General features: G+C 42.6%; 1 protein-coding gene across 7 annotated transcripts; it reads left to right on the top strand.

Moving 5' to 3' along the window:
• Positions 1–28,322: 28,322 nt before the first annotated feature.
• On the top strand, positions 28,323–133,870 carry LOC119661367 (diuretic hormone receptor). 7 transcript variants are annotated; one of them, XR_005250579.1, is made up of 13 exons: positions 28,323–28,581; positions 86,369–87,087; positions 102,558–102,681; positions 116,308–116,506; positions 116,549–116,660; positions 120,993–121,086; positions 121,142–121,222; positions 121,402–121,481; positions 121,587–121,697; positions 121,764–121,949; positions 126,062–126,186; positions 132,237–132,412; positions 133,591–133,870. XR_005250579.1 is itself a non-coding variant. In XM_038070680.1 (13 exons), the coding sequence occupies exons 2-13, from the start codon at positions 86,929–86,931 to the stop codon at positions 133,622–133,624; spliced, it is 1,356 nt and encodes a 451-aa protein (XP_037926608.1). In that variant the 5' UTR covers positions 28,323–28,581; positions 86,369–86,928; the 3' UTR covers positions 133,625–133,870. The 7 variants fall into 7 exon arrangements, 6 of the variants coding, with proteins under 6 accessions (XP_037926608.1, XP_037926606.1, XP_037926612.1 ...); XM_038070680.1 differs by lacking the exon at positions 132,237–132,412 and adding an exon at positions 132,830–132,880; XM_038070678.1 differs by lacking the exon at positions 132,237–132,412 and adding an exon at positions 132,830–132,880 and having other exon boundaries at positions 28,324–28,581; positions 133,155–133,870.
• The last annotated feature ends 7,088 nt before the right edge of the window (positions 133,871–140,958 follow it).

Below are 140,958 nucleotides of genomic sequence, written 5' to 3'. Positions count from 1 at the left end.
AAAAATCCCTCAGGGTAACTTCGCTTTAATGTAAGTACCTGCGAGTTTGAATACTAAAAATATTCATATGTAACCTTTGCAAACATATGAAATATCTGAACCAAAATCATTTCGAAACCATTCTACTATATGTTAACCCAAAGGCAAATCATTTGTAAACACAAAGAGTGTATCGGCTCAAACACCGAAACATATCATGACACGATCCTCGCAATGTATGCACTTTTTTGTTTTAAAATTCTCTCAACGTGCCTATTTCTTGTAACCGGTCCCCCAAGGATAACATCCTGTTTTCAATCTATATTTCCGCTTTCAAACAGGATTTACTTTTCCAATTGCGGTGCTTGAGTCCTCCCAACTAAGGTAATGGCATACCCGAAAATAAAATGATATTCAAAGCGAGGAGCAAACCACAAAATTCCCATGTGAAAGGTCAAATAAACCCATCGCTAGTCCCAAGGAAACGAGGAGTTATCGCCGGCAATCCTTGAGAAGATTCGTATTGGAAGACGATATGTACGCCAGCATTATGATTTCAGATCTTATCCATCTTCATGGTTCAAGTAAATCCTCATACACTTTTCAGGTCTTTTGCTTAAATCCTTGAAAGTGAAACACTCGACTGAATGGAAAAACTTTTATCGCTTCCAATAAAAAGGGAAAACGATTTGCGTTTGGTTCCGTTTCTTATTTCTATTCCAATTCACACAGAAAACCCCAAAAGTCAAGAGAGGCAAGATCTAGATATCGATTCACACTCGACACGATGCTCCTTATCAGGCATCTTAGCCTGACGGAAGGAAGTTATAAAATATCTTGGATGACGAAACGTACAAGTGTCTTGGCGACATATCGTGTATAAAATTTTATGAAATTTCACGGTTCCGCTGAGAGACATAAAGTACCGTGCGATTTTTCCTTCAGTAGGAGTGTATGTGCGTGGGCTAGGAATCAAGGACCCTAACATAAATTGTAGGCTTCAAAAGTCCTGCCGTAAAGTTCAAAGTCGACAGAAAGTTGGTAGGAAAGTACTTAATCGCAATCATTTCGAAGCAGAGTTATAACGACTTTCGCTAATTAAGCGAATCTGAGGTATCCCCGTTAAAGCCCACACTGGCGAACCGAAAATAATGAAATACTTTTGATGTGAATTAACTTACGTGAGCAATATAAAAGCAAACATTTCAGAAGGGAAACCTACTTTCCCTGAATTCGAGTTTTCATCCTTGAATTTTGTTGCTAAAAAAATAATCAAATTCCTGCGAATTACTTCATTAAAAATTATAATAATGTGATGAATTTAACATAATGCAGTTGAGAAAAGGAACGGACAAGGCACGATGTCCGCGTTGGGTATACTTGGGCCGAACTACGAGTTGGGACAACAAGGATTTATTTAAGAGATATTTTTGTGTGTTTCTGACGAATCATGCTACCAAAATTCATGGGATACTTTCCCGGCTTCAATAGAATAATCGCCCTACGAAGTCTATCTCATAAAGACAGCACCATTATATCAGATAAAAGTGTATACCCTGCCGAATTAATAAACCATGACAGCCGTGGATTTAAAGCCTAACTCCCCACGTTGGACGCCATTACGGAATGTTTATAAATAAATATACACTTTCTTCCTTATTTCAATGCATTTAAATCCCAATTTTCCAAAGACAAATCTCAGCACAGTCATCAAAAAATAATCAGTCCGTGACTGAATTGTGAAAGCAGATATAGAGGGAAAAATTGTCCTCGGAATTATGCAAATCGAGAAAGCTTCCTTCTCTCGTTACGGGGTCCATCTAAACGCGCGGATGACATAAATTGTGACTTAAGTTGTTAATGTTTCCTAGTCAAAGTGCCCCCGGGCCGGTTGTTGCTTGGCGAAATATCTAGAAAAAATCGGGTAGACATTTTCGCGACCCTTACGGCAATCATATTCAGAAAAGGAGTTTTTTTAAGGCATCAGGGCAGCTGAAGCTTTATTCTTATTTTAAATGTTTATTGGTAGAACAACACAACCAAATTTTGGTTACAACTGCCAAATGTAAGTACTCCTTGGAGCAGCCTTAGGAGGATTATCGCCTTCGGCCAATTAATCCCGCAATCCCCATCATTTGCGTATTAACGAAGTGAAAATGAACAAAGTTATTTCATAGTAAGGCATGGACAGTTCGATATTGCAAAAAAATATCATTGGAAAATAGGAGTTAAGGCAATGAGTGAAAAATGGTTCTACTGTGAGTTTGTCGATGGAATCAAAGCTTAAGCACATTCGAATGACAGCCGCTTAGACTAAGACTGGATAGGGGGTGTGACAGCAGAAAATGGATAGATAAATAGGATTGATTCAAATCCATTTCCATCAAGTGGGGAAAACTCAAGACTCGCTCTTGCCAAGGACATTTCAGACAACGCCACGAAGACCGGTTCTGTAAGGACGAACACAAAAGACATCTATTTCTACAGAAGAAGTCACTCTTTGCAAAATACTACAACGGAACTTAATCAAAAAATATAAGATACAAGATTACTTGATGAGTAATCTGATACTGTTCTCTCCGAACTAATACCCCTCGAACGCAATACCAGTGCTTGACCCAATCCTCCAACCATCTGTAAGGTTTTGTGTGAAACAAAACCTTATTAAAATCGATTCTATATCAGTCCGTCTGTCTGTCTTTCTTTTTTTGAGGGGGTGGAAATCTTCAAAAGACACTGGTCTAGACAAACCAGTATGTGGGATGTGGGACACTAAAACCACCCCCGACTTCCTCACCCTTGCCTCGCGGAACCACCAAAAGATATTACATTACAGAGGAACGTCAGCAAAGACGTCAAAAATCGGGCTGATGGAGCTGGAGGAACTATTGGAACGCATCTTCTTCTATAAGCGAGCGTGGAGAGCCGCGGAAGACGATTGGAGAGCAGAAACAGCAACACTCCCCGCTGAAAACGCTACTTGCGCCAAACGGACCAAAGATGGACCACTGCAAAGCGAATTAGGGAAAAACGGAAAAAGGACGACGTGCCTGAAGCAGACTTTATCAAAGTAATTTCCAAGGCCTTTTGGGCCGAAGAAGGAAAAAAGGAAAAAAACTGACTATGCTGCCAGAGACCCTCCCACAGACAAGAAGACAGCAAACCAACTGACAGGGACAGACAAGACCAGGAACGACGTCGGCTCTACTCATTAAGGGGGTCATCCCGTGTGTCCGATCCGAGGAATTGAATTTTTGTTGGCATCAATTCAAATTTATGTCGATCGCCGTAATAAAGCGCGAATTTATCGGTCCAATTGACGTTCGAATAACTTCGCTAAAAGGACAAGAATTGAAACCAAGGCTGTACATGTGTTTCTTCAAGAAAACTAAGGTTTGTGGGCTAGGTATAGCAGATTAATGATCAATTAAGATTTTATGGCTAAAAATCACATTCTACTTTTTAAAGGCGTTTTTCTCCAAACTGCATATTGAAAATCTGCCTTCACCATAGCTCAAAATCTATCCAACGAAATTCTTTGAAATTTTGACGACTTGCTCAAAACATATTTCTACGGTCCACAAACTAGGATTCATTCGGTAATTTTTTTTTATTCATTAAAAAAGTCCTAAAAATCCACAAAAAACAGTTTAACACGGCACCAAAAATTTAGCTGTTAATATTTTTGAATAATCCTAGTTTGCGAACTGTAGTTAAGTCTGCACGTTAAAATGCCGTTTATTTTTTTCGTTGAGATGATTGCAGCGCCCTCTAGCGTGGCAGCAGAAAAACACTTTTTTTGGAGATGGGTGTATAAATTGCTCTGTATTTCAATAATGAATTGCGCCTGAAAAAATTACTACGCATGCTTAAAATCTTAATAAACACATGGTGAAAAAATTCTATTTGTATTTTCATCCAGTTCTTCACAAAAAATTTTTAAAAAAGCGAAAAAAAAAGGTCTTCACACGGAATGACCCTCTTAAGCCGACGGAAGGCCAGACATTTGCGGAAGTCCTTAGTAAAATCCGGTACAGGATGAAACCCGAAGACAACAGTGCAGAAGTATTATTCCATGCGAGAACGAGGAGTGGCGGAGTCCTCGTCGAGCTGGACCCGAAGACGACTAGCATACGTTCTGCGGCCAAGGAGTTATTGGAGGAGAAGGCTCTTGTTTCTAACCTAGAGCCCATGTGCTCTCTAGAAATCTGATATCTTGACTGCCTCACAGAAAAGCTCGAAGTGGAGAAGGCGGTAAAGTGCGAATGTCCAATGTAACCAATACGCGGATAGGTATTACCTCCGTAAATGCTCGAGGCCAAAAACTGGCCGTGGTGGAAGTCCCCGAGCAATCTGCGAGGAAACACCTTAGAAGCGAGAGAATCAAAATTGAATAGGTAGTATGGAGGGTACGAATGCGAATAGTCCCTACAGTTGTGTGCCAAGTAGTTCATCAAGCGAAGACCTGCAATGAAAGCGAAAGTTGCGTTTTCTGCAGGGATCGTGGTGCGTCTGGTGAAAGCGTCGCACACACTGCGAGTTAGGGCCCGGATAGCATGATTTTACAAATTAACATGCATCGGAGTGCAACCGATCACCAGTTGCTAACACAGTTCGCTGCGGAAGTAAATGCTAATCTAGTGCTAATAAGCGAACAATTCCGAAACAGGGACACGGCTTAATGGCATCTGGGCTTACCCGACACCGCTGCTAGCTGGGTTCGAAACGATGTTCAATTTCGTGCTCTTGCCCAAGACTGAGGGAATGGGTTTGTCTGGATTCGGTGTTTAGGGATAATGTTTCTTAGCGTTTACCTCACGCAGACCGAGATGATGCCGGACTTTCGGGGCTGGCTTGATGATCTGGAAGATGCCGTTTCGAGCACGGAGGGACGAATCCTGGCAGGCGGTGATTTTAATGCTAGGGCCTTGCATGCCTTGCATACCTCAGTCACATTCCAGAGGGAAACGGATTCTGGAAGTGGCGGCAAGAACCGGGCTCGTAGTTTTAAACGTCGGATCCACGTCAACGTTTCCGCTATGAAGGAAGCATTCTGGCATCACTTTCGCGTCGAAATCTCTGGCATCATCAGCGAACTTGTGGCGCAGCAGGGTTCGAAATTTATTTGGTTTTTTTTTTTATTTTGTGGGTGGTAGCGTCACAGCTGACACCGTCGTAAAATCAATGATGAACCTGATAATGACGGCGTATGAGACCAGTACATCGCGTTCGAAGTGGTTCACGTTACTTGCCGGCAAGCGCCAACCCGACGCTCCCCCTGCCTGTGGAATATCACGAAGGTAAACATCGGGAAGTTTGTCGAAGCTCTTGAAGCAAGCAGAACCGCGCTGGAAGACGCTCCAGGAGGTGTTAGCGTCGCAGATGACACCGCCGTAAAAGCAATGATGAACCTGATAACGACGGCGTGTGAAGCCTCCATGCCGCGGTAAGCCTTCTATGTACTGGTGGACGCAGAAATTGCCGGCCCATGGAGGGAGTGTCATAAGTCCCGCCGTTTGGCAGAACGTTTGCACACCATCGGGGAGGCATACTCCATAAGGGCACATATCAGCAAAAAGAGGGCTTCACAGCGCTATAAATGAAAGCAAAGCTCGCGGCTGGTAGACCCTGGTCAACGAAGTGAATGAAGACCCTTTAGGACTTGGCTATAAGCTTGTCACTCGGAAAATCGGGGCTCTGCGGAAGCCCCGCATACTAAGTACCGACCAGATAGACAGCATTATACGGGCATTGTTCCCCAGACATCCTGTACTCAATAGCGCGGAAAGCGTAGAAGATTGCCCCTTTTCACAATGAGAGAGCTCGAAGAGGCGGTTCTTACTATGAACAACAAGAAGGCGCCTGGTCTTAATGGCATCCCGGCCGAAGTTTACAAACTGGCGTTCCGCCAATGGCCAGACTTGCTGCTTAAGGCGTTCAACCCTTGCTTGAAAGAGGGCATTTTTCCTTGTCGCTGAAAAGTGGCCAAACTCATGCTGATCAGTAAGGACACAGAGATCCTGTCTGCAGGTCAACCGCTGTGTTGACATGGCTGAAAAAGTGCTCAAGAAGCTCATCAGGAGTAGACTCGCTGCAGCAATCCACGATGCCGGGGACTTATCCCCAAGGAAGTTCGGGTCCAGAACAGAGAGATCCACAGTGGATGCTATTATAGAGCTCGTAGATACGGTTCAACAAGTCGAGGCAGACAGCCGCCGATCTCGACGGATAGTGCTCCTCATAAAACTTGATCCCCGAAATGCCTTTTATTCCGTAAGACGGACAGATATGCTAAGCACATTAGAAAACTCATTCCACGTACTCATACGTACGGACATTAAAGGATTATCTGAAAGATCGCTTCCTGCTCTATGAGACAGTAAAGGGCCAGAGAAGGATGAAAATCACATCGGGAATAGCACAGGGATCCATCCTAGGGCAGGACCTCTGAAACGCTTGTTACGATAGTTTGCTGAGACTCGATATGCCCGAAGAGTCACGCCTGGTCGGTTACGCCGACGACGTTGCGACATTTGTTGCCGGACGCACTGTCGAATAGGCGCAAAGCATACTTAGTATATTGATGCAACGGGTAAGCGGATGGATGACTGCTTACGGTTTCAGCTTTCATCTTGACCATAAGGAGAATTCCGACCCTGTATCCCAAACCGATCGGCGAGCTGATTATAGAGTCTGTTAAATACCTTGGTCTGATACTCTCGAAGATGAGCTTCTTAGAACAAATCAAAGCAGCAGCAGACAGGGCTGTAGTTGGAGTCGCAGCTTTAAGTCAGCTAACGGCGAATGTTGGTGGCCCTATATCTATTAGGAGATGTCTCCTTATAGGAGCAACGCAGTCGGTTTTTCTCGATAGCATGGAGGTATGATGTGATGCCCTCGACAAGGAGGTGTATCATAAGTGCCTTGCCCAAGTGCACTGACGGAGCGCTTTGCGAGTGGCGTCTGCTTATCGCACTGCCTCCGAACCGGTCGTAATGGTGATCGCGAGAGTGATCCCCGTTGCCCTCCTTACTAAGGAGTGTAAGGCTATCTACTGCTCTAAGGGCGAAAACTTAAGAGAGATGGTTGCCCGTGAAGAACGTCAACGCACCCTTACCGAGTGGCAACTTTTATGGCAAAATGAGCCACGCGGCAGATGGACTGCGCGGCTCATCGACAAGTTAGACCTCACCCGCCGAACGCACGGTGATATTGATTACTTCCTTACCCAACTTCTAAACGGGTATGGAGGTTTTCAGTTTTACCTGCACAGGGGACAGTCTATGCAGACACAGGGGACACTCCAGACATTGTCAGAGAGATGCTAAAGAGCGCTGGCAACCAGAATCGTGTTGTGCATTACATTCGGGCTCTTCTTGTTGCGAAGAAGATTGAACTAGACCGGCGAAGGGACCGGATAGCAAGGGGTTCTCTAAACTAGCATCTCCCTTCTTCCCCTCCCCATCCGTTTGTGAAAGAGATTCCCTGACTTGAAGGCTCCCGAAGCCGGGAGAGCTGGAGGGCTAGCGCGAAGTAATGTGTCAAACGGTTTCAGGCTAGTTCTCTGATGGCAGGGAGGTATTTAGGTGGTAGTCCGATAGCCTACTATTGCGGAAGGCTAACACTCTGTGCGTAAACGCATCCACCTACCTTACTCCCAAAAAAAGGTATCACATCCCGGGGTGGAGTCAGCTCACTCTAGCTTTGTCACTTTTCTTCTATACCCGACGGAGGGGTAGTGAAAACCAACTCAAAAGCGGAAGTTCATTTTTAAGCAATGCATAAAGGCAACATACTCATTCCTCAAAGCTACTAGTGCTACGATTTTGAGTCATTGAACCATAACTTCTAACCTTTGATTTACCTCAATATTTTGGTATGGTATTCTTGCTACAACCATTTTAGGTCCATGAACCAGGGATTTGCCACTCTTGCCCATGCACAATATACGAACAAAGCAGGAGCACATATTTGTACACATGGCCCTATCGACCACATACTATAGTCATGAACCCACTCCTAACGAGGGTTGAATAAAGTATGAAATGTCCGACATACACTATATATGGCACTAATTTAATTTATCTACTCAACCCGGAAGAAAGGGACGCAATATCTGAAATATGAAAGTACCAAGCTAGAGTGGACAATGTCATCTTATGCTTACTCGAAGTTTGTTCAAACGATGCTCGCTCTTTAATCCTGCTGACCTCTGTTCTGTGACAAATTACGCCTCAAAGCATCATTTCTATTATTTCTCTGCTTCCTCTTATTCCCTCTCAAGTAAATGAGAAGATTTTCCATCTCCATCGTATCTGCGCTTGAATTTGATTTCCTTCGGCCAATCCCAAAACGGTCCTCCTATCTTGGTTATCTTGTTTGCAGTGAACGTTTTCGCCAAGTTCCTATGCTTCCTTGAATTATCGGTAACTAATCTAGCGATTCAGCAGAAGCGTAAACCTTCAGCCCCTTTTCCATTCCTCCATGAATTCCCGAATCATCTTCAATGTCACTAAAAGTTAATTCAAAATGAATTTTAGGAGCTCCGCACCGCAAAGATCATCCTTTTTCTGATATCCAATCCCATTTTCTTTTCCTAATTATACTCAGCTGATTTTCAATACATTTACCCGAGAACATTTCCATCGACATTTTCTCCTTTTATTTTCAGTTTACTGGAATATGTATCCAGAAACCAAATGTAACCGTGAAACCCATTATTCTGTTCCAATGGGCTAAATTTACCGAACTAAAAAACCACACAACCGAATAAACCTCACGCCATATGGATACGTTATATCCTTCTAATGGCGGAACTTTGCAGGATGAAGGAAAATAAACGGGGAAAAAAGCAAACGACCAGAAAATAAATTCAACTCAAAAAGAAAAGAAAGAGGAAAAGGCAAACGCCTGAAGAAATAGCGAAAGTCGTTATGAAACTTATGCAAATATTATTCTTTTCCGAGAAGTTTCTTGGGCTAATTAAATTAAACCCAAACCTTTTGGCGTACGAAGCGTGGCAGAAACAATCCCTAAGATGCTCCTGTTCATCCTTGCTTTCCATATTTAGACGTTGTATTTTTATGTAGTGAATTCATTACGCGAATGCTGTGTATACGAATGTTTCCTTTGATGTATTGTACGGAAGGAGTGAAAGTTTATCAAGGAAGGTGAATGTGCTGATGAGTATTTGGCTCATATGAAGAAAGCTGGTATCATTAAATCAAAAGAAAGAGTGGGCATTCCAGTGAAAACGATATGGTATCAAGGCAACATGAAACAAAAATCGTTCGAGATGAAAGCAGATTTCCTTTTAGTCCTGGAGTTCAATGCATCATTTAGGCAGCTTCCATGGTGGTGGTTCCAACGGCCATCCTGAAGACGCCAATCTACCGTGACCTTTAAAAGTAAATCAGAGCCAATTTCATGAGTAAAACGTTCAATATCTAACATCAAAGCGGATATATCTAATGTTTCTCAGAAAGTTGATTAAATGCTAATTCCTCTTTCGAAATAAATCGAGTGTCACAGGTAGTTTGTTCTCACACCAGTGCTCATATTCGTTAAACCATTAACAAATATATGAACAGTGCAACCAAAGTATTGCTGACCTCTGGCATTCTGACACACCTACGACTGTTGAAGAAGTCTACATTCCCCCTTCACTGATTTGACCCATATAGCCTATATAGGAAACCGTACTCTCAAAGTGCGTTCCGTAGTATACCACAGCTAATGTTAGGCAAGTATTGCTTATGTATTATCTATCCATTAACATTTTTTTTACCCATTCAAAACCTCTGCAAGTAATATTATCCAGATGACAAAGCACTCCCTCGCTCAAAATTTTGACAGACCAGAATAACCCGATAGCATATTGAAGGAACGGACAGATGAAAACGTGAATTATTCGAACAACCAAAGCGGTCATACCAATGTTTTGCAGAGAAAACCAGCGTGATATAACCTGGATGGAATTCCACGTTATGCTATTTACATACTGTGAGCGTCAAAAATAAGTAAACACATAATTTTTTCGTATTTAAGCTTTAATTTCATAGTAGTTACTGATAAAAATTAACATGCTTCATCACCGGTTAAAAGTATTATATAATAGAAGTTTAAATCTGAAAAAAAGTTAAACAAAACAAAATACCGTTTCAAAAAATTATTAATGCTTCAAAATACTGCTGATTTTACGCGTCAAAAGAAAGTATACAGAATTTACTTCTCTAAGAAATAATATCCAATAATTAATTAGAAATAATTTTTAATATTTAGTTTGTTTTCCATGTGACTTTAGAACAGCATTCAGTCTTTTAGGCATTGATTTGACAAGATTTTTTGTAATATCTGGAGAAATGTTGTTCCATTCTTCGATTAAAGCCCTTTTTAGGTCGTCCTTGTTGGAAATGCTTCTTTGTCTGATTTTCCTGTCAAGGTGCTCCCACAAATGCTCGATAGGATTAAGGTCTGGGGACTGCGGTGGGTGATCAAGGGTTTTTGGCGTTCGGTAAACAACCATTCCTTAACAATGTGGGACGTATGTTTCGGATCGTTATCGTGCTGAAAGATCCAGTTTCCCGACAGCCCCAATTTGTCAGCACTAGGAGTGATATTGTCCCTCAGTATATTTAAATAGTCTATTTTAGTCATTTTAGACTCGATGAAAACTAGATTTCCAACTCCGGATGCCGCCATACATCCCCAGACCATAACTGAGCCTCCACCGTGCTTTATGGTGCTTGTAACGCACTTGTCGAGAAATGCTTCATTTTTCGCTCGCCATATTTTTGGTGGCTTTTTCGCCCCAAATATTTCAAATTTACTCTCATCGGAGTATAAAATGTTTTCCCAAAAGTTTGGAGCCTCATTTTGGTACTTTCTGGCGAATTTTATACGCTTCTTTTGATTCGCTTTAGAAATATAGGGTTTCTTACGTGGCACTCTGCCATGTAGACCATTTTTGTGGAGCGCTCTTCGAATTGTGCTTGCACTCACTGATTTGCCTGAAGTCTCAGCTATTTTCTTTGATATGTTTACTGCACTTGAAACTGGATTATTCCTTACTTCTCGTACAATTGTCCGCACTTCGGAGTCAGTAAGCTTCTTAGGTCGCCCAGACCGCGGTAAATTTTCAATAGTATGACGAGTCGTATATTTATCTATAATTTTTTTTATCGTACAATGATTCCTTCTAACGATTTTTCCAATTTCACGCAAAGATTTCTTTTCTTTATGTAAATCTAAAATTATTTTTCGTGTTTCGTTTGTGGTTTGCTTACCCATTATCTTAAATGTTATACTTTTGCACTTATTCAAACAAAAACAAAGAAAATCTACGAAAAATATTAGTGCACTATATTTGCTTACTTCACTTATAAACAGTTTCAAAGAAATTTGTGTGATTCCCGGAAATAATTAAAAACAAAACGAGAAGTGTTGCCACTGTATACTTTCTTTTGACGCGTAAATTCATGAGTATTTTAAGACAAGATGAATTATTTTTGAAAATGTTTTGTTTTGTTTAAGTGTTTGTGCTGACATAAACTTCTATTATATGAGCCTTTCAAGCTATGATAAAACATTTTAATTTCTATCAATAAACATTGTGCAATAAAAGTTTAAATACAAAAAAGATGGGTGTTTACTTATTTTTGACGCTCACAGTAGCATGCTGGCCCAAGCCCAGATAAAGAACGGGGGTTTGAGGCAACGTACCTTGTACTCTCCTCAGTAAAAAAAAAATAAAATGCTGAGATCAGGGAAAGATATTAAGTATAGTCGTATTATTCCACTATGCGAAATCCTATCTGATCTCTCTTCGTGACAGATCCTATTTTAGTAGCCCACGGACTCAATACGGTATTGGCATTGCCAAATCAGAGGGTTTCGGTGATGCTATCAAAGAAGTCGAACGGTTTAATAACCAACTGATGAAGTAAATTAGGCCGTGCAAATCGATACGTGTCTGCACGCTAAATATTGGCACCATCACTGGAAAGATTGTGGAACTCGCAGGAACCCTTCAGAAAAGGTGAATTGATATGTGCGCGCTACAGGAAACCCGATGATCTGGTGGCAAAAGCAGCGATTCTAGTTTTCGTGTCGATGAGGCTCCCCTTTCTATCAGCTGATCGTACTCTTCACTTCTTCACCACATACGCACCACAGACAAGTCGACCTGATGCCGAGAAGGATACCTTCTGGCTACTTATCGATGCAAAGATGTTGGTGAAAAGACAGACGGCAGCAGATGCAAGAGGGGAAAAGAGTTTATAACGCGCAATGGCGATGGCGACCGTATACTCAATTTTGTGGACACCCATGACCTTGTACTTGTGAATACACGATTCATCAAACGATTGGCTCATCTTCCTTAATTTTATAGTGAGAATTGTAAAATGCAATCCATTTCACTCTCACTGATTACAAAGCAGTTCCCTCTGATACCATCGCACCTCAACATCGGCCTTTAATTGCCGTCTTCCGAAACAGTGTGGAGAACGTACTGGCCGACCGCGCATTTCGTTAGGAGAAAGAAGAAATGATCTCATTGATCCAATTATCAACCATTGTGAATGTGGAAAAATCGTGCAACCAAGTTAAAGACAGGATCCACAAAGCGGCCTATCCAACCCAAGCCAGGTAAGCGGTTCATCAAAAGAAAACGCCTCTGCCACAAGTTTCTCAACGATAAAACGCTGGCCAATTGGCAAACTAATAAGAATGTCAAACGAAAAGCAAAGAAAGCGACCGTTGTCACCCGAGCGCTCGATTACAAAAATCTTTATAATAAAGTGGACCCACGGGATGACGAAAGAGATCTGCATAGAGATACAGATATATCTGTGTCAAAACCCCAACAGGATATCGAACACTTCTGTTGCTTTAATGACAAGAACGGTACTTTGCTTACCGACGGACGAGCCGCGACGGTAGATCGCGAAAAAATATCCAGCAGACTTCAACTGAAGAATTTGTTCATCCTCCGCTTTGACAAGCATTGCCGACATTTGGAGCAATAAAACAAATTAAATTGGGGAAAGCAACAGGACCTAACAACATCGTATCTGAGCTCAGGAAAGTGAAGAGCTGACACCCAATACTGAGGCTCAGTGAATTCTCCAATCGGGTTACTGAGGAAGGTAGAACTATCTGACTGGCAAGAAAGAACCACCGCTCCAATATGGAAAAAGAAAGGTAGTCCTGCAGAATGTTCAAATTACTGATCCGATTGCTGCCCCATAGCATGAAGATTTTTTAACGCATTCCTGACAATCTTATTCGCGTAAACATTCAAATAACCGTGAATCAAGGGGGTTTGTCAAAAACTGCGGAACTTCTGATGCACTTCACGCGCGGTGCGCTTACTCATGAAGAAACAGCAAGAGGCATTGCATTTCTAGATCTGGAGAAGGCGTTTGATCATCTCCCACACGAACTCATCTGATATGCTTTACGAAAACACCTAGTGCCAGAAGAACTCGTGCACTGGATTAAATCGCTCTACCACGATCCGAAAAGTAAAGTTCGAAGTGTGCCGGCTGTATCAAAACCGTTTCATATCTCTGTCGGTGTTCATCACGAATGCGCCCTCTCCATACTCCTCTTTGGTCTTGTTATGGACACTGTCACAGGGGGCATCCAACGTCCAGCGCCCTATAAATTGCTTTATCTCGAGCAACTTGTCCTAAAATGGAATGGTGGCCTATTACAATACGGTCTCGGATTAAATTAGAAATTGAATTACCGACAACCGATCCCCGTGGAGCAGGCACTATCACTGTCAGTGGCAGTGACCTACCCAGAACTGAGCAATTTAAATATCGGAGGTTAATGTTACCAGCCAATGGAGAAATGCGTTATGAAATTTCTTCACGTATTAGTGCAATATAGATAAAGTAACGTTCCCCAACTGGTGTTCTTTATGATTGACGTATCAACGAACGTTTCAAGTCTAACATTTGCCATAATGTCGTCCGCCCTATCGCCCTCTACAGTTCGGAGTTTTGGCCGACTATAGAAAACAATGGACGGCGGCACGTAGTAATTGAGATGAAAATATTGTGTTGGACTAAAGGTGTAACATGCTTTTATCACATCCGAAATGAGGATATGGGCTTGCACTGATCGTGGAAAAATTACGAGGGAGACATCTTCGACGGTATGATCACGTAATTCGCGCTAACGAAAATTCACTTGCCAAGATTAGTGTTAATATCGAAGTCGATGGTAAAAACCAAAATGTCGGCCGAAACGACGGTGGATGGGGATTTGAAAGCCTCGCGATTGCAGCCAGATTAGACCTTTGATTGAACAACCGCAGGCTGCATCCACTAGTGAGAGAGAAGAAGAGAGAAGAGAGGTAAAATACACTGATGAAAAGTAGCGGCGGTGTACACCACAAGATAGTTAGGAGGAGTAAGAAGAGGAGCCAAAGAACTTAATGAAAGGAAGAAATCGCTGGTTGGGACTGCAGGAGTTGCATATGGGGACCAGAATTGGTTGAGCTTTCCGCGTGTGAGTCTTCAACACTGGCTAAATATTCCTTCCCGGGCTTAGGTATTAAGATTTGACCGAGGAGTGCAAAGTTTTGAGAAAAAGAAAATCAGCGTAAGTTCGAGAAGACTGGAACTTCTTCATAACATTAAGTTTTTCGTGAACTTCGACAGTGAACCAGATTAATTAAGAGCGTAGGCACGTGGAAGAGGAAAGGAAATACAAGAAAGGATAGTCTCATAAAATGATTTATAAGGTGCTGATTAATTGACCACACGATAATGGGGAGAGAGCCCAGATGATTGTCGCCAGGCCAAGTACAAACAAGGTCTAGAGTGTGATTTAATATTCCTAGAAAGGTTAAATTAAAGAGCGGCGCAGTTGCTCGTGACGCGACTTAATCTCACGGTCTTCTTAAGACACGGATTGATTCTGTGACCACAACCAGAGCCCCGCTGAGGCAAGCAACAACGGTACCACTCTATACCAAGTGCATGGCTTAGCATTCATACTGGTGGATGCAAGACATACCTAAATCTCTACCGAACTAAGGAGTACGGCACCCGTGTTGAAACGCAACACCACGCGGAGGCTTGAAGGTCTCTTCTGGCTTGAACATAACCACAACCCCCATGACGCTCCCACTAGGGGGCCAATCATAACACAACCGAGCTGTACTCACATACAACGGGAGTTCACCCGAAGTATGAGAGTCCAGGAGCTATCCCGGTTTCCATGGTACCAGTATACCCCTGGTAAGGTTTCGTTACCAATTTGCCACTTCAGATGAGTCCCCGTGCAGACTCGGGTCTGATCGCTCTGATTAGGCCCTTGGAGCATTCGCCTACTGCATCACGGCCGGCAAGCCAAAGTGAGTACAGCGTCTCCCTCGTGAAAGTGGACAAGCGAAGGGAAAGGTTGGAGAAATTATTGGGGATGGAAAGAAGGCCAGGGACCGTAGGGCAAAAGAGAAAAGGAAGGTTAAAGTCGCCACAGAGGATGAAAGGAAGAGAAGGCAATAAAGCGGTGTAGACTTCTAATAATCTGGAACAGGATATGGTAAAAGGGTATACTTTTGGCGGAATGACTCGTACGGTTATTGAATCGTAAATGGGAGAGAAAGAGGCTCCGAAACAGAAAGGGGCTTACCAGCTATTGGGCCACCTCCGCCGGTTGACTTGCCAAGTTCATCGCAATCTATGTCACAACAAAAGTGGGAGTGATCCTCGAAGAGTTCGAAATTTGAAATTTTGTCATAAAACCAGGTAATGCAATGACGTGATGTTGGAATGGACCCCTTACATTTGCCTAAGAGGCGATGCAAGGAAACTTGGTCTGTTAAAGATTGATGAAGACTTCTTGCAACCAAAAGGAAGATTGGGCGATAGCTCCGAAGTAGTTGGGATATGTCATTTTAAAGGAATCTATCACTCATTCGGGAGAGCCATCCTTCATCAGCTTCGCCCAAGAGATAGACACTGGGGTTGAGATGGCCTTGCTTCTGATGTAAGCCAAAATATCGTCGGAAGTGGTGAAGTAATTTATCCTCGACACGAATAGTCGTGCCAGTGGAGAGAACATTCAGCAAGGGGCCGCTGCAATAGTATAAGATCGAGCCTGTGATTCAGCGACGACAGGCATCGATGCGACGAAAATTCAGCGACAGACGAATGATCGTTGGCGCTGTGTAGCGTTTCCTTCGAATAGAATTTTTCAGAAAACCATTAAGTAGTGCAACCATGAGAAATGTGCGATTCTACGTTAGTCTGCCGATGTTAGGTATCTACCTTATTCAAAATGCTTTGGCCCTTACTACCTCTCCCGTGGATAGTCAAGAGGTATAAAGGCAAATAAATCATCCATTTCTTGTCGAAAACCGCATCTAATTATATGATAATTTTTAAAATAACTTTGTCACTACTAATTTGGATATCAACGCTGATTTTTTCCTGGGGTCAAAAATAAGAACTACCTTTATATTTTCCACACTTAAATAAAAGATCCATTCCCAAGAATAACCCAGCTGAAAAATCTGACAAATTATAATGGCGGCTCTACATTATATCTAGACTACTCTCACGGTTCAAGTAAATGTATTGTAAGCCCTACATCCACCCTCTTAAAGTCATCCTAGAATTTTGTAGTAAGCCCCGTTCATTAAACAATAGCCAAAGCAGTGGATACTTCTTGTTATGCACAAAAACATTTGAGAGAACCAGCACTATTCACGCTATATTCTTTGCCTAAAAGGTAACACAAATTTTACTCCGAAACGACGAACCCTTTTGGGGCCTGAGGGACATCATCGCTATATTCTGACGATATGAAACGAAGAATAGGCAGATTCTCAAACAACTAAACAGCCTCCTTTGTTTGACAACCACTCCCTGTTATTTGCCTTCTTCCCATGAATAACAATAAACAGACAGCATGAATCGCCGTAGTCCTTCGTGCCCATCCTATTTTTCTCGAATACAATTCCATTCGTTTCCAAAAATCCTGTGCTCATTACCACCAATCCAAAATTCAGATTTCAATGTTACACATAATAAAACAGGATAGGAGAAAACAAGGTTACCCGTAGGAACTTGAAATTGATTTGGAACCGAAATGCCAATCACACTCTTTAAAATTCCATACACAAGATTGAAATGTTCGTATCTACCTTGGGTCCCACAAGAAAAAATCTATCCTCAACGTAACAACGGGACATCTTCTGTTTAGCATATTCACCCATTTATTTCTGCAGAAGAAGGAATCACGCTGATCGAATCTAGAACGTGATTAGGGCACATCATTTGGTATATCCTGGCCATCAATGTGTTGCCTTACTGTTAGTGAATAGTGTCAGCACCATGACACCGGCAACCAGTTAGCAATACGCATATCCTTTGTACGTGACCCTGCAGCCATGTTTATATTCTTCTACATTGAATCGGAGTGGAAGCAAGTCAATTAGTTGCGAGATCGAACTTCCTTCGAGTGACGAGTACGTGTCCCATTTCTTTAATCATTCACATCTTTTTCTCAAGCTTTTGGCTTCATTTTGGGAATAGTCATCAATCCCGATTAGGATTAGATGACATAAGAAAAAGGGAAGAAGCAAGACTAATATATCGATGTTCGGATGGTGTTGCTGTGGTTCCTATTATAAGAAGGTGTAATTCAATGGGAGCCAATTTAATTGAAAGGTTGATAGATGCGTGTCCAAGCCAAGTTTCGCAGGGACTAAAAGGGATTTTAAGTTCGAGTCTATAAGGAATGAATCGATTGTTTGGAGTAGGGGGAAGAAGGGGTCAAAATTGCGTGAATGGATATAAAACACCTGCACATCTGATGGGACGAGGAAGCCAACAACTCAAGTGCTGTCAGATTGTAGCGTGGTCAGCTTCAATCAATCAGCCAACCCTCTCAAGTAATACTTTCCTTATTCCCCCAATGAACTGTTACTTTTAATAACATCCCCAGCATCTCGTCCTTGTCGTAAAAGAAAACTCAAGTTTATAGGCTATCAACCCATGAACTTAGAAGCCCGCACGCTGATTCATTTAAAAATAGACTTTCCGCGGCGACCTTCTTGCTGATAAGTCGGATTGTTAGATCTCCTTGAATATGAAGATATTTAACACGCCAAGACGCCGAAATAATGGACTTTAATCTATTCAATGGCACTCTTACAGGATTTCAAAATTTGAGGAGCACGGAGAGCCCCAAGGCAAATTCTCATAAGTCCTCACTTTATTCAACGTTTTACACTCCAGTTCTGGTCTGAAATTTCTTTTGGGAAGCCCATGCTGGATACTAAATTACGTAACTTTGATTTATAGAGCGCGGCGCTACTGAATTTTACGATTTAAATTCAAAATAACTTTTTTAATTATTCAATAGTTAAAATAAAATAATTTTTCGAATATGCTCAACTAATGAATTATATTTTCGGTTTAGATATGGTAAATGGTGTCTGGTGAGTGGTGACCACTTTCTACAGTCCACTGGAACTTCGGTACTTCGGGTATGAAAGGTTTTGTTTGCTTCTTATATGAATATATTTGAGTGCAAAACTAGCCCAATTGTACGTAGCCAGTAATGTATATGTATATTTACCATGCCAAACTACTCACTTTAGTGTGATATTGATATTTGGTATTTTGGGTCCCAGTAAATTTAACTCCGCCATGCTATTGACATACATAGCATGCTGGTCCCAAGCCCCGAAAAAGGAGGGTGGTTTGAGGCAATGTTCTTTGTACTACTCTCAGTCAAACAAAAATAAAATGCTGGGAACAGGGAAAGAGATAAATAAAGCATATTTGGAGTTATTCCACTATGCTAAACCCTACCTGATCTCTCTTGGTGATAGTGCCCGCGACAGGCTGATCACGAAAATGCATCCAATGCCGTTCTAAACAACATGATCGGATCAAGTAACAAGCCTCGGCAAAATGCTAGGGCATCCATCCCAGTCGACGGGTCCTGTTGAGTAAAGAGCAAGGGTTTTTGACGCATGGGCAGCGTTGAGACCTAAATCAGTTAGTCCGAGCAAAACAAAGGCCGAAGAATTCGCAAAAGCCCTTCGGAAAAGGCGCATTGATATCTGCGCTCTGCAAGAAACCCCATGATCTGGTGCCAAAAGCTACGACACGATGACCGGCTGATGGAGATCACCATTATATCAGCTATTCACTTTTTCACCACCTATGCAGCACAGACAGGTCGACCTCATGCCGAGAAAGATGCATTCTGGCAACATCTCGATGCAAAGATCTGTAAAGTGTCTGCTGGTGACTATGTCATCATTACAGGCGATCTTAATGGTTATGTGGGCGAAAAGGCCGAGGGCAACAGGTGCCATAGGGAAAAGGGATTGGAACGCGTAATGAGGGTGATGAGCGTATAGTCGATTTTGCGAACACCCATGAATTTGTACTTAGGTTCATCAAACGATTATGTCATCTCTCTGCATTTTATAGTGGGAACAGTAAAATGCAAATCGACTATATTCTCAAAAGACGCCAATATTTTACCACCGTCACTGACTGCAAAACCGTTCCATATGAGACCTTCGCACCTTAACAACGGCCTTTGATTGCCGTCCTACGAATTAAGCCACCGATAAAGCCGTGTGAGGAACACACTAGCCCTCCGCACATTAAATGGTGACGACTTCGTGAGAAGAAAGAAGAAATCCTCATCATCTTACACCATTACCAACCATTACGAATGTGGAAGAGTCATGGAACCAAATTAAAGACACGATTCACAAAGCAGCCTCTGTAACCCTCGAGGTCACCAAGCTAGGTAAGCGATAAATCAACTGAGATACTTAGCTTTGGAATGACGATGTTGAAATGGAGGTCCGTGAAAAGAAACGCCTCTACGACAAGTTTCACGACGATAAAACGTTCAGCAAATAGCAAATTTAAAAGAATGTCAACCGGGAATCAAAGAAAGCGATCGTTGTCACCCGAGAGGACCATTACAAAAACCTTTACGATTAACTGGACACCCGGGATGGCGAGAGAGATCTGTATCGACTTGCTAAATACCGAAACGAACGCACATAGGATATCGAACGCTTCTGTTGCTTTAATGACGAGAACGGTACTTAGCTTACTGACCGTCGAGCCGCAACAGATAGATGGCGAAAATATCTCGCGCAGATTTCGACTGAAGAACTTTTTCTTCCTCCATTTCCAAAACCAGTGCCGACAATTGGAACAATGCCACCTGTCAGCACAACTGGTGCTCAGAGCTGGCGGTGAGGAAGGCGGGGCGGCAACCCTGTCGGCCAAACCAAAACCAAATGGCCGAGGAGAACCTCCATAGTGGTGGCACCGGGAGACGCTGTACTCACTTTGGCTTGCCGGCCGTGATGCAGTAGGCGAGTGCTCCAAAGGCCTAATCAGGGCGATCAGACCCGAGTCTGCACGGGGACTCATCTGAAGTAGCAAATTGGTCACGAAGCCTTACCAGGGGTATACTGGTACCATGGGAACCGGGGTAGCCCCTGGACTCTCATACTTCGGGTGAACTCCCGTTGTATGTTAGTACAGCTCGGTTATTTGCGGTTGGCCCCCTAATGGGAGTTTCTTAGGGGTTGTTGATTATGCTCAAGCGAGAAGAGACCTTCGGGCCTCGGCGTGTTGTCGCGTTTCAACACGGGTGCCGTACTCCTTAGTTCGGTAGAGATTTAGGTGTGTCTTGCATCCGCCAGTATGAATGCTAAGCTATGCACTTGGTATAGACTGGTACCGTTGTTGCTTGTCTCAGCGGGGCTCTGATTGTGGTCACAAAATCAATCCGTGTCTTAAGAAGACCATAGAATTAAGTCTCCACAACAGGTACCTACGTTAAACACTCAAGGGCTTAACTGTCAGTGCAACTGAAGATGAGGAAGCAATAAAACAAATAAAATCGGGGAAAGCAAAAAGACCTGAGCACATCGCATCTGAGCTCTGGAAGGTGCAGAGCTGGGGACCAACACTGTGGTTCAGTGAATTCTTTAATCGGGTTATTCAGGAAGGTAGAACACCATCTGAGTGGCAAGAAAGTACGACAGTTCCAATACGGAACAAGAAAGGCAATCCACCATAATGTTCAAATTACCAAACGATCCGGTTACTTTCGCATACCATGAAAAGTTTTGAACGTATTCTTGACAATCGTATCGTATCGAAATCATTCAAATAACCGTTAATCTAGCCGGATTTGTCAATAACTGCGGTAATACTGACGCAATACACGCTGCGCGGTTACTCATGGAGAAACACCGTGAGAAGCATCGCTCTCTCTACATTGCATTTCTGGATCTAGAGAAAGCGTTGGACCATGTGCCACACGAACTCATCACTTAAGTGAAAAGTACAGTTCGAATTAAAAATAAAACTAGGTAGCTTTCTCCTACTACAATATATTTTAATAGTTAGTAAATACGTATTTCGAGAGCTACTTACTCTCTTCCTCAGTACTTAAGAAACTGAATTTTTGACAACCGATCCGCAGGAAACAGGCACTATCACTGTCAGCGGCAGTGACGTACCCAGAACTGAGCAGTTTAAATATTTCAAGTCAATGCCTTCAGCCAATGGAGAACTGCATAATGAAATTGCTTCAGGTACTAATGCAACCAAGATAAAATCGCGTTTCACAATTGCGACGGTAAACGACCAAAAGGCCAGCCAAAACCACGGTGGCTTGATGCGCTGAATGGGGATTCAAAACCATCGCGACTGCATCCTGATCAGACATTTGATAGAACCAAATGGTGAAACCGATCACGACGGGACAAAGGCTGAAGAAAAGAAAGAAGGGTCTCAGTAAATTTGAATGGAAAAGACAATTTGAACTACTGTAACTTTATCAGTAACGGTACGATTTTGATCAAACTTGGGGATATCATGTTTGTTACTATAGTCTATATTACTGCAATTTCTTATAACCCCAGGATGAACTTGAGAAAAGGGGTTTCAAGTCAATGTTCTAAAAATATACTAATATACTATTCAGATTCAGATTTTTCAGTTAGGTAGTTTCTGAGTATGGGACTATAAAAAAAAAACATCATTTTCGGTCCCCGCACTCCTTGTCTTTGCAACAAATTTCTGAACCAAGACTGACTTCAAAAAGTACTAATCTATACCGTTCATTTGATGCCCAACGTGATTATATTCGGTGAAAAAAAATTACACCTCCTTTTGCATGTATGAGGACCCCCTCCCTTAAACTTAATGTAGAAAGATGTAACTTAATGCATGTATGGGCGTTCACAGTACCCATTTTAATAAGGTTTCGTTTTACAAACAAAACCTTAAAAATAGTAACGAGAAGGCCACATAAAGCATAAAACCAGTGAATGTGTAAATTAACACTACAAGCACTCAGAACCTCAGTCCCGTCGACCTTTGGGAGTAGCCAAGTGCACTCCCTGTTTTCGATATTCCTTAACAGCAGTGGTGGTCACTACGAAATGTAATTCGATAAGTAGCCAAGACGCTCAAATATGCCACTTCCTAGAACGCCCTCTAAACAAATTGAAAAGCAGAAGCTTGGCTCTTCACCAACAGTAACTTTGTTGGTAACAATGTGATTTCCACCAAACTTGATAGTATTAGTCTCTACACTATATCCTATAGTAATATTACTTGCTAAGGCAAGTCGCACTGCGTCCTAGAAGAGGAAGAAGTCCTGTTGTCCCCCTGGGACTACTTCCACGCATTTCAACCTGACATCTAGTATTATGTATACTCCAAACTGCTTTAACTCACTTTTCAAAAGAGTCGGACACAATACCAGAACATCAGAGGATGGGCGTCGCTCTCCACTAGCTTCCCAGGTGATAATTTAGCCGGCAACGACCACAGAGTTTCAACAATATGATCCAAAGCTCTACTTGGTGAACATTCCTTTGAGCGTTTGGCTCGTATTCCTTGATTAGTAACCTGGACTACCCCATTTCTGGTAGATTCGCCCAGTACAGTTCCAGCAGGACAGCAGACTCATTCTCTACGTGGTCCTGCTCGTTCAGCGTCTATTGCCTCCAAGATCCTGCGATTTCGGCATACTTTCCAGTCGATTTAACTTTCGAAGTATCTTTCCTCGGTTTCTCTGTGAACATGTTACCAAATCTGTAGTTGATGTGGCAGTTGTGTCGTTTAACTGCCTTCAGGGATCGGTCATCTACTCCGATAGTGAGGAACTTGCCTTTGCTCTCCAGCTCGCTTCTAAAGACTCTATGGAATATTACACTGTCACCATGTGAGCCCCTGATATATCATTCTCAGCATATGTCGGTAGCTCTACTCCCTCCGAGTCTAGCGATTTAGCTGCTATGGCCCTAAGCCATTCCACTGCGTCATTCGTCTCACAGTGCACCAGTATAAGACCTGGTCGAAACTGTATGCCATTTATCGCTTGAACATCTGCCTGACGACAAGGTCTTCGATAATTTCTTGTTCAGCATGAGAGAGTCGAATGCCATTGTCCAAACTAACATAGCTAATTGCGGGCCACCAGGTTCCTGTCTTCACCTGTATAAATAAATGATACAATATAATAATATATAATAATTCCCCTCTTGTGAGGAACATTAGAATAGTGCTGGCTCAAGAAACATAGGTGTAGGGGGGGCAGGTTCACGGTCTGCAAGGAAGAAGCATGCAGGTAATTTGCGACTTCTCTTGTGAAAAATCAAGAGGAGCACTCGAGAGAGTCGTGGCTTCAGGATACTTCCCAGGAGACGAAATTCGGGTTACATCGGAACAAAGACCAAAACTCGTGAAATATTGTGAAAAAAAGGCGTTACCACTTTTCCTCGGCTACGATGCCAACGCCCACCACGAAGTCTGGGGAAGTAGCGACAACAATCGAAGGGGTGAGTACCTTCTTGAATTTATTCTTAGCAATAAGTTAGAAATATATAACTTAGGGATCACTCCAACATTTGTTACCAGCACTAGATAGGAGGTACTAGCAATAACTCTAGGAAATACTCAAATGAATGGGCTGGTCAGGAATTCGAGGGTGTCGGATGAACCCTCTATGTCTGATCACAAAATAATCAGATTCGACATTGAGTAATATGGAAGGAAGGAGAACGCATTGGGAATGCTATGCAACGCACTTGAGCAACATGGCCCACCTTCAAAGGGACTGTGACATCAGGAGCGAACTGGAACTAGAAACAGTGGTGAAAAACCCCAACACAGTCGTCATTGACGCTTATGAGGGCAGCTGTCTTGCTTAGACACTTAAGTCATCAAGCGATGTACCATGGTGAAACAGGAACCTAACCAGAATGAGAACAGAAGTACGAAAACTCTTCAACCGGGCAAAACAAACCGGGGACTGGCAGAGGTACAAAAATGCACTGACTGCACATAGCAAACCGATCAAGGAGGCAAAACGAAACAGCTTCAGGGAATTCTGTGACGGAATCGAACAGATCAAAGAAGTAACCAGGCTTTACAAGGCTGTAGCCAAAAACGGGGCAATATCCTCTGTCCGTTTGAAAAACGAAGATGGGATATTTACTGAGAATAAGGAGAACAGGATACACCTGCTTCTCAGAACTCATTTCCCAAGTTCTTACCCCACTTTGGCAGGCGACAACATTCTGCCTGACACCCTAACAACGAATAAAAGCAGAAGAAAGGAGAACTGGAAATTAGCAACACAGGTATGCTCAGAAGCTTAAACCACTGAAATCAGTCGGAGTAGATGGCATTTTCCCAGCACTAATCAAAAGAGACCTAGGAATCATCTTAGAATCTCTTCTGAGGGTGTTCAGGGGGAGCATGGCACTGGGATACATACCAAGGGCATGGAGACGGGCAAAAGTGGTCATTTTTCCGAAAGCGGGTAAAAAGGATTCTTTTCACCCTAAATCTTTCATCGTTCGTACTCAAAACGGTGGGGAAGGTCATAGGCAACTATTATATATTCGAACTAACGTTCCAAAGCGTAAACCCCTGCATCACTGTTAACACGCTTACCGGACGGACGGTCAACTGAAACTGTTCTGTATCAGCTGGCAGATGTATATCGGGATGCCATAGAAACAAAAGAAATAGCACTCTGTGCGTTTGTGGATATCGAAAGAGCATCCAATAACACATCGCACACAGAGGCACAAGATGACCTGCAACCTGCAAGTGAGTGGAAAACACCCTGACATTCTGTGTGGGGAAAATGCTAGAAAGCAAGCAAATAGAAGTACCGACAGGTACAAATTCTATTGTCATGAACACTCCTCACAGGGCGGGATACTATTACCGCTTATGTGGAGTATAGTAGTGGACGAATTCCTAACAACAACAACCAATACTGGAATACAAGTCCAGGGTTACGCGGACAACATTGTTTTAATCTGTAGGGGCAAATATGAAGATACTGTATGTGATAGAATCCAAACTGGACTAAGGATTACTAGTGCCTGGTGCAGGAAGGTGAGGCTGCGGATCAATTCAGCCAAAACCATCATAGTACCATACCAGGGGGGTTGCAGTACCAAAATGGGGTTGCAGCCCGAAGATACTACTTTGGATATTTACTGCAGTAGTTAGACAAATGATTGTCTATAGAGCGGTAATCTGGACAGAAAGAACTAAATTCAGCACACAAGCCAGGGAATTACACAAACTCCAAAGACTGGCTTGCGTCTGTTCGAACCAAGGGATAACATGACAACGATGTTTCACTTCAATAAGAAGTTTGAAACACGTTGGGGTAACAAGGCAAACTGCTTTAAACCAGTAACTGATTACTTGATACACTGACGGATCCCTCGCAGCAGAGGGAGCATGGCTATGACACTAAAAAATGAAGAGGAACGGTTAAGGGAACTATACTGGGCGGGCCTACCAGGGATGGAGTAGTCCACGGTGCTTATTAAGGGATACGAACCCTTGCGCACAAAGAATTGCCTATCATAGTGGGAATTCTCACTAGTCACTGCCAGCTAACCTAGGGATACCTACGGACACTGCCTGCAAACACGTCCTGGGACAGTGTCCGGCACTTGTGCAAAGTAATTCGAGGCATCTGGGAGAACACTGAATACCAGATGCAAAATTAAAAGATCAGGAACTACTAAAGTTCCTGACGGTTATAGGCTTGCTTGAGATACTATGATTAATAGGTACACTATAACCGGTAAAAGGAGCACAATAGTTCTTTAAGGACTCGGTGCGACTTTCCCTTAACAGAATAATAATAATAGAAGATCCGCCGTACCATAACCTCCCGCAGCATGGTAAAGTCAACCTTATCCACTAAGGCGACCAGATATCAGTGCAGCACCGTTTGGATACGGTCAGTTAAACCCGACTAACCAATAGGCACAGTTCGCATAACACCTTGGATCGGGACAGGAGTTTTTCGACTCCTTAGTCTATATTCCTAGCGTTTTGTTAATAGAAGGGTCACCTTGTATAGGGCGTGGCTATCACCACCCACTAACAATTTTGACAGACGAAAGACTTGGTCTCTGAAGAGACATATATCAACCCCAGATAGAGCTAGGTTGGCTTCCAGGGAGCTATATTCCACGTCTGTCTATCTTACAATCCACTGCTTCACCCGTTTTAGTGAGTAACATAAATGAATGAGCCACTGGTAGGTGTTGAATTTGTTCAAACGGCTAAAAACAAGAGAAACATGCAGACATTACGCTGGTTTTGTTAAGGTTTTGTTTTTACATCTATACTCGAGAGAAAAAAATGGCACAGCATTAGATTTCCCAACGCTTGCAACTGAGCATCTACTGGAAGTTAAAACAATGGCAATATGCGATTTTTTAAAGTCGCCATATATAGCAAGTAATAAGTCTACATAAACGGAACAACACAAAGAAGAACACAAACATTCATGACGAACAAGATTCGATTTCGAGAATATGGAAAATTCAAACTCGATTTGAATGAATTCAATCTATTAGTAGCAGTTTTCTATCCAATATCTAAAACCAAATCAACCATGAAACTAACAGACAGTCCCACAATGATTTCAGATGCACAAACAAATAGTTTTCTGGTGGCTAAGTTATTAAGCGAGAATTTTGCAACTCAATGGCCAGTGGTCGTTGTAAATATTTATATCGATATTGTGAAAATATATGAATTAATCTTCTTGATATTTCAAAGGAAAATTTATATTGGCCAATATTCTCCTAGACGTAAATAGATTAGCAACTAACAACAACTAAATCTCCCCATACACTCTTACCCCGGCATTAATCTATCACAGAAGAAAGAAAGGAACTCTACCAAAAAATCATAGAACAGATTTAAGCCACTGAAGAGCCCTAGTATTGAAATATTAATGACACGAGTGATGTACTTATACGGTATCTCCGCAAAATCCACTTTATATCCCGCAACCCCAACATCTGCAGATGAGAGATCAAAGCAAACACCGAGTTTGTGATTGTTGTCCCAAAACCCTGTCACGTCCTTGTCCCTCACAGCTTCATCCACCCGCATCACTAGAACAACCGAAGCAACCAGAATCATACATATATGAAATAACTCAAACAAACCCCATTTTGGCAAAGAAAAGGGGAGGAGGTTTTTCTAGTATCATATTAACAGATTTTAAATTTTTATACCGTAACCTGGTTGGTCCTGTCCGAGCACACGCACAAAAAGAGCGAAGGTGTCGTATCATAAGGATTAGGATACGTGTCCGGGCTTTTTACAGGAGAAGTACAATGTCATCATATCAAGGGGAATAGAAGGATTTTTCGGTGATTTTATTCATCATATGACAAGGGTTAGTACTCCTTTTGAAATTGGAGAGACCAAAAGGTTGTGACATCTTCAATGCTACTAAACTCAACACGGCTTTTAAGACATGACATTGATAAGAGGATCAAGGGCAAACACAAGAAAAAATATGATGGCGCGGAACCTTGGGTAGATTTGTCACAACACTTTGATATGGAAATATGACTAGAAGGTCAAGCATTTGAAATTCTGTTAGAAGTCGCAAACATAATGAGAATACAGGACGAAGCATCAATGGGAGCAACTTGCAATTCCCTGTTATCGGTGTTACATTTTAGATTGTAATTTACATGATAACAAGCATTCAGATTTCTTTCAAAGGCTACTGTTCGTTAGCATTCCCTGATTACAAAATATCAATTCGCTTCCACTGTTCCAATCCCTTGCAAGCTCCTCTGCATAATATGGTGAATATCCTTCTTGTTGTGGTGGCTTCCCAGACATCACACCTCCACTCAAACGACATTGAGTGAAATTCGCTTCAGTGAACTTTGCATACTGTCACCATTAGCTCAAATCAGTGCAACTTGAGCTTTGGTCCAGAATACGGGAAGCCTTCATCTCGAGATTCCTCCGACCTTCCTCAACCCCCTCCCCGTATCGTAAGCATCCATAGTACGATAGTTCGTAGTGTAGTCGTTCGTCCAGTGTTTTGAAAAAAACGCGCAGGAATAGATTGTGCACGTGGTTGCCTGTATTATACGGACGGCCTTCAGTGTTAAGGACGAATGCTTTACGGTGTCCTGCCTTGTTGAATGGTTTGCATAAGTGTAACAACGCCTTGAACTTGAGTGCTCGGAACTATTGCATTTGCATACTCGTATGTTTGCAGCAGTGCTGGACTAGTTTAATGCAGATTGCCTTAAGCATTTTGAATTTATCGATTAGCAAAATGTGGGCTCTACAAGGATAAGTGATGGATTTTCTTTATTGGGCAATTAAATGTGTATGGTATGAGTGTGCGTATATATATATGTATAGTCAGGCAATGAAAATTTAACATTATAGGAGATTTCCCACGAAGCCGCCCACCATGTACAAAATTTGTATCTAAAGTATGTTCCAGACACAAAAATAATTTGATAAACTTGCACTTTTCTCTCAGTTCCAAGGGGATTTAAATATATACATTCAGTTTAAAAAAGTATCTCTTTACTCCAAAACTTCAGCAAACTGGAAGCACAATTATACCCTAAAACATTCTTTTGCGAGTGTACCTTTCATTCCAACCCCTCCCACCCAGAATGTATTGCAGTGAGCGGAGAAGATTTACAAAAAACAATAAAGGGATGTCAGTTCAGTACACATATCCGGAGGCATAATGTTTCAAACCAATCTGGCTGTATCACAATATGAAGAAGAAGCTATGCCATTCGATACTATAATCTGTTAATAGTCGACTATACCACAGACACGTGTATGTATAACATTAACAGTTAATGTGTATTATCCATTTCGTCCTGAGTTCCATGTCTTTTTCGTCTTCAGTTCCATGCCTATTAGTCTAACAATGCTTATGTCCTTTTGGATCGAATGGATTATCAAACAATGCTAACGAGGTATTGTCTTGTGCACTCTAACCTTCCTGATTGATTTCTAGTAGTTTTACTATTTACATTAGAGAAAATTCAAGGCAGAAAAATATTCGGCCATCAGATATTCAAGGGCGTATCTTAGGGAACGTGTCGTTAGGACATTTGAATGTTTTCTTAGTAAACCAACGTAAAACGGCTGGTGCCTTAAAAGTGTTCTGCCTGCAAGTCCAGAAAAATTGGTGGTAATTTTAGAAAGGGAGAAAACTTCATCATAGCGACAACCAAGAACCTACTAAGGCACAGTTTGTTAACAACTGGGAAACCAGGAGCTCGGTTTAAGTATTAAAGGTTTTGCGAATTTTTTTGTGTGACAATATTTGTATGTAGCAGCATATCTGCTAAATATGTATGTCTGATCACTTCAAGGCCATACTGTCATTTTTCATCTTTGGGGTCAGTAATTTTACCTAAAAAGGCAACTTTGATCTATTAAAAATTTGTTAATAATTGTATGATTTCCACTAAACTTTCCAGTATGGTCCTCCATTCTCAGAAACTACCCAACCGAAAAATCTGAAAAAAATCCAGGTAACTGCCACTATATAGTGCCTGGGCTCCGATATACCTTCCATACCGATATCTGTTGAAATAAAGTCAATAATAGTATATTACTATAATTTTTAGTTACTGGCTGCAAATCCCCCACGAAATTTTGTGCTCATGTAGGCTATAATATAGACCATAATCCAACCAAATTTGGTGGAAATCGCAGTATTACTAACAAAGTTATAATACATTTGTCGCTTCTTTGCAAATTCAAGACTATGAATGTCAACATTACCTGAAAATTGATACTCTCATATAATATATACATATATTACGTGCTACGTATTCATAGGACAAATGCACACTCAAATGTCTTTCCCTTTCGTACATAAAGCATCCAGCTTCCGGTTTCCCGACTTGTTTACATATTTACGACGCACTGAAGCGTGGCTACCATGGAAAAATACGAGAATTGCAATTTAGTATATGCCGTGACAAAATATATAGATAATAATAACAATTTCATTACCATCCACTGCATCGTATGTGTGTATGCATAGTGAGGGAGAAGCTACCGCTTCTGAGCACCCAGGCCGTGTTGGCCCATTGTACTCGCCACCTCCGTCTAACGAAATTTTCCGGATTCTTTAACTTATCGCAGGATTTCTGTTAGTGGATGTGATGCTACTCGTCGCAACTGGAGAATATCAGCACCAAAGATCTGATACCTGATGTACCCATAGACGGGGCATTCACATGCGTAGTTAGTGAATTATGTCCTGTCAGAATGCCCACAATACACCGGCAAGTCCTCCGGCTTTTCGACAGGATAAACTTTGAGGTACGCATGTTCAGTTCTGGCAAGAAAAGTTTGGTGTGAGGAGCTTGTTCCCAGTTTTTGCTAGTTCCGGCCCCAGCATATGGAAGATTGACCCCTTTTTCGCTAAAGCATCCGAAATTTAATTTCCCTCTACACCACAGTGACCAGGTACCCAGAGTTGTTCCACCGTATTGAATCTAGAGATAGAGTTCAAACGGTTTCTGCACTCCTGAACGATTGTCGAGGTGATCAAAGGACTACTCGACGCCTTCAATGCAGCTTGGTTATTACTGCAGATTGCGTTGCGCCTGCCCTTCAACCGCTCGTCAATCACCCATTTTGCCGGCCTTAGGATCGCATAAACTTCGGCTTGGAAAACCGTTGCATATTGTTCCAAAGGAAAAGCCCATTTCTCGTTTTTATTCGAGAGGTAGACTCCTATCCAGAACCCTCTTCTGTTTTTGAACCATCGATATAGAACACTTTCGTATATCCCGCCACGCATTACTCTGAGACTTCCCGGTTCTCCCGACGCTTCAGGTTAACTTCATATCTTCTACCAAACAGATGTATGGAGATACGAAAATCGGAAGGCATTGTAAGAACTGGAGTCAATCCTCCTAGTAGCTCTTCCAATGCTCTGTGTCCCCCACATCCGTTGTTTCCCCATGGACCTAATCGAATTAGTCTATAAGCTCCTCTCATTGCAGTGCTTTGAATAAATGTATCCAGGAGCTGTAAATTGAGTAGTGCATTCAATGTTGCGCTGGATGTAGTCCTCATGGCACCAGTGATACCCAGACGCACACTTCTTTGTAGTGCAGCTAGTTTACGGTGAAAACCTTTTCGTCTCACCTTAACCCACCACACTACGGATGCATATACAAACATCGGCCTAATGATGGCAACGTATATCCACATTACCACATGAGGCCTGAGTCCCCATGTCGAAGCAAACGTCCATCTGCACAGCCCATAAGCTGTCAGAGCTCATTTCATTTTTACCTCTACATGTTTGTTCCAAAGAAGTTTTTTATCTTGATTGACTCGCAGATATTTCACTTCTCGGAGAGTTGAAGGGTAGTACCCCTAATCTCAGGGAGGCAAAGTCCATCCAGTTTTCTCCTTTTTGTGAATAATACCATTGTGGTTTTATTCTGATTAACTGAAAGACCATGTCTGAGGCACCAACTGTCTATCAAGTCAACGACACGTTGTATATTCTTACACACCGTTCCAAAGATCCCGATCAACAGCAAGCACAGCCACGTCATCAGCATAAGCTTCAGCGTGTATTGGTAAATTTTGCAGTTCGCATAGTAATGACTCCGATTAGCATACTCCACAGAAATGGCGAAAACACACCCTCCTTGGGGGCAGCCCTTCGTTGCTTCTGCAATCATATAGCGAACAGCAAGACATCCTCGAAAATATTTCTTAGAGGTTGATCTAAGTGCTCCATACCCTCCTTTAGCATTACCGAATTGCCAGGTGCTTTGAAATGTTCAAAGGACAGGATGGCAGCTATCACCTTTTCATGGGTAGCAACCCCCTTGCAGTACTTGCGTGTTGAAGGGGTTGCAAAAACCGTCAACTCTCCCTCTGCCACTTCTCTCACCTGTTCTCTCCGATGGTATACTTCTAGGAGGGTCGGTACTGAATCCAGCCTGGAGCTCGTGAAAGTACCATCGTGTTTTCTAAAAGAGTCCAACTTGACCGACTCATCCCTTTTAAAGACTCTACAGAGCCTTCAAGTCGCTCTTCCGCCTTCCACACAGTGCGCTCTAAAGAAGTCTCGTTTCGAACACCTAACGAAACTCTTATATTCACGCTGTGAGTTCCTGAAATTTAACCAGTGTTCGTTTTTATTACTTTTGCAAGAATGGTTCAGTAATCGCCTGGGTAATTTCTTGAGTTTTTGCAGTTCCCGATTCCACCAAGGAACCGTTTTACCGCTTTAGCCTCGGGAAATAGGACAAGCCTCTTCATAACACTCTAAAAGTGTGCAGTTTAGAGTTTTTAATTTATCTTCCAGCACCAAAGCAGTCCTTAGTCGCCTAGGGAGCTGTACTTTATTGCCAAGAAGTTCATTGAACTCTGTCCAATCCGTTTTAATAGAGTTCCGTCTTTGTACTGTAAACTGTTCGCCCGCAATAGTTAGATTGAATTCTAGGTATCGATGATCTGACAGTGAGACCTCGTCTAGCACTCGCCAGTGTGTGATCAAGTCTAAAACTTTTGAAGTACAGATTGTTAGGTCAATTACTTCGCTTCGCTAGGCGCGCACCCTACGTTTGCAGTCATAAGACCAGCTGAAGTGATGAAATCAAATAGCTTTTCTGCTCTTGGATTGCATTTGCTACTGCCCCAACAAATATGTTGAGCATTCGCACCGCAACCTATTAAAAGTTCGAGACCACTTGATTCTGCATACGCCGCCAGATCCCTAAGCTCTTGCGTCGGTGGAGGATACAAAGAATCATAGGGTAAAGAAGCCGGGGCAGCTATGATGTTTTTCCTCGCGCCATTTATCTGATATTGTATAATGACCGTAGCTAAGTCCTGGGAACAGAACTGTCTCAGCATGGTTGCCTCTAACCGTCTTGACATCAGGACGCAAGCTCTCGGTCTTACGGGTCTTTCATCGTAGAAGATCCTAGTCCCTTTATTGATAGATTCTGTTAAATCGAACCCCCCCCCCCCCCCCCCCGAAAGATGTAGATGAAATCCTGTAGCTTTGTCAGTCTCGCTGCCAACAGATAGGAGAAGCTTTGGCGTACTGCAGGTTGATTTGACCAATATTTATGTTTTTCGACATAAACTTAGTCTATTGTGTTATGGAAAACAGTTAGAAGCGTATGCCGCAGTCCACGCTTGACGGAGTTTCCCCACACCGTATCGCCAGAGAATCGATCCCCTCGTGTTTGATTTCTCTGAGAAAAACCGCACTTGGAGGTATCACAGTTCCCATGTCCTCATCCACGAAAACTCTCATCTCATTCCGCAGATCATTCGTCGGTTTTCCAATTAGCACCTTGATTGGTTTGCGGTATCCGGTTTGCATAGATTCTATCACTCGAACTGGCATCAAGTCAGTTCCGTTCACGTCTCTGGCTTCCCTTTCTTCCGCCTATTCCTTGGAAGGTGTAGGAGAAGTTACTAGCAGGTACGATTCACTCTGTAGCCCCTTCACCAGTGCGAACCCCCATACGGGGGTTCCGCCCCTGTATGCACTATCCTCTGCACGCAGCCCCATTGTGGGAGAGCGCACCGAAGATGTTGCAATTTGCTCTATATTGTGTGAGCCGAAGACTCTCATTGTTTTTCGCTCTCAAAATGAAAATGATGCACTACAGTTTCCTGATATGACTGAATTTCAGTTTATCTAGGAAAAAGTGGAGCACCATATGGTGACTTCCCCTGAGCACATTCAGAGTCTTTTCTTCCAGTTCGAATACCAAGTTGAAACCCTCCACGTTTGTAGATTTGTCCTCGCTGGCATTCATGAACTTTACACTCCAGTGTCTAAAGTCCATGCCCGGATTCTATTCACCCAGCATGCGGATGATGTACTCTGCCTTTCTTCGAGGTCCCGGTAACCAACATATTAATGTTCACGCCCTTACAGAGGAGACTGCAGAATCGGAGACGGATACATTTTACAAGACAGTCCCAAGTGTGATATAAAAATTCTACTTGAAGATTTTAACAGTCAAGTAGGGACAGGGCCCGTATTCTAGCGATACGTCGGCTCCCATAGCTTACATAAAAACACCAATGATAAAATACTGCAGAATAACGATCAAAATGGCGTTGGAAGTACCTATTTTGCGTGGAAACCGATCCACAAACATAAGTGGACCTTTCCAGACAGGACCACTTTCAAACAAATTGGACACGTGTTGATTGAACGTCGCAACCTCTCAACATTGATGAATTTCAGCACATATCCCGGGGTCAATATAGCTGCGGACTCCAATTACAACACTAAGTAGAATCCCCTCTGATAACCAGATGAGAGCGAATACTGAAGACATCCATATCAAAGTCCTCCGTAACACTTTTAGGGGGAAATGGATGCGATAATAAACACAGTTAACAGAGGCTCTGGAGATGAAGCATCAAAAATGATTTTTATAACCGTTATCATTGTTGCGGTCACAGACATACTTGAATCTAGTCGCGAAGAGTTTGGAACGACTGGTTCAGCGATGAATGTGAGCTAGCAACAGAACGGAAGGATGCCACTTACAGGGCAAAGTTGCACTCTCCAAAAATGCGGGCATGTCTAGCGGCCTATCACGAACTTCGAGGTATCGAGAAGTAATTTCACAAACAGACAAAAGAAGCCTAGGAGAACCAACAAGTCGGTAATCTCAAGAAGTACAGTGAGCAACCGCACCAGGCGCGAAATTTTACCAACAAGTCAGCAGGATGAAGTCATATACACCTAAATACTCATCCTATCGAGACAAAGAGGCAAATCTAATTTTCGGTCCTGTGAGCATATTGGAGCCATAGGTTGAGTACTTTGATGAAGATATTACGTTGCTGGATCTGTTAGATAATCTCCACTAAAAAATATTAGGCATGACGGCTTTACGGTTTCTTACCAGCGCAGAGATAAATCGTCAGATGCTGCCTCACCTCTGCCCTGGGAGCAGGGTGACCGGAGCGGCTCGCAGCGAGGTTTGCATCTTGTCACCGATTCTTTTTCTTTATGTTATCTGAGAGGTTTTTATTGCTGCCGTAGTTGATCTTTTCTCAATCACTTCAACTACACTCATGACTGATAATGCTCTCCCATCCTTCCTATGTGCACCAACAGGCAAAACACACAAGGCATTGCCTTTGGATAGGCGACATATTGTTCCAAGCTCTTCATTTCAAAGTGTTCCTTGACAAATCGAAAATATTCGTTGTCTGTTCACTCTACTCAGTGGATCTCTCAGGGAGTTTCAGATGATATACACTATCATACAGAACGTTCCACAATAAAGATTCTGGCACTATCCCCTCCTTCACTTCGATGATTCGTCTCTCTGGACCGAGACTGATATTTTAATAAGGCACCTAAGCTTTTCCCAATTGAGAACATTATGGGTAACCTGTTGTGATTTCTCTACTGTGTTCAGTAAGCATATTAGACTATGTTACGATAGTTCACTTGAATGTTTGACTCTTTTGGATATTTATGATTCTCACCACTATTTCCCCAAAATTTCCTCTTTCAGGCAGGTAATAAAGACACTATAAATACATGTACTTCCTCATGGATCACAACTTTCACTACTTTACGAGAAATTTTATGCTTTCATCCTCCTCGGACCTTTCAGTTCTCAGCGAACTAATACTCTCTGTCCGTCTGGTTGCATATATGAAATTTATTCGTAAAACAATTCACCTACTGTCAAAAAATTTAGGAATCATGTTAGAACTATCAACTATGAAGGCTCCTACATCCATACAAAAACTGTTTTAACATTTTCCCCATTTATAAACATGCCTGGTGTAGAATAAAAAACGTCGATTAGAATCTTTACGGAGCCACTTCCTTTGAAGAAGCTTCTTACCATCAAAATTCTCCATTAGAAATCATATGCTGCCCAAACTTGTTCTTCGAAATATGAAGTTTGAAGAACATCAACTCCAATTTAATGTCCTTCCCATTTCCTTTTTTCAAAGGTACTACATTAACACCGGAAATATGTTATTCATGCAAATCTTAGGAGTATGCTTTTAACGGAAAATTTAGTCCTTTCATCCAATCAGTGCTAGCAGCAACCATAAGCTCATTCGAAAAAGGAGGAGAAAGCGTCACTAAATTCTAAATGGCTGAGAGTCATATATGCTCTTCGGAAGCGTTATTTATTTAACATTACTTAGTAAATACTTCTCCGAAATCTTAACCGTAATGAGATATATGTCTCTTCTTATTTATTGTCATTTTTTCCTATTACACTTTCAACAGGAGTAATGCTGTGGAAATGATAAATGGTTAGCAAAGGAAAAAGGACAAACACAAGCAGCTATGGCGAAGTGGGATTTTGATCCAAAACAGAGGATCGAAAGGCTGACTTTCAAACGCATCGACCTCTGTCATTGTATCCCAGGAGAAGGCAATTAGGAATTCCCTCATACTTCCTAGTTTATGCAGGAAGCGATAGCAAGAGAAAGAGATTTAAGGTGTTTTTTGAATATCTTCTTACTTTTTGATAAGAGATTAAAATGGTTTTTTTGTTCGACATATATCGATATATCGAGAACAACTTGTTCCCTTCTTCAGTGTCGAGTGTATACTGTCTGATGTGAACAAAATTGAAACTTACACACTGTTGAGTATTATAATTATTAATTAATTAATTATAATATCTTATAGAAAGGTCGAGGTCCAGTTGGAGTTCTCTATATCGGAATTTAATCTTGTATATACTGCTTGTCTACTAATCCATAGGTTTTCGTACACATCCTCCGCATACTCTTTTGTACATGCTTAAGCATCTTCGAATTGTTAATATCTATATGGTGCCCTCCATCTAACATATGTTTGCCTACCATGGATTTGATAGCCTTTCTATTCCTTTTTCTGGCTGTTTCTGCTTCCCTTAGATGTTCTGTGAAACTTTTAGTTTGACCGACGTAGAGTTTTGGACATTATCTTATTATCTCTTTTCTTACACTAGTTTTAAGTGAAGACAACGTGTAACTGCAAACTATCTTTTTATCTATTCTCCGAGATCCTGAGACCGATATTCTCCAACTATTCAAATTTCAGTCACTCTACTTTCTATCATTTTCAACTAGATATGTTTCACAGATAAAGATCAGTTCAGCAAAAAAGGACCTGCATCAGGCCGTATTCGCAAAGGAAGGACGGATCCAATTGAGGAGAGATTGTCACTTTTTGTCGTGCAGTCTCCGTTTTTGCCCAAAAGCAGAGAGAAGATTGACATTTGAAATAATAAAAACTTGTTGTTTCTTTTTCGTTGGTGTGAATATTTATTCTTGCAAATACCGATATTTCGGGAACCACAACAACAAGTTTTTATTATTTCAAATAATTAATCGTTGGAAACACCGCATTATTTCACTCAGAAGATTGACAGTTTCGTCAAGGGCAGAAGGAACTCATCAGATACTGTCTCAACTCATTGGGTTCACGTGGTAATCGGGACTTGCAAGTCTTCAGTCCATACCCACTTAACGATGGACCGGGGTACAAACTTTCACCTATTTTTTATGATCCATAGACCCCTCTACCCTGGATAAAGCTGTCATTTGTTCTTTGTAAAGGATCTGCAATTTTCAATTTCTCGAAATCAAGGCTTACTCTGTCACACACACAAAAATCAAAAATTTTAGGTTTTTGTAAGCAACTCATTTTACCGCTGACAAACATACTTTAAAGGACGCATCAGTTTTAGCAGTCTTAAAAGACTGTTTTGGTCTTTAACCCGCTTTTCGGCTACTCCATTGTATATTTCTGACTTCTCCAAACTGTTCACCATCTATTGTAAGTCAATTCAACATATCATACGATCAGCATTTTTACAAAACAGAGAATGAAGTTCCTTTTCCATACGTGCTAAAAAGCATATTTAATTTCAAGAAAACCATCCTTTTACTGAGCGAAATAATTTGACAATACAAGAGGCATTGCGCAAGTTTCGAACAGACTTTAATCATGTAGTTTCCAAAGTGGTGACAGACCTTACCTCGCTCCAGTCACCCCGACTTTTATAATCCCACCAAACGGTGGGGTGGTCAGATGACTACCTCCCGATTACTGTTGTTAGCCGCGGAACAGAGATATTTCGCATAGGAGAATTTGGCGAATAATATCTGCAAAGGACCAAGCGCACTTAAATGCAGCTCTAAAATAAAATGGCTCCACCGCGTTCATGATTAGATTGAAACGGCCCCGTGATACCTCATCTTGCGATTCTTTGCATCTCGTTTTACTGCCTTATCAAGGGCTTTATAAACGTACTGATAATTTCAGGTTCCAAGATTCAGAATCTCCTCCAGAGCTACGCTTGGCGATTGACATCAAATTTGGTGGAAAGGTGGGAACTGTGAACGCTCACGCATAAAGTGAGTTACATCCTTTTACGTTGAATTTAAGGGCAGGTCCCAATACATGCAAAAGGCCCGTGTACATTTTTTTTCACCAAATAGAGCCATGTGGGGTATCAAATGAAAGGTCTCGATTAGTAGCTAGTCTCAATTTTGACATTTGTTGAAGAGGTGGGGAATGCGGGGGGTCGAAATTGATAATTTCTTTAAGGAATCTGAAAAAAGTCAAGAGGCTTCCAGTACATGTTGCCTAGGCTCCGGAAAACTCTCCATACCGATATCTATTCAAATTAAGTCAATAATAGAATATTACTATAATTTTTAGTAATTGGCTGCAAAATCCCCTTTAAGTTCAACTTAGCACCACGAAGTGATGTAGGCTATAACATAGAGCATGATCCTGTCAACACACAAGAGCGTGTAGGAAAATCCAGACCCAAAGTGGAAATTATGTGGGCCCCCTACTATCCCTGTTCGTTGTGAATCTCCGGGAAATCATCTCCAGCTCTTCTCCTCTCCCTAGGACTGCACCACGCAAAAGTATACCACATACGAATCTCCTACATTCGATATCATTTATATATTCATTACTTCTGCCGTCAGGTGACGGCCAACACCCACTTCAGCACACAGCTATCTTTGCGTTAGGATAGCCTAGATCTGCTTAGCTAAATTGTCATCGGCTCTTTGTTGGCATCACAAAATTCTTAGAAAGACGTACAATCAAAAGCTCTTCAATGTACACGAAGGCCCTTATCTCGACGCGCCGTTTAAAGTTGCGTCTTGGAAGCAAGGAAAGAAGAGCAGATCGCCAGAACTTTTCACACTAGTTAGCATGTTAGTTTTCATTTAGTAGACGCGATTTTAACGTCTTCTCGCGAATTTTGGTCTGGTTGATTTCCCGAGTCTTTGCAGTGCGCGGAAAAAATTGTCAGATTGATTATTTGAGAGAGAGAGAGAGTTCTCTTCTAACAAATTTGATATCAGGGCACAGACTCTCGCTCTTGTAGGTCTTTCATCATAGAAGAACCTAGCTCTCTTTAATGATGGAATACCACATGCACACATACCGAACCCATAGTTTTCGCATCAGATAGATATGAATTGCCAGTAGGAAGAAAGAGACTTTGGCGTACTGGACCTTCATGTTTTTAGACATACATATAATCTTGTATGTAATAAAAACCGCCGCTAACTGAAGAAGCGGTTGTCTCCTGTATGGATCTAATCGCGTTGGAACAGTTGAGTTCATATCTCCGAATTTCCGCCCTATCTGGTAGATACGGAAGAGAAGATTCTGGCAGGCAAAATTTGAGCTGTGGCTCAAATTTCCTTGTACGGTGCCGTCCTCTTCCATTTTCTGGAAGTGTGTCAAGGACAAACTAGCCGTGGCCGGGTTTGCACCTTCTCCCATTACCGTACTCTTCCTTTTGGCTGACCGTGCCGTAGGCATTAAGTGCCGGTTTTTCATTAACGGGGAAAGCGTATGAATGAATCATGAATCTGGTAAATCCTCTAAACTCTATACCTCGGCGCGACTTGATTACTTAAAGTCGTGAGTGAATTCGGAGTCCGTGATTTCTTAAAACTTGGAGAATCAATATCAATTTCCATCTTCGTATTTTGGGCACTCTTAGTGTAGTAATGTAGTAAGAAGCAGCTTTGTGTCGAGGAAGGAGGCAAGCCGCTCCCGAAATATATATTTACATGTAGAATCAAAAATTGTAATTTGGAGTAAGCTCCCGTGACCTATCAATAGGATGGTGTCGGAGAGGAACGGAAACCCCATTCTCCACAAAAAAGTGAACAGCAGACATACTCCACAACTTTCTAGACGTATGTTGGTGTTTGAGCGGAATCCTTTCAATAGTCTCCCTCACAACAATAAAAAACTTTCAAGTTAGTTGTTTATTGAAGTATGGTCTCCTTAGACGCCTCTTTCAGTAAGTTTTACCGCCCTCGGGGTATTATTTGGCATGCCCACGACTCGATCGAATGTGAGACAATTCACTATTCAATTATATGTTAGACTTTCTGCTGGGGAAAGTGTATTATCTCCACATTGTGCCGCATTATGTTCTCTCTCTCTCTGCAGGTACTTCATGTAACCATACTATTCGGAAGTTCTTTGGACCATCAAAGTCTTCCCATTTTAGACTTATAGGTTTTTCTGCAGGCTACTTATCTAGCCGTAATAAAATTACCTAGCGCTGTGGACATAATACTCGGTAAAAAGCTAAGGCATATTACGCTTCAGGACAATACCAACGAATATCAACCCTACAGTTGAATAACCCTCCTTTTTGGTACGTATTTGGCCAGTGCTTCCTTAGGCTTTTACTGTTCATCAGTAACGATGCGCATGGGTTTAGTCACAAGGCAGGCTGTAGCTCAGCCAGTATAATCCGTGAGCCATAAATCATTACATTGATTTCTGTAAGATTCACTTCGGATTTAATCGAAGAGTGCAAATGCCTAGTAGCCTTTCATTCTGATTATTTGGCCTTATTAGCAATGCGCCCTTCCCACAACGTCTGGATTGAACGTAAGTTCTCATACACGAGCAGCACCGTAAATAAAAAATCCAGGGTGAATAATTCTGTCTAAGTATTAAGTCTCTATTATGGGACCCCGAAAAAATTCCATCTCCGGGGAAATCGCCCACTTTTCCTCCCTCTCATCAAGCCTGCACACTTACGTTCTTAGACCAATCGAATCAAACATATTTACGACATGGTCTAATTAAATATAATGGCATAAAAGATTGGCAGCGGTCAAACTATCATCCCGAGTCGTCGAAAGAGAGCAAGAAAGGAGACCTATACCAAAAACGTAGAAAGTTTGCAAAATTTACCACGAAGGTCCGCCTGCAAATATTGAAGCTCCATCGCTTACCTACCTACAACCCACTTTTTCGGTTGTTCGAGTACCTCAATTTTTTGGGAGCGTACAACAAGTACATTATAACTTCATAATATTTGGGGCACCCCAACCATAGCAGAAGCGGTGTAACTCCCCCACGCAATCCTGCCATTTGTGTCTAATTTTACTGCAGTCCCAGCAACCACGGGGATGAACGGTTTTAACCTCTGCTTCGCACGTACTGAACATGTCTTGATTACCCCTTTCGCACAATGTCTCTGCAGTTTCTAGCCATGTAACCCTCTGACTGTAGAAATAAGGATAGGGAAGATTGCCCTCATAATTTCGAATCGCAGAATGCGTCGTAAGACGCGAAATTGGCGACAAATTCAGCTTCTTCAGATGGTTGCTTGAATCTCGACACAGGACTTTTACACTCCGATGGAAATCCCCGAAGTATTCCTGTTCTCTTGGCATCGCATTTTGGATCCACTCCAAGGGATCAATATCTGGGTGCCGGTCCCCAATTAATGTTCGCCTCAATAGAATCTACGATGAGATTATGCTCCTGGACTAGAGTAGCATTTCCAATAAACTTTCAGACCATTCAGTAAAATTTTAATTGGTAGTCCCCTCATTCTCTAGCTGCTAGAATTTAACGCTGAATCCCAAATGAAACCCTTTCCTTTTTCGGTTTCCGCGTTTCGCGATTTAATCATTTTACTGGTAATGGACCAAAAACTAGATAAAAATCTCGTGCACCAGAAACCACCCCATTGACTTCGCTCATCTTTTTCACGATGTAAGAAGAAACGAAGGCTGCGAATGAGTTCCATTTATAGACTGCCTAAAAATAAAAAGGAAAAAGGTATTGCATTCCATAAACAGAATTATAAAAAATAATATGCCATAAAGGACTCACCAACAGAAATGAATCCTTTTAACTTGCAAAATTAATTACTCCTTCACACTGACTTCCAAATAGTGGAGGACATTAATTGGTTTTATTTCGAGTCATTTCTCTGATTCACTTTCATTCCATTAAATATACAGCACTAATAAAAGTCTGAGGAAAAAAGAAATCTCCCTCGATAATGATAATGACGCCAGCGGAAAGGAAAAGTCATAGTTGAAATTTCTATTTAATAGAGCAGCCATCAAAGCGCTGGCAACAATGGCGGGCGATGTTATTAGGTACGTGGGAAAATACACCTTTCGGGATTCTGCAGGCGTGGCACGTCGTGCATATCACTCAATGAAGCATGTACGCTATCCCTCCATCTAATCTAAAACTTTATGATCCGAATTTAGATAGGTCACGTGACATAGTAAAATAAATTACGGTATACCAGGAAACACCTATTATCCGGTGCCCCATCATGCGGGGATTTACAGCGGGCTCAGACATACATATGTGTACCGCCAGCCGCACTTGCCTTCATCCCTTATCAAAACAGACAGTTTGTTGTAGTCAAACATAAGCTAAGCGATTAGAGAAAGGATATCCCCTTTTGCATATTATTATGACGTCAACTATGACTCTCACGGTTGTAAATGAGGACAAATGACTACAATGATTTCATTTAGGGTAGCAAATGAAAGCCCCTAACACATGGCCCATTACTTAACACCAACATTGGCGCATTGTTCCAGTTAATTTCACCCGCCAGCCTTTATTATCCATGCCTCCCACATCCTTCTCTTCCTTCTTCCTTTCAGCATTCCGGTTCGAGACCATTAGAAGACGTATAAGTCCATCCGCAAAACGAATGATTAATGGAGTATATTATTTATGTCGTCTTGAAGAGCAGTGGCCGCTCTCCTGGGGAAAAAATAAAGAAGCTTCATAAGCCAGCAACCATAAAAATATTTGAGGGGTGACGAATGATGGCTGTTCATAAAATGTGTTTCTATCATCTATTTTTTGTCCCCTCAAACTGAACACGGAGATAATATCTTTAGGATTTCCGGCGAAAAAAGGACATTAAAAATTAGCAATGAAAATGGACGCTATCAAATGCAGAAAATGAAAATGATTGCTGGCATTTGAATATGAATAGGGAAATGTTTCATGTCTAGGAAGTTAAAGGAAATAAAATTATTTTTAGGATCTGCATGAAGGAATGTAATTCGACCAAAATAAAAAATACCCTCGATTTAGACCGGATTGCCCAAATCCGCATCATTCCAATAACCTTGCCAGAGTAAATTCCAGATAAATAAAGGATTTATTCTAGTCTATACTACAGAAAACAAATCAATGGCTACGCGAGTCAAAATCTACAAGGTACCTGAAAAGCCCATTTCATCACACAATGCGCCTTGCCTCCGTTTAAGTTGGTAAAAGGAAAAAGGAGCAAAACTAAATTAATTTTTAAAATAAAGACACGCGGTTCCTAAGGATGCGGTGAATCGCTAAAATTCTCTTTTTTCAGTTGATGGAAACTATAGCCTTATAGACTAACATTAAAGCACCATATCCAGGAACAATATCAGAAATCCTGCAGAATGCTTTGATGTTGTAGGAATGCGATAGGTAAAACCTGGGGACTTTCACCAAAACGGATACACTGGATGTACACATCTTATATATAAAAATCAATTGCTGTTCGTTAGTCTCGCTAAAACTCGAGAACGGCTGAACGCATTTATCTTATCTTGGTTTTGAAATGTCCCTGGAGGTCTAGGAAAAGTTTAAAACGTCAGAAAAATTCGAATAATTGCCGGTAAAACCCTAAAAACAACACTTTTCTTCTTTCCATATAAACGTTTTTTTCTAAATAAAATTTAGAGTCAATTTGAACTTTATTGATATTCAATAAAGTTCAATCACTCACTATGTTCATCGGATCTTTCCTATGTGAATGCCCCGCCTATGGACGTATCAGGCATCAAATCTTTGGTGCCGATGTTCTCCAATTACGACGGGTAGCATCACATCCACTAACGGAAATCCTACGATACGTTAACGAATCCGGAATATTCCGTTAGACGGGGGACGCGAGTACAATGGGCCAACACGGCCTGAGTGCTCAGAAGCTGTAGCTTCTCCCCACCACACACACACACACACACACACATGTTCATCGGACCTCATATTACAACCAAGTGACAATCTTTTATTTCTCAGCTCATTTCAGCTCAGAACGTGTTGTACTGGAAAATAGAATTTCTGTTTTTAGTATTTTTGTTTCTCACCGTCTAAACCTTCTATGAATTTCCATAAATATTTCAAGACCAAACTAGACTACCTAGACCTAGAAATTTCTGAATGCAACAATAATATTTGACATTAGATTTGACAACCAACTAATATGTCAATCCATCCTCTTGCACTTTAGAACACGGAAAGAAGTATTACGATATTGTATTACGATGTGATGAGTGCGCGAGAACTTTTTTTACTTTGGCGATCCTTTGTGATAGTGACATTCCAGTAAATGTGCTCTTTTTTTTATATTTTGCGATTGGGAGCGAAAAATTTTCTCACTTTGATTATTTACAATTTACGATGCCGAGGAGAAGACGACCTGACTTAGGTCGTCGCAGTCAATCAAATGTGCGAAGAGCTACCTCACCTGCTAACCGCACTGATGACCAGAGAGAGACAGACCAAGAAAATAGTCGTATTGCTATGTCAGAATTGCGTTATTTAGTGAGTGATAATGAAGTAGATAGGCTTAGAATGCAACGAGTTCGAGCACATCAAACACAACAACAGCAATCACGACATAATGAAATTGATCGAATCCGCAGACGGAATGATCCTGTGATTCTTGAACGAGCTGCATTGCACTATGATCCGGCAATTGATTATAGTGCTGACAAATCGGTAACAATTGGGGAAATGAAAATAATTTGTAAATATTGTAAGGCGTTAAAATACACTCATGTATCTACTGGATTATGTTGTGCTGGAGGCAAAGTAAAATTGCCACAATTGCTCCCACCACCAGATCCTTTACGATCTTTAGTTTCTGGGATTGGAAATGATTCTAAGCACTTCTTGGCCGACATTCAGAAATATAACAGCTGTTTCCAGATGATATCATTTGGCGCTACACATATTATACAGGACAATTTCATGCCCACTTTCAAGGTTCTGGTATATAATATTTTTTTATAATATTCAATATGTACTAAAATGTATGTATCGGAAATAATTAATCGACAAATTTTTAAAAATTACAGATACAAGCACAAATTTATCACTTATTGGGGACACTGTTACCAGTACCTGATGCAGATTATCAACTTTTACAAATTTATTTTATGGGCAATCCAGATGCCGAAGTTGATAATCGTTGTGCTCACAATCCAACAGTGAAGAGAACCATTGTCCATGAATTACAAATGTTTCTGCATCAGAATAACAATTTAGTAAACATGTTCAAAATAGCATTGGATCGGATGCCATCTGATAGCCATAATATTATCATTCGAGCTGACAAATCGATTGAGGCAGTTCGAAGTCTGCCGGGTCAGCTAGTCCATAATAAAACCCATTTTGATGTATACATGCATCATCTGCTGGCCGAGACTGAACTTTGCAAACAGCAGGAAGCTGCTAACGCAGGTTCAGAAGCTTGGTTGCCTAAGTGTTACTGGAGCTACACCAACTGCGGCACTTAAAGCTATCCTAAATCTACCCCCATTCACTTGGAGGTAAAACGGAAAGCAGCCAAGGACGAATATAGTCCCGATACCATTGGAGCGTGGAAAGGCGGCGAATCACACGGTCATGCGTCTATCTGGACATTCCTTGGAAAAATGTCGGGTAACTCTGATGCCGAACGATCTGGTGGATGGTTTCCAGATTCGTCTTTGAAAAGACATACACTGACGTAATCACCGAAAGAGAAAAATGGTCGACAAATGGCCATGAGTCTTTTCAAATTATAGACTTAATAATCTTCACCGATGGGTCATTCATGAAGGACGGATCAGGGGCAGGGGTGTTCTCGGGGAATCCGATTATGGAACTGGCCCGACCCTTATGAAAAATTACGAGCATATTCCAGGCGGAGATATATACCATTTCATTGGCAGCAGAAGAATGTCTGCAACAAAAATGGAGGGGTCGCACCATTCGAATCTGTTTCGACATGAAAGTCCTGGGGTTTTAACGTGAGTACCTGCCGTGTAGGCATAATCCCAGGGTCCTCTTCAGACACGGATTGAATTTGTGACCACAATCAGAGCCCCGCCATGCAAGCACAGCGGTCCTGGTTTATACTGAATGCAGGCTCAGCATTCATACCAGTGGATGCGAGGCCTATCTAACACCTCTACCGCAACTAAGGGGTACGGCACCCGAGTTGTACAGCGCAACTCCACGCTTGAGCTCCGAGGAGGAGGAGATGTAGGCATAACCACAACCACCATGAAACTCCCACTAGGGGGCCAACCGCAAATAACCGGGCCGAGAACACATCCTCCAGGAATTCTCCTGGAGCAAATGCTCTCAGAGGGCCATCCCGGTTCCCATGGTACCAGATAACCTCCGGTGAGGCTTCGTGGCCGAAGCCGCTTCAGATGAATCCCTTGCAGACTCGGGTCTGATCGCCCTCCTCGAATCTATTTCGAGAGTCGGGTGACATTATCAGCACTAAACAGTAACAGTAACAGTTGGTGTGAAGTTGTCATCAGCTGCTGCTAAAGCTTGGCCGACTGAACGAAACTTTCCTGATGTGGATGCCGGGGCACTATAACATCGCGGGTAATGAGGCGACTGACATACTGGCTCGCCGGGGGTTTGGATGTACAATGGTGGGCCCAGAACCAGCTTTTGGAATCCGGCTATCTACTGTCAAGTCTACTCTGAAGGGTGAAATTGCAACGATTCACGCAGTCGAGTGGAGAAATTTGAACTCTTACCGGCAGGCGAAAATCCTTGTGAAAGAGCGTGGGGTCACTAGAGCGGCATTTTTGGTGTTCTTAAGGGACAACAAAAATGGGACATGAAAACTAGTAGTAGGGCTTTTAACAGGACACTGCTCCCTAAACTACCATATGGAAAAGATTAGGGTAGTGGTTTCGGCTATGTGCAGTCAATGTGAGGAGAAGGAGTAGACGGCCCTGCAGTTTTTATGCAGCTGCCCGGCCTCCTCAGATTTCAGACGAAGACACTGTGGCGAGCTTTTCTTCAATGAAGAATCTGCACACTCTCTGCGCCTGGATAATGTTCTCAGATTCACTAAAGCCAGCAAACGCCGTAGGCGGGAAGCAATTCAATAGGCGATTTGTGGGTATAGTACAATAGGCCTAACAATGACTTGAGTGCGCGGAGCTACAGCAGAGAGAACATTCATGAAATGGTCGTTGGAAGTACCTGGTTTGCGCTGAAAGCGGTTTCCAAACAAACGTGGGCCTCTCTAGACGGGACCACTTTCAACCAAATTGACCATGTGTTGATCGAACGCCGTCGCCTTTCAACGTTGATAAATGTCAGAACAAATAGGGGGCCAATATAGATTCGGATCGGATTGGCATCGTGCTCCGAGCTCGAATAACAACACCGCCTAGAATCCCCTCTGACAATTAGGTGAGAGTTAACACTGAAGCTATCCACTACACTGCCCTCCGCGACACCTATAAGGGGGAAATGGATGCCGCAATAACCGCAGTCAACAGAGATCCTGGAGATGAAGCCTCAACAAATGACCTTCACAACCACCTGAAGAACATTATCATTGATACGGTCGCAGTCGGAACGGCTGGTTCGAAGATGAATGTAAGGTAGCAACGTGACTTATCACGAACTCCAGCCAGCAGAGAAATGACTTCACAGACGGAAAAATTAAGCCTGGGAGAACCAACAAGTCTGTGAACTCGAAAAGTACAGGGAGCAACCGCACGGCGCGGAAATTTTGCCAATAAATCAGCAGGACGAAGTCATTTTAGGCATTTTAGTGAACTGCTCAACAACCAGAGCATCGGCGCGTTGGACGCCCCGCCAACTGAAGACGACGGACAAATACTGTCACCACCAAGTATAGAAGAAACAGTCCATGCAATTCATCAGCTTAAAAATCATAAGTCATCAACGAATCAATGCCTGGCGATCACGAAATATCTTGACGCTGAGTACCATCTGTAAAATATTCTCGGCTATCTTGCTGGATCAGAGAGCCCCATACATCCATCCCATACTAAAAAGATTTCACTCCAGGCAAATCAGCCTCAGATCAGATTTTCCCTGCGCGGCAAGCGATGGAGCCAGGCCATGGGTGAATTTGGTATCCCGAAAAAAAGGACAATTCGACATCAATTTTTGCATCCTCCTTAACCTGGCCCTGGAAAGAGCCATCCTAATCTGTATGAATGGAGATGATCCAGTCCAGAAAGTCTATAAGGGCAATATCTAGGGTAGAAGAAGAAGACGAGGCAGACCCTGCCTGAAATGGACCGATGGCGTAGGCCAGGACGCCAGACAGCTTTTAGGGATATCGAATTTGGTGGATCTCCACGCAAAATCGGGATGTCTGAAGTTCCTTATTAAGGCAAGCCCGGATACCGGTTGTTGCGACTTTGATGATGAATATAATTCACCTAACAAAAGGTAATTAGTTGCTGGGATTTAATGGATGATTAATTGCAATGGCATCAAGGAGGACTTCGATTATTTGTGTCTATTAACGATTGGGATGATATTCACGAAATAGCGTATTTACATTACTTATAAGTACAAGGGTCTTGCTTCGTCTTGACAAAAAGGATCTCTGGCGACACATTTTTCCCAATAAATCAAAGTTCATTGCAAACTATTATGAAATGTCCAAGAATAAACTAAAGTCGAAAGAAACCTTAAACTTCGATCGTAGCGATCTAACCCTAAGTGAGAGGACAACCCTGGGCTTATAAATGGAAAACCTAAGTCTGGACTTGAATTCTCCACTTACTCTATTGAGGACCAATCCAACGGGATCCCAGTCCAGAATGAATATGCCGAAAAAGGCCCCTTCTGTTAGCAATATATGCCCTGGGCTCCAGTCGTCGAAACCTACTGAGACTAAAGTCTTACCCACAGGTAAGGATTTGCCTCTGTTCAAACTGCCTTCGGACCAACCGCTTCTAGACAAACCACAATCTCCGGGTTGTGCCAAGGTCGAAGGGAAAGGGGTGCGTGTGGATAGGGGCAAACAGAAACCACAATAGCTAAGTCCGAAAATGGATAAATCTTCATTTACTGCTGAAGCTATCCAAGTTGATGGATGGGTCTTGTGTGACGATACCAATCCATCCGATCTCGATAGTAAGGGAAATCCTTCCTAACTGTGAAAATGAAACATGCTGCCAACGTCGCTCATATGACTATCGGAAGAGTTACAACCACTGCCAAGATCTTTTGTGATATAGTATACTGTGGCGATTTCGTTGTTATTCTCGGTAGTTGTTGATTCCCTCGTCGTCGCAATAGAAGAATTTCTTTTATCACGGCACACTTCTCTTAATTTTCCATGGTAGCGAAGCACCAGTGGGTCGCGCTCATTCCAGGGCTATCAGCTCCTTATGTTCATCGATCAGCTCCACGTGGCAGAGAACCTCACCCACGCAAGGAATAAAGGCACTTTGGATGACAGCCCAGCGTGCATCGATATTCTCGAGGGGGTTGTTTAGAGTTAATTTTGTTTCCATATGTAAAAAAGCTTCACCACGGCTGGATAAAAACCGACAATGTAGAGACAACCTGTATCAAACTTGGAGGACCGTTGCTTTGTTCTCCTAGGGTGAGATGCACGATATTATCGATCTCATTAGAGCGAGTTGGTACCAACTAACCTTATGGTAGACCCTCTACTCGAATAGTGTACCGCCCAACAGGAGACGGTGGAAGTTACAAAAGACTACAAACCTTTCACCATTGTAATTGCAATTACCAAGACTCTATCCGAGTAAAACGTTGTCAGAGCCTACCTTTAGAAAAACTCACCTGAACTGAGAAAGCATCCGACTCATTGATATAAGCTATTTACATCATTGCATATATGGTTGCCATTCAATCCTTAATGGGCCATAGCGCGTGAACTACGTCTTCACGCCACCGTTCACGGCTTGTTGAAATGTACTTCCACACCCTCAGGACTCTTGGAGCAACACACTCATCAGTCAGCTTGTGACACTATATTCCGCTGCATGGTGTAACCAAAAATGCAATTCCGCTTCCTTGATATGTAACCCACCTAATGCCACTTTTGCCTTTTTATCAAATCATCCGCATGTAATTGGCCTGTACACTGACCAAGTTCTTCATTCGAAATTGTATCAAGCCAGCGTAAAACGATATGACCTCCCAGACAAATGTTCACGAAGACTTCGAGCTTTTGAGTAGCAGTAGTGGTTACTTTCCATGTGCTACTCCCGTAAAACAAGATAGAAATAGCATCAACACAGAACAGCCCCAACCGGATCTTGGTGTTGAGATAATTGTATTCCCAAATTTTAGACAAGACAGTGAAGGCAGATCTAACGCTGTCAATGCGTCGAGTCGTATCCAGTTTGGAGCAATCATCGGCAGAAACCACACTTCCTAGATATGCAAATTTATGTGATGACAATGTAGTCTCTGCTTGCCTTGTTTTTCTTAGCTCCGTTCGAAATTGGGGTCGGCTAGTTTTGACTGGTTGTGCCATTTTACTAACTCAAAGACCTGATCTGGATGGAATTGCAGGGCTTTTCCCATCCACTTTGATGATCAGACCAATCTTGGCAAGCAAATTCTAGTCAGCGCTAATTACCTATCCATACCATCGAATACACCCATTTTGCAGTTTTTCTACAAGCGGTGCACCCTCATATCGATTGTGGATGTTATCATGTAGTTAAGCCCCTAGTCCATCGAAACATCTTTGTGTCCATTACCGCGTGATGCCGTTCATTGTCTTTTATAGTCGGCCAACACTCAGAACTATAGAAGGCCGACGACATTGAGTAAATTTTGGATTCGTAACGTTTGCTGACGAGTCGATCGTGAAGCAAATTCATAACTCAGTTTACCATTGTTTGTTAGTATTGATCCATCTAATTATTTTAGATAGTGACTGTTGCGTCTGGGGTCAGTCGTCAAAATCAAACAGACGAACAGACAGATAGCCAGTAAACCGATTTCAATAAGGTTTTATTTTACGCGAAACCAGAATATCGGATCCCAGCTCTTCGCTTTACTGAACGCAGATGCGATGCCACCCGGTCCTGTTGCTTCCCCGATTTAATTTAATTGATTGCTTTTCACTGCGCTTGATGATGAAATTGCTCCAAATGGTAACAGCGCTTGTAGAAATGGAGGAAGTGTTGTCCTTTGACAAGTCGATACAGATCTCTCCAACGTCCCAAGTGTCCAGTTTATCATAAAGATTTTTGCAATGGATCACACGCTTCCCGATTGACGTTCTTGCAGATTTGCCAATTCGACAGCGTTTTATCATCGAGAAACTTCTAGTAGATGCGTTTGCTTGCACGCACCTTCGTTTGAAGATCGTCATTCCAAAGCCAAGTATCTCGGTTGATGAACTGCTTATCTGGTTTGCTAAACTCCTGCAACCCTCGAGTTTAGCAGTCCACTTTGTGGATTGTGTTTTATAATAACTTGGTACCACGATTCTATTTCATTCATAATGGTTGGTAATTGCGTAAATGAGATCATTTCTTCTTTTTCTCACGAAATCACTACCATTTAATGCGCGGCGGTGGAAAATTTCGGCGTCTTGTGAGAATATAGTCGATTTATGTTTTACTGTTCCCGCTATAAAATGTAGGAAGATGGGACAATCGTTTGATAAACCATGTACAAGGTCGTGAATGTTCGCAATATCGACTGTAGGCTCGCCACCCTCGCTTGTAATGATGATAAAGTCATTGACAGGCACATTACAGGTTTTTGCATCGAGAAGTTGCCAGAAGGCATCTTTCTCGGCATCAGGTTGTTCTGTCTGTGGTACATATGCGGTTCAAAATGTGAATCGTGCGATCAGCTGATATAATGGTGAGCTTCAGCAAATATTGAGAGTGTAGACTACCAAAATAGAGTTACACTGTATAGTCCTCTTGTGCCGAAAAAGGAAAAAAGTCCCTAACTCCTCCTCTTAAGTTCAATAATTAAACCACATCCCAAATCTTTAACTATCAGCATATTCTTTTCATTCTTTAACATTCGTCCTTTAGGTTACCAAACCATAATCGTAGACTCTTACAAAATATTCCAAGAAATGTAATTTCATTACGCACTTCACAGTTTAGTGCACATAAAGTCCATTTATATTTTTCAAGCGTTTGAATTGATTTTCTCATATATGGTTATTTGAATTTCCGAACAGGGAATCGATCATAAAACAACGCAGCAGATGTTCCAGATGATGCATTAACCTGCTCAATGCAAGCAGTATAACACAATTCAATAACTCTCATCAAAAATTCATATATGGTCGCACGTTGCCGCAGAACTGAAGATAAAAATGCACTTTGCCATATAACCTCTGCACACTTATGCAAATTTTATCCCAACATCCACCACGGAAATCATATTGAATGCATTTTAAAAGTAAGTTATTGACGTGGAAAAATAGTAAAAAAAAATATTTCCCAGCGATAGTTTTTGTATTCTGTGTGTCATATGAGTTATGAAAATTGAAAAATAAGTACAACACTTTACAAGGCAAGTATCAGATTAAACTCAAGATAAAGTCTTGGATAAACCGAACACCATATGCTAGAACTCCCAACGATATGGGTATTGTGGGCCGGGTGGTGCCGTTGGAAGCTGCATTAGGACAAATTGACCTAAATATGTATTTAATAATGACAGAGAGAGGGCTGTATTTCAACAGACAGGACGCACCTTCCCGAACTGTACACTATAGGTGGTGCTGCATTTGGTATTGACTAAGGATTCTTAACGACGTCAGGCGGAAAGTGAATTAGCCCGAGCCAGGTAAATCCATATCTACACGATAAATGTGTGTACATTCACGAGTAAGACTGAAGAAGGCGCTTCAAGAGCCCTTCCGAAGAGACCCATCGAAATATGTGCTCTGTATAAACTCAATGGTTTCAACATTCCATAGAACGCAAACGCAACCTAGAGGGAAGAGCTATCCCAGAAATCTAAAAGGTTGGCGAAATTGGCGGCGAAGGTCCGCCCGCAAAGACTGAAGCTCCATCAAAGTGCACGGTTGACACGTTTTTGCACGCCTCTGTGCTAGCCAGGCTCAGGAATATGAGAGGTCCTTTGAGCGCTTTAATTCCTCACGTACCATTTGTACAAAATTAACGTGTCTATACCGATGCGTGGGTCCGCACCGGATTTAAAAATAGACCACAAATGAAGGAAAATAAAAAAACGGCTCGACCGCGCGCGTGGAGCCGTAAGTCTCCGTAAGTGCACCGATCAAGAGGGAAGATCCACGGCGGATGACAGTCCGATCATTATTTATTCTGCCATAGATAGTTATTGAGGCGCGGCCCCTGAGGTTCCCCCCACCTTTGACATCCTCAGGCCATTATTTAAAGGGTGTCCCTATTGAGGTTTTTGCGGAAGTCCTCAAATAAAAAAAATGTCTCAATTCATGTTATATTCAAGATTACGGCGGTATGCACGGGGCACTGGCCCATAGACAACCATGCCGCTGGGCTCGGCATACTCTACAACTGGCATTGCCGAAGCTGCGGAGAAGGAAAGGAAACCCTCAAGCACTTTCTCCGCGATTGCCCACCTCTGGCTAGAGTCAGGCTGCGGACACTGGGTAAACCATTCTTTGGGGACCTCGGAGAGATTTCTAGCTGCAGGGTTGGAGAGCTGCTTTCCTTCGTGAATGCTACCGGCTGGCTCTGAAGAGCCGAGCCGGCTGAACTCTGCCTCTCTGCTCCCATAACAACAGTCACGGTCTTAGGAGTTTGTGGCATCAAAACGGCGCACCAAAGCGCTAATTGGGCTCCTCGGAGCGGCCACTGATACCTATCTACCTACCATGTTATATTCATGGGAATGTAATCAAAAAATATATAAAAGTAAAATACAATCAAAACACAAAAAATATATAAAAGAAAAAAATGAAACCAAATCAAAATATTATACAAGAAAAAATCAAAAATATAAAAAGACAAAATGAAATTAAAGCAAAAAAAAACTTACACTCCGAGCTTCGCGTGGCGTGTATTTGTTGTTACTTTTTTCTGTCTGTTTAATACAGAGATTGATCTTGATCAATGTGTCCCATGTCTGAATAATGCTTGACCTTTGAGAACATTCAATCGGCGTAAATTTCTCCCAATTTAAATTTTTATCGTCAATGATTTTAACTCTAAACTATTTCCCCAAACATCACGATATACAGAATAAATTTTGATAAAATAAAAGTACTAATTGCATATACGAGCAATTGATTTCTTTATAAATTCAAAATGTCTCCAGTTTGAACACTTGTTCTCTAATTCTGGAAATAACATCACTTCATTAGCTGGACTAATAATTAAATATCAACATTTCATGCTCAGATTTTTTTAAGTGGAAATCAATTTGGGTAAACATTGGATGTACTGAATAAAGCAAGTATTCATTTATTCCTGATTTCGTCGCTTCTAATCAGTTTTCTGTTGAAATTCTAGAAGATTATTTCGAAATTTATCAATGTCGATCGTCCAGTGCGAATTTCAATTTTCCTCGAGACACCAAAATTCGACCGAATTTTTCCTCCCAAATCACTTCAAGCGTTTGTGGTTTCTTCTGGAGCTGGTTTTCGATGTGTCGCGTTGCATAAAATTAGCAATGAACCACACCAACTTTTTTCTCTTGGTACCAACGAGGATTTTCTCTTTTGATTTCACTTCAGAAAAAATTTTCCACTTTCTATTTCCAATTCTTCACAATCAATCTATTCACCAAACTCCAAAGCCGAAAGTCGGAAGATCCCAAGATACTTCTAACGCTTTCCGGCTCTGGCATCAACAATCCCCGGCCGTTGATCCGCTGTCTGGGTTGAACCGGTCCCCACGCCGCAACGCCCACCTTGAACTCGGTTGAACTGAGTTCATGTTGCAGCAAAATGCGCGTGCGCCTACGGATGTAGCAAATCATTCGCCACAATGCGTTCAATAATGTGCACTCTTTAATTCAGAATTAATTCAGAAAGAGGCGAATGAGATTACGCTCCCGTCGCGAAGCCGCGATCATTGCAACTTCTATACTTTGATAACCCACGCATTCTATTATATATAGCGTCACAGTTGCCATCTATGAAGTCTAAGTGTAATCTTGCTGTGTGTGTAACGATTAAATTATTTGTAGTATTTTTTTATTTTATTCCCATACGCGAATATTTCAAGAACCGCTCGTTTTCTTCATCAGTGCTACACGTTTGCTCATAATTATCTAATTAATCCTAATTACACTACTACATTTCTTTGAAGTTATTTCTATATTCTGAAAAGAGAAGAGTTTTTAATTCATCCTGATCAACGGCGCCACAACCGGCTTAGGTTTGCTTTAGGAAGGAACTCCAAACCTTTCGGCTTTGCACCGAGGTTCACAAATTCGATATCCTTAAAAGCCTCTCCGAACTGGATCATCTTAGCCCATACCGATTAAGGGACCCGCCCACCGCAATCTGTTGAACGGAATTTTATCCAAGTCCAGGCGGTCGTAGCATCGCTCATAAATTTCCTCGTTTTGTAGGCTACGGAATCATCCATCCTCGCCAAAAATTCTTAAGAGGAATCTTTTTGGAACCCGGCCATTTTTTCTCCCAAGTCTCCGATAAATACATGGGGACAGGCAAGATCATAGTGTTGTACAGTAAGAACGAAACCGTTTTTGTAAGCTGAAATAGGCTCGGTTAGCTGCCAACAACCGTGCGTGAATTTCATCGTCATAGCTGTTATCGCTTGTGATTTTCGACCCTAGATAGGAGAAATTGTCAACGGTCTCAACGTTCTGATCTCCTATCTTTATTGTTTTCGTTTGGCCAGTGCGATTCAATTCTATTCGTTCTTTGTTCTTTGACGCTGACGTTGCCACCACATACTTCGTGTTGCCTTCATTAATGTGCAGCCCGAGATCTCACGCGACCTGCTCGATCTAGATGAAGGCAGACTGTATATCTCGGGTTGTTCTTCCTATAATGTCAACATCGTCAACGTAGGCCAGTTGTTGCGTGGATTTGAAGAGGATGGTGCCTCTCGCATTCGCATCTACAACTCGAATCACTTTCTCCAGGGCCAGATTGAAGAGGACACATGATTTGGCATCCCCTTGTCTTAGAGTGATCCTGCTGCTTTTATCTGGCCTCGCACATTGGTCAGGGTCAGCCATGTTAATCTTATCAATTTCGTCGGTATACCGAATTTTCTCATGGTCATGTCCAGGCTATACTGCCATAGGCGGCCTTAAAGTCGATGAAAAAATGATGCAACTGATGTCTATATTCCAACAGTTTTCCATCGTTTGCCGCATAGAGAAAATCTACTCTGTTGCCGATTTGCCTAGAGTGAAGCCTCTTTGGTATGGGCCGATGATGTTCTGAGCGTACGGGGCCATCCGACCTAGCAAAATAGCAGAGAATATCTTATAGATGCTACTCAGCAACGTGATACCTCTATAATTGCTGCACTGTGTGATATCTCCCTGCCAGTCGTCAGGCTTTGATTCGCTGTCCCACACCTTGAGCATCAGTTGATAAACCACTTGATGTAAGTGGTCGCCTTCATATTTAACCAATTCGGTTGTAATTCCATCGGCTCCTGGTGACTTATGATTTTTAAGCCGATGAATTGCACGCACTGTTTCTTCTATACTTGGTGGTGGCAGTATTTGTCCGCCGTCTTCAGATGGCAGGACCTCCAACTCGCCGATGTTCTCGTTGTTCAGCAATTCATGAAAGTACTCAACCCATCGCTCCAATATGCCCATTCTGTCGAAAATCAGATTTCCCTCGTTGTCTCGGCAGGATGAGCATCGAGGTGTGTAAGGCTTCATCCTGCTGACTTGTTGGTAAAACTTCCGCGCCTAGTGCGGTTGCTCCCTGTATTTTCCGAGTTCGCAGACCTGTTGGTTCTCCCAGGCTTCCCTTCTCCGTCTATGAAGTCGCTTTTCCGCTTGCCGGAGTTCGTGATAAGTCTCCGCGCTTGCCCTCGTCTTTTGGGAATGCAACATTACTCGGTATGCGGCATTCTTCCGTTCCATTGTCAACTTACATTCATCGTCAAGCCAGCCGTTCTGACTTTTTTTGCGGCTGGGACCAAGTATGTTTGTGGCCGTATTTATGATAACGTTTCTCAGGTGATTGTGAGGATCATTTTTATACGCTTCATCTCCAGGATCTCTATTGACTACTGTTATTGCGGCATCCATTTCCTGCTTATAGGTGTTGCGGACGGCTTCGCTGTGGATGACTTCAGTGCCTACAATGGAACTGTTTTAGTTGTACAGATTCCATCTAGACCCAAAACGCAGTGAAGAAACTGAAAATCTCCAAACCAGACAGTGCAGCAGTCTGTGATGCAACAAGATAGCATTGAATTAATCCGCTATTTATCAGGCGGACTTTTCACATTCTGAAGTGAAAGAAGGTCTATATTATGGTCGGTAGAAAACTTATTTAAGGAAGATATTTTACAAGGTTTCCGCAGGGAGAGTCCCCTTCCCCTTTATGGTTCGTGGTAATGGGCACTTTGCTCTCTTGTAGAGCACGCAATCATTTTCGGACAATCTATCCATTGTAACCATCGTCAAATTTTCGAAGACAGTATATGACCGCCAGGAGATACCGTGGCGGACTCGCCGTGAACGCTGTGAAGATAGACAAGATATGTATGTGCACTAGGAATGTTAGCTACACGTTGCCTACTTTATCGTAATTATCTAAGAGTGCAACTCAACCCCAAATTATTGTGACATGGAAGCATTATATCCAGGAATAATATCAGATTGTTTCGTTGCTGCCGAATTGGGATAAGTAAGTCCTCGAGACTTTCACCTAAATGAATTGACCATAATAAAATCTATTTCATTGTTGAACATTCCCAGAATAGGTCCAAAACACCGGTTGGTTAAAGATTACTGCAGCGATGAGAACTACGCGACCCAGGGAAATCAATGCAATCTAATGTCTTCCCCCTTGCTGCTTGGGAGTCTTCTTCAACGAAGAAAAGGGTTTCTTAGGTGAGACGGAAAATATCTCACGATGCAAACGGACTGACCATTGACCCTTAAAAACGCAACCAATCGTAGTGCCCATGTTTTCAGATCTTCCACTTCATATGCCGCTATACGACTTGGTAAGACCTCAGACAACTCAAGAAACGTCCTCAAATTCCCAAAAACAGAGATCAGACTCTATGTACAAAATTGATTTGTCTCTTCACTGATTGTCTGAATTCCAAATTTCTACTGATGTCACTTTGAATTGCAAAGCGAATATGTCTCATGTAAATACATATATGCCATCAAAACAGCACGTTTATCAATGTTTATCGAAAAAATCAGTCCTGTCAATTACGACACGCCAAACCATTTTATGACCATGTCAGCAATTAAATGAGAATTTACCCCACCCAATCGTGAAAACGGAGACCAAAAAGCGGCAGTAAACATTATGAAGCTTGCATACGTTCTCCTACCAAGATTACGCAAATTTTCTTGTCCAAATTAAATTCTCTTTCATTTTAATTTTCCCTCCCTTCCAATAACATCCCGTTAAACATCAAATATTGGCTTAACATTGCCGTATTTTCTCGACCTAGAATAAAAGAAATTTTATCTGAATTTCGTCTATGCGCCTATAGTTACTTCCGTAGCGAGTATTCAATATTTCGATATGTACACATGGAACGCGCGTGTGAAAAAAAGAATAAAATTGATTTAATGGAAAAAATAAAATCTCAAACAATAAAGAAAACTCCTGTAAACACATGGATATGAAATTGGAATTTTACAAGGAATCAAGATTTCAATGCTTACATGTCGATGTCGCACATTCAAATATATGAGTTCCACGGTTCATCAAATTGTATCTATGTACTGCTGACATGAACCCCCACCACCCCATCTCGTCCACAAGTTCAAATAATGAAATGTGTCGAATTCAATTTACTACGTAAATAGATATTGATATTTTGCGTGTACTATCGATAATTGAATTTGCTATCTGAGTTTGCTTACGCTTTGTCCGGAATACAAAAGTGTTTTACTCCGTCCGGGCACACTAAACTTAATATTTTTAACTAAATGCACTAGAAATGTTGTTTATTGCAAAAGATTATTTTTAAATTCGGACTTTAACATATTTTAGCAGTTGAGTGATTATTGAACGACAGTGGCCACCGTGACTCACACCTTTTGATGGTACACCGGCTTCACACAGCAATATCACTCTGAATTTGGTAAACAACATTATACTCAATATGTCATATTAAATACTGGATTTTCCGCATTCAGTATTTAATTTGACATATTCAGTATAATGTTATTTACCAAATTCAGAATGTCAAGTTGAGAACATTCTTGAAAAAGAAAATTTTATCATTTTTTAGCTCCTAATAATGTAAGTCCGATATCGTGGCAATGGCTTTCTAAACTATGATATTTTTGTTCAAAAAAGATGAAAATGACGAAGGGTTTTCGTCCAGGGCGCCGGAAACTTGTTAGACGCTGACTCACCTCTGACTTGGAAGCAATATGACCGAAAATGGTAACAGGTGTTAGTCGCTAGGTTTAAGCTAGAATTATCGCGGTTTTAAGTTAAATATAATTCACACTCACGTCTTGTTTGCGATTATATAAAAATGTGCGATTGCCACCTGTTACTACTTTCGGAAATGCTACTTCCAGGGTAGGGGTGAGGCATCGTTTGATGAGTTGTCTCTGTCCTGTACGAAACCGGGGAGCTAAGCCCACGAAGAAGGGTCCATGGACCGAAAAAAAGTCGGAGTAAGTTGCTCTCCAAATAATCCAGTCGAGCACCAAGTGAATGGGGACTTAGGATCCCTCATTTTCCAAAACAAAAAAAAAATCAAATTTCCATTATATTTTTAGAAAATTTTGTCAAAATCACATGAAATTTCAGGTTGGTCAATGAAAAAACGGGTTGAAGACTGAAGACCCCAATCTATACTTTGAGCAATTATTTACTTGGAATCTTTAAAGTGCACAACTGATCTTCTCACAGTACTTAACAGTTTGTTCATTTAAAAAAAATGTTCTTCCCCAACTCACTAAGAACGAATTGTTCCCGAAAAAGGACCAAAATACGATGTTACAAATAGAAATTACTGCACCCTTGCGATAAAAAATTAAAATTCCCTGCCGCTCGGAATACCCATGCATTAACTTTTTAGTGTCAGTCTTCTGTTGTGAAAGGAAACAGGCCTTTTTTCTACCTATTCATCTCGCGAGGGCTATTGTCGAATTAGGGCTCTCACGAAAGTACTCTCTCCGTTGAACCCTTTTTCATCTATCTTAATATGATACTACACAGTACACTGTTACTACGCACGCCAATCTTCCTTTTTTCTTTTTCTTTAGCCTTTGTCTCATTCACAAGCGTGATCGGATTGTCGTGATCGGTTGCGCCACTTTGTTTTAAAGAAGGCCTGATCTGGATTCAGTCGCGAGCCTTTCCAAATCCTATCCAGCGTATTAAGCCACCATTGTTTCGGCCGGCCTTTTGGTCGCTTACAATCGACTTCGACATTCAAACCAGTTTTGGCGCGAATGACGTGACCATACCATCGAAGACACCTGCCCGCAATGTTTCCACGATCGGATATCCTCATTTCGGATGTGATCATGGCGTGTTACGCCATTAGTAACGCAACATCTTCGTCTCCATTACTACGAGACGCCGTTCATTGTCTTTTATAGTCGGCCACCGTTCAAAACCATAGGGAACAGCAGGGTGGAGGACACTGCGGTAAATTTTTGACTTGAGACGTTCGTTGATACGTCCATCACAAACAATATCAGTTGTGAAACGCCCATGTTGCGCTTATGAGTGAAGCAATTTCATAGCGCCATTCTCCACCGGCTGACAGTATTGATCCGAGATATTTAAATCACTCAATTCTGATAGTGCCTCTTTAGAGTAAATACTGTTTTCTGGGTAAATTCTCTATAGGCCGATAACGGCATAAATAAGTAAATTGGGACTTTGAGTTCCACAGAGTTTCCCTGGACACTCCCTATGTCTTCAAACAAAGGGGCTCCTTCACCGTTGGCTCTCCATTCTCGTGGCGAGTTCTAGAAAAGCCGCGGACAGCGGCGGCGGCGTCACTCATCCGCTTGTATCAACAACATTCAAAATAAATAGAAATAAAATAAATAAAAAAATAAATAAGAAATAAATTTCGAATGTTGTTAATCCTGCTGCGCTACACCTCTTTCATGGGGATCGGTCGACGAAAATTCAGTTTTATTCAAATTCAATCTGAGGCCGTGTTGCATAAGGCGATCATTTCACTTTTGGACAAGTTCCTCAATCTTTCCAGTGAAAATATCAATGTTTAGCATGCAGACACGTATTTGTTTAGCTCGGACTAAGTTGCTTACGTACGGACGCCTGCGTCAAGACCCTTGCTCCAGGACGAGGGTTCGTCAGCACGGATCCAGTTTCTTTTTAATGACATTGGATGCATTTTTTTCGTCGGCCTGTCGCAAAACCTGTCGGCAAGAGAAATCAGGAAGGATTTAGCATAGTACAATGACCGCAACTATACTTTACCTCTTTCTCTGATCCCATCGTTTTATTTTTGTTTTACTGAGAATATTACAAAGTAGGTTACTTCAAACCCTCCTCCTTCACCTGGGCTTGGGACAGCTTGCTGTCCAAATGACATGGCGGACTGTGTTAAAAACTCTTATAATATTTTTTTTTCGTGGGGAGAGGGTATAATGCATTTACGTACAAAACCCCCCCTGTTGCGTTTAGATCAATAATCCGGAAACATTTGAAACATTACCTCAGGCCAGGTTTATTCATTGTAGAAGCACAACGTCGTAGCTCAGGAAACCTACCCTGGTATCTCTCCTAACTGCCTTAAGAACGCCTTGAGTGCACCTTGTCACTCGGTTGCATTTGTGCTCGGTTTACAGCACGGCCTTAATTATGTTGTCCCGAGACACAGCGTTTCCACCTTCTAAAGTAGGAAAAAGTGTAGAAGGCATCATTTATCACATCATTGCAGTAAATGCAGTCGGGCGACCGATAAGACTGAAAATGCCCGTTTCCACTGACAAACTGGGTTACGTTAAACCTTACCATGCTTTCGATTGAATCACGGCCATATGTTTTTGGTTAGATGCAAGGTATATCTACCTTTTGATCCTCTTTCCCACGATTGCTACCACACCTTGAGAGTGGGGGCTCTCTTTTCACAAGCGATGGTTTCCTTAATTCCCTTGCCTTTTCTGAGGTATATAAACCTTCGCTTGGCAAAATGGTAGAGCTGAATCCGAGGCAATCGTACCGTCCGGAGGTATACCTTGCAAGATCCGTCGTCTTTAAACTTGTGCTCGATGCTTACGGTTCATCTCCTTACTGAGGGAGTCAACCCATACTTCGGAACCGTAAAAATGAACATACTGAACTGCACTCACCAGCAAACAACGCCTAATGGATAAGAACCTCCGACATTAGACATCAGCTGAAAAATCGCAAACACTCTAGCCCCAACCTTGTCTGCGGTGTCTCGAATCTGCTCGAACAAACTCATCTCCGTATCTATCATGAAGGCTAAGTATTTCACCACCGCCTTCGACAAGTTCAGGGATTCACCAAGTTGGATAGAGAGAACTATTGGGAGCTTTCTTTTTGATCAGGACAAACCAGGTTTTCTCGAGAGCTAGGGAGATCCCATGCTCCGTTATCCTCCTGCTAACTTGTTCAACCGTACGTGCGGAAACGAGTACCGCAACATTGCCCTCGTATCCAACCAGACATCAGGCATCTCGAATCACAAAAAACTACCCTATAAGGCGTTCCAATGGTCTGCACCAAGGATACATTTCTGAGCCGCCCCCGATGTGACCTTCATTTGGCGCTGCCCACTAGGGCGGGGTCTTTTAAATAGACCCTCAATATCCGCAAAAGATTGTCTGGAATATGAAAAGACCTCCATGGCACCACCTCGCTGAATTAAGGTCTAGCGTCACAAGGAGCACCACACGCCGACGGCGTCCTCCAGCTAAGATCACTTCTTCAATTGCAACGATTATGGAGGACTCCGCTTCAAAATCATATTGTGTTAGTGAATACTCTCCTGCAACACTTATTGCATCATTTAGTCCTGGCTTAAGCTGTATCCCATGGACGGCTCACTCATTGCGCCTGGGGGTTGCCTTTGGCCTCGCAACGTTCCAACGGGAAAGGAAAACATCCGACGTCAAACATGCGTTGAATGCGCTGAGTAGCAAGTTCGGTTTATATCTGAATACAAATTTCAACACTTCGCTGAGGATACCATCCGTCCTGGTGCTTCTTTATTCTTAATGGGTCTACTCTAGTTCCTTTACAGTGAAGAGTGGGGATTCCTCAGTACCCCCACTCATCTACAACGTCCGCGCTGGCGGACGGGGGAGTCTCCTTTTGAGCATCGATGCATTCCAAGCTACGGTGATAAGGCTTGCTCAATGTATTACTAGCAATTCAATCACCGTTCTTCTGTCCGCGCCCGGGTCCGAATCTTATTAGGTGTTTGCTAGATCTCAGAACATTGAAAGGAGCACTAAAGTAAGCTAACGCCGCTCCGTGATATAATACCTAATGGTGAGGATTGGAGGGTGGTTTTAGTAGGTAAAAATTATTGGCGTGTCAAAAAGTAAAGCGATTTTGGAAAACTTTTGTTTTATATGAGAAACTTAAAACCCGGTGCATATCTCGTTACTGAAGTTAAGCATTGTATAGAGTAGTTAGTACACAGATAGAGGGCCACATGGGATGTTTGACTTTATATTTTTTAAGCTCTTTTTAGTCGATTATAAGACTTTTTCACAGAATAGAACGGTAAATGAAAAATATTGTAATATTGGTTCTATAAAAAAACTACAAAATTTTTTTACATAATAACCTAACAAAAATCGCAAAAGTTTTCAATCCTTTTCTAGGATATCCAACTTGTGGTTTTGTCTTCCTCAAGGAATGCAGAAAGGAAGATATCACAAGCTCAAGGTTGTAGGAAGGATTTTCTATCTGGCAGACTTGCTAGCACAAGTGGTTCCCGGAATATCGATATTTACAAAATACAAATCAACACTAGCGAATAGGAAAACCAAGTTTTTATTATTTCAAAGGATTTTCTAGCATTTCCATTCTAATCTATCTAATTTGGCCTAGCTAAATGAGGCCATGTGTTGACATGCGAAAAAATCCGTTTCATGCAGATTGCGTCTACCTTTTCATCCGAAATGATAATTTCGAGGCATCCAGAAAATCATCTCCAAATTGCACAGTAATCATGTGCCAGTCGTAGAAAAAAACAATATCCATAGTCTATCCAACTGACACACAAGAATGACATGTAATGATTCACCCGAACTACGAATGGATTGAAGAATCGCTAAGAAACCTGATATCATTGCCGGTCCTGACCCTCTTATAACAGACATAGGCGCCATCCAGCTGATATTGATATCTCAAATCTACTCATAATTTGGTGGGCGTATCTAATTTTGAGTTTCCAGCAATTCCTGGGTGAGTTAGGTGCCTGTTTTCCTCTATGAGACTTTTGACCGTCAAGATGAAAATATTATTAAGACTTAGTTTTAACCAGGTTTCACCCTTTGTTTGGGGTCGAGGTGTTGTATATATTTCTTAGCGATTCAAGAGATGAGTTCCGAGTTATTGGGCTATGGATCACACATTGTATTCAAAAGAAAAACAGTGTCCAGCTGGTTAATTTTCCTTACATGTTTTAACACTTTCAAATCGTCGGCGTTTATTTTATGGCCGCATTCCATCATATGTTTAGCCACCATAGATTTTGTGGGTTTTCGGGAGTACTTGATAGTCAACTCTGCCTTTTTCATATGCTCCCTAAATCTAGTAGTTACCAGCCTTTTTGTTTATCCGATATACACCTTCAGACAATTTGAACAAGCAATTTTATATATACCACTCATCTCCTGTCCCGTTTTTCGGTCTTTTTCTCTAGCCAGCTGGGATTTTATCTGGTAGATACGACTTGATCCGACCAGTTGTATGTTGAACCTTTTCATTGTCCGTTTTATATGCCTGGCCAGATTTGAGAAGGTGACACTTGATCTTTTTAATGCGATTGTTGGGTGTACAGTGTAGTGAGGTTACTACGTTCTCTCCTTCATGCGTGTCTCCTTATCATCGTGTCTATGGTGGGGCTGGTGCACCCGTTCTTCCTTGCAGTGTCCATAATGTAGAGTAGTCTTCCTCTGTGAGTGGTGTTAGAAGACGGTCTATCATCGTGCCATAAGCTGCCATTTTCTGCTGGTAACTATAGAACGAAGTGACCGGGATTATCCGCTGGGTGCTGGTGGGTTTCCTGTAAATAGAGAAGGAAAATTATCCGTTTTGACGTTTGATTAATATGTCTAAGAAAGGCAATTAGTTACTAACTTCAATCTCATGAATGAAGGTTATTTTAGGGTATAGCTTGTTGATGTTATCCAACATATTGTGGATGCTTGTTTCCGGTATCACTGCCAAAATGTCATCCACGTACCTCAACCATATATTTAGCAATAATCCATCCTGCTCCATTTGCTCCTCCAGTGATGCCATAAATATTTCACTTAGGAGTGAGGAGATAGGAATGCCCATCGCTACACCCAAGGTTGTATTGAAGTATTTTCCCCAGAATGTGAAATAATTTTCATTCATGCAGAGGGAAGCCAACCTCGCATATTGTTTTGCCTTTCTCCTACATTCTGGTGCCGAACCAAACCAAAGTAGCCACTCTTCAAATTTTGTTGTTGCCTCTTTTACAGACGCACTGGGAAATAAAGCTTTGACATCAAATGACACTAGGCGTTCATTATCGGCTAAATCCCCTATTACACTCAATCTTTCTATCAATTCTTTCGAATTTTTGACAGGTTGTTTTCCGTTGGTAGACCGCAGTTTTTGGCATTCCTCAACAAACCACTTCGCAATGTTGTAAGTAGGAGAGTTAGAATCTGCAATAATCTCCCTCATCTCATTGCCTGATTGGTGTATTTTTGGTGGGCAGAGAGCATTCTTTTAGGGCCTTCTCTACTCGTTTTATGGATCCTGGTAGCGGGTCATTCCTCAACTCAAAGTAGTTTCCTCCAGTCAACTTTTCCATTACAAGTTTTCGCAATGTTGCTTATCCATAATTACAATCGCATTACCTTTCTCTGCTTTTAGGTAGTATACCGGCTTCCTCTGCAGTTCTCGGACGATATTGGTTTCCCACTAGTTAGCAGACTTATGAATCTTAGTTTGGTAAGCAATGGCTTTGAATGGTTCGTGCCGGATTTCCTCTTTCGCTTCATTGCCCATGAATTTTATGGCATCTTCCACATCTACAACAACGTGTTCAACTGGCAGGTCGATTTTTACGGCGTAGTTCCACCCCTTGTTTAGGAGATCCATTTCCTCATTGCTGAAACTAATAATTCTAAGATGGACCCAAGGGAGGTTTCCTATTAACTTTATTTAAAGAAATATCGGTATTGAGGGTATTTTGAGGGCCAGGCACCTATAATGGCAGTTTCGTAATTTTTTCCAGATTTTTCGACTGAGTACTTTTGAAGAATGGGTCCGTTAAGAAAAAACCCAAACTATAAGTCTCCATCTACATCCTAAGCAGTTTCTTATTTCTAAAATTTAAAATCTTCAAAAAATATCTCCAACAATAGTTGATTGTGTTAGGATTTCCCGATGTCGACCATCTCCGGCAAAAGGATCTGAAAAGTACACGACATACGTATGTTATCTATCTATATATATTTTGTATGACATATATTATACATGTGTTGCCACCTGAAGGGTGTAAGTATGTTTCACCGATTGCTGACAACTACTGCATTCGTCGCAAAATATTATGCAACATATGGAACGTCATGAAAATAGACATAATTCCACCATCATGTCAGGAGTTAGCTACACATGACAAACAATTGTACTGTACAGTCCCTCGCTGGAAAGGGAATAAAATATATCACCGCCCACACTACATAAAATCGCAGACTCAGAATCAACCATGAGTGATGAACGTTTTCACTTCACACTTTGAATATTAAGTAAATTTCCCGACTATCAGATTTCTGAACAAGATAAAAAAAAAATAAATCATCTTCAAGTCGTCATATCATTTGTCGTAAATATTGAAGAGCTTATCATAGAATATTTTATTTTTGTGCCTCACATATTTTCGGGGTGATAATGTCGCATAAAATTTTAAGACATGGCTGAGCCGCTGCCAAATCCTCTGCTAAATCTACTTTAGTGGCGTGTAAAATCTTATTCTCGCTCCCATATCTACGGCTTAACTGGTGGCTGTATATGGTGTTTAACACTTGGACTGATAGCGTGATAGAGGAGAGCGTTCAGCTTGCTGCAATTTCTGCTGTATAGAAGGGGAGGCAAGGCAAGTGGGCGAATGATGGAGCAATTGGCGTGCTAGATTACAAAAATTTCTATATGATAGATAGGATTCAGATTTCTTCGATTACTCGCTATTGAGATAGAATATGATAATTTACACACATGGATTTTTTGGTTAGAGCGGATGGATTAATTCAAAGATTATAATGATTAATGGTAATGATGGCAATGGTAATGATGTAGGAATATGGCATTGCATTTAATACTTTTACATACCTGCCCCCCCCCCCTCTTTGTCCGCTAGCCCACGGGATCATCATCATTTAGATAATAACTCCAGTTTTTCTTCCTTCACATTCGGCGCCTCATTCAACCTTCTTCTCTCCTCCTGTTCCAATCAATGTCCTATCATATCTAGAAGAATTCGTCGGAATCGTCCATCCAAAGCAGGTCTAATGTTACGTTTGGCAAGTACCCTGCATTGTGACAATTCGTTTGTCGTATTAAATTTAGAAGTAACTTTGTATCCCCAGCAATCTTTCGAAGATGCCTCACACTTTCGCTGCGAATTCTTTTCTCACAATTCGTGGCCATAACCCATCGGCCCTGCTACCCGAGGGTTATCAATCATACCACCTCCGACGTGTAAATTTAAACATCTTCACAAAGCCAACAATCGTGACCGATGAGTTGAGAAGTACAAATAACCCTGTACACATGTTCAATAAATACCATAGCAGGGAAGCTATCACCCTACTCTGAAAAACGCTCAGAAAAATACATTTACGCCAACGCATTTTTAACATCTTTAATCCTGTTCAAACTTCTTCTTCAGCCTTTGTTCTGTTAAGAAGCGGGGTAGGTTAGACTTGATCGACTTGATTGTCAACGGCCGGATTGGAATGCAGTTGCGTGGCTTTCAAATCACCATCCAGCGTATCAACTCCCCTTTCCTTCAGCCGGCCTTTTGGTAGTTTCCAATCGATTTCGATGTTCAGACTAATCTTGGGAAATGAATCCCGGTTAGCACGAACTACGTTACGATACCATCAAAGATGCCTCTCTCACAATTTGCCCACGATCGATGCAACGCCATATCACTAGCAAATTTCAGATATGATCATGGCGTGTTACGTCTCTCGTACAACATAATATCTTGGACTCCATTACCGCAAGACGCCGTCCATTGTCTTTTATAGTCAGCCAACAGTCAGGACCATAGAGGGCGACAAGATGGACGACATCGCGGTAAATTTTACATTTGTGATGTTCGTTGATATGATGATCCCAAAGAACACCAGTTGTGGAACGCCATTTCAATTAGGTTGTGCTAATTTCGTGAAGCAATTTCACAACGCAGCCCTCCACTATTTGATAGCATTGATCTGAGATATTTAAATCGCCCAGTTCTGGACAGATAACTGCCATTGACAGTGATAGTGCTTCTTTCATGAGGATCAGTCGACAAAAATCAGTTTTATTCGAATTCAATCTGAGACCATGTTGCATGAGGTGATCATGCCACCTTTGGACAAGTTGCTCGGCATCACTTTGGTTATTAGACACTAGGAAAATATCATCTGCATAAAGCAGTATATAGGGCGCCGGACGTTGTATATACCGCGTAGTAGTGTCCATAACAAGAATAAATTGGATTGGAGAGAGCGCGCTCCCTTGATGAACACCAAGGGTGGATTCGCGATTATTTGCATGATTTCGCGAGTACGATTGTCGAGGATGTGTTCAAAAATCTTCATGGTATAGGACAGCAACTCAATGGGGCGGTAATTTGAACATTCTACTGGACTACTTATCTTTTTGCATATTAAAACTGTAGTACTTCCTTGTCAGTCAGATGGTCTTCTACCTTCCTCAATAACCCGAATGAATAATTCACTAAGCAATAGTGTTGACTCCTTGTTCCTTGCTTTCCAAACTCGGACGCGATGTCGTCAGGTCCTTTTAGTTCCTCCTCCTCAATTTCATTCGTTTTATTGCTTCCCCAACTTCAGTAGCGCTGACAGGTGAAATTGCCTAAATATCGGCAATGCTTATGGACGTGGAGGATGAAAAAATTCTTCCGTTGAAATTTGCCCGAAGTATTATCAGCATATATCCGACGCGGCTCGCAAGCAAAGTATGGTTCTTGTCATTACCGAAACAGAAGTGTAATTCACCGCTCGGGGGACAGCCGTCCCTTTCTTTGCTTTCTTCATCTAAGCTGGTTGAAGCTCTCCAGCCTCAAACCTTGCGCGAAAGTCAGCTAAATTTCATTTCTTCGAAACCAACTTCGACGCTCTTAACTTACCTTTACCATCAATCAATTGGGATCGAATATAGCTAACTTAACGTACGATCAAGCTCTTAGTACACATTACGACATTCTTTACGTTCTCCTCCACCATTATATCTCTTCTTTTCCCATAATTCCCATACATCCTTTTCCAACTTGGCTCAATACAGAAATCTATACCGGGGAAGTTTGTGATTTTCAAAAATGTTACTGACCTTGCTGATTTAAAGGCTATGCGTTCCTCTGTTGAATCAATGATGGGCGTGGAGAGCGTCCTAGCTCATGTGATTTTAAATCGTTTTAGACCCACACCCGCAATTTCCATAGCCAGCTCAGTCTTCCCCCACTTCGATCAATTTTGCTAGCCGCGCTGACAATTCCTTATAATAATCCTTAGATTTGCTTTGCTCTTATTTATCTATCGTATTTATCTCCCCACCTTCTGCCTCATTTTCCTTCCTTCTTGGCCTAGACTGTTCTAAATTGCTCGTAGCTTTTCTCTTACATTCTCCTTAGTTTAGTTTAGCTGATAAACTTGATACCAATATCGAACCTGATCTCGATGGGCGTCCGTACCCCTTTCCTAGTTAATCGTAAATAAAACATCCTCCTCCACCTAGGCACAATTTTCAAAAAAAAAGGCTCGAAGAATACCACTTTCCTCACTTTTGGAAAGAAGGCTTCCTTATTCCTATTCTCAAAAGCAGTGACCCTATTCTGGAAGTGAACTACTACGCTGTCTCTCTCCTCCCTAAGTTCCCTAAGGGTCTATTTTAGCCCACTTAACATTCCCATTAAAGTTTTATGTAAAACATGGGCCGATTCTCACAGCCCCCCGACTGAAAAATTTAACAAAAATAACAATCCTGCTACTATACGGGACCTAAGCTCCGAAATACCCTCAATACCGATAGAGGTGCGGTAGCGTCTCTCGTATCCCCGAACGAAACCGTAAGCGAGCTTCGTCCCCGATTTTTGAACTTTGAGCATGAAGCTCCAAACGAGGGGTTCGTGTACCAAAAAAGTGAAAGTAAGTTGCTCTCCATTGGACCCGGTCCGACATCAAGTGGATGCGGACTTTAGGATCACTCAATCTTCAAACAAAAAACTTCAAATTATTTAACCCTATTTGACTCCACTAGACTGTGCTTTATGCAATCCAGCTTATATTCTCTAATCCATTGACGCTCGTCGAACAAGCTGAGACTAAATATTGGCAAAGGTCGCTCGATGTGTTACTCGTTTCAATCCTCCCCTATCTTCTTTTTCTACTTTCTTTGTAGAAAACCTCGATCACTTCTGACCTATGTGTGTAGCCTTCGACGGAAAGCTTCGTTTCGTTTTCCCACTTTATTGACAACATCAATTGAGCTTCCAAAATGTATGACTTTATCCTATATTCCTCTCCTAAGATTAACTCAATCCAACCTTCCTTGACACTTTTCAACCCTCATTAGAAACATCCTTGAATGTTCTCCCCACAGTAATTGTGACTGCCTCCTTGAAACTATACAACGCAAATTCGCCGATCTCTCTTCTTTAAAAGGAATTTTTCCCGTGTAGCGGCCTCGCGCTATCAATCTCCCTTTCCAGCAACAACACCGAATCTTCCTTGATATGTGTACTCTTTTCAAGCTCTCCTTGGATAGTATATTCCACATTGCCTCCCAGAACACGGACATTTTTAAAGTTCTCTTCACGGCGCTCGACAACTACGCTCACTACCCGATCCCGAGATTATGGCAGTCCTAAACCAGCTCGGTTTCTTTGACTCTGCCTCTCTCTTCTTATTTTCAAGATTAGAATAAACTTCTTGTTTGCTCCTCTGTGGACAATACAAAATTGGCAATTTTTTTTTTGTATTGAAGAAGTAGAAGAGAAGATAAATAAACCCCGTTCTGGATGTTTCATAAGTAAGTAACTATCAAGTAACGATCCCGCTCGTGGTTGATGTCCGCGCCTCACTTAAAAGAAACCCAAATGACCTTATGGCAGTCGCTGTGCTCGAACGATATGCTGTCAATGACGAAATGGTGAGAACTGTAGAAATCCATAAACCTGTCACCATTTTCATTACCGTATCCAAGACTGTGTTCCTACACTTCACATATCCCAGCTGACGACCACACTTTTAAGAAGTCTCTCCTGGCCTGCATTCAATTGCTCATGGAAAACGTCCTTCTTCACTATATGCGAAATTTCCGTGGGTACGTGACTGTATACTATCGAACTGCTCGTCATTCTCAAATTCGGAGCCAGTATTATGTCTGATTCCAAAGAAGCAAATTGTTTCAGGTTAGATTAATGTTCTCCAGAATCCAACCATATTTATTATTATTATTTTGTTAAGGGAAAGTCGCACCGCGTCCTTGAAGAACTATTGTGCCCCTTTTACTGGTTATAGTGTACCTGTTGATCATAGTATCTCAAGCATCCAACCATATTGCTTCGCTTCGTCAAAAAATGTTTAATATGTACTGCCGGAAATTGGCGAAGGCGAGCATTTTGGTAACCTCCTTCCGTTACCGAGGTAGGCACTCACATTCTAGAATCTAATTAATGTCCGTTAACGATTACAAGAGGTTGGGGCGCGGCAGGATCTGCAACATTCGAAATTTATTTCGAATGTTGCGGATGCGGACGGGTAGATGGCGCGGAACTCTCCACTCACTCATTTTTAGAACGCACCAAGGGTTGGTTGGTTGGGACAGTAAGGACCGCATGGAAATAAGCCGGTCTCTTCTGTTCTCCGTTCTCCGTTTCCTTGGTGGTGTTTTCGGTCTGCGCTGGAGAGCGTCCGCTTCGGTCGTCATTTTCTCTGTTCGTGCGTGCATTTGTGGGTGCGGCCTGCCGTGTCGGAGTAAAATTCACCGCGTTTCATTATAAATTCACCGCGTCGGCATTACAAACTCGTACTTTTCGTTAAACAAGATGTCGTTTGACAGCAAAGACGCGGCAGGCCCATCGGACCCGCAAGTGACCGCCCTCGCCGTACGCGTTCCTCCGTTTTGAAGACGGAACCCGGAGCTGTGGTCCGTGCGTTTGGAAGCGCAGTTCCAAATGTCCGGCATCACATCGGACGCGACCCGTTTCAACTACGCGGTGGTCGGCCTGGACGAAGAGTCCATTCTTATGGTGTCGGACGTAGTGAAGTCGGCATCATACACGCAGCTCAAGAGTTAGTTGATCAGGTGCCTGTCGGCAAGCGAGTCGGCAAAATTAGACCACTTGCTGGCGGGTTTAACGTTGGGTGATCGAACTCCCAGCCAATTGCTTCGCGAAATGAGGCAATTGGGTGGGAGCAAGATTGGCGACGCCTTATCAAGTCGCTCTGGCTGCGACGGCTTCCGGAGGGCACCCAGGTGATTCTAGCTTGCGTTTTCGGTTCCTTGGAGGAACTGGCAGCCACGGCCGACCAGGTACAGGAGGTGTACGTTCGCCCAACCATAGCGGCCGTTCAACCACAGTCGGATGAGGTGAGCAACTTAAGGCGCGAAATAGCTGCTTTAACAGCCAGCGTGGCCGAGATGCTGGCGACGTTGGACGCTCCGCGTTCGAGTGCCAGATCGCGAGCTCGCTCACGGTCTGCCACATGAAAAGGGCGTTCGGGTAGCAGGTCGTCAAGACAGCCTGCGGACAAAGGTATTTGCTGGTACCATCTGAGATTCGGTGATAAAGCGACAAGATGTACGCTACCTTGTAAATTCGCGCCTACCGCAAAAAACTAGGTCCGCGGGGGTCTTGGCGACGGCCACCCAGAGCGCAGCGCCACGTCGCCTAACAATTTTCGACCCCCTCAGCAGGCGCAACTACCTCGTCGACACGGGTGCGGAGGTTTCGGTTCTTCCCGTACCCCGGCACCATCGACTATATCCACAACCCCTCAAACTGGCGGCAGCAAATTCCTCCCGCATCAATACATACGGGTACAGGCAAGTGGACGTGAGTCTTGGCTTGCGTAGGACGTTTTCGTGGCGTTTCATCCTGGCGGATGTCAGCTTCCCCATATTAGGCGCAGACTTCTTGTGTCACTATGGGTTGCTGGTGGACTTGCAAAATAAGTCCCTTATAGACCCCACAACCAACCTTAATTCGTCGGGCCAAATGGTATCTCACGCTGACAATAACCTTTCCGTTCTTTTGGAAGACATCTCCGACTCTCGTGTTCGGACACTCCTCCAAAAGTTCAGCCAGATTACTACCGTGTGTAGTCTCTCGAAACCAGTGGTTCCCCGATTTTCTCGAAGGTGCGTCCTCTACCACCCCAAAAACTGGCTATCGCGCGGAAAGAATTTGAACAACTTGTTCAACAGGGTATCTGCAGACCCTCAAACAGCTGTTGGTCTTCCCCTTTACATATGGTCCCTAAGCCAAATGGCGAATGGCGTCCCTGTGGGGATTACAGAAGGCTAAACGCACAGACTGTTCCTGACCGATATCCGATTCCACTCATCCACGACTTTCCGCATCACCTCGCGAATTGCCGCACCTTTTCGACCTTGGACTTAGCCAAGGTATACCACCAAATCCCAGTAGCTCCTGAAGACATTCCAAAGACGGCAATATGCACACCCTTTGGACTCTTCGAGTTCACCCGAATGACTTTCGGATTGTGCAATGCGGCGCAAACCTTTCAAAGGTTCATTCACTCAGTCCTGCGAAACCTCGATTTCTGTTTCGTCTATTTGGATGATGTTTTGGTCGCTTCTTCCACTGAGTCTGAGCACTTAGCCCATCTCGAGTGCATTTTTCAACGTCTCCTTGAGGCCGGTTTAGTCCTAAACGTTGAGAAATGCAAATTCCTTCAACAACAGGTGAGATTCCTCGGCCACTCCATTTCCTCTGAAGGAATACAGCCCGACCCAGACAAGGTGCAAGCAATCACAAGCTTCCCGCGTCCAAAAACAGTGAGGGAGTTGAGGAGGTTCTTGGGCATGCTAAACTTTTAGCGTCGTTTCCTGCCCAAGGCCGCCCATCACCAGTCCGTTTTGAACGCGTACTTGTCTGGCCCCAAAACAAAAGACACACGAGAGATTGTGTGGTCTGAAGAGGCTGTCCGCGCGTTCAATAAATCCCGACAGCAACTGGCCGATGCTACACTTTTGGCATTTCCTCAGCAAGATGCACCCCTAGCCATTTTTGTTGATGCCTCTGACATCGCAGTAGGTGCTGCCCTTCACCAAAAGGTGGATCAAGTTTGGCAGCCGTTGAGCTTCTTCTCGAAACAGTTGAATCCCGCTCAACGGAACTACAGTACCTACGATCGCGAACTGCTCGCCGCGTACTTAAGCATCAAATACTTCCGTTTCTCCCTAGAAGGCAGGCCGTTCACAGTGTTCACGGACCATAAGCCTCTCTCGTATGCTTTGAAACAAAAGCCTGACAAAGCGTTCTCTCGTCAGCTTCGACACCTGAGCTTCATCAGCCAGTTTACGTCAGACATCCAGCACGTGTCCGGCAAGGACAACATAGTTGCTGACGCTTTGTCTCGTGTCTCCGAGGTTAACATCCCCGCCTCACTCGATTTCTCGGCTATTGCCAAGGCGCAGGAGGATGACGCAGCACTTCAGAGCCTCAAGTCCAACCCCAAATACAAATTTCGGGAGTTGCCCATCTGCGGCTCAAACCTCTCGCTCTGCTGCGAAGACTCGGAAAAGGGACCTCGGCCATACATTCCGGCCACATTTCGCAAAGAAGTGTTCCACGCAGTTCACGACTTCCGGCGCATTCCGGCATCAGGACAACAAACCGGTTAGTCACCGGCAAATACTTCTGGCCCTCCATGAACAAGGGCCTAGGCCTCTCCTAGGCCAGAGAGTGCATCGCATGCCAAAAGTGTAAAGTCTCCAGGCATGTAAGGAAAGAAGTGGGCTCATTCCCCCGCACTTCCAAGCGTTTCCACACGATACACCTCGACATAATAGGGCCTTTGCGAGACTCGCACGGTTACAAGTATTGCCTCACAATCATCGACAGGTTCACGCGGTGGCCTGAGGCAATACCTCTGAAAGACATTACGGCGCAATCTTGTGCCGAAGCCCTCTGCCGAGAGTGGATACCTCGCTTTGGCGTCCCTGCAGTGGTCATCACTGACCAGGGAATGCAATTTGAATCCACCCTTTTCTCGGAGTTAGGCAAACTCCTGGGTTTTAAACGCCAGCGGACTACGGCATACCACCCGCAATCCAATGGGATGCTGGAACGTTGGCACCGGACGCTGAAAGCCGCCATTATGGCACGCGACGATCCGTCCTGGACTCAAGTCTTGCCTCTCGTCCTACTCGGCCTTCGTACAACCCGCCGAGAGGAATTTGCTGCCAGCCCCGCGGAGCTGGTATACGGGGAGAACCCAAGACTCCCGAGCGATCCGGTCTTCGACAAGAGATCGGGTCTCACGGAGTCGGGGTTGGTGCGTCTGCTGAGGGACAATCTCCGACGCATCAAAGCGCCACCACCCACTCGACTCGTCCATACCTGCTTGTTCGCCCAAGGAACTGGACACATGCACGTACGTGCTGATCAGGACGGATTCCGTCCGGAAGCCGCTGCAGCCTCCCTATGAGGGCCCGTACCGCGTTCTCGAGAGGGGAGAACATTTCTTCCAGCTCGAGATCGGTGGTCACAAAAAGGCGGTCTCTTTGTCCAGGCTGAAACCCGTGTGCGCCCCGAAGCAGCGTCGTGTCCGCTTTGTGGATTAACGGGGAACGAAGTTCCGGGATCCGTCGCCGAAACCCCCTAAGTTTCGTCTGGGGGCGGAGTGATGTGGCGCGGCAGGATCTGCAACATTCGAAATTTATTTCGAATGTTGCGGATACGGACGGGTAGATGGCGCGGAACTCTCCACTCACTCATTTTTAGAACACACCAAGGGAGTGGAGAATTAGCGGTGGAAAAATGCCGTTGGTTGGGACAGTAAGGACCGCATGGAAATAAGCCGGTCTCTTCTGTTTCTAACCGCGGCGGCGTACACACGAATTTCAATAAGTGAGCAAGTACTGTACGCGCATCTTGTGATAAAGTTAAATAAAGTAAATTTGTTGTGTTTTAAATATACAAATTTCAATTTATTGCTAAATTGGTTTAAAATATTACCAAAAGGTCGTAGCCGATAGAGCATTATAGCTCCAATTGTGGTTTTTATTTCTATAATATAAGATTATTCAAGATTTGCAGGTAGCTAACCCAGAAATACGTATCCCTTTTGTTTGTGTTTTACGACAAACAGAGAATACTTTGTCAAATTCTCAATTTCCAACTCACTATCTACGTGGAGAATCTATTTCCCGGCTCAAATTAAGTTCTTTACTGAAGTTTACCTCACCTACACTCGGAAAATCCTAGGTTCTACACCACTATTCGGATTACAGTGACCCCTCCCGCATCCACTCTCAAACGAGCCTCAGGTCTTCTCAGACGTAGTTTATGAACACTCCCCGCGTAACCTGCAGATGGGATGTTCACTATATTTCAGTATTTCCGCATCTAGTGAATAGGTTCTTCCATGCTAAACTTTCACAGAACCTGGGAAGACCTTTGAAGCAAGGGTGGAAAGCAAACAGCTGGTAACTAGTAAATTAAGTGCATTAGCCTCGGCATGAAGAAGTCAACGTTGAGGGTGCCACCAAACTGGACATGACACCTGTCAACGTCGAAAACTGTTGTACTTTCCAGGCGAGAGGTCTACCACTGAACACTGCACACTGATAAGGGACACCCATCCAGTGTGGTCAAAAACACACCCACTTGAAATTACTTCCTTATCCAATTCGAAGATATTAGGTAGATGATTTTATGGAATGTCTTATATGCAACAGCACCCAGAAGATCCAGGGCATGATCGCACACCCAGCTGCTCAAAAGTAATAGGTAATTTTTAAGACAAATCCAGTTGGGAAAATATTCAAACTGAAGTGAAATTATATAGTGACTTCTACGATTATGCCCCTCCAATCTTTGATCGATATCGTGACTGTGAGGTGATGGTTAAAAACAAGCTCAGCTGCTGTGGCCTAGTCTGTTGATCTCATTGACGAGGACGAGTCTAGCTCGGAATTCTATAAAGGCAGTATCTATTGCAAGAGACAACGAGGTAGACCCTGACATCGGTGGGGTGCTTCCGCATTCCCGGACCCCAAAAAGTTGTTAGGAAGAACGAACTAAATGGAGGGATTCCAACCTAAGAACATGTCTGACTTTTTTCGCTATTGTAGACTATTTGCTATAACCGATTTAGTCAAGAAGGCAAAACAAGGACAAAAGATTGCCACCAAATATCGTCAACCAGAAGCTACTGTTCAATATCGCACCTTCTTCGTGATAAGCAACCATATCTTGTAGATTCGAGTGTGAATAAACTGTGTGTACGATTTTTGGTGCACTCGAACAGATCGTGATAGATATTTGCTTAGATACAGATATTCTTCCAACTTTCTTAAGAATGAGATATACTTTTCTGGACTTGCTAATCAAATTGCCGTTTGATATCTTATACAAGGGAACTTGATGATGAAATTCTGGCCTACGGTTTTTATCTGTGTAAAGTATGACCACAAAATGAATTTACATAAACCAATATTTTGTTGTACCATTAATCTCCAAGCAGTGGCAACCAAATAGATTTACTTTCTTGCATGTGACCTGAGCGCTTGGTTCAAAACTACTTCGTAAAAGAATTGAGACGTTATCTGTTGTTAACACGACATTTTTCATAAGATGGTGGCTTATTTCGGACTTGAGCGGTAATATCAGTCGTGTCTAGAAGACAGAGAAAAAATCTGATAGAACAATTAAATGAAACCGGGGAAAAACAGTCAGAAGTTTTCGCAGCAGATGGCGGAAATATTTACTTAACAAAAGGATAACTACTTAAAACTGAAAATCTTCGCCAAGTGTGAAGACCTAAGATAGATTCCCCAAGGGGAATTTTGATAACGTACTAGGAGAGCGATTTGAACCTAAAGAACTTCAAAGAAATGCAATCAAAAAGCATGAGGAAAGGCGTCATTATATGGCTCCACCCGGAAATGCAATATATCTTGCAGAAGATGGTGGCTTATTTCGGACTTGAGCGGTAATATCAGTCGTGTCTAGAAGACAGAGAAAAAATCTGATAGAACAATTAAATGAAACCGGGGAAAAACAGTCAGAAGTTTTCGCAGCAGATGGCGGAAATATTTACTTAACAAAAGGATAACTACTTAAAACTGAAAATCTTCGCCAAGTGTGAAGACCTAAGATAGATTCCCCAAGGGGAATTTTGATAACGTACTAGGAGAGCGATTTGAACCTAAAGAACTTCAAAGAAATGCAATCAAAAAGCATGAGGAAAGGCGTCATTATATGGCTCCACCCGGAAATGCAATATATCTTGCAGCGATAACCACAGGCAAACCAAAGGCTAGAACGGTGGTAATTTCAGGCTATATGAATTTCTAGTAAGATGCAGTAGCATCAACAATGCAGGTTAAAAAAGTACTGGGTATGAATAAAAGGATCATCTTTAAAAGAGCGTAACAACGCAAGTCCTGTATGGGAATCGACTTGTAGCTGTAAAAACTAAGCACGCATTCTCAAGGACAATTTAGATACCAAACGCTAATATTATAGGAGTTGGTAAAAAGTGTTACAGTTACAGGAGCAATCTATGGGTAAGGGATGCAGAGAGGCTATGTAAAGGCGATTTGGAAATGCGAAACTTAACGGAAATCACAATACTAGATAATGCTAAACACGCTGGTATTGAGTGATGAATTTTAGACCACACCATGGAAAAATTTATTTGAAGTGCAACCTCAAAATTTATTGAAAGTAAAAGGGGCAGTTATATACATATATATATAAAAAAAAACAAAAAAGAAATGTGATTCTCGAACTGAATGAATGGTGTGAGGCGCAAAAATCACACTGCTATGATAATAGCTGGCAAGTTCAATAGATGGCTTGAACGGTGAATACTCGCATAATCGAAATTTTTAAAAGGCAGAAAGTAAAATTCAATTTCAACCTGAGATGGATAGTTTCGTATGTCAATAAACAATACACTTACAACGCTCAACTTAGAAAAGAATCTAATGATGGAAAGTACCCTCGCAGTAGGTTCATCTGGAACCCAGTTGGGCAGGTTTACCTTAAGATAGGCTGCAATGAAAGATGCGAAGCAGATGGTGCTGGAGGGAAAAGGCGCTGTGCATACCCAAGAGAAAACCGAACCACTCAAAACGATAGTCTATTCTCATACAGAAATGCCTACCTCCTTTACCAAAAAGTCCATCGAAACTAACACTGTAATAACACCCGACTGCCTAATGTAGTCCTGAAAACATTCATCATCTTCATCATCAACGGCGCAACAACCGGTATCCGGTCTAGACCTGCCTTAATAAGGAACTCCAGACATCCCGGTTTTGCGCCAAGGTCCACCAATTCGATATCCCTAAAAGCTGTCTGGCGTTCTGCCCTACGCCATCGCTCCATCTTAGGCAGGGTCTGCCTCGTCTTCTTTTTCTACCATAGGTATTGCCCTTATAGACTTTCCGGGGTGGATCGTCGTCATCCATCCGGATTACGTGACCCGCCCACCGTAACCTATTGAGCCGGGTTTTATCCACAATCGGACGGTCACGGTATCGCTCATAAATTTCGATGTTATGTAGGCTACGGATTCGTCCATCCTTATGTAGGAGGCCACAAATTCTTCGGAGTATTCTTGTCTCGAATGCGGCCAAGAGTTCGCAATTTGTCTTGCTAAGAACCCAAGTTTCCGAGGAATACATAAGGACTGACAAAATAATTGTCTTGTGCAGTAAGAGCTTTGACCCTATGGTGAGACGTTTCGGACTGAACAGTTTTTGTAAGCTGAAATAGGTTCTATTGACTGCTAACAACCGTGCGTGGAATTCATCGTCGTAGCTGTTATCGGTTGTGATTTTCGACCCTAAATAGGAGAAATTATCAACGTTCTCAAAGTTGTAGCCACCTATCTTTATTTTCCGGCTTGATCAGTGCGGTTTGATGTTGTTTGTTGGTTGGTTTTTGGTGTTGACATTGCCATCATATAGTTTGTCTTACCTTCATTGATGTGCAGCCCAAGATCTCGCGCCGGCTGTTCGATCTGGATGAAGGCACTGCACACTTTTAATGCCACTAAGCGATAATCTTACTTCCATCTCCTAATGCCTCTTCACAAAGGTATAGGACAGGAGGAGCGAACTGCTACAGTTGCTGTATATCAGGCCTCCGGCTTTAGATATCATCCTTGCGAACGATAGTCATCAAGTATTAGGTATGTGAAAATGATTGTTCGCATTGTGGATAGACGGCAATACCTTTGTTGCCGATTTGAACCTCACATGTGGCAATACTGCATCCGAAAGGCTTATGTGTCAGCTATCTAACGCAGTTGCCTTTATTCTCTATCTATGTGTTTGTACCACGTCATTTGCGGGAAATGCTGCTGCAAAATTTTTTCTTGAAGCAAAATGCGTCGAAATCCCATTGACTGTTTGTAAAAGCATACGGCGATCATGCTCCAACAGTTCGCAAGTTGAATGGTTTCAGCAGTTCAAAAATAACAGCTTCAGTGAAGAAGACAAAGACCATGAACGACCGAATAAGAAGAAGTCCGATGATGTCGTCGTCGCATATCGCCTAAAAGGCATAGGAAGGATTGAGAAGGAAGAGAAATGGGCACCATATGAATTGTCTAAGAAAGCCATTTGAAGACGTCTGCAAATCTTCAAATTTCTTCTTGCTAAGAAAGCAATTCCTGCATTGGATTGTAACAGGTGACGAAAAGTGGATCTACCATTGCAATCCGGAGCGCAAAAAATCGTTGGTCTCCATCAACATCCCAGCCAAAGAGGAACATCCTTTTAAGGAGACATTGATGTGCATCTGATGGGACCGAAAAGTAGAGGTTTTAAAATTTGGCAAACCAGTAACGGCAGACCTTTACCGCAGCAAGTGTTGCATCTAGATCAGAATGGAAGGGCAGACACGACAAGGTCAATTTCCAGCACTATTATGCAAGGCTGCATGTCGCGAAAACAGTCCAGGAAACACTGTGAATACTCGGCTGAGAAGTATTATCACACCCGCCGTATTCGCCAGACAAGAACTACCATTTGTTTCGGTCGGTAGCTCAAGGATTAATAATATTAATAATAACCGAAAAACCAAAAATGACTGACGGTTTCGTCCAGGGCAGAGGCAACTCATCAGACGCTGCCTCACCTCTGCTCTGGGAGCAGCGTGACCGAAAGTGCCAACAGGTGGAAGAACGCTCCCTTTTATCATCGCAAAAATACGACAAGGTTGCAAATTATATTGGGCTAAAACGCCAGTTGTTTTAGTCTAAGCTAGACTAAGGCTAAAGCTACGTAGTTGTTTAGGATATGTGGGATCCTAAGTCCACATCCACTTGATGGTGGACCGGACTAGACGAGGAGCAACTTACTCCCACGTTTTCTAGTCCAAGGGTATTTTATATCGTTCAAATCTGGCCAGATCACTGCCGCTCTCAATGATTGTGCCTGTTCATGGGGATCGGTCGTCAAAAATTCAGTTTTGTTTAGATTCAATCTGAGACCGTGTTGTATGAGGCGATCATTCCATTTTTGGACAAGTTGATATGTGATGCTAGGAAAACATCATTTGCATAAAGCAGTGTATAGGGCGCTGGAGGTTGGATATCCCCCATAAAAAAAAACAAAGAGGTGTGGTGAGAGGGCGCTTCTTTGATGATCACCAACAGAGACACGAAGCAGCTTTGATGCATTCGCCATACTTCGAACTTTACTTTTCGGATCGTGGTAGAGCAATTGAACCCAGCGCACAAGTTCTTCTAGCACTAAGTGTTGCCGCAAAACATACCAGATGAGTTCGTGTGACACACGATCAAACGCTTTCTCTAGATCCAGAAATGAAATGTAAAAAGGGCGATGCTTCTCACGGTGTTTCTCCATGAGTAACCGAATGAGTCGGCAATGATTGTGGAAGTGGAGGATGAGCAAATTTTTCAGTTGAAATCCGCTCGAAGTATTCTCGCCATCTATCCGTGGCGGCTCGACGGTTGGTAAGCAAAGTACCGTTCTTGTCAACAACGCAACAGAAGTGCTCGATATCCTATGTGCGTTCATTACGGCTTTTAGCAAGTCGTAATGAATCGTTTATCGTAAAGATTTTTGTAATGGTTCGCTCGGGTGACAGCGACCGCTTTCTTTATTTCCCGCTTGACATATAATTATAAATTTGCCAATTGGCCGGTGCTTTATCGTCGAGAAATTTGTGGTAGAGGCGTTTCTTTTCATGAACCTTCATTTCAACATCATCATTCCAAAGCCAAGTATCTCGGTTGATGTACCGCTTACCCGGCTTGGTGACCCCGAGGGTTGCAGAGGCCGCTTCGTGGATCGTGTCTTTCATTTGGTTCCATGATTCTTCCACATTCGTAATGGTCGGCAATCGTATGAATGAGATCGTTTCTTCTTTCTTCTCACCAAATCGCCACCATTTAATGCGCCGCGGGCCAGTGCATTACTCACGCTGTTTTATCAGTGGCTTAATTCGCAGGACGGCAGTCAACGGCCGATGTTGAGGTGCGATGGTCTTATAGGGAACGACTTTGCAATCAGTGACAATGGTAAAATGTTGGCGTCTTATCAGAATATAGTCGAATTGCGTTTTGCTGTTCCCACTATAAAATGTAGGATGATGAGACAATCATTTGATGAACCATGTATTCATAAGTACAAGGTCATGGGTGTCCGCAAAAACGATTATACGTTCGTCACCCTCATTGCGCGTTCCGAACCCTTTTCCCTATGGCACCTGTTGCCGTCTGCCTTTTCACCCACATGACCATTAAGGTCGGCGGCAATGATAATATAATCGTCAGCAGGCACGTGACAAGTCTTTTCATCGAGAAGTTGCCAGAAGGCATCCTTCTCGCCATCTGTCTGTGGGGCGTACGCGGTGAAGAAATGAATAGTGCGATCAGCTCATATAATGGTGAGCTTCATCAGTCGATCATCAAATCGTTCTTTAATGGCATCACGGAAACCCTCTGAGATAGCAATGCCAACACCATATTGAGTGTGTCTGAATAGCAATTTTTATAGCGTTCGCGTTCAATGTCGCAGCTTTTGGTACCAGACCATTGAGTTTCTTTCAATGCGCCTTGCAAATTCCTCGGTGTTTCCAGTCAGGGTATCAACATTTAGCGTGCAGACACGTATTTGTTTTATTCGTTGTGTTCGGACTAACTTCCTTACATCCTGACTACATGCGAGTATATCGAAGCTATGACAGAGACAGACTTCTACAAGTACCTAGGAATCCTGCAACGAACCCAGGCTCTAGTTGGTGATCTGAAGAATGCTCTGCTGTCGGAATTCCTTCGACGTGTAAAGCTGGTGCTGCAATAGCATCTCTCGGAGAAGAATAAAATAAGCGCGTTGAATGTATTCGCTATCCCTTCACTGGCTTATGCATTCGGAATATTTCCGTGGACAAAGACCAATCTAGAAAATGTCCAGCGGCGGATACGGACAACTATGTCCAAATTCCGAATGCATCATCCAAATTCTGCTGTGGAGCGGATGAACCTGCCTCGTGAGATCGGAGTTAGGGGCGTGGTTGACGTGGCGGCACAACATCATCGTCAAGTCGACTCGCTACGCACTTATTTTTACAACAAAGAGCAGGCGAGTCCCTTTCATGCGGCTTGACCATACTCTACATAAGAAGCCTGACGTACTGTTAGTTGACAAGACGGGTCGGGTCTATTGATGTTGCCATCTGCCCCATAATAGCAACATCGAACGGAAATACATGGAGAAGAAGGTGAACTATGAGCCATTGGCTCAAGAAATCGAAGAAATTTTGCGTCTCAAGCAGGTGGTTGTAGTTTCCATAATATTGTCAGCTATTCTACCTAAATTCCTCGTGACTTCCCTTGGGGTCCTGGGACTCTCACACAGTTCCGAGGAAATCTGGGAGAATCCCATTGACCTACCACCGGCCACTACCACCATGGCCCGGTTAGTTTTTAAGTAGGTAGGATCGTCCGAACCTAAACGCTTGGCATCTAGTGCTAGGTAAAATCCGGCATCTGCCGAGATTGTGACAACTCGGAAATAAGAGTCAGATATTTCAGGATTTTAATAGCTGAAAAATCGGCTAAAAAAATTTAAACTCGAGTATCTCGAAAACGGTTCAGCTTGGGATAGTTCATAGTGAAATTAGTCAGAAATAGATACTACACGCCCTTAACGGATCTAGGTCGACTTACTCTGTACCTCTGTATAGGTCAAATCAAAAGTGATTTGAAAGAATTAAACAAACGGTTGCCAAAATAATCCTGTCCAATTGGTAGTGCTTCTTTCTAGAAAGAGTGCTAGAAGAGTGGGAGTTGTTTTAAAAAACGTAATCCGCACACACAGTTCTGTAAGATTTATGAATCAAACCACGTAAAGTATGTTATATTAACACTGATTCCATCAAACTTTTCTCTGTGGGATAGGTTCCTGCTGATCAAAGAGCGAAAGAGTCGATAAATTCTACTGTGAGACGGTAAATAATTATGCTGCATACACCTAGTGGGAAAATAAAAAGCGTTTCCCTTAGAAGTTATGGTCCAAAGAATTTGGAAAAATAAACAAAAGCTTCCTACACACTTCCAGGCTTTCTTCAGATACCGAAGACCAAACAGCTAAAACAATTAGCGCAGCGATAAAACTCGCACATATTGCAGCCATACTGTTCACGATTAATTGCCTCCACCACATTCTCTAGAGAGATCGCAAATATGAATCTAACTCATCATTTGAAAGCACAAAAAAACAAAGATTCCGTAAAAATTAGCGCAGCACTACGTCCCGTACACAAAGTTTTGACAAAGTCGTAATTTTTATGATAATTTTCGTGTTTTGTACATAAAAAGCCTCTTATCGCAGTGTTGGATTCGCTAACCGGACCGAAGCACTTTCCAGGTGATTTATGTTCGCCGCGAAGCAGTGTACAGTACATTCGCTGATACCAGCCCTGCACGCAGCTCCGCGAGCGAGCCCCGAGCTGTGTACAAACAGATTCACTTTGGACTTTATTGCCTATCTCTTAATTATCATCAAGAAGAATATCGCGATCAGCACACGGCGTACTAAGCAATAAGTAGTGTAATGGTAGACAGTGCCGCGTCCGGAAGATTCGCTAGTGCTCCTTAGCGGCGACGAAACGGCTGACCCATGCGTGTGCGAGCCCCCAGGTGTGTTGAGTCGAACAATGTGCAGTGTAATTGCGTGTGCCGCGAATGTCCTCCGCGAGTGATGCAATTAGAGCACCTGTAGAGCAGTACCTGCCGACCTACACTGGAGTGTGATTCAATTAACGCACGAGGAACATGCGAATCAAATGTAGAATGTCGCGTCTGGACTAACTCGATTTCCAGTGATGTGAAAAGTGGAAAGTTTTAATTACACAGTTGAAGTGCACCGTAGACCATTTTCCCGGTAAACTTATGTCCCTGCGAGTGGAAGCTGCATCACAGATAAATCCCAAGCTGGAGCTCGAAACGGTCGAGAGTGTGGCGGAGCATCCATCGGCGGAATGGCTCAATTCTGTGAATTCAAGTGCCGAGTTGGAGTGCTTGTTGAAGGCGAACAGTGACACTGAACAGGTAATGGCAAGAAGGACACGGGCAAGGACATACTCCTTGCTCTTGGTCTTCACTTATTTCCTTCCCACCTAGCCTGGACTACCCAAAGACACATTCTACTTTTCTAGCGTGGGACTCTGCAACGCTGCAGGAACCTGAAGCTAATGAGTTAAATATTTAATGACCTGAAATCCGAGAGCCAAGCGAAACTCCACTAAATGATAGAAACTCATTTTCGCCTGCTCATTATTGCAAGCTTTTTGCTGCATTATTTAAGACGCTCATGGTTCTCACATGAAAGTAGGATGACTCGTGCAATCCAATGAATTCGTTATGAACTACGATAAGAAATTATTTCGCGCTCCTAATTTAATTACATTTCTTCCCAGTAACTCTGCACCGGAACATTAATTTTTGTTTGAACCTCGACCAAAACCAATTACGGGGGAAGTTGCATGACTGAACCATGTGGGACTGACACTCATGTCGGAAATTCCCTAATTTTGGAAATATGTCCACATGAACCTAGTGAGATGAATTTTAAATTATGAATCGTCTCAATGCGCTTTCATTAGTGATTATTCCTCAATTCAGGGTAGCTTCCCCGCTGTTTATCAACAGCAAGTAGTTCAATGTCAAGGTTTTTGACCTTATAAATTGCCCAGCGGATTTACGCAACTCCATAAGTGCATCGCGTTCCTATCGTGGGTGACGCCTCATGCGCTAGCAATAGTCACCGATTATGGAAGCGGAACTCCGCAGTATCTCCAATCTCCGGGGATAATCGAGCAAACATATCAATTCAATGTTCGTTATCCATCATTTCTATTCGATAGCCATAGGTTCCAGCTAGTGCGAAAAAAGTGGCGAACCATGTACTGCACTAATGCTCCCAAATACACACCGAGCAAAACTATCTATTGTTATACGAGCCATGTACACATATTTCGTTACACATTAATATTCAAATGTTATTGTATTATTTTGCTTTTATGACTTTTTAATTCAATTGAACCACATACAATAAACGGGCTTCATGGGAAGGCATACACTACTATCACTTAACATTCATTAACTTGGGAGACGTTGATGTATATCAGCGACGAACTCCATAGACTACAATTCACTTCGAGGGGCGTCTGATTTGTTAGATAGAATACAGCATGCCAAGATAATGCGTTTCCTGAGTAAACAGATGTAAAGAATTTTCGGTTTAATTTAATTGACTCGATTTTGGTCCATTAAGTTGGTTTCCTAGTGCAAAAAAAATGTGCGGTTATCCGAAAGTGAATCCGGCACATGTGCCATTATTTATAGATTTTGATTTAACGATCCAAATATGCTCTTTCACCCGTTTTAACACTTTCTCCACGTGGACCAAGAGCGTTTTAAGATACTTATGATTTCAGAAACGATTAAGAGGCTGGGCTATATCAGATAATTGGAGGTTTTTCCCATGCAGTGGAATGAATAGATGCCCTACGTCTTGATTCTTCTCTGGAGCGCCTATGAGACTATGCACCCATCATTCAGCGGATTAACAGCCATGTAAAGGTCAAGTCTGTTTACAATGTTTTATGTAAGCTTCCCATGGGTTGTTAGCGTCAATACTAAAGTTTCGCCGATTAGCAAATAAACAAGTGGCGACAATGGACTTAAAACACTTCTTATGTTACATTACATGTTGCAGTTCGTATTCTCTCAATCATATACAGTGTAGGGAATCTTTCGGGTTGCTATAATTAATCAAATTAAGATACGATATAACAATTTTGTTTACCTTAAAAGTAGGTTACATTAAAAAATGTCCCTTAAAAGGAAAAGAGGTAGAAGAGAATTGACAAGGGAATAAACTTTGATTTATACTGGGCACTCCTTAAAAACTAATTTAGTGTTTGTGCTAATCCATGTAGTGTTTTAAGTCCATGCATGAAATGCCCTTCATATTACGCCCTCCTGAACTGGATTATTTTCTTAGATATCTACTTCGAACCCACATATGCCCTACAGGAAGGTTTTGGGGGCCCTGCCGATGGGGGTTTACGCACATAGTTGGACTTCCACCGGTTCGTCATGGGACGACCAACTAAACAGTTCCATGTCGCCAGAGAACTAGCGTCGAACCGTTTTTCACATTACTTCGGACTACAACTTTCGCTCTTCCGCCTTAGTCAGTTGTCAAGTCAGGGAATTTCTTTCACCAACGGGAAATGAAAGGAGCAAGGGTTCAAGGAGCCCACTGCGATCCATCCCCTCCACCAGTCGAACTCTGTCTTCTTTAGAACAAAAATAACCCGACCGTAATCAGCAACAAAGCTGCATCTGTCCGCGCTGCTCCCAGGAGAAAGCTCCCCTGTGATTAAATAAAGTTTTTTTGATGAATCCCCCGGAGTAATTGGCATCATCCCCAACTCCCAGTCTTGTGCATGTACGACGAAAAACCTCCGTACCCATTTAGAAGCTGGGTATGGAAATAGTCCGTCTCACCATAATTTCGATTCAGCCAAGTACATAACTTGCCAATGAACCATGCACGATCTCATCTCATGATCCCATTTTGCCAACAGAGTTGCCACCAATTTAGTGTACGTTGCCGTTCTTCACGAGCAACCGCTTCCCTTAAGCCTTCCCCCTTTCCGCTTGTACATAGCTTTGCGCTCCTTAGCAGGAAGGGTAACTCTCGCGACCCACCATTACCAGGTTAGAGACAGTGCAATAGGTAAACGCTCCCCGCAAATCTCCCATCTCCGTACTTTACACAAGGGATGTATGATATATAGAGGTATCACGTTGCTGAGTACCATCTATAAGATTCTCCGCTATCTTGCTAGGCCGGATAGCCCCATACGCCCAGAACATCATTTTTTTTTTTGGGAGTAGGGTAGGTGAATGCGTTTACGCACAGAGTGTTGGACTCCCGCAACAGCACGCTGGCGGACTACCAACTAAACACCTCCCTGTCATCAGAGAACTAGCCTGGAACTGTTTGACACATTACTTCGGGCTAGCCCTCCCGCTCTCGCCGCTTTGGGAGCATTCAAGTCAGGGAATTCCTTTCACCAACGGAGGGGGAGGGGAGGACGGGGGTTGTTGTTAGTTCAGGGAACCCCTTACCGTCCGATCCCTCCGCCGGTCGAGTTTAATCTTCTTCAGCCAGCGCTCTTCAGCATCTCTCTGACAATGTTGTCGGAGGCCGCCCCACCTCTCACAAGAGAAAAAGGTGTGTTCAGCGTCATCCGCCACTCCATTGCAGAATACACAATCAGAAGATCGCGCCTTCCCAATCCTGTGCAGGTATGACTGAAAACCCCCATGCTCACTTAGAAGTTGGGTAAGGAAGCAATCAATCTCACCGTGCGTTCTGTTCAACCATGAGTCTAATTTGTTGATGAGCCGCGCAGTCCACTTGCCCCTTGGCTCATTTTGCCAAGAAAGTTGCCACTCGCTAAGGGTGCGTTGACGTTCTCCACGGGCAACCACTTCTCTTAAGTTTTCACCCTTACGGCGATAGATAGAACATCATTGGGCCATACCAAAGAGGCTTCACTCCAGGCAAATCAGCAACAGATCAGATTTTCTCTCTGCGGCAAGCGATGGAAAAACTGTTGAAATATGGACAACAGTTGCACCATCTATTCATCGACTGAAAACCGCCTATGATAGCATAGCCAGGGTAAAACTGTACACGGCCAGGAGAGAAATTCGGTATCCCGACGAAATTAATAAGACTGACTAGGCTGACCCTAACCAATGTGCGAGGCCAGATGAAAGTAGCAGAATCACTCTCAAGACCATTCGACATCAACAACGGTCTACGACAAGGGGATGCCCTATCATGTGTCCTCTTCAACCTGGCCCTCGAGAAAATGATCCGTAATGCTGAGGTAAATGCAAGAGGTACGATCCTCTTTAAGTCCACCTAGCTACTGGCCTATGCTGACGATATCGACATCATGGGAAGAACCACCCGAGAAGTACAAACTGCCTTCATCCAGATCGAGCAGGCGGCGCGAGATTTTGGGCTGCACATCAATGAAGGCAAATCCGGTGGGCGGGTCACTTAATCCGTATGGATGAGGATGATCCAGCCCCGAAAGTCTATAAGGGCAATATCTATGGTAGAAAAAGAAGACGAGGCAGACCCTGCCTAAGATGGAACGATGGCTTAGGCCAGAACGCCAGACAGCTTTTAGGGATATCGCATTGGTGGACCTCGGCGCAAGACCGGGATGTCTGGAGTTCTTAAGGCAGGCCTAGACCGTATATCGATTTTTGCGCCGTTGATAATGATGATGAAGAAACCTACTCCGAGCACATGGTTTACTGGATGGCCGCTATAATATATGGTGTAAGGGTTCTTCTCCAGCAGCGCAACTCTTGCAGCGCTGTTACATCAGCCTTATATTGGAACAGGGTATCGGCTAGTTGTTCAGCAGCATACGGTCTGTACAGGCAGCGCGTTCTATAAGAAAATTCGCAAATCGTTATTCCGTTGTCGTTGCCAGGTTCGTCGTCGTGAAGCCCATCCTGTCCGAGGCTCCTTTTGGCAGGCCTAGACCGGATACCGGTTGTTGCGCCGTTGATGATGATGATGATATACGATATACCTAGGCCTACGTTAGTAAAGAACTTCAGACATCCCAGTTTTGAAGAGAGCACCAACAATTCGATATCCCTACAGGTTCTCTGGCATCGTGGCCTGTGCCCCTCTGAGGCAGGGTCTGCCACGTCTTCTTTTTCTACTATAGATATTGCCCTTATAGACTTTCCGGTCTGGATTTTATCCAGAACCTGACAGTCATGGTATCACTCATATATTTCGTCGTTATGTAGGCTGCGTCCATCTTCATGTAGGAGGCCAAAAATTCTTCAGAGAGTTCTTCTCTCGACTTCGCAAGTTTTCTTGCTATGAACCCATGTCTCCGAGGAATATATGATGACTGATAAGATCATTGTTATATGCAGTAAGAATTTTGATCCTATGATAAGACTTTTCGAGCAAAACAGTTTTTGTAAGCTTAAATGGGTTCTGCTGCCCAACAACCGCTGCATATTTAATGGCCATAGCTGTTATCGATTATGATTTTCAACCTTAGATAAAAAAAATTATCAACATTTTCGAAGTTGCGATTGATGTTATCGCTTCTTTGTTCTTTGGCGCTGACGTTGCCTCGCGACGCTTGCTCGAACTGGATGAAGGAAGTTTATACATCTCTGGTTCTTCTTCCCATAACGTCAATGTCATCAACATAGGCCAGTAGTTAGGTGAACTTGAAGAGGATGTTGCCTCCTTCATTTACATCCACATCGCGGATTACTTTTTCCAGGGCCAGGTTAAAGGGGATGCATGAATTGTCTTAGACGATTTTTCATGTTGAATGTATTGAGAGTGGTCCTGCTGGTTTTATCTAGCCTTGCACATTAGTCCTAGCCTAGTCAGTCTTATCAGTTTCATTGGGATTCTGAATTCTCTCATGACCCTGTACACTTTTACTTTGGTTATACTATCATAGGCGGTCTTGACGTCGATGAAGAGATAGTGCAACTGATGGGCATATTTCAACAATTTTTGCATCGCTTACAGCAGAGGGCTGATCTGTCGATAGTTTGCCCGAAGTGAAGCCTCTTTTGAGCTATCCAGCCTTGCAAGATAGGGGACAATATCTTATAGATGGTACTCAGCTAGCCTTATAATTGCTGCACTCCGTGACATCTCCCTTTTATGTACGAGGCAGATAATACCTTGTTACCAATCGTCAGGCATTGACTAGCTCTCCTACTTCTTGAGAGTTATTCGCTGCTCGGAAAAGCCCATTTTGTGTCGAGCGTTAATTCAAAATACTCAACCGTTGACTTTGGCTCGCCGATTGATATAGGACGCAAGGTCGGGATTCTCCTTTTAGTCAGGGTGATTACTTCTGTTTTTACCAGCGCAAGATTGAAACCATGACGAGTTATCCATCCGCTTACCCGACACATCAATATGTCAAGTCTGCTTTGCGCCTGCTTAACGTCCGGCAACAAGTGCTCCAAGATTATTTACATAACCAACAGGCGCGACTTCTCTGGTATATTGAATCTTAATAAACTAATATACGAAGCATTCCAGAGTTTGGACACTACTATGAGTCGCTGCGTTACCCTAAACTTGATTTCCATCCAATTCTGACTCTCTGGAGTCTCCGGGAGCGGTTTCTCAGATAATCGTTCAATATCCATATGAAATAGCTGGAATGAATTGTATAGTGTGTCTAGAATATCTTTCCATCTTACGGAATTAAAAACATTTCTGACATCAAATATTACAAGGAGCATCCCCTGTCAACCTTGACGACTTGATGAACCATATCCGCAACTCCCTGCTCTAAAACCGAATTATCTTGGAATAGCTCTCCGGCATCACTTATCGCTTCAGCAAATTTACTGCAACGTCCCCTACTCACTTACGGAACCGTATCATCCGTGCAAAGTGGTCGATATACAGACGATCCCTTCTCATTTTGCTGATCAAGACAAACCCAGCCGCCTTCCAGCGGGAAGGAAAAATGTCGTCTTTGAGGTAAGCGAAGCCATAGCTTATATACGCCTTGGAAGATACCATCAGCTCCTAGTTCCTTCTTGTTTTTCATAGAGAGGACTGCCTCTTCCATCTCTTTTATCAAAAACAGTGGGCAATCGCCAACGCCTTCCATGCTGCTGTCATCAACCCTTACGGCGCGTGCATGGGATAGAGCCTGTAGAATACGGTCCATCTGTTCGGTTTCCGTAGAACCTCGATTTTTCGGGTTACCTGTTTATAACCGAGTATCACCTCGTCGAACAGGTGCTGCCAGGCACGAGTTTTGTTTCTGTTTAGCACACTGCGGAGTCTCCAGTTGACTGATGTGTACTCTGTCATTACGCTACAGGCCTCCTGTCAGTCGTTTAAACGTTATATCAAGCGGCGGAGTTACGAGAGCTCGATCATTTCTAACGATTAAACTATTTGAAATGTCGGTATTTGGAAGATTAATCAATATTACTAACGAAAAGAAAAGGCAAGCGTTAATTATTTCAAATAGAAGTTTTGCTACGTCTCGGTGCGGTCTTGGGCATGGAAACTCCGCAAGCTGTCGTTATCACATTCATAACTGAATTTACGTCAATGTCAGCGGAATCGCAATCACCCCGCGTAGTGCTCTCCAGCGCGACTTCACTTGTTCGGAAAGCTTCAGCGAATCTACCGGTGTTCACCTTCGCGACGTTCCATGCCTGCCGGGCTGAGATACATGGAAAAGTAGCGTCAAATATTTCGGACGCGATGCATTGCCCGTCGCTTGCCGAAAAGTTGTCCGAAACTCGCCATTCGCCATTTTCATAACCAGGGCGCCGAAACGTTATCGCGAATTCGCTGTTTACCGCAACCCTAAAGGGGTTGTCGCCCCGATCCCAAATGGCAGCAGCACCTGGTAAATGAGGGACCATCAAGCTGGATCCTTCGCAGGGAACTGCGCTAGAAACCCATGAGCAGTTCGTTGCACTTAGGTGCATATTGAACTGTAGGATGCACACATTTCCAATTCTGCTCTGTAGACTGCACATCGGCCCGAGCCCCCAGTATGTGCAAAGGTCTCATCAGACGCGCTATGATCCCTGCAGAGAACGCAACTCTACTTTTCGTTGCAAGAATTCACCACATCTGCTGTCCTCTTGTAAGGTCCCCGGCAGGTTGCAGGCATATACGAATACAGCCCCGAAAGTCTATAAGGGCAATATCTATGGTAGAAAAAGAAGACGAGGCAGACCCTGCCTAAGATGGAACGATGGCTTAGGCCAGAACGCCAGACAGCTTTTAGGGATATCGCATTGGTGGACCTCGGCGCAAGACCGGGATGTCTGGAGTTCTTAAGGCAGGCCTAGACCGTATATCGATTTTTGCGCCGTTGATAATGATGATGAAGAAACCTACTCCGAGCACATGGTTTACTGGATGGCCGCTATAATATATGGTGTAAGGGTTCTTCTCCAGCAGCGCAACTCTTGCAGCGCTGTTACATCAGCCTTATATTGGAACAGGGTATCGGCTAGTTGTTCAGCAGCATACGGTCTGTACAGGCAGCGCGTTCTATAAGAAAATTCGCAAATCGTTATTCCGTTGTCGTTGCCAGGTTCGTCGTCGTGAAGCCCATCCTGTCCGAGGCTCCTTTTGGCAGGCCTAGACCGGATACCGGTTGTTGCGCCGTTGATGATGATGATGATATACGATATACCTAGGCCTACGTTAGTAAAGAACTTCAGACATCCCAGTTTTGAAGAGAGCACCAACAATTCGATATCCCTACAGGTTCTCTGGCATCGTGGCCTGTGCCCCTCTGAGGCAGGGTCTGCCACGTCTTCTTTTTCTACTATAGATATTGCCCTTATAGACTTTCCGGTCTGGATTTTATCCAGAACCTGACAGTCATGGTATCACTCATATATTTCGTCGTTATGTAGGCTGCGTCCATCTTCATGTAGGAGGCCAAAAATTCTTCAGAGAGTTCTTCTCTCGACTTCGCAAGTTTTCTTGCTATGAACCCATGTCTCCGAGGAATATATGATGACTGATAAGATCATTGTTATATGCAGTAAGAATTTTGATCCTATGATAAGACTTTTCGAGCAAAACAGTTTTTGTAAGCTTAAATGGGTTCTGCTGCCCAACAACCGCTGCATATTTAATGGCCATAGCTGTTATCGATTATGATTTTCAACCTTAGATAAAAAAAATTATCAACATTTTCGAAGTTGCGATTGATGTTATCGCTTCTTTGTTCTTTGGCGCTGACGTTGCCTCGCGACGCTTGCTCGAACTGGATGAAGGAAGTTTATACATCTCTGGTTCTTCTTCCCATAACGTCAATGTCATCAACATAGGCCAGTAGTTAGGTGAACTTGAAGAGGATGTTGCCTCCTTCATTTACATCCACATCGCGGATTACTTTTTCCAGGGCCAGGTTAAAGGGGATGCATGAATTGTCTTAGACGATTTTTCATGTTGAATGTATTGAGAGTGGTCCTGCTGGTTTTATCTAGCCTTGCACATTAGTCCTAGCCTAGTCAGTCTTATCAGTTTCATTGGGATTCTGAATTCTCTCATGACCCTGTACACTTTTACTTTGGTTATACTATCATAGGCGGTCTTGACGTCGATGAAGAGATAGTGCAACTGATGGGCATATTTCAACAATTTTTGCATCGCTTACAGCAGAGGGCTGATCTGTCGATAGTTTGCCCGAAGTGAAGCCTCTTTTGAGCTATCCAGCCTTGCAAGATAGGGGACAATATCTTATAGATGGTACTCAGCTAGCCTTATAATTGCTGCACTCCGTGACATCTCCCTTTTATGTACGAGGCAGATAATACCTTGTTACCAATCGTCAGGCATTGACTAGCTCTCCTACTTCTTGAGAGTTATTCGCTGCTCGGAAAAGCCCATTTTGTGTCGAGCGTTAATTCAAAATACTCAACCGTTGACTTTGGCTCGCCGATTGATATAGGACGCAAGGTCGGGATTCTCCTTTTAGTCAGGGTGATTACTTCTGTTTTTACCAGCGCAAGATTGAAACCATGACGAGTTATCCATCCGCTTACCCGACACATCAATATGTCAAGTCTGCTTTGCGCCTGCTTAACGTCCGGCAACAAGTGCTCCAAGATTATTTACATAACCAACAGGCGCGACTTCTCTGGTATATTGAATCTTAATAAACTAATATACGAAGCATTCCAGAGTTTGGACACTACTATGAGTCGCTGCGTTACCCTAAACTTGATTTCCATCCAATTCTGACTCTCTGGAGTCTCCGGGAGCGGTTTCTCAGATAATCGTTCAATATCCATATGAAATAGCTGGAATGAATTGTATAGTGTGTCTAGAATATCTTTCCATCTTACGGAATTAAAAACATTTCTGACATCAAATATTACAAGGAGCATCCCCTGTCAACCTTGACGACTTGATGAACCATATCCGCAACTCCCTGCTCTAAAACCGAATTATCTTGGAATAGCTCTCCGGCATCACTTATCGCTTCAGCAAATTTACTGCAACGTCCCCTACTCACTTACGGAACCGTATCATCCGTGCAAAGTGGTCGATATACAGACGATCCCTTCTCATTTTGCTGATCAAGACAAACCCAGCCGCCTTCCAGCGGGAAGGAAAAATGTCGTCTTTGAGGTAAGCGAAGCCATAGCTTATATACGCCTTGGAAGATACCATCAGCTCCTAGTTCCTTCTTGTTTTTCATAGAGAGGACTGCCTCTTCCATCTCTTTTATCAAAAACAGTGGGCAATCGCCAACGCCTTCCATGCTGCTGTCATCAACCCTTACGGCGCGTGCATGGGATAGAGCCTGTAGAATACGGTCCATCTGTTCGGTTTCCGTAGAACCTCGATTTTTCGGGTTACCTGTTTATAACCGAGTATCACCTCGTCGAACAGGTGCTGCCAGGCACGAGTTTTGTTTCTGTTTAGCACACTGCGGAGTCTCCAGTTGACTGATGTGTACTCTGTCATTACGCTACAGGCCTCCTGTCAGTCGTTTAAACGTTATATCAAGCGGCGGAGTTACGAGAGCTCGATCATTTCTAACGATTAAACTATTTGAAATGTCGGTATTTGGAAGATTAATCAATATTACTAACGAAAAGAAAAGGCAAGCGTTAATTATTTCAAATAGAAGTTTTGCTACGTCTCGGTGCGGTCTTGGGCATGGAAACTCCGCAAGCTGTCGTTATCACATTCATAACTGAATTTACGTCAATGTCAGCGGAATCGCAATCACCCCGCGTAGTGCTCTCCAGCGCGACTTCACTTGTTCGGAAAGCTTCAGCGAATCTACCGGTGTTCACCTTCGCGACGTTCCATGCCTGCCGGGCTGAGATACATGGAAAAGTAGCGTCAAATATTTCGGACGCGATGCATTGCCCGTCGCTTGCCGAAAAGTTGTCCGAAACTCGCCATTCGCCATTTTCATAACCAGGGCGCCGAAACGTTATCGCGAATTCGCTGTTTACCGCAACCCTAAAGGGGTTGTCGCCCCGATCCCAAATGGCAGCAGCACCTGGTAAATGAGGGACCATCAAGCTGGATCCTTCGCAGGGAACTGCGCTAGAAACCCATGAGCAGTTCGTTGCACTTAGGTGCATATTGAACTGTAGGATGCACACATTTCCAATTCTGCTCTGTAGACTGCACATCGGCCCGAGCCCCCAGTATGTGCAAAGGTCTCATCAGACGCGCTATGATCCCTGCAGAGAACGCAACTCTACTTTTCGTTGCAAGAATTCACCACATCTGCTGTCCTCTTGTAAGGTCCCCGGCAGGTTGCAGGCATATACGAATAATTTAAATCTGTCACACTTGGTGGGGAAGACCTGAATTCGTATCCTATATCCTACCCAACCAATGCTGATTTTTCCGCTGCTAAGAAGTTTCTTCGAGTATTACTACACAGCAAATTTTTGGGCTAGAGAATTCGCAATGATGATACCAATTAGTTGTCTCTGAACATTCACGCTTGATTACTTCTTCTACTTCAGTCTTTTCTATGAAACATTCAAGATCTCGAATCGAGAGCACGTGGCTTCTAAGCTGGAAGTCAGAACCTTCGCTCCCAGTAGCCCCTTGATCGGCTCACAAAGCCTACCTTTGCTTATTGTTTTCGGGCCTCATTTGACGTCCTTTTCGAATGGATGACATTTCTGCTCCACTGTCTTCGGGCTTGATCCTATAACGGATCTCGCTGAGGAATTCCGAAAAAGTCTAACCTTCTGTCGGCTTACTAAGTAGAGCTGGCGATCTAGCCCTCCTTCTTTTGCCACATAGTCAAAATGATGAAATGCTTCGATCGGCGATATTCCTTGTAAAGTCGTTGATTTCGCCACTTGTTTTCGTACCAATGTTTCATCCTTACCACAATAATATCATTACATTCCAGTCACCACACGCACTACGTCTTCTGGTGTCGACCTATAAACACTTGCTACTCTTAAGGCATTGTGACGATATACCGTTTGTTTCTTTATAAACCGGTGCTACATGCAGCAATAAAAAGATACCCAGTTTAGACAACAGAAAATTTCTTTGTTAAATTATATGGTTGTGATTTACTCCTGAATAGGGCATAAGCCTATGAACCATCGGTTTGTTGAAGCGTATTTCGGCTTCCCCATGATTTCTCCTGGTTGCTTTGATCCATCAATATTTAGAATGATGCACAATTGTGCAACAATTGCCTTTCACCTAAGTTTACCATGGGGTTATGCACGTTCCGTCTGGAGCTTCCCATAATTAGCTTCCCCTCCGGCGCAGTGCTAAAGTTTTTAAGCTCGGAGACTTGCAGCTCATAATCAAGGGATTGCCCCGTTCCACTAGTAATTTGGCAACCCGCTGGGAAACGGTCGCCGACTATGTATAGATGCATCTCATACTTCAGAAATCCCTTTTCTATTCTGTATCATTTCTTCATTTCCATCTCCTTTTTGAGTCCGCCTAATATGATCCCGTTTTCTTCCAGTTCATTCAAGTTCGGCTTTAATCTACTACAAAGGTTGTAGATCATCTATCCTTTTCTTGAAGCAACCCTTTCCTCCATCTTACATAATATTTCACAGTAGTGTCCCCACAGACCTCTGGGAGCAGTCTCTTATAAATAACCCGCTCCAATACTTTCCCCACTGTGCGCAGTAAATGAAATTTGGTAGACAAGTCGGAACTGTGAAATCCAATGCACAGTGGTGAGCGACACAATCTCGTGTGACATTTAAGGGGCATACATATGAAAAGTGTAATTCTCTTTTTCATATCCATACCATATATCCGTATGGGGTATCATATGGAAGGCCGCGATTAGTTTTTCTTGCGCAAATTTAAGTTTTAATTTTGGTTGCAAAATAAGAAAAAATGTAAAGTTCAAGTGAAATAGAGCTCATTTTCATAAACAACAACCCCTGGTTGACACGCTATACCCCACCAAGAGGTGAATGCTAACCATTTTACAATATCTTCAGCTGGGTCTCTGCCTTGTCTCGGTAGACCTCCAATATTTTGATTTCTCCTCTGACCGGTTTCTGAATTATCTCCTTCTTCCGAGTCACCACCATCACCACAGTTATTGTCTACAATTTCTTCAATTTCAATATTATCCACGTCACTTTCACAACTACTACCTCCAAATTCGTTATCATGGTCTGCTTCATGCAATTCCAACAGTATACGGCTTATTTCCTAACGTCATTTTTTAGCTGCATTTGAGTGGACATTTGTCCCATTAGTACCTATCATGTAATATACGCATATATTATATGAGAAAGTGCGATCACGTGATTCTAACATTCAAAGTCTTGAGTTTGTACAGAAGCAACAATTTTGACCTATTATAACTTTGTGAGCAATAGTGCAATTTCCACCAGACTTGGTAGGATCATGCTCTATGGTATAGCCTACATTTCTGCAAAATAGTGATACTAAGATGAACTTAGGGTTTTATAGCCAATTACTAAAAGTTATAGTAATATACTATAATTAACTTTATTTGAACAGATATCAGTATGAAGAGCATTTCGGAACCTAGGTACTATGTATTATATATAGGTGTCAGCCTCTTGATGTTTTTTTGAGATTTTTCGGTGTATAGTTTCTGAGAATGGGTCCGCGAAAGAAATGATCGGTTTCGACCCCCCGCACTCCCCACCTCTCCAGCAGATGTCAAAACTAAGACCGACGTCAGGAAGAACTAATCGAGACTTTTGATTTGATACCCCATGTGAAAAAACAAATTTGCCCCCCCCCCCTAAAATTCGACATGCCACTCATTGTATGTATGAGCGTTCGTAGTTCTCACCTTGCCCTTGCCAATTCGGTGTTACTCAGCATAACCATTCCGAGAAAAATGAGTGTGACAGACAGACAGTAGCCGATTTTATTACAGTTTTATTTTACACAGAACCTTAACAAATAAAATAAGCATAAAACTTAATGACTAGGTCACAAAAAATAAGACGGAACCGACCCTGGAGTCAAGCAAACGATTCGTAGACCCTAATTTAAGGTCTGGGGGTTAATAATTTAACAATTTAACTTTCAGAATAAATGCCGAATTGCCTTGATTCAAGCTGGCCCGAGGCTTTTGTTCTGGCTCTATGGTAATTGATTATTTAAGAAGGTGCGTTATTACCACCTCGCTTTTCTTGAATCTGGTCCAGACTCCCGGTTTATGAGACAGAAATCTCACCACCAACCTTCTCAGTGGGTAACTTTCGTTGAAAGTCCCAGATGGTCTTGAAATGCGAACATCTTGGAGAAAGTGGAGATCGGATTTAGCGGTAGACCTATCGATATTCCTCGTAAAGGCAGTTTCTGCTTCACCAACAAGCAACAATCGGTGTCACCCCATAACTTATGCTACCATTCGATCACCTACATACCCCGCCTCATATGTAATTTGGTTTAGTTTATTCTTTGATACAATGAAATTAACCTTTCACTGTTTACAGTTCAGCTACCCGTAATTGGATCAACCGTTCATTGAGATTTTTTCGAATTATATATTAACCCACTTCAAATTTCTTTGCGGTTTAATCGCCATTTTTAAAGAGCTGCACATTCACCATATCGTAATTAAAAATTCCATTTAACCAGGTTTTTATCTCTTTAAGAGATAATCATCAAACAAAAAATGCAATCATTTCTACGATCTACTTTTTATATCTTTTGTTGACACAAAGTGATAACAATATTTTTAAAGACGAGTGTTGACCTTACAAATATTATCATAAAAACTCATTTTGCGCTTAGTTTCGGCTTCTTTTTCTCAAGAACCTACATTTTGAGGAAAACAACGACATACATACATACCCTTGTGTAACTTCAAACTACATAACCTCCGCACATAATCAATTACTCCAACAATCGTAATTGTCCGCAGAAAAATTGGAAGCGGGTGTTAATTTGAAAATTCAAGTATATCTGGAAGTCAACAACAGCAAAAGAGGGAAATTCGCCTTAAAATAATTTTCAAGAATTTTCCCATTCAGGTAACAATAACAAATTTTCTGTAAGACCATGCTTATTATTCTTGAGAATTTATTGCCTATTCATACATTCTTATTCTTTCGGTTTCTTATTATTCAAATTCCCACCCCCGGCAAGGAAACTTTTGCACCTGAATTTCACGCAGATATTTCAATTTTCTAAGAGCAACAGGCTGCTCCCAAGAAACTGCCCAGACTCAATAAAACCCCCATTTCGCGAGCATAAGCCCACCAGCCCGTCGACTTGGCGGCTTCTTTAAGATGAACTTTTGTGAATGCTAATGAGACATGAAAATCTCCTGAGATCTAGCCAACAAAAAGATTCTACAGAAAATGCCTTCTGGCTTAACACAATAGTGAAATATTTCAGCCAGTTAATGAGGGTATGATTATTATATTCAAACTATTTTATTTATTATCCTGGCTACTTACAGGAACAGAGCCAAGGATGCCCGCCATCGTATGATTCAGTGCTTTGCTGGCCAAGGACTCCACCGAATACTCTTGCAGTGCTGCCATGCTTTAAGGAATTCAAAGGAGTGCAGTATGACAGTACACGTAAGTATAGTATACAATTAACAAATATATTGTGCTAGGGTCTACTATACTACCATGGCTATAAATAGGCAGACTCATTCTGTAAAATAATCTTCATTTTCAACATTATTTCTAAGGATTTACAAAGGCAAACAGGCCCCTTCCAAAGAAGCTCTTATTCTTTTTGGTTCAGACATCTTTAAAGTCCTTTGCTATGGTATCCGATTTATAAGCTGCCTATTTCCAAAGTAATTACCTGAACTTTGGAAAAGTAATGGTAGTCGATAGGGAACAAGTTTGATGACAGATTTACTTAGAGCTGGGGGGATGCGAAGTTTCTTATCGCATCCCTGTTAGCTAGAGGAACATTAACTGTGTTGTATGTAATATTCTATCGTTATTCAACAATAAAAACCCTTAGCAGTTCCATTTGATTAAAATCCAGTGCAATGCCATCGAAATATGCACGCTAAGAAAATTTTGATAATTGCCTTTTGCACTGTAAAATAAAATAAATTAAGCTTCAAACGGGGCAATTTAAAAAAAAATATACTTATTTTTATCTAAAAGTTGTTAACATTTTGCCGATCCATTTTGTGTTTTAACACAAAAGAAAGTTTTAACTTCTTCGTAGCGTTTTATCTCTCATAAACCTTTTGCTTTAAAACACTCCAACTATTTTCAATCATGTTGATATCAGCAGACTTGGGTGGTCAAGGAATTGCAGCGATATTTTGACTGGACAGAAACCCGTTGACAGATTTCGGGGCATGCCAGGGGACGTTGCCTTTTGTAAAGAAGAATCTCCATTTACTTCCATTAGTTGTTTAAATGCCAGAAGGCCATTGTTTAACAATTTTAAATATTGCTGTTGGGTCTTTCTGTCTTCCACAAAGTGCAATGTTCCAGGACTTTTGTTCACTACCACTCCTCAAACTGTCACCGAACGAGGGAGTTTAACAGTTACTTGAACGCTGGAAGGGTGGTACTTTTCTCCTTATCGTCGTCAAACGAAAACAAACTGGTCTGTCAATGCTCTCAAAGTAGATTCATCACTAAACAGGAGCTGAAAAACCAAAACTACCTCCTTCCCCTTCCGAACTCTTACATGGTATTAAATCCCCGTCGGACTCGGAATTTATCTTGCACTCCTAGCTTCCTATAGATAGTGTCCGTCACGTTCTCGACTGCAATCCATATCCCCTTCGATTTCAACATATGATTCATCATGTTTTCCAGAGTGAGGTGTTCCACATTTTTAGCTTCTAATGAGACTCTTTTATCTGCAAACCCCGGTCATTAAAATAACACGTACTCTGTATCCTCTGCAATCTTCAGGCACATTGGCCAATATGGCGAATCATCATGCCTAAATCAATGGAGGTAAGTTCCATTGCCTCCATTTCCGCTAAGAACTTGCGTTAGATCGAAACCTACTTCACCATGGGGTCCAAATATCCCATATGATTCGGTGCATCCATCGACCTTTCTCTGACTCATTCCACTTCTCCCGTCACTCGCCGATAGTTTCACTCCGCGTGGACTACCACCGACGGACAAAAGGTTCTCCGATGTGATACGTTCGATCACAAAGGCGTTATCCCTCTCTCGCCAAAATGTCAATTGGTATCATCGCTGCTATCGCGCCGCTTCATCGGATATCGTACGATAGACGCAACATGCTCAAAGTGCAATTAAGCGGTATGATGCTCCCATTCATTCATTTTCTCCTATTTACTTTCTTTTCCAGTGCATCTGCCCACACTGGTGCTTCATATAGTAGGATCGAGCTGACACTCGACCTTGGGCCGATTGCGTTCTCGCCAGCAACGTTCCGATATTATATGCCCTAGTTATGGCACCCGCTACATTTAATTTGAAACTTAACCTCTGGCCGATCATTATGCGTCAATGCTTAAGCGCACGCTGGGGATGTGTTATCCGTGTCCCAACTTTGATCCCCATAGAAGTACTCCTTTTTTGCTTAATGCTAAGTACTTCTTATGCTACCTTATATTCTACAAACAATAGGCCTGCATTCTCCAGCCAGAAGTTAATGTCGAAAACTGTTTCATCATCATCAACAGCGCAACAACCGGTGTCCGGTCTAGGCCTGCTTTAATAAGGAACCTCAGACATCCCGATTTTGCGCCGAACTCCACCAATTCGACATCCTAAAAAGTTGTCTGCCGTTCTAACCTACGCCATCGATCCATCTCAGGCAGAGTCTTCTTCTTCTTTTTCTACCACAGATATTACCCGTATAGACTTTCCAGGCTGGATCATCCTCATCCATACAGATTAGGTAACCCGCCTGCCGTAACATCGTTGCATCGTAGAGGGCCAAAAATTTTTGGGAGGTTTCTTCTCTGGAATTCGGTCAAGAGTACGCATTTTTTTTGCTAAAAACCCAAGTATCTTAGGACTGACAAGACCAAGACCATGTTGGCAGATAACAACAGTACGCGGATTTCATCGTCGTTTTTAACGGTCTCACAGTTGTTACTCTCCTATCTTTTTTATTTTCGTTTGACCATTTCGATTCGATGTTGTTGTTTCTTTCATTATTGGCCCTGACGTTGCCATCATGTACTTCGTCATGCTTTATTAATGCCCAGCCCGAGATCTCTCGCTGATCTGGATGAAGGCAGACTGTACATCTCAGATTGTTCTTCCTATAATGACAATATCGTCAGTGTAAGCCAGTAGTTGGGTGGACTAGAAAAGGATGGTATCTCTTGCAATGACATCGGCATCGCGAATCACTTTCTCGAGGGCCAGGTTAAAGAGAACGCATGATAGGGCATCCCCTTGTCTTAGGTCGTTGTTAATGTTGAATGGTCTCGAGAATAATCCTGCTGCTTTTATCTGGCCTGGTCAGCCTAGCCAGTCTTATCAGTTTCGTTGGGATACCGAATTCTCTCATGGCCGTATACAGTTTTAACCTGGTTTTGCTATCATAGGCGGCTTCAAAGTCGATGAAAAGACTGTGCAACTGATGTCCTCATTCCAACAGTTTTTCCATCGCTTGCCGCAGAGAGAAAATCTGATCTGTTGCTGATTTGCCTGGAATAAAGACTCTTTGGTATGGGCCAATGATGTTCTCGGCGTATGGGACTATCCGCCCTAGCAATGTAACGGAGAATATCTTATAGGTAGTACTCAGCAACGTGATACCTCTATAATTGCTGCACTGTGTGATACCTCCCTTTTTATGTATAGCACAGATAATGCCTCGTTGCCAGTCGTCAGGCATTGATTCGCTGTCCCACACCTTCTGCATCAGTTGACGTACCGCTTGGTGTAATTGATCACCTCCATATTTAACCAATTCGGTTGTAATTCCATCGGCTCTTGGTGACTTATGATTTTGAAGCCGATGGTGGGAGTATTTTCCCGTTGTCTTCAGTTGGCGGGACCTCTAACTCGCCCATGTTCTGGTTGTTCAGCAGTTCATCAAAGTACTCAACCCGTCGCTCCAATATTCCCATCCTGTCAGAAATCAAATTTCCCTCTTTGTCTCGGCAGGATGAGTATCGAGGTGTATATCGCTCCATCCTGCTGACTTGTTGGTAACATTTTTGCGCCTGATACGGTTGCTCCCTATACTTTTCGTGTTCTCCCAGGCTTCCATCAATGTAGTCGCTTCTTCACTCGACGGAGTTCGTGATAAGTCTCTGCGCGTGCCCACGTTCTTTGAGAATGCAACATTACTCGATATGTAGCATTCTTCCGTTCCGTTGTTAGCTTACATTCATCGTCGAACCAACCGCTTCGACTTTTCTTGCGGCTGGGGCCAAATATGTTTGTGGCCGTATCAATGATAACGCTCAAGTAATTGTGAAGATCATTTGTTGCAAATTTGGAAATTTGCTGCAAATTGTTTGTTGCAAATTTAGAAATATAAGCCTCATTAACGTTCACGCCCCTACAGAGGAAACTGCAGAGTCGGAGAAGGATACGTGGCAGTAGAACGAACCCTCGAAGCCTGTCCCAGATATGATATCTAAATCATACTTGGGGATTTTAACAGCCAAGTAGGGAAGGAGCCCGTATTCAGGCGATACGTTGGCTCCCATAGCTTACATCAAAAGACAAACGATCACGAGCTGCGAATTATTCAATTAGCAGTGTCACACGAAATGGTTATTGGAAGTACCTGATTTGCGCGGAAAGCTGACCACTTTCAACCAAATTGACCACGTGTTGGTCGAACGCCGCCACCTCTCGGCCTTGATGAACGTTAGAACATATAGTGGGGGCCAATATAAACTCGGATCACTATCTCGTTGGCATGGTGCTCCGAGCTCGAATAACAACACCACCCAGAATCCCCTCTGACAATCAGGTGAGAGTTAACACTGAAGCCATCCACAACACAGCCCTCCGCAATACCTATAAGAGCAAAATGGATGCCGCAATAACCGCAGTCAACTTAGATCCTGGAGTTGAAGCATCAACTAATGATCTTCACAATCACTTGAAGAACGTTATCATATACGGCCACAAACATACTTGGCCCCAGTCGCAAAAAGAGTCGAAACGGCTGGCTTGACGATGAATGTAAGCTAGCAACGGAACAGAGGAATGCTGCATACCGAGTAATGCTGCATTCTCAAAGAACGCCCGCACGCGCGCAGACTTATAACGAACTCCGGCGAACGGAAAAGCGACTTCACAGACGGAAAAAGGAAGCATGGGAGGACCAACAGGTCTTTGAACTCGAAAAGTACAGTGAGCAAACGCACCAGGCGCGCAAGTTTTACCAACAAGTCAGCACACCTCGATGTTCATTCTGCCGAGACAAAGAGGGAAATCTGATTGAGTACTTTAATGAACTACTGAACAACCAGAACATCGGCGAGTTGGAGGTCCCACCAACTGAAGACGACGGGCAAATACTGCCACCACCAAGTATACAAGAAACAGTCGGTGCAATGCATCGGCTTAAAAATCATAAGTCGCCAGGAACTGATGGAATTACAGCCGAATTGGTTAAATATGGAGGCGACCAATTACACCAAGTGGTTCATCAACCTGTGCTCAAGGTGTGGGACAGCGCATCAATGCCCGACGACTGGCAAAGAGGCATTATCTGTCTCATACATAAAAAGGGAGATATCACACCGTGCAGCAATTATAGAGGTATCACGTTGCTGAGTACTGTCTATAAGATATTCTCCGCTATCTTGCTAGGCCGGATAGCCCCATGCGCGGAGAACATCATTGGCCTATACCAAAGAGGCTTCACTCCAGGCAAATCAGCATCAGATCAGATTTTCTCTTTGCGGCAAGCGATGGAAAAACTGTTGGAATATCGATATCGGTTGCACCATCTTTTCATCGACTTTAAAGCCGCCTATGATAGCATAGTCAGGGTGAAACTGTACACGGCCATGAGAGAATTCAGTATCCCGACGAAATTGATAAGACTGACTAGGCTAACCCTGACCAATGTACGAGGCCAGATAAAAGCAGCAGATCACTCTCAAGACCATTCGACATCCACAGCGGTCCACGACAAGGAGATGCCTTATCATGCGTCCTCCTTAACCTGGCCCTCGAGAAAGTGATCCGTGATGCTAAGGTAAATGCAAGAGATACGATCCTCTTTAAGTCCACCCAACAGCTGGCCTATGCTGACGATATCGACATCATGGGAAGAACCACCCGAGACGTACAAACTGCCTTCATCCAGATCGAGCAGGCGGCAATTAGCGCGAGATCTTAGGCTGCACATCAATGAAAACAATACAACGGATATGGTGGCAACGTCAGCACCAAAAACCAACCAACCAACAACATCAAACCGCACTGCAGCTTTTCGTTAAGAAAGAGCTCCCAGCGGTCACCACGTGGAGATGGGGATAGGATTTGGTAATAGAGCCGTTGGTGTTGGTTCAGCAGGCATTTCCCAGATTTTATGCTCCATCATGGGTACCAATCCACGTTTCGCCCGGGGACCCTTTGTCCACCAGCGAAATGCCAATGGAAAAATGTGCATAGAAGGTTTCTCACAAAAAAGAACACAAAACCTTTATACCCGAAGCAACAACTTCCGGTATTCCAACTTGTTTATTTTGATTTTATGCTTTATCTTCGCTGGTAAACCACATTATCATGATTTAAAGATGCCAACCCAGAGCTACTTCTTCTTTTGATCACGGCGAAGAACAACACAGAGTACTATGAATTGACTTTAATCCTCACTTGAAGTTTTTTTCAGCAAAATAACATCCTTATGAATTATTATCCATTTATTCAACGAAATCTGTAGCAGTCATCGAAATCATAGAATATAGCTTCTTAAATTCCCCTCCGAAAAAGTTACTACGTAGAGTTCGATATGTTTTTCCTTAAAATAACATTACGCCACTTCATACTGTGCTCTCGCAGCAAACCAAGCCCCCCAAGCCTTAATATATAGTACTATCAAGGTTTTAGTCAATTTACCATCAAAGAAAGTTTCATTTTCGCGATTATTGAAATATCCTAATAAAATCCGTATTAATGGTAGGAAAGCTCTACTTTTATAAGGACTTAAAGCATTATATTCAGGGGTGCTACCTTCACATTCCCAATCAAATGTAAAGTCTACTAAATTCTACATTTATAACAAGCATAATATTTTCTCTTTCACAGTAAATCACACAATATCCATAAAAAAATCCGTATCGCCATATCGGAATATTAAAATGCATTGCACATTTCGAAGAATTCGTTGCACCCTACACTGAGCGCCAATGTCAAAAGTAGATAGTCCTTCTATTTCACCATATAAAGTTTCCATATCAAGCCGGCCTCACCACATGTTGATTCATAAAAGCCATCAGAACACCATATTCCAAAAATCAAATACATTCTATGCTGGACAAATTGAATAGAGCTTAAAATTTAATCCGATTTCAGTAATGCAAATTTTCGTCGTCTGTAGGTTGTCTGCATTTGAAATCTCGGTGGCCTATTTTAGTGCGCTGAGCCCTATTTGATTTGTTGCCTCGTCGCCCTGAATATACATAAAACCTCTTTGTAATGCAGACGTGTCCAATAACTCCAGAAAGGAAATGAAGGAAATATGTCAGCGTGAGATTTCACATCACATCTCTTGCATTCTATACTCGTAGATTGAATTACAAAGAAATAAGCATAACAAAAGGTGGGGGTTGAAATATACCAAGGAAAACACTGACTTAAAACTGACAATGGAACCAGCAATAGACTTACCTCCTTTCGCAAATAGCAAAATCTGAAAATTCCGTGTTGCAAGGTGGAAACTGCATTGTTGCATGCAATAATAGTCCAGATGCAGAGTTTAATTTCCAACCCTTTTCACTTTTCAATTTACAAATAAACTGTACCTTACACAAATCTGTGGAAACTTGAATTTTTCCACACAATACCATATATGAAACCCAGCTTCGAGTTAGCACAGGAAAGTACTATACGGTGTTGCTGAAGGGCTTTTTATGATTAATGGCAAAGTGTTATTATAGATAGCTCGCAGCCACGAATAATGGTTTTACGCAACCTTTGTCTGTTGGTGGTTCACTTTACATTTACACCCTCGTCGTGCGACCACGCCGTGTTACCGTGAATAACATGGCGATATTTTCATAGTTTTAAAGCTTGATTATCGTGCAATCAGTTTAAATCAAAAGAAAGGATCTCATAAGATACCACAGAGCAAACAAGTTGGAAAACGAACTCTCAGCGCTGTAGGTATGAAAGGTTTTATCGATTTTCTATGTAAGAATATTTGGGGATATGATAGTTCTGTTATTTTCCTACATTACTTTCATTACATAGCTCGTACTGTATACCGATAATCACCATAGTGATAATCGTACTTTGCCCTCTCCTAGTCCTGTCGACAACCTTGGGTTGTGTCCATGACCATAACGTTAGAATTTAGTCGCACCTCCACTAACCTATTCTCCAGTATATCCAGGATGTAATGGTGTCCTTACCAGTAATGGTTGAATTTTCAACCGCATCCCCGGACAAAGCGGGAGGCACCCTCCCCAAAGACAATGAAAACTCGTAGCGATCCTCCCAAATGTTGACGAAGGCTTGTAGTTTTTTAGTAACAGTGGAGTTCATTTTCCATGTGTTACGCCCATATAGCAACACCGAAAAAACATTAGTACAGATCATTCTCAACTTCGTATTAGTGTTGAAATAATAGCATTTTCAGATTTGAGACATTGTGGCGAAAGGGGATCTAGCGCTGTTAATGCTTAGGGCAACAGCCAACTCGGTGACACTAACAACAGAAATCGATGCTTTGCCCATTAATGCAGATTCGATGACCCCTCAGACTGCCAACCTTGATTTTGCTGGTGTTTACCTTCAGTCCAACTCACCGAGAACGTCACCGATAACAAGAACAAATAATATCGGATCGATGGCAGAGGTGCAACCCTGCTCTCTGTCGATCAAGCGACCGAGATGTTCTTTAATGCATTCCAGGATTATTTTAGCCAATATCTTTACCACGGCAGGGGGCACGTAGATACCCCTCAAATTTCCAAACTCAAAACGAGCGCCCTTCTTTGGAATCACAACGACGATCTTCTTCCACTCTCTGGGAAGCGTCCCGGATGCCTAAGATTTCCGTACGAATGGAAGCAGCAGATCAGCAGTAACTGCGGGTGCAGCGATAAATAACTCTGCAGAGCCTTTACTCGGTTTGAGTTCATTGATGGCCGAAATGATTTCTCTTCTGCTTAGAGGAACAGTGCATATCCGTATGTTGCGGTGATCAGTCATTTCATCCATGAGAGGAGGAATCTCGCCGGATGTCATACGGTTAACAACCATGGTGAAATGCTCTTTCCACCTCTTCAGCCGCTCGTCATCGTGGATGAGAAGACGACCGTTAACATTCTTCACAGGACCATCGAAAGATTGATGCGGTATACACTTCCGAAATCATTGCGTTCCGTGCCAGCTTCCGCTTCCTGACCAGTGTAATGACAAATTCTCTCTTATCAAGGCGAACACTACGCTGAACTTCTCGTCACTTCGCTCGATATCGGAGTTGGACGATGTCATGCCCTTGATCACTCGCAGAGGTCAATAGAGCCTTCAACTAAGATCTTATGATCAACGACCTGTGCAGCACCCGAGAAAAGAGCGTTTTTAATGGCAGCCCAATGAGCATCGTACTCTCCCGATAGCTCTCCCACTGTCGAGCGATAGTTGGATCATACAAGCGATTGATGTTAAACTTATGGCTTCGCAGTTCGCCATCTCTGCGAGAAGTGGCGGACGCAACACGTAAGCGAACATAAGCGATTATCAAATCTGATCCCTTTCGAAGCGGATGTCAGCGCCTTCTTTGTTATGCACATCCAGGAGACAACTCCTAAATCTACTACTGATGAAAAAGTGGTCGATCTGATTGCTCGTACGGTGTCAGTCAGTTGAAACTAAACTGGTCAGTTGAAACCCAACTGACCTTATGGCAAGCTTTGTGCTCGAACAATGTATCACTAATGACTAACCGTTGGAAGTTACATAATCTACGAACCTCCCACCATTATCATTTCCCCGTTACATTGCGAGGAAGGTGTTGTTAGAGCCCACCTTTGCCTCCATATCACCCATCACGATCACAATGTCATCTTTTTTCTGAATTCCGCATAATTCCTTTACTATATCGGAAGTCTTCGCTTGTGTGTAGCATTGTGCAATTTGGACCGGAAGCTTGTAGTTAGAAGTCTGTCTCGCGTTGCTATAACCGTGAGAAGCAGCCCGACATTACCTCCGCATCTGCTACCACCTCTTACTTCGCTTAGGCACATCATGTCCAACTTATATCGTAGAAATTCCCATTCATGTTAGAAAAACTGAACACTTTGAGCACAACACAGCACAACCGTTGTCAAGGAACGGGTGTACATTCTAGAAACCCATCATTGTCCGTTTTCGATAGCCAAAGGTCGTAGTCATGACACCAGTCCTTATCTTAGACGATATTTCGGTAACAATAAAATTTCAAAATTTGCAGGTTGCTAGCCCATAAACTTCGATCCCTTTTAGTTGCCTCTTACGACAAGTAGGGAAGTGTATTCTTAAGCCTCAATTCACAGCGCAGACAGATGACGCGTAAATGTGGTTGACGCGCTATACTCCACCAAGGTTTAACTGGCAAGCATCATCATCGTTTCTCCTAACTACGGTCGAAAGTCACAATCGATAACAGCTAGGACGATGAAATCCGCGCCCGCTTGTTAGCAGCCAACAGAACCTGTTTCAATTTACAAAAGCTGTTCCGCTCGAAACGTCTCACCATAGGATCAAAACTCTTACTGTTCAAGACAATGATCTTGCCAGTCCTTATGTATTCCTCGGAGACTTGGGTTCTTAGCAAGAAAAATCGCGAACTCTTGGCCGCGTTCGAGAGAAAAATCCTCTGAAGAATTTTTGGCCCCCTACATGAGGATGGACTGATTCCGTAACTTACATAACAACGAATTCTATGAGCCATACCACGGCTGTCAGGCTGCTAATAATATCCGCCTCAATAGGTTGCGGTAGGCGGGTCACTTAATCCGTTTGGATGAGAATCATCCAGCCCGACGAGGCAGACCCTGCGTGAGATGGAACGATGGCGTAGGCCACACGAGGCTGCTTTTAGGGATATCGAATTGTGGTGGACCTCGATGCAAAACCGGGATGTCTGGAGTTCCTTATTAAGGCAAGCCTAGACCGGATACCGGTTGTTGCGCCGTTAATAATGATGATGACCACCATGGTTACGATGTGAAAGAGGGTTACAGAGGGAGGCGCTGTGCTGTGCCTGAGGGCTTCAATCTCCACTTCACAGTTTCGGCATTGTGAATTGTAGGGTACGCTGGTCTGCCAGCATGGTCCCCTATGTCGCCATTTAGTGCAAAACCTTAATGGCTCTGTTATATTTGGGGCTTGGATCACGCTTCAGCCATGAACAGGCTTCCGCTTAGAAGTGGCAAATACTGGCCAACTATACGACTCGGCTACACTATGTGTATCCAAAAAACCGACTCCACATGAACCAGTGAAGAACATTTTGTCTTGCAATACGTTGCTGGTTCTCCACTCCGTCCTGATTGAAAAGTCCACAGCAGTGCATCTCTTGAAACTGGGCTTGCCGCCCGCTGGGAATGTCCAAAGTTCCCGAGGTATTTCGCCTAAGATATTAGTATGGCCGCAGGATTTCACTGTCCAACATCCGACCCTGCACGCTACAGCCTATTTAATCTGAAAGTCCATAAGGAGAAAGTTCTGCAGTACATTGAGAACATCTGCTAAATAGGGCTGCCAAGCCCCAATGGCACCCTCACATGTGGTTTTTTTAATCTTATTAAGCTTGATTCCATTGTACCTCTCGCTGAACGTCTGCCACCACACAATAGAACCGTACATTAGGATGGGACAAACCACAACTGTGTACAACAGAGAATCATTCTCGGCAAATGTCCCCTTGCCTTACAAAAGTCCTCTTGCATTGCTCCTTAACTCTCAATTGTATGTTCACTCGCACAATTTAACTTTATCTAATAACACAGGGAAATATTCCTAACACCAATATCACCAAATCATCCGCAAACGCGTTAACGTTGTTAAATGCTTCGTCTATACCCATGAAGGCAGATATATTGCTTGTAGTATTGCGATCGCATAAACGAACTAGTTACCTCATGGAGAGCAGTTTCTGTGGATTTGCTTTCATATAGGCGTGCTAAGGACCCAAGAACGGAAAAGAGGTGAAGCTGATTAACCAAAAGTCCTTCGCGAACTAATCGCCGCGTCTGCCACCCTTCAGTATGAAAGCCACGCGCGCGCCTCCAGGTGCAGTACGTATCCCAAAGACTTCCAGCTCCGATTAATCTCTAGAAGCCACGCCACAACCCTTTCTTATTGTTTCTGAAGCAGGACTGGCATTACGCTACCTGGGCCCGGAGATATATATGGAGAACTGATTTTAAAATAATATTAATAATCGTTGGTGCGGCAATCCAATTTGGTCCAGGCAATTATTAATACCCTGATTTAATTCACATCTGAGTCGATTGATATCCGACATCCAGTGACGATACACGATTTGAATCACAACCTTCCGTATGACAGCCTAGTCCTCTAACCACGGTAATTACCGATTTGATAAACTGACGCGGCATACTCTTCAAGCAAGATTCTGACTCATAGTCCCTCGGCTAGCTGAGAAGTGCATACGGACTCCCAGGTCTCATCATAAAATTCCGCCCAGAAGCATTCCGACTTTTCAAGGAACAATGAAATAGAGTGCTCCTTGGCCAAACTCTTACTGCATCTCAGAAATTTCCTGGCGCTTTCAATATTTCGACAATAGTCCAGCCAAGACGCTTTTCTGGCAGTTTTGAAACCCAACGTGTACCTTTTCAGGCAGTCCTTATATGGCTACCAATATTTATGCATGTAGCAGACGTTGAACACACATCTTCATTCCATAGTTGCTGTTTTCTCCCAGTTACATATCGATAGGTTTGTGTTGATAATAAAGTCAAAGAGAGACTCACCATTTTCGTTGATTTGCAAGTTGCCTCAAAGCGTATGCCTTACGTTGACGTCGCAGCCTATTAACAGGTTGCCCATCTTCGCTACGATGGTGGTCATCAAATAATGGAGCTATGTAAACCTAGGAGATGTACACGTTCTCCGCTCCAGCCTGTTCCAATATGATCACGATCAGGTCGCTGCAACTCGGTTCCAGACACAGAAAAGCATGCAGGCTCTTTCTGGCGAGGATACATGCTCTAGATCTGTTTCGATCAGTGTGTGCTTTGACATTCGTTGTAATATTTACTTTGGAATCCTTGGAGCCTCTTTCAATCGAGGTTTCCTGTATTAATGCCTCGTTGATGTCTCTCAGAGGAAGACCAAGAGATTGACTCAGCATGATCTGCTTGCTTTGACGGTCATGAGTCCCCATTGGACCGTCAAATTTTTTCTCCTCCAACAATTCGTCAATGGCATCGACTGGATCTGTCGTCCGCGGAGCAAAAAACTTTTTGCATTTCTGACTCCGAACCGCACTTTATAGTCCGCCTTTTTCAGTACCTCCAGACACTCTCCATTTATTCGGAGTGGAAAAGGTTGACTGTTCACCTAAGGTTGATTCACCGTGATCACCGTCCAGTTACCCATAGTGATCTTAGGGTTGTGAAGACGCATGGATTGGACGAACTTGCCCTTATCCATGCGGATCTTTGGTAACGAGATGCGGTCTCCTAGGAATCTCGTCGTTTGGGACAACCATTTTGTTTGTGTTTATTAGGTCCATCTCTCGGTTCCATCAGTTATCCAGGAAAAATGTCCACCTTGATTAGTCCGGGCACCAGAGTAAGATTTTTGTTTGTTCTTATTGTACCTAAGCTGTTCAGACTCCACATACTAGAAACCAATCTCCCCATTGACCACGCAGCCCTCGGCGTATGCTGTTCTACCTCGGTTTGCCACCTTTTCCAGTACAAATAGGACAATCCTCTGACTATTGCTTCGGTTCATCCTTTACCAGATCCTTGTTTCTATATTTAAATTGATAACGACATACCATTTACTTATCCATATTGCTGATTTATTCAAAAGGAAACTAACTGATAAATATCTTTTCAACTTTTACAGACAATGCCACCCGCTTCTGTCATGCAAACAGCACCTGGGATAATTACTCTAGTTACGATCAATGCCATCATGTGATCAAACCATCTAATCTTCCTGATTTCTCACCAAGTGTTGAGCTGCCAACTTTGATCTATTGTTCCGGGTACTTTTTAAGTCTGATAGGTTTAACATTAGCATTACTTGTTTTCGTTTATTTCAAGTAAGTAACCTTGAAAAATTGCTGTTTTATGCAAACTTTTAGGATATTTCCTTCCAGAGACTTGAAATGCCTTCGAAATACGATACATGCGAATTTATTTTTAACATATATTTTATCAGCATTACTGTGGATACTGACACTATTTTTGCAAGTGGTAAGTAAACATTTTCATGGATTACATCTGTCTTTCGGAATATTATATTTTTTACTAGAAAACGACTAAAATACGCAGATAGTTTCTTCTAACTGACTTATAAGTCCCTCAACAGAGAGAAAATCTGGGCCCAGGGAGAAAACTTTGCGGGACCTTCTATTATCCTTTTATTTCATTAGTATTCTGGGGACGAATTTCGAACAGAAACTAACAAAATTGCTTTCTGTGGCAATGCTTTTTTCTCAAATAAAGTGTTATAATTCATAGAAATCTATCTAGATTGTATGAAGAATATTCTCATTGCTACGACTTCTCCCTTACTGCACTCAAACAGAAATCGAATATCACAGTACTAATATTAATTAAATTCAAAATATCATTCATATCATTCCTGCGATCTATGCAAATATCTTTGAAATTAATCAAGGCATATCCTTTGTGCAAAATTAGATTGTAGACATGAAAATTTACGGAAGAGCCACGTGGAAACAAAACTCAAAATTTGGATTCGGAATTAACTACCCATTTACATAAAGTTCTCGTTGCTACGTATAATTTCGTTGAGCTGTTTCCTTTTTGTAACTGTATCAACACGATTGAGCAACTTCCTGTGGAGACGTTGCGAATTTCATGTAAATTAAATCGATATCCATGCTAAGAAAAGTAGAAGATATTGTCGACAGGCAAAAATTTCGTCCTTAAGAAAATGCAATGCCGTGCCGGCCGTTAGATTTAATTATGCAAAATGCTTCAAATTTATTATAATTGCCGATAGAACAACATACCAAATCACAAATCCTCTACGTAGGTGCAGTGAGTAAAAAAGGATTCGAACATGGCCAGAAGATATAAAAAATAATAATAAAAGGAGGAAGTGTATGGTAAAGTTGTAGTGCAGAATCTGAAAAAGCCAGATTTTTTTTAAATTGGACCTACGAAGCCGTAATTTCAATATCTAAATATGCAATGTTCCAATCTTAAAGAACGCGGGCACACGCAAAACCCCCAAATTCCGTTGAGTAGAGAAACGATTTCACAGACAGAAAAAGGAAGCCTGAGAGTACCAACAAGTCTGTGAACTCGAAAAGTACAGGGAGTAACCGCACCAGGCGCACAAGTTTTACCAACAAGTCAACAGGATTATGCCATATACATATCGTTGGCCATTCTACCAAAACAAAGATCTACATATTGGAACGATGGGTTGAATACTTTGAACTGCTGAACAACCAACGACAGACAAATGCTGCACCACCAAGCATGGAAGAAACAATTCGAGCAATTCATCCGCTTAAAAATAATAAGTCCCCACGAGCCGATACTGAGGCGACCAACTACATCTAGTGGTTCATTAACTGATGCTCAAAGTGTGGGACAGCGAATCATTACCTGACGATTGGTAATAGGGCATTATATGTATCAGCAATTATAGAGCTACCACGTTGCTGAATACCACCTATCAGACATTCTCCGCTATCTTGCTAGGCCGGATAGCCCCATATTCCCAGAACATAATCGGCACACGAAACAGGCTTCACTCTGGGCAAATCGGATCACATTTCCTTTCTGCGCCAAGCGATGGTAGAACTTTTGGAATATGAGCAGCAGCTGGACCATATTTTCATCGGCCTCAAGGCAGGCTCTGATAACATAGCCAGGGAAAAACTGCACACGGCCATGAGGGAATTTGACGTCCCGACCAAAGTGATAGGAATGAACACGAGCAATATGCAAGGCCAGATAAAAGAAGCAGGATCACTACCGACGCCATCAGCAACGGTCCTCATCATGCACCCATTTTAACCCAGTCGCAACTATTAGCCAATACTGACGATGTCGACTTTCTGCGAAGAACAAACAACATTTAGTGTACACGGCCTTACGACAGGGACAATCGCCTCGTCCAGGGACAATCTGGCGAGAGAATGCATTTAGTAATATGTAACAGTTCCTTTTTTTCTTCTCTTTTAACATCATTTAGTTTTCCCCATATACCCCTCTCAATTTCTTAATTCCCATCCTGACATTCATTTACCTCCAACATTTAACATTTAAAATGATTAATTTTATTTGTTTAAAAAACATAACAATTGGTAGCTTTCCCCTAAAACGCACAACCGTTGCACTTGGTTGGGGCGAATGTACATGCCACTAGCAATGCAAAAATTTTATGTGATTTTTAATTCCGCTGCGCCAATTTCGAATTTAAAATTTAGGCCGGGGTCGATGGATGAGGTAGAGGCGAAGGTATTCGATGTGTTTGCTGGAGAACCTGGAGATCTCTTGAACGAAATCATCCGTTTTTTCCAGTATTCGAATGAAACTTCAAAATAAAAAACCGCCATGGTCAGGTTTCGTCCAGGGCAGAAGCAACTCATCAGACGCTGCCTCACCTCTGGCATGAGAGCAGCGTGACCGAAAGTAGCGACAGGTGGTAATCGCTCCATTTATATATAATCGCAAACATGACATGAGTGCGAATTATATTGAAGTGAAATCCGTCATAAATTCAGACCTAAACCAGGCCGAAGTAAATTTTTTTGTTGAGGATGCTGGGAGTCCTGAGTTCGCACCCACTTGATGACGGACCTTGAACTTGTTAGCACTGATGAAGGGAGCAAGTGGTTCCCAAAATATCGGTATTTGCAAGAATAAATATTCACACCAACGAAAAAGAAACAAGTTTTTATTATTTCAAATAATTAATCGTTGGAAATACCGCATAATTTCACTCAGATACTTTCCATGTGTTACTCAGGGAGAACAATGGTTCACAGCAACCTCAATGTTGGTGTTAAAATAGTTGCATTTCGTTACATCGGGCGACATTAAGTTCGGTGCCGCCGTCAGCAGAAATAATAGGAAGAATGCGATGACCGGTTAGATTGAACCTTAGTTTCGATGGGTCACTAGCACATGCCCGAACAAAATCTTGTCAGAACCCACCTTGACATTCAGATCACCCGTCACAATCACAATATCACCTTTAGCTAGTCTTTTTTGAAGGGTAATTCTGCACAATTGTGAAATGCGGTAGAAGCTGTAGGAAACCTCTCACCATTGCCATTACGGTTCGCAAGACACGTGGTTCCTCATCATTTTTTCAGCCCAAGGTATTATCACCTTGGCATTCAGATTACTCATCACGATCGTGATATTACTTTTACGAAATATTGTTGTTCCCCAATCTGGATCGGAATCTCGCTGAATATTCTGTTTAACCTCGGTGCCCAAGACATGAGGGTGCGCCTAAAGCATGTGGTAAATATTAATCCAACGCCGGGTTCGCGCTTACTTCCGGCAGGCTTACCAAGGTACAATAACACTGTGCCTGAAGAGAGAATGGAGTGCTCCCCAGGAAACAATCTTAAAATTTATGTAAAAGCACTATTTTCATAAAACATGGTTATATCGCAACATATACCATATAATAACAATTTAAAGCACGTCGGGAAATCGTAAGTTGGACGCTTCAGGTATGAAAAGTTTTGGGCATTTCTTTTATAAAAACAGCACCCCCCCTCCCCCTAGCACGTAATATATGTGCATATATTTTGTCAGAATATCCACTTTTTGGTGATAGTAACATTTAAAGCCTTTAAATTTGCAGTGAAGCAAGAACTTTGACCTATTATAACTTTGTTAGTAATAGTGCGATTTGCACCAAACTGGAAGGATCATACTCTATGAGATAGCCTATATTACTACAATTTCATGATTCTAGGATGAACTAAAAAGGGATTCTGCAGTCAATTACTACAAATTATGGTAATATATTATTAATAAGTTTGTTTGTACAAACATCAGTATGCAGGGTATTTCGGACTTTTGGAGCTATTTCAAATTCTTCGGTTGGGTAGGTTGTGAGAATGGCCCCGTGAAACAATCGACTTTTTCTAGCCCCCGCCCTCCCCCATGCAAATTAAATGTCAAAACCGAGGCCAGTTTTGAAAAGTACTAATCGGGGCTTTTCATTTGATATCTCACATGACTACATTTGGTGAAAAAAAATTGCACCCCTATTTGCATGTGTGGGGACTCTCCCTCCTCCCCCTTAAATTCTACGTGAAACGATGTAACTGTATGCGTGAGCGTTCAGAGTTCCCACCTTCTCACCAAATTTGATGTCAATAGGTGTAACCATTTCCGAAAAAAGTGCGTGTGACAGACAGACAGATAGTTAACCGATTTTAATAAGGTTTTGTTTTAAATCTTAAAAAAGATTTCATATCACTTCAGTTAATCACACTATAAACAGTATTCCATAAATATTGTAGACAGTCTGATATTATAAATTAATTAATTTCACATTGAATTCATTTCTAATTTCAGTTAATAGATGATCCCGGTGCAGCAAGTTGTACACTATTAGTTATTTTATTTCATTATTTTAATCTGACCAACTTTTTCTGGATGTTAGTCGAAGGTAATGATTATATTCCCAAAGGACGGTTTGAATAATCTTAAACTTATTTTTCCAGGACTGTATTTGTACACCCTAGTTGTGCTGACCTTCTCTAGTGATAATATCAAATTTTGGGTATATGCTTTCATAGGATGGGGTAAGTTGGATTACCAAATTAGGTTAATATGTAATAATCAAAATATTCTTTTCGGGAGAATATCTTAATAAACGACATTGCCATTAATTGTAATCTGCGTAATAACCAGTGCTTTGATTCACCCTTTTTAACTCCCAATCCTCGATTTAATACTAGGCATTCCATTCCATTCCTCACAGGATGTCCGGCTCTAGTGGTTCTAACCTGGTCAATCTGTAAAGTATTCACCATTCCGCTCGATTCGGAACGTTTTAACGGGGTAAGTACTCTATATCCTAGTTACTAGTACATCCAAACTGCAGGACACTCCTCTAAACATCAACAAAAATAACACAAACCTAATCTCTCCGACTCTTGCTTAAAGCTGGAAATTGAATGTTCATGGATGCGTGAATCGACGGTGGATTGGATATTCCAAGGCCCAGCCTGTATGGTTTTAATCCTAAACTTAATTTTCCTAATGCGGATTATGTGGGTATGCTCCTTAACAAAGCGTGTACATTTCTGTGGTTGTATTAACCAAGGTGAATTGTATTTAAAGGTACTTATCACAAAGTTACGTTCTGCCAACACACTGGAAACCCGTCAGTATCGGAAGGCATCGAAGGCGCTCCTCGTCCTAATCCCACTACTGGGAATCACTTATTTATTGGTTTTAACTGGACCGGAATTTGGAATTGGCAGATATATGTTTGACGTAATCCGGGCATTTTTGATAAGCTCTCAGGTAAGGATGCGAAAAAATATTAACTGGGGGAATGAGATAATTTATATGACGGAAGCAGTTTTTATCGGAATAGAGTCCACTCCAGCGAAATAATTACCGTTGTATGGATAAGTTTTCTGTTTCACTATACATCCATAAAATACGTAGAAAGCAGCTTAAAAAGGGTAAATCATGATTGATTTCATAAAAATAAACGTACTAAACTGAGAGTTCGACCGTTAAGGGTAACTTGCACTTTCTCTCAATGTAATTAAATGAATTCAGGGTCAAGATGGTTCTTCCTTGTATTTTGATATTTACAAGGGTTAGGCGATGCCATAAGTAAGTGAAAGAGGTGAAGATGTTACTACTGACCGACATCTGTGGTCCGTGCGTCTCATTCACCCCCTCTCGAAGCGATTAATAGAATATTAAGTTCTTACTTAGTGTTCACCCAACCATCTTCATGTTTCCACAGCCAGTCAGCCTTTATGATGTCCTTTTGGGAAACTTTTATTTACTGGTTTCTTGTTTTGAAAGATAACAAGAAGTGTTATGAAAAAAAAACCAATTAAGAGATTCAAAAAATCCAAATGCCCGTTGTTCTAACATTGACAAATTCTCGAAATATGAAAAATGGCATAAAGTACACACCTTGCGAAAGACGCCTTAAGAAGTTCTGCGACATGAACACTGCAAAAGAGTACCCTATCTCAGTAATGAGACAGTAATGAGACAATCAAGCTACGCAAATAGAGGGTCAACAGGATGTACACATTAAGGAAAATCCTACGTTGATGAGACTAAGGAAGGATGAGAGCAGTGCTACCGAGAATTTTATTTGGCCCTTAGGCAAGAATCATGAGATCATCTGTCCACTATTGGTCGAACTTGGAAAAAAGGAGGTGGGGAGTTCCACGTGTTTGTGACGCGAATGGATCATGTGATCAAATCTACCACGTTTTGATGTTTTCCGACGCCGATTTCAGAACCCGTTTCAGTAAGCACCTCTAGAAGACAACTGCAACAAGTTCTTGACCGCAATGACGTTTCCTTCATTTTGCTTGAATTCAATGATTTTTAGCGTCCAGTGTAAACCTGACTCTTTGGAAATCTCTGTATTCGAACAAACGAGGAGACGCAAAGAATTTCGAAATTTTGCAATCATTTCACTTTTGTTTTTATATTATGAGCCTCAGTCTATATTTTCTCATCATACGCTCAAGGTAGATATCACCTTCACTTTCATTCTGACTTGTATCCGCCAATACTATGGAAACAATGTTACAGAGCCTTAGAGAGAAAACCGAATCCCGAGTGAAAATCATGTAGATCTGTGGTGAAAATTATTCGGGCCTTTTTATATTGAAATTTCTATTCCAAGCCCTCAGGACAACTCCGGGTCTGGGAGAATTCTCCCTTTCACGACCTCTCACCAGACCCAATTATTTACAAAGCAAAATTATGGCGTGTCTACATGATGTTTTGTTTCAATCTTTTATCCATTTTGCAGAAAGCTCAATTTTTCTAATCGACTGACTGTTGACTAAGGGGTTAGAGTAGGATGATAATCGTTGATAATCTGAATGAGATCTTCTATTTTATTATCACAATTTTGAGGTCTCTATGGTTATTTGCATTCTAATACACCAGCATTCACCAATGATCATTTGTAGTACCCTGGATTAGGCTCCCTGCAGCAACTGCACTACAGAGGTAAATTCTGTAAGTCCAGATTGCCAGTATGAGAGGCTTGTCGAATGGGCTTTTGCACTCGGTCTAAGAAAGTGATTTCAAAGTTTTAAAATTCCATGCAAACTTGCTGGAAGTAACTTATTTGCCTTAAAAAGTAGACCTTCATGCCGCACTTTGTTAAAGGCTTGCTCCATTGAGAAATATTTTGTCTATCCTTCAGTGTGCTCTTATCTCCGAGACGATCCTTGGGGGTTGCCCAGCATGACAAACAAACGAAGGAAATGGAGGAGATGCTCAGCGCTTTTTCGGATACCCTGAAAAGAAATCTCTAAAAAAGGGATAACAGGGGGCAGTACAATTTTCACCAATTCAATTTTTTTAACCCCAGGACCAGATTTTCTTTTTAAACTGGTCCAAAAGAATCATTTTGTTTTCCGCTAAATATGGTAAAACTTTTGAAATACGTTTTTAAACAACTTTAAAGGAATTGATAATAATAATAATAAATAATGCACTGAACCCCCCCCCCCTTTCATGGCTGCTGAATGATGCTAGAGGGCATGGTTTTGCAATTAAATATGTCCTACGTGCTAGGTGCGAACTGACACACTTGATGTACTTAAATGACATCAAGCTGTATGCTGGTACTGACGATCATCTTAGAAGCCTGTTGCGAATAGTAGAAATGTTCAGCCGTGATATTCGGATGTTGTTTGGATTAATCAAGTGTCGAATCCAAGTCATCCGCAAAGGACATAGCATTGGTGACCTCCATATTCAAGCTATGACTGAGACAGACTTCTACAAGTACCTAGGAATTCTGCAAGGAACCCATACTCGAGTTGGTGATCTGAAGGATGCTCTGCTGTCCGAATTCCTGCGACGTGTAAAGCTGCTACTGAAATCGCATCTCTCAGGGAAGAACAAAATAAGCGCAGAATGCATTCGGAATATTGCCGTGGACGAAGACCGATTTGGAGCGGATGAACCTGCCTCGTGACATCGGAGGTAGGGGCGTCGTTGACGTGGCGGCACAACATCATCGCCAAGTCGACTCGCTACCCGCTTATTTTTACAGCAAAGAGCAGGCGGGTCCCCTGCATGTGGCTATCTGTAAGGCAGGCTATACGCTGACTCCACTTAACTCTGATCGATCTTTCAATCCTCTGGGTGGGGTGAAGTCGGACCAAGCGCAGATCGATGAATGGAGGTCGAAGGCAATGCACGGTAAACACGTGAATTGTCTTTGGCAGCCATTTGTCGGTTTGCATTTGTCAAATAGATGGCTGTGTGCTGGAGAGCTCTTTACTGAGACGGAGGAGTTCATGTGTGCCATTCAGGACGTCGTGGTCGCCACCCGAGCTTATAAAAAGCTCACCATGAAAGAACGGGTGGAGAACGGCCAGTGCAGAATGTGTGGTTCGGCGTTAGAAACGTTGGACCATCCCATTTCTGGCTGTTATGGCACCAGTGCAATACATCACCAGGCATAATGCTGTATGTATGTATATTATCCATCAAAACCTTGCATACAAGCATGGACCGATCACGGGAACATGTCCGGTTTGCCGATATGAGCCACAAGCAGTACTTGATAGTTCTGCTTACAGCATATATTGCGACCGGCAAGTTCTGACTGATCGCCATACTGCACATAACAAGCCTGACGTACTGTTAGTTGATAAGACGGGTCGCTCCGCATATATAATTGATGTTGCTATTCTCCATAATAGCAATATCGAACGGAAATACGTGGAGAAGAAGATGAACTATAAGCCATTGGCTCGGGAAATCAAAGAAATTTGGCATCTTGAGCGGGTGGTTGTAGTTCCCATAATATTGTCAGCTACAGGTATTGTACCTAAATCCTTCACGGCTTCCCTTGATGTACTGGGACTTTCGCACAGTCTGGTTCAAACCATGCAGAAGTACACCATTCTGTATACGTGCTCCATGTTGCGGGAAGTACTCGACGGATTCTCTCATTGACCAGCGGCTACTAGCACCAGCGCCCTTTAGTTTTTAAGCAGATAGGATAGTCCGAGCCTAAATGCTACGCTCTTGGTGCTAGTATTAGGTAAAATCCGGCATCTTCTGAGATTGTGATAACTCGAAAAATATAATAATAATAATAGAACCGAAGAGTGCATTGCTCCTCAAAATTAGTAAAATCCGCCATCAAGTGGATGGGGGGATCTCAAGACTAATCACTTCTCAAGCAACAAAGTATGAATGTTAGAAATTTGCGTTCTGGTTTTCGAATCCTTCGCATATTTTCGACTTCCTGCTCACATGCTTTCAGACGTTTCTCAGCCCCCACCCAAGAAATACATTCAAATGTTTACATACAATGATCATTGATTAAGTTAAGCAGACCATTCCCCTTCTAGATAACTTCTACATAGAACTTTAATAACTAACATTTTCAATTTTCTCAGGGATTTTCAGTTTCGCTATTTTACTGTTTTCTCAATTCGGAAGTGAGACTTGCTCTTCGTCATAAACTGGATCGGTGGAGAGATGAAAGGAATATAAACAGCGGACAGTCAACAAGAAATCGCAGGTAATTTTGAAACATATGACAGCCAAAAAAGTCACCCCCGAATGAAACTCTCTATTCTACCAGTGGAAAGCAATTTAGATTTCATTCACATATTGTTCTTAATAAGTAACCCCCGGAATATGGTTTCTTGGTTAACTATCAATTCATATTTCCCCATAGTATTGAACGACATTTGACTTTCATAAACATTATAAAGATTCAAATTGTATACATAAATAATAATAATAATCGATGGCACAACAATTCAATTTGAATCTAGTCCTTGAGCACTTAATTTCAAGTCTATTACGATATATTATTCAGTCAATCCGGTCAGCGTTACGCTAGTCTTGGGTTATTATCCTAATTTGACTCAGTTATCCATTTACAGCTGAATCGACTGGTATCCGACATCTGGTCACGATTCAAATCCCTCTAGCACCAGTGAGATTTGAATCCTGACCTTCTGTTGAGACAGCTTAGTGCTATAAACACTAGGACACAGATTATTTAAAGCTACGAACAATTTTATCAAAGTTAAGTAGTAACGGCCCATTGTTCCTGGAACGCCAGAGTTGATTGATGTTTGACTTAGATGTCGAAAACTTTCGTATTAATGGGATTGTGCAAAACGATTTCAGAAGGAATTAGATTCAGTCTGTCGATCGACTTGGGAGTAGATTCCCCGAGGGTTACTTTACTGGTCATTTCCAGTAAGAGGCCACTATTGAATTTGCACTCCGGATTAAGTTCTCTCTCCTGCTTTTCACTCGAATTTAAATATATAAAATATTAGATGAGGATATTTGATAGTTTTCTACCTTAACTGGGTATTCCATATATAATGACCATATATACATATATACCTATAATAAAAATCCGTTTTATACCTTTCGATTATTTATATAGTTGAGGATCGAGAGGCTTTGATTTCATAGTGTTTATTGCCGTCTTTCGTATGCAGGGCTACTAGATAAACGAAACTACTTTGCCTGCTTGGAATGGTTCTCACCCATCATGATAGTCGTCTACCCTATGAGCGTAGTTTTCTGCATTTGGCTCAGGACTTTCGATCCTGAATCGTACTTTAATTACTTCTGACTCCAACGACTACTAATGACTCAAACTCTATCCACGTCGCGTGATACGCCACCAGTTGTGCAGATTTTATGAGCACCGCACCTCTAGCCATTGATGAGGTTATCTTCAAGGCCTTTTCTTATTTATCATAATAATGTAGGAATTGTTGTTTCCATTTATTATGAAGCGTCCGGAATGACGAAACATTGTTGATGTCATTGTGATATGCGTCATTTCGTCTTCTCTGCTGCAGATGGCTGAAGGTTTTTAGGGCTGTATGCATGTACAATAGAATTCCCTGCGTGATATTTTGTCACATTTTTTCCAGAATTACCTTGGGCACCGCCTGAAGCCCGAGGAATTACTTCAAAATGAGCCTCCAACACAGATATACATATATATATGTGACTTTAGCCGTACCGTCCTTCAATTTTTAAACTCTTCTCTTTATGTAACTAGTTGGGTATCCTTACCATCGAGCGGCCTGAAATCCAGAATATTGGAACCAACTCTGCTCTCTATAAAATACATAACGAGCAGTCCTAAGTTCTTATACAGGATAAGTCAATAAATCTGTAGCCTTTTTCGTTCGTTTTGTTATGTATGCTGCGCCTTCTCTTTATATATACTATTGGCAATATGCTTCGAGTCACCTCTCGATTTTTCGGGAAGTTTCAACGTGTCCTTCATTATTCCATGCCATGTAGTTCTAGGACGACCTATTCGCTGAAATATGCTTCAGCTCTCTCTGCGTGTTCCTGATAAGCCTACACTTCCCTGCTATTTTGTGCTATGTGCTTCTAAGGTGACCCGCTCGTCGACCAGTAATAAGTTCTATTGTACGGTATAACCTGCAATGGAATTGCCACTTAAAGTGTGAACTACTCACTGCCACTCCCGCCTTCCTTCAACACATCTACCAGTTCCTGGAATGTGGGCCGACGCCGCTCTTCGTTCAAGATTGTATCAAACCAGATTACAAGCGCGATTCCGATCCACAATGAAGAACATTTCAATAGTGCGATGTTACGTCCCAACGGAGACTTCCGAGAAGAGAAGGAGGCTTTCTATGAACAGCTCAATGCAATCTAGGAACGACTTCACTAATGTGACATTACGATCGTGATGCCAATGTGCCAAGATGAGCTCTGATATCAGCTTGTTCGAAAAAGTAATGTCAAAATATTGTCTTATGGAAATTACGAGAAGGTATGGATTTATGCAGCTTCCGCCTGTACACTGTTCGAGCACAGAGTCTACCATAAGGCTAAGTTGGGTTTCAACTGAACGACTGCGAATATTTGATCAACTCAGCTACATTACGATTAGTAGATGAAGGTGTTATCTTCTAAATGCGCATAACAAAAAAGGTGCTGACATCTGCCTCGGGTGAGATTATTACTTGATGGTCGATTATTTTTTCATAGCCTCAACCGCCTAAGCCCAACACGGTCGGTTTTCGTGACCCAATTGTCGCTCGGCAGTCGAAAAACTATCTTGCTGTCCGGACGAAGGACATCTTGAACAGTTTGTTGAAAAATATTAATGAGCCTTGACTTACCATGCTCCATGTTCCTTTCTTAGGCATAAGTGAAGATGTTAGCAGATCAGCTAAGCTTAAGCTGCATCAAATTATAATGATTTTTTTGCTGTATGCCTCATCACGAAAGAATTTGAAAGTGGTCGCAAGTCCATGAACCCGGGCACCTGTCTGAAGTGTCAATTGAAGCAGTATTTACATGTTCTCTGTTGCCCAAAGAATTTGAAGAGTAACCCGCCAAGAATATTGACCAATCATGCCTTGAATAAATCTCTAATCGCATTATCATTCCCTCTATGGAAATATCGCCTGATCGATCAACTATCAGAACCTCCCCTTGATGTGGATTAAATATAATAGATTCGGTCGTTGATTGGGCTGAAAGCTGTTACATATACTTAAATGTGTTATATAGCAGGTGGACTGAAAAGTTCGTAGGTTAACATAGAAAAACTTTTCTTTAATAAAACTTGATTTTATTATTCAATATAATTGCCTTCGAGGGCAATTTATGAATCAAAAGTTTGAATTCGCTCTTCATTGGAACAAAGATAGCTTTATTCCTTCTATTGTCTCTTATTCGGGCTTTTGCGAATTTTCATTTGATTCGACATCGGACGTGAAAGAACTATCATCCGATAATCGTTTATGTTCACTTCTGTGTCACTACTACATCTGCTCGCAGTGGAATAGACTGTCGGCCCACTAAATTCAATATGGGCCGTTGACACGGCCTGGCTGTCGTCCAAAAGCGAGCAAACTTACCTACTATGCAAAGTACATAAACTCTGGACAACATGCCTGAAAAAAATGATGATCGTTGGGCGGTTTTCAAAGGTGCCTTTATACTTGCGGGCGGTGAAGTCGTCGACCATGTCCCAAAATACCTGACTAACAGTGGAATATGGAGCTCGGTTACGGTGGCAAAGCACGAGAACTGCAGCGTTGCGTACGAAGTCACAAGAGAAACTCCACTTCTGCGCTGGTCAGAGAAGCAAAAGCTACCGGAAATAATAGAGAGTTTACCACTGTGTACCATATATTCATAGACTAACATAAAAAAAAATTTTTTTTATCAAATTTGATTTTATTATTCAATGTAGTTGCCTTCGAGGGCGATTCAACGATTATATTGGCCTTCCTCTAGTACGATTTTCCTTTTGTCTCAAAATGGACCTCAGTTTCGGCGATTACCTCTTCATCGGCGCTAAGTTTCTTTCAGCAAGCATTCTCTTCAGGTCTGAGAACAGGAAAAAGTCCCTGGGGCCAGATCTGAAGAATACGATGGATACGGAAGCAATTCAAAACCTAATCCACACAGTTTTGCTTGATTTGTAACACGATGCATTGTCTTGATGAAACACCACTTCAAATGGTGCCGCTTTTCCGCGATTTCATCCATCACACCCTTCAATACCACTATGTAATAGTTGCCGTTGATGTTTTTGCCCTTCTCAAGATAGTCGATGGATATTATACCATGAGCATCCCAAAATACTGATACCATAGCCTTGTCGGTCGACTATTGCGTCTTTTCACGGTTTGCAGTCGGTTTACCGCGTACAGTGAAATCGGATGATAATCGTTTTTATTCTGGTGTGAAATAATGGAGCCATGTTTCGTCCATTACTGTGCGGTTATTAATTATTTTGTTGACTTTTTTTATGTATTCATCGAATAATGTTGATCAAACCAAGCCTTGGCTTCAGCAGTATTTTTTTCTCCAAAAAGCAATGCTTCATTAACACATGAAATTCCCTTTTTCCATTTACTTCAAACTAACAAAAACTCCTTCATTCAAAATGCTCTATCCCACAAACTAATAGTCCGACTGGTGTCAGATTTGTACATGTGTCTTTTAAACGTTAGGGTTAACTAAAAATCATATAGATTTAATACTAGTAGTGCCATCTGTGTGTTATCCTACGAACTGTCCAGCCCACCTGGTATTTTACGCAATTGCTAGGTATATGTCGACTCGGATATCGAGATTTCCGTGCTCGGATTGGTTTACTTAAAAACCTGGGACTCCCAAAGCCTCATTCCTTGAAACCCCCAGACTTCCGTAATCGGAATCTTCACTCATAAATCCCAACATTCGTATGAATTATATATACTATTCCCGTGGATCTGTATCATTTGGTTGTGTAGGACTCGGCAAAACCCCGTTCTATAACTTTATTGGAAAAATGTCATTTTACACTTAATTATACAACATTATGGCCAATTAATTATAAAACATTTTATTTAATTCGAGATGATTTATAATCAACGCGTTTTCTTCTAACTCTGGAATTTTACTGACTGTGGGGAGCGGACTTTCTCTCCTTTATACCCCGCGGAATATTCTGGCTCCACATGTGAAAGAAGGTGTAATTTTTTTCACAGAATATGATCGTGTAGAGTATCAACTAAAGGTAAAGGTATTTTTGATACCCGGTGAAACACAGGGGAGTGAGGGCTCAAAAGTGTATCATATTGCCCTCCGCGACACCTATAAGAGGGAAATGGATGCCACAATAACCGCAGTCAACAGAGGATCTGATTGCTCTGGTTTTGGCGAAAGAGGATCATCGCAATCTTGCTATTTGTATTAATGCGCAGAATATAGAAGGCGTTGACCAATTTGTATATCACTGAAGCATCAATTTTGCCGACGGCACCACCGCCACCGCACGATGCATTAAGAGCGCTAAATCCGCTTTTGCTGCCTTGTCCAAAATGTAAAGATCAAGTTATGGTTGTTCTGTGCTAATGTTCATTCTATGTTGTTATATGGGACATGGAAAGTCCAGTCCGATCTTAAGAAGCTCCAAGCGTTTATCAACACTTTTCTGCGCAATGTCGTTGGGACCCTCTAGCCAGCTGCACTTTCGTATGAACAACTTCGTTAACGCACAGGTCAGTTGTCTGTGGGCATGTTGATCAGAAGGCGGAAGTGACAGCAGGTAGATCACACATTGAAGAAAGTCGACAACTCCATTACTGGCTGCGGCGTTGTCCCAAAATGACCGGCAAGTGGGTCGCATCAGGAACACATGGCACCTAACAGTGGAGAAGGAGTGCAGATATCTCGAGAAATCCTGAAGAGAGCTGAAACACATTTCAGCAGACCATCAACGATACCGTGTAGGTGCAATTGACCCACTATATCCCATTCAGGGGGAAAACAAATGGTTTGGTGATAGGTTATCTATATCATCTCATGCTTCCGACCATTTATTTTTGTGCCGGTTTTTGCAGTTGTACCGCTGATGTAGGTTTATCACTTCCATTAGCTGTAATAGATATGAGCCAGAAGCATAATCTCAAAAAAAACAAAAGGAAGAGTGAAAATGATACTTGTAATAAGACAGAATTCAAAGGCTGTATATTAACTGAAGATTATTGTCACTCGTCTGAACCTAGATAAGTTTTCCCCCAAAAGTTTCATTGCAATTTTTCATTATAGGATCAAACTTCTCAATAGGCAAGGTATTCCCAGTATTTGTTGAATTGTGCAACCTCCATTAGGGATATCCTCTTCGAAGAACTTACATTTTAAGTAATATCAAGACATGGTTTGGCCAGACGAAGCAACCCCGATTGAAAGTCCTACAAGCGAAAGAATAACAAGTTTCATTTTAGGTACTGTACTGCATTTTTATTAAAACGCGGGTTTAATAGACTAAGGAAGGGTCACATTTGCATTCATACGTAAGCTTATCCATACATTGAGTAATCGAAAGATGAAATGGAATTATTCATCGCATGTACCTCATCTTGACCGTCCTGTGAAGTATGGGGAAAATCTATCATGTTTCATTACTTCATCCGCTACCGCACCACCTGAGCATGGCTTTAGTGTCGAAATGTACACAGAATCCTTGATTCCAGCGATTACTCGCTTTTTCGTGGCGTAAAACAATCCTAAGTCCTCAATGTAAAGCCTGCTGGAAGAAAACCCATTACTTGTTTTCCTTTCAGGTTAAATTTCCTCTAGCTCGCCGCCATAAGGTAGCGGAATTAATTGAAAATTTCCCTTTATTTCTGTGTATTCAACAGGTATCGCTTCTCAAAGGACTATTCACCTAGATCGAGAACCGAGAGCCTACGGTAAGGACATCAATGTGTTTCGTACTTTCATCCCTTTATACTTGGCTGTCCGTTTGCTGTAACCTAATTTTGGATACTTTGTTCCGTTCTTAAAACAATTTCCCTCGAAGAAACCGTTGTCTTTGTCCTTTCCCCTTGATTCAATAAATAAAATATTATTGAGAGCACTTCCAGTAAATACGCAATCCTAGACGTCCTTTTTCGTACATTTCTTACAATTCGCCTTTTCTTTCTTTCACTTTTCCTTTTTTCTTTTTTATATTTTCTTTTACAGTCTCACAACAACTTTCAGTCCAATACCAACGAACAATGAATGAGCAAAATGAATTTTCTGCATGGGATATTTTTTCCATTTTCCGTCCCTCGCTTTTGTTGCACGGGAAAGCATGTGCTGTAAAGTTTTCATTATGGTTTGCTTCATTTTTCCCTGAGTGGCATCACTATTGCAGCATTTTGTTTACTTCCATTGCATGGAGAGGAGCTTGTATGCAAAATTTATTAGTCCCACTAACCTCCGGGAGAAATACGATAATAACATAGGATCTAGTGGCTAAACTTTATTTACTAGAAGGGATTCCTTCCGTTTAGTGGCAAACGTATGCATGTATGCGTTGGGTAGAGTACAAAGAAAAATTATGGTATCCTGTGTGCCTGTGGAATGTTGAAATTTTATACTTTGGAAGCTGTATATGTGCTTTTTGCGTTTTCAGGACGGAAGAGTGCACCGTATTTATTAAAGGATAAGTCATTTTGACGAAAGGATACCTTTGTGCGTGTCTAGTTATAGATTCCTGTAAAGTACGCTTAAGACTGATAATCAAAAGAACAAAATTAAAAAGTAACCTTCACGTGTAATGTCCTTTGCGCTTTAAATGTAATCGAGTCAAAATCACTTTTAAGCAAAGAAAAATTTAAATTTTAAAATCTAATGGAAAATATAAGCCTAAAGAAAATATTGTAATAGATATACATATATCAAATTGTTTATTATATTTATGAATTATGTATAATTGTATTGAGAACATTTTAAAATATTATTGTGGAAAATATCTTTACAAATTTTGAAATAAGGAAAAATAAAAGTGGCTTCTCTTGAAACCATGGATGCGTGTTTTGAATTATTCACCTCCGATTTCCAGCAACGAGCAAGGACCCTCCACAAATGAGTGAAATGCCGACAATCTGTGAAATTAAAAACTCACTCACATGGCAATCGGAAAAGTTAGTATGTACATCGATTGGGCGTTGGAGAGCTCCCCCGCTTCCCCCATGAACTTCCGAAATTCTCTCTAACAGCCAATTCGAAATTGGGGCGTTCCCATCTTGTACAGTAACCATTGCGCCTGGTTTCACATTTAAAAATAATGTTTTGAGTTAGATATTCTTGGATCCATCTTGGCCGAAATTGGTGCTTAAACGGGTTATATCTCTTTGACTGTTTTTGTATATTCATTTTTAAGGTTTTGTTTGCAAAACAAAACCTTATTAAAATCGGTTCAATGTCTGTCTGTCTTTTTTTCTTTTTTTTTTGAGAAGGTGAAAATCTTCAAACGACTCTGGCCTGGGCACGCCAGAGTGTGGGATTTTTACCCACTAAAACCACCCCCAACTCCCCCCTACACCGTGGAACCACCTTTAGGGGGGGGGGGGGGGGATTACCTTACTTTAGCTAGGTCTCCTTCCGTCTACCCGCAGGGTTCGTAACCGCGCCTTCCTCACTTCTTCTCGCAGTTTATCCTGGATTACTGAGATCATAGAATTGATAAAAGGTTAAAGGGTAGTATAGTTCCCAGGGCGAAACGTAGATTGGTACCCACGATGGAGTATAACACCTGAGAAACGCCTGCTGAACCAATACCAACAGCTCTACTACGAAACCCTATCTCCACCTCCACGTGGTGATCGCTTGGAGTTCTTTCTTTATGAAAAACTGCAGACGGAGAAGGATGAAGACGAGTCTCCCACGCCTAAAAACGGGACCAAATGTACCAACTGGTCCTCCAGGTTGGAGGTTGTGTAGGGATGACAACCCTACACGGAAAACCGATATTACGAAGCACAGAAGGAGCCTCGGACAGGATGGGCTTCACGACGACGAACCTGGCAACGACAACGGAATAACGATTTGCGCATTTTCTTATAGAACGTGCGCTGCCTGTACAGACCCTATGTTGCTGAGCAACTAGCCGATACCCTGTTCCAATATAAGGCTGATGTAACAGCGCTGCAAGAGTTGCGCTGCTGGAGAAGAGCCATTACACCATATATTTTAGCGGCCATCCAGTAAACCATGTGCTCGGAGTAGGTTTCTTCATCATCATTATCAACGGCGCAAAAATCGGTATACGGTCTAGGCCTGCCTTAAGAACTCCAAACATCCCAGTTTTACGCCTAGGTTCATAAATTCGATATCCCTAATAGCCGTCTGGCGTCCTGACCTATGCCATCGCTCCATCTCAGGCAGGATCTACTTTTTCTTTTTCTACCGCAGCCCCTTATAGACTTTCCGAGCTGGATCATCCTCATCCATACGGGTTAGGTGACCCACCCACCGCAATCTGTTGAGCCGAATTTTATCCACAACCTAGGCTGACAACCCTACACGGAAAACCGATGTTACGAAGCCACGAAAGGAGCCTCAGACAGGATGGATCTTACAATGACGAACCCAGCAACGACAACAGATTAACGATTTGCGCATTTTCTCATGGAAGGTGCGCTCCCTGTACAGACCAAATGCTACTGAGCAGCTAGCCGATAGCCTGTCCCAATATAGGGCTGATGTAACAGCGTTACAGGAGATGCGTTGGGCAGGGACCGGTTTCCTGGAGAAGAGCCGCTACACCATATATTATAGTGGCCATCCAGTAAACCATGTGCTCGGAGTAGGTTTCTTAGTCAGCCAAAAAATGAAACCTGCTGTTATCGGCTTTGAAAACATAAGCGAACGACTATGCACTCTGCGCTTGCGTGGCAAGGTTAGAAATATAAGCCTCATTAACGTTCACGCCCTTACAGAGGAGACTGCAGAGTCGGAGAAGGATACCTTCTACGAGGCAATAGAACGAACCCTCGAAGCCTGTCCCAGATGTGATATCAAAATCATACTTGGGGATTTTAACAACCAAGTAGGGAAGGAGCCCATATTCAGGCGATACGTTGACTCCCATAGCTTACACGAAAACACAAATAATAACGGACTGCGGATTATTCAATTAGCAGGGTCACACGAAATGGTTGTTGGAAGTACCTAGTTTGCGCGGAAAGCGGTCCACAAACATACGTGAGCCTCTCCAGACGGGAGACTTTCAACCAAATTGACCACGTGTTGATCGAACGCCGCCACCTCTCAGCCTTGATGAATGTCAGAACATATAGGGGGGCCAATATAGACTCGGATCACTATTTCGTTGGCATGGTGCTCCGAGCTCGAATAACAATACCACCTAGAATCCCCTCTGAGAATCAGGTGAGAGTGAACACTAAAGCCATCCACAACACAACCCTCCGCGACACCTATAAGAGGGAAATGGATGCCGCAATCTCCGCAGTCAACAGAGGACCTGGAGATGAAGCATCAACAAATGATCTTCACAATCACCTGAAGAACGTTATCATGGATACGGCCACAAACATACTTGGCCCCAGCCGCAAAAGGAGTCGGAACGGCTGGTTTGACGATGAATGTAAGCTAGCAACGGAATGGAAGAATGCCGCATACCGAGTAATGTTGCATTCTCAAAGAACGCGGGCACGCGCAAAGACTTATCACGAACTCCGACGAGTGGAGAAGCGACTTCACAGACGGAAAAAGGAAGCCTGGGAGAACTAACAAGTCTATGAACTAGAAAAGTACAGGGAGCAACCGCACCAGGCGCGGAAGTTTTACCAACAAGTCAACAAGATGAAACCTTATACACCTCGATGCTCATCCTGCCGAGACAAAGAGGGAAATCTGATTTCCGACAGAATGGGCATATTAGAGCGATGGGTTGAGTACTTTGATGAGCTACTGAACAACCAGAACATCGGCGAGTTGGAGGTCCCGCCAACTGAAGACGACGGACAAATACTGCCACCACCAAGTTTAGGAGAAACAGTCCGTGCAATTCATCGGCTAAAAAATCATAAGTCGCCAGGAGCCGATGGAATTACAGCCGAATTGGTTAAATATGAAGGCGACCAATTACACCAAGTGGTTCATCAACCTGTGCTCAAGGTGTGGGACAGCGCATCAATGCCCGACGACTGGCAAAGAGGCATTATCTGTCTCATACATAAAAAGGGAGATATCACGCAGTGAAGCAATTATAGAGGTATCACGTTGCTGAGTACCATCTATGAGATATTCTCCACTATCTTACTAGGCCGGATAGCCCCATACGCCCAGAACATCATTGGCCCATACCAAAGAGGCTTCACTCCAGGCAAATCAGCAACAGATCAGATTTTCTCTCTGCGGCAAGCGATGGAAAAACTGTTGGAATATGGACAACAGTTGCACCATCTGTTCATCGACTTTAAAGCCGTCTATGATAGCATAGCCAGGGTAAAACTGTACACGGCCATGGGAGAATTCGGTATCCCGACGAAATTAATAAGACTGACTAAGCTGACCCTGACCAATGTGCGAGGCCAGATAAACTGCCTTCATCCAGATCGAGCAGGCGGCGCGAGATCTTGGGCTGCACATCAATGAAGGCAAGACAAAATATATGGTGGTAACGTCAGCACCGAAGACGAATCAACCAACAACATCAAACCGCACGACGAAATCTATGAGCGATACCATGACCGTCCGGTTGTGGATAAAATCCGGGTGAATAGGTTACGGTGGGCGGGTCACTTAATCCGTACGGATGAGGATGATCCCGCCCGGAAAGTCTATAAGGGCAATATCTATGGTAGAAAAAGAAGACGAGGCAGACCCTGCCTAAGATGGAGCGATGGCGTGGGTCAGGACGCCAGACAGCTTTTAGGGATATCGAATTGGTGGACCTCGGCGCAAAACCGGGATGTCTGGAGTTCCTTATTAAGGCAGGCCTAGACCGGATACCGGTTGTTGCGCCGTTGATGATGATGATGATGACGAAATTGATAAGAATAACTAGGCTGACCCTGACCAATGTGCGAGGCCAGATAAAAACAGCAGGTCCCCTCTCAAGACCATTCGACATCAACAACGGTCTACGACAAGGGGATGCCCTATCATGCGTCCTCTTTAACCTGACCCTCGAGTAAGTGATCCGTGATGCTGAGGTAAATGCAAGAGGTACGATCCTCTTCAAGTCCACCCAACTACTGGCCTATGCTGAAGACATCGACATCATGGGAAGAACCACTCGAGACGTACAAACTGGCTTCATCCAGATCGAGCAGACGGCAATAGGCGCGAGATCTTGGACTACACATCAATGAAGGCAAGATAAAATATATGGTGGCAATGTCAGCACCGAAGACGAATCAACCAACAACATCAAACCGCACTGGTTAAACTTTGAGACCGTTGACAATTTCTCCTATCTAGGGTCGAAAATCACAACCGATAACAGTTACGATGAGGAAATCCGCGCAGGGTTGTTGTCAGCCAACAGAGCCTATTTCAGCTCGAAACGTCTTACCATAGGGTCAAAGCTCTTACTGTACAAGACAATTATCTTGCCGGTCCTCATGTATTCCTCGGAGACTTGGGTTCTTAGCTGGAAGAATTGCTAACTCTTGATCGCGTTCGAGAGAAGAATCCTCAGAAGAATTTTTGACCCCCTACATGAGAATGGACGATTCCGTAGCCTACATAACGACGAAATCTATGAGCGATACCATGACCGTCCGGTTGTGGATAAAATCCGGCTCAATAGGTTACGGTGGGCGGGTCACTTAATCCGTATGGATGAGGACGATCCAGCCCGGAAAGTCTATAAGGACAATATCTATGGTAGAAAAAGTAGACGAGGCGGACCCTGCCTAAGATGGAGCGATTGCGTAGGTCAGGACGCCAGACAGCTTTTAAGAATATCGAATTGGTGGACCTCGGCGCAAAACCTAGTCCGGATACCGGTTGTTGCGCCGTTGATGATGATGGTAGAATTGATCGCATTCCAGTCTTCCTGGCAAGCTACCATTCTCCGGACAAAATTTTCCGGTGATATCACTTCACCTAGAGTTTGCTCTAGGTTCGTCCTTTCTTCCACAAACCTAGGACATTGTAAGAATACGTGCGCAGTTTGGACAATTAGGTGAGGTGTCCAATTTAAAACTGTACAGGTATTGACGGTATCTGCCATGGCCAGTGAGAAACTGGGTGAGATTATAATTGATTTCGCCATGCTTTCTCTCCAGCCACTCCCCGTTGGAAGGGATCAACCTGTAAGTCCAACGACCCTTTTCTGGCTGGTCCCATCGCTGTTGCCATCTGCTTATGGATCTTTCCCTTTCGGCTTTTTTCAGCTGCGATAAGGGAGAGGTGGACCTGATGTTATAAATGTTCATCATTTCGATTGCCAGGATGTCAATCGACATCATTCCCGAGATGACGAACGCTGCATCATCTAAGACACTCCTGAAGACAGAACACAATCTTAAGACTGTTCTTCTGTAGACCGTATTCAGTTTATGTGCATTGCCTAAAACCTCCAGCCCTTTTCCCCAAACTGGTACTGCATACAGCACGATAGAAGTCACCACCCTGGCTATGAGCAGCCTGCAAGTATGCTGCGGTCCTCCTACGTTCGGCATCATCCCTGCGAGAGCCATACTCGTGGTGGATGCTTCTTTACAAGTATACTCTGTGTGCTGTTTAAAATTGAGCTTTCCGTCTATCATCACCCCAAGTATTTGACGGCCGGCTTTGAAGTGATGAAAGTCCTGAGGGTTTAACGTGAGTACCTGCCGTGAAGGCATAATCCCACGGTCCTCTTCGGACACGGATTGATTTTGGGACCACAATCAGAGCCCCGCCATGGAAGCATAGCGGTCCTGGTTTATACTGAGTGCAGGCTCAGCATTCATACCAGTGGATGCGAGGCCTATCTAACACCTCTGCCGCAACTAAGGAGTACGACACCCGAGTTGTACAGCGCAACTCCACGCTCGAGCTCCGAGGATCTCTGCCCGCGACGTAGTGATAACCACAACCACCATGAAACTCCCACTAGGGGGCAACCGCAAATAAGCGGGCCGAGAGCACATCCTCCAGAAATTCTCCTGGAGCATATGCTCTCAGAGGGCCATCCCGGTTCGCATGGTACCAGATAACCTCCGGTTAGGCTTCGTGGTAGAGCCACTTCAGATGAGTCCCTTGCAGACTCGGGTCTGATCACCCTCCTTGAGTACGTGGGGACTTGGAAGTGATGATACGATTCCCGATTCTAATGCAGGCGTTTAGTGATGAGGACCACTTCCGTCTTTTCCTCGGCGAGCGCCAGTCCAGCACTCTCTAACCAAGCCTTAACAACACTGATTGCTTCGCTTGAGTACAACTCAGCATCCTCGAGATGCTTTGCGACCACAACCGGTGCTATATCATCGACGTAACCCACCACCGTGGCCTCCACCGGAACCGGAAGGTTAAGCACATCATTATACATGATGTTCCACAGTAGTGCTCTGTGGGACACCCGCAGAGAGAACATACTCCTTAGGTCCATCATCGGTATTATACCAAAGTGTCCGCTCTTTCAAGTAGCTATCGATAATAGCGGCGAGGTAGGTGGAAACACCAATCGTCGCCAGAGACTTTCGTATAAGGTTCCAATTGCCCGAGTTGAATGCATTCCTTACATCCAGAGTCACCACCACACCATATTTTCTGGTACAACCCCTTCCGTGAATTGCATTTTCGGCCAGGTCAGTAACCATTTTAATGGCATCAATGGTTGATCTGACTTTACGGAATCCATACTGCCTATCTGAAAGGTCACCTTGAATCTCGACGACTGGGAGTAATCTATTATAAATAACCCGCTCCCCATAGTGTCTAGAAGACATATGGGTCTATAGGAGGACGGTTCTCCTGAAGGTTTGCCAGCTTGGACATGCACGTTTCGAACAGCTCAGCGAACATATCCGGTCTGCATTTG

This window comes from Hermetia illucens, chromosome 1, assembly GCF_905115235.1.
Source record: "Hermetia illucens chromosome 1, iHerIll2.2.curated.20191125, whole genome shotgun sequence".
NCBI classification, from domain to species: domain Eukaryota; kingdom Metazoa; phylum Arthropoda; class Insecta; order Diptera; family Stratiomyidae; genus Hermetia; species Hermetia illucens.
Note: the sequence above shows the minus strand (reverse complement) of the source record. Positions and strands in the feature narration are given on the sequence as shown.

Excerpts from the sequence above, each read along its gene's own strand:
- LOC119661367 (XM_038070678.1), top strand. The coding sequence starts at position 86,929 with ATGTCCCTGCGAGTGGAAGCTGCATCACAGATAAATCCCAAGCTGGAG. Across the intron at positions 116,507-116,548 it reads CTTGTTTTCGTTTATTTCAA|GATATTTCCTTCCAGAGACT; the intron begins GTAAGTAACCTT and ends GCAAACTTTTAG. Across the intron at positions 116,661-120,992 it reads TGACACTATTTTTGCAAGTG|TTAATAGATGATCCCGGTGC; the intron begins GTAAGTAAACAT and ends TTCTAATTTCAG.